General features: G+C 48.6%; 3 protein-coding genes and 1 long non-coding RNA gene across 9 annotated transcripts; 3 read left to right on the top strand and 1 right to left on the bottom strand.

The window, feature by feature from the left end:
• Positions 1-1706: 1706 nt before the first annotated feature.
• Positions 1707-5174, top strand: LOC134738968 (uncharacterized). The gene is made up of 2 exons (XR_010125264.1): positions 1707-2857; positions 3618-5174. It is a non-coding gene; the product is annotated as an uncharacterized LOC134738968 (long non-coding RNA).
• Positions 5175-33835: 28661 nt separating this feature from the next.
• On the top strand, positions 33836-34318 carry ERVH48-1 (endogenous retrovirus group 48 member 1, envelope). Its single transcript, XM_054468804.2, has one exon. The coding sequence runs from the start codon at positions 33836-33838 to the stop codon at positions 34316-34318; it is 483 nt and encodes a 160-aa protein (XP_054324779.1).
• Positions 34319-44573: 10255 nt separating this feature from the next.
• NDUFV3 (NADH:ubiquinone oxidoreductase subunit V3) lies at positions 44574-61090 on the bottom strand. Of its 2 annotated transcripts, XM_054468412.2 has the most exons (4): positions 60965-61088; positions 57531-57651; positions 49682-50776; positions 44574-45374 (listed from the first exon to the last, which is right to left on the bottom strand). In XM_054468412.2, exons 1-4 carry the CDS (start codon positions 61010-61012, stop codon positions 45217-45219), a joined length of 1422 nt encoding a protein of 473 aa, XP_054324387.1. In that variant the 5' UTR covers positions 61013-61088; the 3' UTR covers positions 44574-45216. The 2 variants fall into 2 exon arrangements, with proteins under 2 accessions (XP_054324387.1, XP_054324388.1); XM_054468413.2 differs by lacking the exon at positions 49682-50776 and having other exon boundaries at positions 60965-61090.
• Positions 61091-75481: 14391 nt separating this feature from the next.
• WDR4 (WD repeat domain 4) lies at positions 75482-141297 on the top strand. Of its 5 annotated transcripts, XR_010125259.1 has the most exons (13): positions 75502-75658; positions 78265-78330; positions 80935-81075; positions 90634-90790; positions 91827-91939; positions 94493-94553; positions 98416-98514; positions 99564-99628; positions 100433-100616; positions 101862-101931; positions 103958-104159; positions 134873-138532; positions 139714-141297. XR_010125259.1 is itself a non-coding variant. In XM_054468407.2 (12 exons), exons 1-11 carry the CDS (start codon positions 75570-75572, stop codon positions 104149-104151), a joined length of 1239 nt encoding a protein of 412 aa, XP_054324382.1. In that variant the 5' UTR covers positions 75482-75569; the 3' UTR covers positions 104152-104159; positions 104524-105924. The 5 variants fall into 5 exon arrangements, 4 of the variants coding, with proteins under 4 accessions (XP_054324382.1, XP_054324383.1, XP_054324384.1 ...); XM_054468407.2 differs by lacking the exons at positions 134873-138532; positions 139714-141297 and adding an exon at positions 104524-105924 and having other exon boundaries at positions 75482-75658; XM_054468409.2 differs by having other exon boundaries at positions 134873-141291.
• The last annotated feature ends 1005 nt before the right edge of the window (positions 141298-142302 follow it).

Raw genomic sequence — 142302 nt, 5'->3', positions numbered from 1 at the left:
TGTACACCCCTGTAACGTTAGGGGTAACATCCCCCAAGGATATTACTAATAATATCACAAGGTGTATACACATTGTGACATTAGTAATAATATCCTGCTAGCATATTTTCAATAATATCAAAGAAGGAACACACCTGTGACAATAAGAGTAACATCCCCCTAGAATAGTAAGAATAATATCACAGGGTGTACACCACCTGTGACATTAGGAGTGTCATCTCGCTAGAATATTACGAATAATGTCACAGGGTGTTATCTTCTGTGACATTAGGAGTACAGACCCCTGGGAAATTAGGAATACTATCACAGGGTGTACACCCCTGTGACATTAGGAGTAACATCTTTCTAGAATATCATGAATAATGTCACAATGTGTACACCCGGTGTCATTAAAATTGCCCTAGGATACTACAAAATATAACACAGGGAGAACACCTCATGTGACATTAGAAGTAACATCCCCTGAGGATATAACGAATATGAGGCGTTTGTCCCGGTGGGATGCCTCACCAGAGCAGTGTGTGGCAGGCCCCCATGGAGGATCAATGCAGTGGCTGAACACCTGGAAGGAACAGGCACTTGGAGTCTGGACATCTAAAACTTGGTAAGACTAGTCTTTGAAACTTGCCCACTCCGTTTGGGTGGAAGCGTGGCCTGATCACCCACGGTGTGCCTGTACCAGCACTTTGGTTTTTGTTTTTGACTTGACTTGGATTGCTTGATACTTTGGTTTTGGTTTTGACCTGGCTTAGATTTCTGGTTGCTCTGATTTTGGTTTTGATTTTTGTTTGGTGCAAACTGCAAAAGTGTGTGTGTGCCCTTTTTACCCATTCTTCGTTTTGTGGTGTGCGTATGGAGTGAGCGTGGTATTTTGTCTTGAAGAAGCATAGGTCAGGCACAAATAAGCCCACCCTACTTGGAACTATGTTGGAAAATTTCAAAAAAGAATTTAAGGGAGACTATGGAGTACTATGACACTAGGAAAACTTAAAACTTTGTGTAAGATAGACTGGCCAGCATTAGAGGTAGGTTGGCCATTAGAAGGAAGTCTGGACAGGTCCCTTGTTTCAAAGGTATGGCACAAAGTAACCTGTAAGCCAGGGAACTCAGACCAGTTCCTGTACATAGACACTTGGTTACAGCTTGTTTTAGACCCCCCACCCCCGGTACACAGTGGTTGAGAGAACAGCAGCATAAGCGGCTGGCAGAGGCAAGGAAAGACCAGCAGAGAGAGAGAAAGGAAAGAGACAGAGAGGAAGAGAGGAAAAGAGAGAGAGGAAGAGACAGACAAAGAGGGAGTCAAGGAGAGAGAGAGAAAGAGAGAGGCAGAGAGACAGAGAAAGAGACAGAGGCAAAAGGAAAGTCAAAAAGACAGAGATAAAGTCAAAGAGAAAGAAAGAGAGAGATATAAAAGTGGTTAAAAAAAAGTGTACCCTATTCTTTAAAAGCCAAGGTAAATTTAAAACCTATAATTGATCATTGAAGGTATTCTCCATAACCCTATAACACTCCAATACTGCTTTGTTGTCAGTGTAAACAAGGGCTTATCCGAAAAGCACTGAGGCCTTCCTATCAAAAATCCTTAACCCAGTAACCCGCGGATGGCCCAAACGCATTCAATCTGTAGCGGCAACTGCTTCGCTAACAAAAAAAAAAGTATCCTAAGGGGGGGGAAAAAAAAAGGAAAAAAACGGGGGCAGGCGGAATTTATATAAAAAGAGTATTATATGGTAAATTCTCATCCTGAGATAAATTAACTGGTTGTTTAAAGAAAGAAATATTTGTAATAAGTCAGAAAGTTGAGGCATGTCAAAGAATTGTCTGTGAAAGTCAAGAAAGAGAAAAATGTTATAAAAAAGAATTTATGCAAAAAATGTTGTATAATTTAGAAGTAACTAGGCCTCCTGAATGTAAAACTATTGGAAAAAAAAAACAAAAACAGTTTATGTGCAAGGTGTATAAGGAAAGTAAAATATACCTTTGGTAAAAGGATTATAAGGAAGCATAAGAATGTACATTTTTACCTACATTAAAAAGTTAAAAAATTTATTGTTTTGAAGGTTTAAGCAAGTTTTAAAATGTTAATTGTAAAGAAAATTGTGTGTATAAACATATTAGCTAAAGTCAAAGAAGTGTCATCCAGTTTTTCTGTGAACTAGACATTAAAGTAAAAGCATAACAGGTTTTTCTTAAAGCACCAACCTGCTCTTTAGCAAAAATTATAAAAGGTTAAAAAGAGTCTATAAAATCATAACTTATGGTCAAACATTTAAAATTAGATAAATGTCTACAAGCTTTTATTAAAATTAGGTTTAACATTAATAACACACTAATACAAACATAATATTTAGCTTATCTGGTATAAAAATCATAGAAGAAGCATTGTTAAATGTAAAATGGTATTTGGCTTTCTTTGGTTTAAAAACTAATAAAAATAGGTGCTAAAGGAAATTTCTCAGTAAAAAGGCACTAAGGACTATAAAGTCCACTGCCAAGGTCCCCACATTTGAAACAAAAGGTCAATTTCTTAAAAATTATATACTTGGTTTATCTTCCACTTTCCTTTCTCTCAAAAACTAAAAGTCTTTTAGCATATGTACCACCGCTAGAATTTCCAGTAAATCAGCACCAGCCTGAAGATCACATTCTCATCAAAGGGTGGAAAGAAGAAAAACTCGAGCCCGCCTGGGAAAGACCCTACCTTGTGCTGCTAACCACCAAGACTGCTGTTTGTACAGAAAAAAAAAAAAAAAAAAAGATGGACTCATCACACCTGAGTCAAGAAAGCGCCACCCCCTCCAGAGTTGTGGGCCATAGTCCCAGGGGAAAACCCTATGAAACTAAAGCTAAGAAAAATGTAACTCTTTTCATCTACTCTATTACTCTTTCTTCTTCCCTAATTCTATTGCTGACCATCTAGTTATTAACATAATCAAATCAATTTCACCTCAAACTATTGCATTTAATTCTTGCCTTGTTATACCCTGTGGGGACTTGCCAAGACAAAGACAGCTTTCTACTTCAGAAAAGTATCTCTGCCCCTCCTGACTCTCCTCAGACTGGGCATTAGTAAACTAGGACCATTTAATCCAGGGAGATTTTGATAAACACCCCAGTGCCAACCAGGAGTCTAGCCCCCCAATGTAGAGCTTTCATGCCATAGTTGGTCCAACATCCTGTGGACCACTAAAGAGCAAGGATGGACTGCCCCAACTGGTTTTTGTAATTTCCTAAAACCATACATTCATTTTACCACAGGATCATAGAAGTTAAAGACTTAAAACAAACTTTACCAATTAAGACAGGATACCAAGATGCAAATGCCTGGTTAAAATGGATCAAATGTTCCATCTGCACGTTAAACAAAAGCAATTGTTATGCTTGTGCACATGGCAGGTCAGAGGCCCAGAATGCCTCCTTTCCACTAAGGTGGCCCTCCAGTCGACCAGGTGTGGGCTGCATGGTAACTCTTTTCCAAGATTCTACGGCCTGGAGTAATAAGTCATGCCAAGCTCTCTCTGCTATATCCCAAAGTCCAGCACCCTGTGGGTCAGCCCCCGAGGGCCATCCAACCTCCGTCTCCCAACACTAAGTTCACTTTGTGTCTCTCATGACAGGGAGGAAACTTCGAGTTCCTTGGAGACCTGAAAGGATGCAGTGAAGCTTAAGAATTTTCAAGAGCTTATCAATCAGTCAGCCCTTGTTCATCCCTGAGTGGATGTGTGGTGGTACTGTGGTGGACCTTTACTGGGCACTCTGCCGAATAACTGGAGTGGCACTTGTACTTTAGTCCAATTGGCTATCCCTTTCACCCTGGCATTTCATCAATAAGACATCATAAAGCGAGAGAAGCTCCTTAGGGGTCTTTCAACTCTCATGTCTATTTAGATGCAATTGGAGTCCCACGAGGAATACCAGATCAATTTAAAGCTTGAAATCAAATAACTGCAGGATTTGAGTCAATATTTTGGTAGGTGACAGTTAATAAAAATGTAGATTGGATAAACTACATCTATTGCAACCAACAGCAACAAGCTTTTCATGAGTTAAAAGAAAACTCATGTCAGCTCCAGGCCTGAGGCTACCTGAACTGAAAAAAACTCAACATTCAATGTGTCAGAAAGAGAAAAAATGGCAGTTGGAGTTTTAACCCAGACTGTGGGGCCCTGGTCAAAGCCAGTGGCCTATCTCAAAACAACTAGACAGGGTTTCCAAAGGCTGGCCCCTAGGTCTAAGGGCCCTAGCAGCAACAGCTCTGTTAGCACAAGAAGCAGATAAACTAACCCTTAGGCAAAATCTGAATATAAAGACCCCCCATGCTGTGGTAAACTTAATAAATACCAAAGGATATCATTGGTTAACAAATGCAAGATTAACCAAGTACCAAATCATGCTATTTGAAAATCCCCATGTAACCACTGAAGTTTGCAACACCCTAAACCCCACCACCTTTCTCCCGGTATCAGAGAGCCCAGTTGAACATAACTGTGTAAAGGTGTTGGACTCAGTTTATTCTAGCAGGCCCAACCTCTGAGACCATCCTTGAACATCAGTAGACTGTGAGCAGTACGTGGAGGGGAGCAGCTTCACCAACCCCTGCAAAGTGACTCTGAAGAAGATGACAAGCCCTACTCCAGTCACACCTGGAAGCTGACTGGTCCACACACAGCCGAAGCATGAGAAAACTCATTGCGGGACTCAGTTTCCTTAAAATTTGGACTTTTACAGTAAGGACTTCAAATGACCTTCCTCAGACTAAGGACTGTTCCCATTGTATACATCAAGTCACTGAGGTAGGACAAAAGGTTGCTATGGTCATATTATTTTATAGTCATTATAAGTGGACTGGAACTCTAAAAAGAACTTGTTCGTGTAATGTTATTCTATACAAAGTATGTAGCCCAGGAAATGAGCAACCTGATGTGTATTATGACCTGCGTGAGCCTCCCAGACCACAGTTTCTAAAATAAGATGAAGGACTGAGGACTGGTGGGGGCTCATAAATGATATGAGGGAAGTGTTAGCCAGAACAGAAGAAAAAGGGGTGCCCAAACAAGTCACCTTAAAATTTGATGCCTGTGCTGTCGTTAATAGTAATAAGTTAGGAATAAGGTGTGGTTCTCTTCATTAGAAAAGAGGCTGTATGGCAGAAAATAAATACATCTGTCATAAATTAGCACTGTGTGGAAATAAATATAAATACTGGTCTTGTGTCATTTAGGCCACTTGGATAAAAAAAAATGAAAAAGATCCAGTCCACCTTCAGAAAGGAAAAAATGGCCCTTCTTGTACTGAGGGACAATGTAACCCCTTAGAGCTAGTAATAACCAATCCCCTTGATCCTCGCTGGAAAAAAAGAGGAGCGTGTGACCTTAGGAATTGACGGGGCTGGACTGGATCCTCGAGTAAATATCTTGGTTCGAGGAGAAGTTTACAAACGCTCTCCTGAGCCAGTGTTTCAAACTTTCTATGATGAACTAAATGTGCCAGTACTGGAAATTTCAGGAAAAACAAGAAATTTGTTTTTGAAATTAGCTGAGCATATAGCCCAGTCTCTCAATGTCACTTCATGTTATGTATGTGGAGAAGCTGTAATAAGAGATCAATGGCCATGGGAAGCCCGAGAATTGGTACCTACAGACCCAGTCCCTGATGAATTCCCGGCTCAAAAGAATCACCCTGATAATTTCTGGTCCTAAAAGCCTCAATTATTAGACAATATTGCATAGCTAGAGAAGGAAGAGAATTCACTCACCCCGTAGGACAGCTTAGTTGTTGGAGACAGAAACTGTGTAATGGTACCACAAAAACTGTCACTTGGTGGAGTTCAAATCACACAGAGAGAAATCCATTTAGTAAATTCCCAAAGTTGCAAACTGTGTGGACCCACCTGGAGTCCCACCAGGACTGGATGGCCCCCACTGGATTATACTGGATATGTAGGCATAGAGCTTATGCCAAATTACCTGACCAGTAGGCAGGTAGTTGTGTTATTGGCACTATCAAACGGTTCTTCCTACTGCCCAAAAAAACAGGTGAACTCCTGGGCTTCCCTGTCTATGCTTCCCGTGAAAAAAGAATCATAGCTATAAGAAATTGAAAAAATGATAAATGGCCCCCTGAGAGAATCATACAATATTATAGGCCTGCTACTTAGGCACAAGATGGTTCGTGGGGATACCCGACCCCCGTTTACATGATCAACCAAATCATACGGTTACAAGTTGTCTTAAAAATCATCACTAATAAAACGAGCAGAGCCTTGACTATTGTGGCCCAGCAAGAAGCTCAGATGAGAAATGCTATATATCAAAATAGATTAGCTCTCGACTACTTGCTAGCAGCTGAAGGAAAGGTCTGTAGGAAATTTAACCTTACTAATTGCTGCCTACACATAGATAATCAAGGGCAAATAGTTGAAGACATAGTTAGAGATATGACAAAACTGACACATGTACCCATGCAAGTGTGGAATGGATTTGATCCTGGGGCCACGTTTCGAAAATGGTTCCCAGCGCTTGGCCGGGTGCGGTGGCTCACACCTGTAATCCCAGCACTTTGGGAGGCTGAGGCAGGTGGATCACGAGGTCAGGAGATCGAGACCATCCTGGCTAACACGGTGAAACCCCGTCTTTACTCAAAATACAAAAAATTAGCCGGGTGTGGTGGCCGGCGCCTGTGGTCCCAGCTACTCAGGAGACTGAGGTAGAAGAATGGCGTGAACCCGGGAGGTGGAGCTTGCCGTGAGCCGAGATAGCAGAAAGTGGCACACAGAAGACAGAAGTGGGGCATAGAACCAGTCGGTAGGCCGGGTGCGGTGGCTCATGCCTGTAATCCCAACACTATGGGAGGCTGAGCCTGGACAACATAGTGAGACCCCCACCTCTTAAAAAAAAAAAAAAAGAGCCAAATTGGTTACAACTGGCATCTGCCTTATTGGAACACGGTTTGAATGTCTGAGGGCTGAGGGCTGAGGCTTGGTGATCGAGGCAAGAGTAGGCTGCAGTCTGCATACTCATCCAGGTAGGTGACAGTTTACTGTGTGTGGAGAAACCTTTAGTTAGAACTTAAAATATGTAGCTGGGCACGGTGGCTCATGCCTGTAATCCCAGCACTTTGGGAGGCTGAGGCAGGCAGATCACAAGGTCAAGAGTTCGAGACCAGCTTGACCAACATAGTGAAACCCCATCTCTACTAAAAACACAAAAATTAGCTGGGTGTAGAGGTACGCACCTGTAATCCCAGCTACTTGGGAGGCTGGGGCAGGAGAATCGCTTGAACCCGGGAGGTGGAGGTTGCAGTGAGCTGAGATCGAACCACCGCACTCCAGCCTGGGCAACAGGGCGAGACTCTGTCTCAAAAAAAAAAAAAAAAGAACTTAAAATATGTAAGAATGCAGCTGGCTGGACATGGTGGCTCACGCCTGTAATCTCAGCACTTTCGGAGGCTGAGGCAGGTGGATCACCTGAGATCGGGAGTTTGAGACCAGTCTGACCAACATGGAGAAACCCCATCTCTACTAAAAATACAAAATTAGACCGGGTGCCATGGCTCAAAAAAATTAGCCGGGCGTGGTGGTGCATGCCTGTAATCCCAGCTGCTCAGGAGGCTGAGGCAAGAGAATCGCTTGAACCTGGGAGGTGGAGGTTGCGGTGAGCCAAGATCACACCATTGCACTCCAGCCTGTGCAACAAGAGTGAAACTCCGTCTTAAAAAAAAAAAAAAAAAAATACAGCTTTAGATTAAACCTAATTTAACAAAGCAAATAAAAACAGAGAAGAAGCCAGGAGTGGTTGCTCACGCCTGTAATCCCAGCAATTTGGGAAGCCAAGGTGGGTTGATCACAAGCTCAGGAGTTTGAGACCAGCTTGGCCAATATGGTGAAACCCCATCTCTACTAAAAACACAAAAATATTAGCCGGGTGCGGTGATCCATGCTTGTAATCCCAGCTACTCGGGAGGCTGAGGCAGGAGAATTGCTTGAACCCAGGAGGCAGATGTTGTGGTGAGCTGAGAATGCCCCACTGCATTCCAGCCTGGGCAACAGAGCAAGACTCTGTCTCAAAAAACAAAAAAACAAAAAAACAAAAAAACAACAGACAAGCTAATAAATGAAAATACCCTTAGTGTCCTCAGAGGCAACTGCTGCCCCTGGAAAGGGGGTGCTGTCCACTCTTTCTTTTTTTGAGATGGAGTCTTGCTCAGTTGCCCAGGCTGGAGTGCAGTAGCATGATCTTGGCTCACTACAACCTCTGCCTCCTGGTTCAAGTGATTATCCTGCTTCAGTATCCCAAGCAGCTGGAACTATAGACGTGTGTCACCACACCCAGCTAATTTTTTTTGTATTTTTAATAGAGACGGGGTTTCGCCATGTCGGTCAGGCAGGTCTTGAACTCCTGACCTCAAATGATCCGCCGCCTCAGCCTCCCAAAGTGCTGGGATTACAGGTGTGAGCCACCGCGCCTGGCCTCTGCCCACTTCTTGGAGGAGAGCCCACTGTTTGGTGGAGGAGTTCACAGAGCTGTCCTGGTTCCCAGAGAAGCTGAAGCAATGCCGATGCTTTCTATGTCTACCTCCCCCACCTGCCAGGAAAGTGAGGCCGGCGATTTATGCTGGGCTTACCTGGGTGAAGCTCCCTCCATTCACCTACCACCCTGGGTTGGGGTAACTCCTCCCCTGGTCCTGCATTTGTTGGGCTCCCAGCTGCTGCTAACCCCAGGGACCCTGCAACATCCCTTGGCCCTGGCTTGGAGACAGTGCCTTGCTAAAGTGCCCTCCAAAGGACTGGTCTGCAGGTACATTCAGTATCCCATTGGCCCCCCGACCAACAGTAATGGGGAGGGAGCAGGAGGCAGCCCCACCCCTGCCCAGCATTGACACTTGTCACAGAGATGACCAACGCCAGCCAGGTGGATGGGGACAGGGCGAGTGGAGGTCTCCTAGGAGAGAAGGCAGAGGCCAGGTTCCCTTGGCATGACGTGCAACCTGGGGAACACAGAGGCCGAGGTCTCCAGAGTTTAAAAATCAACCTTGCCGGGCGCGGTGGCTCACACCTGTAATCCCAGCAGTTTTGGAGGCTGAGGCAGGCAGATCACCTAAGGTCGTGAGTTCGAGACCAGCCTGACCAACATGGAGAAACCCTCGTCTCTACTAAAAATAGAAAACAATTAGCCAGGCGTGGTGGTGCTTGCCTATAATCCCAGCTACTCGGGAGGCTGAGGCAGGAGAATCGCGTGAACCTGGGAGGCAGAGGTTGCAATAAGCCATGATCACACCATTGCACTCCAGCCTGGGCAACAAGAGCAAAACTCCATCTCAAAAAAAAAAAAAAAAACAACCTTATACCCAAAGGATTATAAATAAATCATTTTACTATAAAGACACATGCACACATATGTTTATTGCAGCACTAGTCACAATAGCAAAGACTTGGAACCAACCCAAATGCCCACCAATGATAGACTGGATAAAGAAAATGTGGCACATATACACCATGGAATACTATGCAGCCATAAAAGACGAGTTCATGTCCTTTGCAGGGACATGGATGAAGCTGGAAACCATCATTCACAGCAAACTAACACAGGAACAGAAAATCAAACACTGCATGTTCTCACTCATAAGTGGGAGCTGAAGAACCTGAACATATGGGCACAGGGAGGGGAACAACACACACTGGGTCCTGTTGGGGGTGGGGGCAAGAGGAGGGATAGCATTAGGAGAAATACCTAATGTATTGATGGGTGCAGCAGACCACCATGGCACACCTATGTAACAAACCTGCACATTCTGCACATGTATCCCAGAACTTAAAAGTATAATAATAATAATAGTAATAATAATAATAAATCAACCTCATGAACCACGTGTGTTGGCTCATGCCTGTAATGCCAGCACTTTGGGAGGCTGAGGTGGGCAGATTGCGTGAGTCCAGGAGTTCAAGACCAGCCTGGGCAACATAGTGAAACCCTGTCTCTACAAAAAAAAAATTAGCTGGGCATGATGGTGCATGCCTGTGGTCCCAGCTACTCAGGAGGCTGATGTGGGCAGATCATTTGAGCCCAGGAGGCAGAGGTTGCAGTGAGCCATGATCTTGACACTGTACTGCAGCCTGGGCAACAGAATGAGACTTTGTCTCAAAAAAAAAAAAAAAATCACCTTCATATGGGACATCATGGCAAGCATTGGAGAGAAGCCAGGTGGTTCCCCATGTCCTGACCTGGCCTGAACATCACCTGCACACTTAGTTTATCACGTGACTGGCAAACATTGACCAAGGAATGACCAGCCTGCTGCTCGGGTACCAGGGGCAGTGCCTGCATCCCTCTTCTGCCCTAAGCAGGGTTCTGAGTGTGGTCCATCCCTCTTGTCCCTGAGTCACTGGGCGACTGCCAAATGCCAGGCCTTCTCTGAGCCCTGCGCACCAGAGAGCAGAGCCCTGGAGAGATCCCCACACTGTGTCCCACCCCTTCCCTGTGACTTCAGTGACACTTGCAGTGTTTGCTTGCTCATGACTCCCCAGAGCTCTAGGATGGCACCAGTTTTGGTTTTTCCTTTCTTTTTGTTAGAAATAAATTTTTGGTGCCACAAAGAAATAGCACTCGAACATAAATTTAATTTTCTCAGCAAGGCAATGTTACTTCTACAGGAGGGTGCACCTCGAGGATGGAGCAATGGCAAGAGCACACCTGAAAAGGGAGGGGAAGGGGTTCTTATCCCTGATGCAGGCAGCCCCTACTGCTGTGTCGTTCCCCTATTGGCTAGGGTTGGACCACACCGTCTAAGCTAATTCCAGTTGGCTGTTTTAAAGAGAGCAGGGGTAGGAGGTGGAGTGGCGGGGTGAGTAGTTTGGCTGGAAGGATGGTTACAGAACAGGTGACTCAGAATGACTCAGGTCAGAGCAGGTGATAGAGGCTAGGAGGGGACTGTTTACTGAAACTAGGGGCAAGGAGACGAAGGGAAAGAGGAAGTTAAATTTTAAAATGAAGAACAAAGAACAGGGGAGCTGAACATACTGAAGCACTGGTTCTTTGGAGAGGGTCTCAGAACTCATTGTACTTAACAATTTATAGGCTAAAACCTTTGAAGAAGAATTTATTATATCCTATGTTTTGTTTTTGTTTTTGAGACAGGGTCTCACCCTGTTGCCCAGGCTGGAGTGCAGTGGTGCAATCATAGCTCACTGCAACCTCCGCCTCCTGGGCTCGGTTAATCTTCCAACTTCAGCCTCCAGAGTAGCTGGAATTACAGGCATGCACCACCATGCCTGGTTAACTTTTAAATTTTTGTAGAGATGAGATCTCACCATGTTGTGCAGGCTGGTCTCAAATTCCTGGGCTCAACGGATCCTCTTGCCTCGACCTTCCAAAGTGCTAAGACTATAGGCATGAGCCACCATGCCTGTCTGGCACCAGTGTTTGTTTACCTCTGACAAAGCCACACCCAGACCCTCTACTTTCCCGTTGTTTGTCTCATGAATGAGTAATGAAACCATCCAGGCACAGAGACAAACCTCCTCTTTGGTGGATCCACTGAGATGCCTTGATTGCAAAACAACCATACCTGGAAATTGTCCTACCTATAACTTTTTTTTTTTTTTTTTGTGAGACAGAGTTTCACTCTTGTTGCCCAGGCTGAAGTGCAATGGTGCGATCTCGGCCCACCACAACCTCTGCCTCCCGGGATCAAGCAATTCTCCTTCTTCAGTCTCTCGAGTAGCTGGGACTACTGGCATGTGCCACCATACCCAGCTAATTTTGTACTTTTTAGTAGAGACAGGGTTTCTCCATGTTGGTCAGGCTGGTCTCAAACTCCTGACCTCAGGTGATCCACCTGCCTTGGCCTCCCAAAGTGCTGAGATTACAGGCATGAGCCACCGTGCCCAGTCCTAGCCGGCTTCTTTACTACAGCCTGTTTTATCAGCAAGGTCTTTATGACCAGTGTCTTGTGCGAACCTCCTATCTCATCTTGTGACTTAGAATGCCTTAACCATCTGGGAATGCAGCCCCGGGAGGTCTCAGCCTCACTTTACCCAGCCCCTATTCAAGATTGAGTTGCTCTGGTTCACACACCTCTGACACTCAAACACATGCATTCAGACCCTCACACGAGCAGGTGAGTGGCTTTGTGACACCCTGGCTGGAGAATTCCCTCTCCAAATCACGGTTCTGTTCTCAATCTTTTGTGCATATGCCACTCTGATTTGCTCTCTGACTGCCAACCCCCTCCAAGAAAAACAGACTTTGGGCTGGGTGCAGTGGATCACACATGTAATCTCAGCACTTCGGGAGGCCAAGGCAAGTGGATCACCTCAGGTCAGGAGTTTGAGACCAGCCTGGCCAACATGGTGAAGCCTCACCTCTACTAAAAATACAAATATTAGCTGGTTGTGGTGGCAGGCACCTGTAATCCCAGCTACTGGGGAGGCTGAGGCAGGAGAACCCCTTGAACCTGGGAGGTGGAAGCTGCAGTGAGCCAGGATCGTGCCGTTGCACTCCAGCTTGGGTGACAGAGCGAGACTCCATGTCAAAAAACAAAAACAGGGTCGGGTGCTGTGGCTCACACCTGTAATTCCAGCACTTTGGGAGGCCGAGGCTGGCAGATCACCTGAGGTCGGGAGTTTGAGACCAGCCTGACCAACATGGAGAAACTCCATCTCTGCTAAAAATACAAAATTGGCCAGGTGTGGTGGCACGCGCCTGTCATCCCAGCTACTCTGGAGGCTGAGGCAGGAGAAGCGCTTGAACCCGGGAGGCGGAGGTTGTGGTTGTGCCACTGCACTCCAGCCTGGGCGACAGAGTGAAACTCCATCTCAAACAAAAACAAAAACAAGACTTTGTAAATAGAAAGATGTAAAGAAAGGTAAGAATTTTGAGGCTGATACATTTCACGTGCCCGGGGCTCAGTCTTCTTTCTTCTTGGGATCCTTCCCAATCCGCCTGGATCGTCTTGTCCTCGTCGCCCCTGCTCACAATGAAAGATTTCCTCACTGGGAATTTCACAAGAACTGTAGACGCTGCCAGAATTCTTTGGCACAAAACTCCTCTCTGAGTCAGAGCCTAACGCTGTTAGTGAGGGAAGAACAGCTGCAAAGGCCACACATCTGTGAGTCTTTTGAAAATTTTATGGTGAATAAAAACTATCCATTACACAGACTCATCCATTGTATATTAACCTAACATGTCTTCAGTGGCACTGCTAACCATCTCTTTTCGTATTTTTTTGTAATGACACCCTAACTCCAACAATAAATTCAAAAATCTGCAACTTTGACTATCTAGTAGCACTGCACACCATTTCCTAGTTCTATTCCTATTCCCTCTTTGGAGTAGCCATTCCCTTATTCCTTTATTTTCTTAATAAACTTGGTTTCACTTTACGGACTGGCCATGAATTCTTTTTTGCACGAGATCTAAGAACCCTCTTTTGGGGTCTGGATCTGGACCCCTTTCCTGTAACATAAGGGTCCCTTCACCGTGCTTGTAACATCCCAGGATCACCCTGGCCTCTAGGCAGTGTGGCTCAAGCTGGACTGAGTGGAAGAGCCACCCAAGGTGTTCAGTTTTACAAGAAGAATCATAAATAGAGCTTTCACCAAGGGGCAGAAGAGAAGCGGAAACCCTCAGGGTGCTGAGATTGTGGAAAGAGAATGATGCACTTAAATAACTGAAAGATTGAAAAAAGTATGAAGAGCATCAAAAGATGCTGCAAAATACACCTTAAAAATACTTTGACCGGGCACGGTGGCTCATGCCTGCAATCCCAGCACTTTGGGAGGCCAAGGTGGGTGGATCACCTGAGGTCGGGAGTTCAAGACCAGCCTGGCCAACACGGAGAAATCCCATCTTTACTAAAAATACAAAAAAATCAGCCAGGCTTGGTGGCACATGCTTGTAATCCCAGCTACTTGGAAGGCTGAAGCAGGAGAATCGCTTGAACCCGGGAGGCAGAGGTTGCAGTGAGCTGAGATTGCACCATTGCACTCCAGCCTCGGCAATAAGAGCAAAATTCCATCTCAAAAACAAACAAGGAACAAAAACAAAACTTCAAGCCCCATGAGCTGGCTTAGGCTGACTCCCGCAAGCAGATGCCTTAGTTTGCAACCCCGTCTGGTGACACAATTAGAATTTTTAAAGTGCTCAGTGGCACAAGGAAAAGGGAGGAAGGGTGGAGACTGAAAGCCATGAGAAAGGCAAGGGCCTGGGCCAGGCATGGTGGCTCATGCCTGAAATCTCAGCACTTTGGGAAGCTGAGGCAGGAAGATCACTTGAGGTCAAGAGTTTGTCACCAGTCTGGCCAAGATGGTGAAACCCTGTCTCTACCAAAAAATACAAAAATGAGCTGGGCATGGTGGTGCACGCCTGTGGTCCCATCTTGGGAGGCTGAGGTGGGAGAATCGCTTGAACCCGGGAGGTGGAGGTTGCAGTGAGCCAAGGTCACGCCACTGCACTCCAGCCTGGGGGAGAGAGTGAGAGCCTGTCTCAAAAAAAAAGAAAGACAAGGGCCTGCTTTTAAGTACAACTCAGACCAAGGAAGGGCTCCTCCATGCAGAGGAGCCTCACTGACAGCAGCAGGTAAACATTGCACCTGTGTCCTGCAGAGGCCCTCAGAGTCCCCCTTCCCTTTCCTCAGATAGGAAGGTTCAGATTCCCAGGGCTTAGGTCAGTTTGCAGAAATGTCTTTTTCCCCCCTTTCTTTGTTTCCATAAACTCCATAGTTTAAAGATTCTTTCCTGGAAAATAGCTGTTGGTGCCATAAAACTTTGCCTGTTGCACTAGAACGTCCTTTCTAGAATTTCTCCCTTACTCCGGCAGCAGCGACTTTCCATATGTCCTGGAGAAGATAGTGTTTTACTTTGGCTTCCTCTCACTGGCTCAGGGCCAAGGATGATATATTTTAAGCCGTACATTTAAAAATAAAATCTTGGCAAGGGTTCTGATGAACTAAAACCATCAAGACATACTCGTTAGCCTAGGCTCCCATCCGTTTGGATTTCATAAAATTTCAAAGCCAATGCTGGAAAGAGAAAAAGAAGGCTGGGTGTGGTGGCTTGTGGCTGTAATCCCAGCGCTTTGGGAGGCAGAGGCGGGAAGATCACTTGAGCCCAGCAGTTGGAGACCAGCCTGGTCAATATAGCTAGACTCTGTCTCAACAACAACAAAATTAGTCGGGCGTGGTGGCACGTGCCTATAGTCCCAGTTACTCGGGAGGCTAAGGCATGTGAACCTTGAAAATTTGAGGCAGTCCTCAGTTAATTTAGAAAGTTTATTTTGCCAAGGTTGACAACGCACCCATGACACAGCTTCAGGAGGTCCTGACAACATGTGCCCAGGATGGTTGGGGCACAGTTTGGTTTTATACATTTTAGGGAGACATGAGATATCAATATACGTAAGAAGTACATTGGTTCGGTCTGGAAGGCAGGACAACTTGAAGCAAAGGCAAAGAAGACTGGAAGTGGGGAGGGGGATTGCAGGTCACGGGTAGGAGAGAGATGAATGGTTGCATTCTTTTGAGTTTCTGATTAGTCTTTCCAAAGGAGGCCATCAGACATGCATCTATCTCGGTGAGCAGAGGGGTGACTTTGAATAGAATGGGAGGCAGTTTGGCCCTAAGCAGTTTCCAGCTTGACTTTTCCCTTTACCTTAGTGATTTGGGGTGGGGAGAGGGGCAAGATTTATTTTCCTTTCACAGGCAGGAGAATCACTGGAGCTCAGGAGTTTGAGATAATAGTGAACTGTTGTAGCAGGACGAGCCTTGGACAAAACCCCTCAGACACCGAGATAGTGAAGGGAGTGGCTTTAATCATCTGGGAGCATCGGCAGGCTAGCGTCTTAAAATCCGAGCTCCTCAGGTGCTCAACTTCTGTCCCTTTTAAGGGCTCACAACTCTAAGGGGCTCCGCGTGAGAGGGTCGTGATCGATGGAGCAAGCCAGAGGGTACGTGACAGGGGCTGCGAGCACCAGTGGTCAGAGTGAAACAGAACGGGAGGTTTCACAGTGTCCTTCTGTACAATGCCTGGAATCTGTAGATAACATCAGTTGCTAGGTCAGGGGTCGAATTTTAACTACCAGGCTTAGGTCAGGCAGGCCCAGGCCTGGTTTCGGGTCGGGTTCCTAGGCGCCGGGCTACCTGCCTTTAGTTTCGCTTCTCTTTTTCTGAGTATAAAACAATATAAAACAATATGAGAGGGTCTCTCTCTTATCTCATTCCCCCACTTTGAGACTTTCACTTTTTATTAGTGGGAGTTCTCACTCTTATTTTTGCCATTTATGTCTTCTTGTTGTTGTACCTGAGCAAGTTAGAGAAAACGCCACACTTTGAGATGAATTAAGAGTCCGTTTATTTAGCCGGCGGTGATGGCTAATGCTGAAAGTTCTCTTGGCCCCAAAGAAGGGGCTAGATTTTCTTTTATACTTTGGCTTAGAAAGGGGAGGGGGGGTCTAGTTAAAACAATTTTACAGAAGTAATGTAGGCAAAAAAGTTAAAAGGATAAATGATTACAGGAAAGCAAACAGTTCCAGGTGCAGGGGCTTTAAGACTATTACAAGGTGATAGACATGAGGCTTTGGGTGTTATCAATGGGACAAATTCCTGGGAATTGCGCATAGAGCTCACCACAGTATCTTATCAGTTAATTGCATTCTTGGATGTGCTGGGAGTCAGCTTGCACAAGTTAAGTCCTTGAGGAAGGGGCTGCCAGTGAAAGAGCCAAGATGGAGTCTGTCTGGCTCTCTCAGCTAAGGGAGAGTCAATTCAGGTGGAAACAAGGCTAGGTGATTAAAGGAAAGGGAGAGTCTAAAAACAGCTTTAGTAAAAACAAGGTCAGGCATTACATTGTACAATAGATTGATAGTGATTCATATAGTACACTTGTGCTGATGCGTTTTGGTGAGCTAAGGTAACGATGAAGCTTTTTATCATTTGAAGAAGTACAGGTAGCAAATAAGGGAGCAGTAAGCAGGTTTCTGTTACTACTATAACTCCTATTGTAAGAGTTTTAAATCCTCCTAGTGCTGGGAACCACCTGGCTCCAGGGCCGAATCCATGCTACACTTGCACGGGCACATGTGCCAGTTTTGTCATATTTCTAACTATGTCTTTAACTACCTGTCTTTAATTATCTATGTGTACACAGTAATTAGTCAGGTTAAATTTCTTCTAGACCTCTCTTTCACCTGCTAGCAAGGGGCCGATCTATTGATCGATAGCAAGTAGCTGCTAGCCAATCTATTTTGATAGATAGCATTTCTTATCTGAGTTTCTTGCGGGGCCAGAACAGTCAAGGCTTGACCGGTTTTATTAGTGATGATTTCTAAAACAGCTTGCAGCCATAAGATTCAGTTGAGCATGTAAATGGGGGTCCAGTATCCCCATGAACTGTCTTGTGTCTAAGTGGCAGGCCTATAGTATTGTATAATTTTTTTTTTTTTTTGAGATGGAGTCTCGCTCTGTCACCCAGGCTGGAGTGCAGTGGGGTGATCTCAGCTCACTGCAAGCTCCACCTCCTGGGTTCATGCCATTCTCCTGCCTCAGCCTCCTGAGTGGCTGGGACTACAGGCGCCCGCAACCACGAGTATTGTATACTTTTTTTAGGAGGCCATTCATCATCTTTTTAATCATCTATGGCTATGTTTCACTTTTCGCAGGAAGCATAGACAGGGAAGCCCAGGAATTTGCCTGTTTTTATGGGCAGTAGGAAGAAAGATGGTTTAATAGTGCCAATAACACAACTACCTGTCCACTGGTCAGGCAGCTTAGCATAGGCTGTATGTCTACATATCTAGTATAGCCCAGTGGGGGCCTCCAGTCCCAGTGGGATTCTGGGTGGGCCCAAATGGTCTGCAACTTTGGAAATTTACTGAATGGATTTTTATCTGTATGGTTTGAACTCCACCATGTAACTGTTTTTGTGGTACCATTATACAGTTTTTGTCCGAGGCAACTAAGTCATCCTACCGAATGAGTGAATTCTTTCCTTTTTTTAGCTATGCAATATTTTCTAATAATTGAGACTTTTAGAACCTAGAAATGATCAAGGTGATTTCTTTTGGGCAGGGAATTCATCAGGAACTGGGTCTGTAGGCACTAATTCTCAGGCTTCTTATGGCCATTGATCTCCTATTACAGTTTCTCCACAAACATAACATGAAGTGACATTTAGAGACTGGGCTACATGCTTGGCTAATTGCAAAAATGATTTCTCATTTTTCCTGGAGTCTCTGGTACTGGCACATTTAGTTCATCATAGAAAGTCTGAAATACTGGTTCTGGAGAGAGTTTATGAACCTCCTCTTTTACTACGATATTTACTCTAGGATCTAGTCCTTTTCTATCCATGCCCAGAGATATGTGTTCTCTTTTTTTCTACCTTGGGTTTAAGGGATTTGTAATTACTAATTTTAAGGGGTTTGCAGCTTCCACTCGTACAGGCGGGGCTGCTTTCTCCTTTTTGGAGCTAAACAGGATCTTTTTCATCCTTTTTCCAAGTAGTCCAGATGACACAAGACCAGTAATTACACACAGTTGTACATGAGCTTAATTCATGGCAGATATACTTATTTCCTGCCGTGTAACTTTTTTTTTTTCAATTTAAAGAACCGCATCTTATTCTATGCTGATTGCTATCGATAGTGGCACAAGCATTAAATTTTAGGGTTATATGCTTGGGGACCCGTCTTTCTTCTGTCCTAGCTATTAGTTTACTTGTATCACCTAGAAAATGACCAGTCCTTAATTTTATTTTAAAAACTGTGATCATGGGAGGCTTAAAATGGGTCATAACAGGCATCAGGTTGGTTATTTCCTGGGCTGTATACCTTGGATAGAATAGCATTATACAAACGGTACACTTGTAATAACCATAATAGAACAGGACCATAGCAACCTTTTGTCCTACCTCAGTGACTTGATGTATATACTGGTAACAGTCCTCAGTCTGAGGAAGGTCAGTTGAAGTCCTTACTGTACAAGTCCAAATTTTAAGGTAAATGAGTCCCGCGATGAGTTGTCTCATGCTTTGGCCATGCGTGGACCAGTCAGCTTCCGGGTGTGACTGGAGCAGGGCTTGTCATCTTTTTCAGAGTCACTTTGCAGGGGTTGGCGAAGCTGCTCCCATCCACGTACAGCTCCCAGTCTACTGATGTTTAAGGATGGTCTCAGAGGTTGGGCCCACTAGAATAAACTCAGTCCAACACTTCTACACAGTTATGTTTAACTGGGCTCTCTGATACCAGGAGCAACATGGCAGGGTTTAGGGTGTTGCAAACTTCGATGGTTATGCGGGGATTTTCACAGAGCAAGGTTCGGTATCTAGTTAGTCTAGCATTCATTAGCTAATGATGTCCTTTGGCATTTATTAAAGTCACCACAGCATGGGGGGACTTTAGATTTTGGCTAAGAGTTAGCTTATCTGCTTCTTGTGCTAACAGCCCTTAGACATGGGGGCCAGCCTTTGGAAACCCTGTCTAGTTGTTTTGAGAGATAGTCCACTGGCCTTGGCCAGGGCCCTACAGTCTGGGTTAAAACTCCAACTGCCTTTTTTTTTTTTTAAACTTTTTTTTCTGTTAGCAAAGCAGCTGCTGCTACAGATTGAATGCATCTGGGCCATCCATGGGTTACTGGGTTAAGGATTTTTGATAGGAAGGCTTCAATGCTTTCGGGATACGCCCTTGTTTACACTGACAACAAAGTGGTATTAGAGTGTTACAGGGTTATGGAGAATACCTTCAATTATCAATTGTATGTTTTAAATTTACCTTGGCTATTAAAGGAATAGGGTATACTGTTTTTTTCTTAACTACTTGTATATTTCTCTCTTTCTCTTCCTCTCTTTGACTTTCTGTCTCTTTTAACTACTGTTGGGGGGGAAGGGGTCTAAAACCAGCTGTAACCAAGTGTCTATGTATGGAAACTGGTCTGAGTGCCCTGGCTTACAAGTTACTTTGTGCCATACCTTTGAATCAAGGGACCTGTCCAAGCTTCTTTCTGATGGCCAACCTACCTCTAATGCTGGCCAGTCTATTTCACACAAAGTTCTAAGATTTCCTGGTGTCATAGTAACACTGTAATCTCCTTTAAATCCTTTCTTGAAATTTTTCAACATAGTTCCAGTAGGGTGGGCTTATTTGTGTCTGACTCATGCTTCTTCAAGACAAAACACCACGCTCACACCACACGCACACCACAAAACAAAGAACAGGTAAAAAGGGCACACACACACTTTTGCAGTTTACACCAAACCAAAATCAAAACCAAAATCAGAGTATCCAGAAATCCAAGCCAGGTCAAAACCAAAACCAAAGTATCAAACAATCTAAGTCAAGTCAAAAACAAAAACCAAAGTGCCGGTACAGGCACACCGTGGGTGATCAGGCCACGCTTCCACTCGAATGGAGTGGGCAAGTTCCCAACACCAATCCTGTCAAGCAATTCAAACCAAGTCAAAACCAAAACCAAAGTGCCGGTACAGGCACGCCGTGGGTGATCAGGCCACGCTTCCACTCAAATGGAGTGGGCAAGTTCCAAAGACTAGTCTTACCAAGTTTCAGATGTCCAGACTCCAAGTGCCAGTTCCTTCCCAGTGTTCAGCCACTGCATTGATCCCCCATGGGGGCCTGCCACACACTGCTCTGGGGGGCGTCCCACCGGGGCAAATGCCTACCCGGGAGCATTCTCAGGATCCGTGTCGCTCGGGCTGGTTGGAGTCCCCTGCAGGGATGTTCCACAGGGCAGGCTAAAGCCGCCTAAGGAGCTGCCTCAACTGTCCATTAATCACCTTGCTTCCCGGTTAGGGAAGCAAGAAATGTAGCAGGACGAGCCGCAGACCAAACCCCTCAGACACCGAGATAGTGAAGGGAGTGGCTTTAATCAGCTGGGAGCATTGGCAGGCTAGCGTCTTAAAATCTGAGCTCCTCAGGTGCTCAACTTCTGTTCCTTTTAAGGGCTCACAACTCTAAGGGGGTCCGCGTGGAGGGTTGTGATCTATTGAGCAAGCCAGGGGGTACGTGACAGGGCTGGAGCTTCGGTGGTCAGAGTGAAACAGAACAGAAAGGGAGGTTTCACAATGTCCTTCCACACAATGTCTGGAATCTATAGATAGATAACATCAATTGCTAGGTCGGGGGTCGAATTTTAACTACCAGGCTTAGGTCAGGCAGGCCCAGGCCTGGTTTCGGGTCGGGTTCCTAGGCGCTGGGCTACCTGCCTTTAGTTTTGCTTCTCTTTCTTTTTCTGAGTATAAAACAATATGAGAGCATCTCTGTCTTCTCTCACTGTGATCATGCCACTGCACTCCAGCCAGGCCGACATGGTGAGACCTCGTTTCTAAAAAAATAGAAAAAAAGAGGAGTGGGTGCCTGTGTGGAGCAGTAGGACCGCATCCCTCAGTGCAGTGGTTCTACTCCCTCCACTGGCTGGGATCATGGGAACAGATGAGCCAGGGGTGCAGGAAGCTGCTCTGTGGCCCTGGGGAGCCTCCAGAAGGATCCTGCCATGCGGATCTGTGGGTCAGGCCTTGACTGACTCAGAAGTACAAAGAAGCTTCCCTCTGATCAGCCACTTTCTCCCCATGTTTACAGCAAGACTGATTCCCTGATGGGTTCTTCCTGCCTGCCTCATAGATAACAGCAGGTCACTGAGACTGACTGCGGTATTGCAGTAAAGAAAGAGTTTAATTAACGTGAGGCCAGCCCCGTGGGAGATGGAGTTCCTACTCAAATCAGTCTCCCCAAAGACTTGCAGGTTAGGGTTTTTATGGACAATCTGGTAGGCATGGAGCTAGGGAATGGGTGCAGCTAAATGGTTAGAGATGAAATGATAGGGGTATCACCTGGGCACTGTGGCTCATGCCTGTAATCCCAGCACTTTGGGAGGCTGAAGCGGGTGTATCAACTGAGGTCAAGAGTTCGAGACCAGTCTGGCCAACATGGTGAAACCCCATCTCTACTAAAAATATAAAAATTAGTGAGGCATGTTGGGGCATGCCTGTAATCCCAGCTAATGGGGATGCTGAGGCACAAGAATCGCTTGAACCTAGGAGGCAGAGGTTGCAGTGAGTGAGATTGTGCCAGTGCACTCCAGCCTGGGCAACAGAGCGAGACTCAACCTCAACAACAACAACAACAACAAAAACACAACAACAGCCAAGCGCAGTGGCTCACACCTGTAATTCCAGCACTTTGGGAGGCCAGGGTGGATAACCTGAGTTCTACAGCAGCCTGACCAACATGGAGAAACCCTGTCTCTAGTAAAAATACAAAAGTATCCGGGTGTGGTGATGCATGCCTGTAATCCCAGCTATTCGGGAGGCTGAGGCAGGAGAATTGCTTGAAGCCGGGAGGTGGAGGTTGCAGTGAGCCGAGATCGTGCCACTGCACTCCAGCCTGGGCAACAAGAGTGAAACTCCATCTCAAAAACCACCACCACCACCACCACCACCACAAAACAATTAGCCGGGCGTGGTGGCACATGACTGTAGTTCTAGCTACTTGGGAGGCTGAGGTGGGAGGATCACTTCAGTCGCAGAGTTGGATGCTGCAGTGAACTGTGATAGTACCACTGCACTCCAGCACTCCAGCCTGGAGAATAGAGGCAGGCCCTGTTTAAAAAAAAAAAAAATGAGAGGAGTGGGTAGGGATAGCATTAGGAGATATACCTAATGTAAATGACGAGTTAATGGGTACAGCACACCAACATGGCACATGTATACATATGTAACAAACCTGTACACTGTGCACATGTACCCTAGAGCTTAAAGTATAATAAAAATATTATATATATGTGTGTATATATATATGTGTGTGTGTGTGTGTGTATATATATATATATATAAAGAAAAAGAAATCTTACAGGTATGGAGAACATTCCTCATGTGCTGAGTCTGCCTCTGGGTGGGGCCACAGGATTGGCTGGGTCACGAGTCATGGGTCCCAGTAGGGCCACTCAGTTGCAAGTGTGAAAGGAAAATAAATCTAGGGACCCCCAAATCACAAAGGGAAAAGTCAAGCTGGGAACTGCTCCTGGCAAACCTGCCTTCCACACTAGTCAAAGTCATCCCTCTGCTCACTGAGATAAATGCATATCTGGTTGCCTCCTTTGTAAAGGCTAGTCAGAAATGCAAAAGAACACAACCATTTGTCTCTTATCTACCTATGACTTGGGAGCCCTCTCCCTGCTTCAAGTTGTCCCGCCCTTCCAGGCCGAACCAATGGACACCTTACATATATTGATTGATGTCGCACGTCTCCCTGAAATATGTCAAACCAAATTGTGCCCTGACCATTTTGGGCACATGTTATCAGGATCACCTGAGGCTGTGTCACAGCATGTGTCCTTAACTTTGACAAAATAAACTTCCTAAATTGACCGAGACCAGTCTCATATATTTGGGGTTCACACCAGAAAGTTTGAAAAAAAAAATCTCAAAAGACCAACCTCGTCTGGTCACGGTGGCTCATGCCTGTAATCCCAGCACTCTGGGAGGCTGAGGCGGGTGGATCATCTGAGGTCAAGAGTTTGAGACCAGCTTGGCCAATATGATGAAACCCCGTCTCTACTAAAAACACAAAAATTACCCGGGCATGGTGGCGGGTGCCTATAATCCCAGCTACTTGGGAGGCTGAGGCAGGACAATGGCTTGAACCCAGGAGGCGGAGGTTGCAGTGATCTGAGATGTGCCATTGCACTCCAGCCTGGGAGACAAAAGTGAAACTGTCTCAAAAAGAAAAAAAGGCCAATCTTTGGTTCTACAATAGTGATGTTATCTATTGGAGCAATTGAGGAAGTCACAAATCCAGCTGCCTCTGGCTATATGGTTCCTGGGCAGTAAAGGGTTATAGGCCCAGAGCAGTGGCTCACGCCCTTAATCCCAACACTTTGGGAGGCCAAGGTGGGAGGATCCTTTGAGCCCAGGAGTTCCAGACCAGCCTGAGCAACACGGTGAAACCCCCATCTCTATAAAAAATACCAAAAATTAGCTGGGCATGGTGGCACACGCCTGTGGTCCCAGCTACTTAGGAGGCTGAGGCAGGAGGATCACCTGAGCTCAGGCGATGGAGGCTGCAACTGAGCCAAGTTCATACCACTGTACTCCAGCCTAAGCAACAGAGTGAGACCCTGTCTGAAAAAAAGAAAGAAAGAAACAAAGAAACAAACTACACTGCCAGGCACGGTGGCTCACATCTGTAATCCCAGCACTTTGGGAGGCAGAGATGGGCAGATCACAACATCAGGAGTTCAAGACCAGCTTGGCCAACATAGTGAAACTCTGTTACTACTAAAAATACAAAAATTAGCTGGGCATGGTGGCACACGCCTGTAGTCCCGGCTACTTGAGAGGCTGAGGCAGGAGAATCGCTTGAACCTGGGAGGTGGAGGTTGTGGTGAACCAAGATAACACCACTGTGCTCCAGCCTGGGTGACAGAGTGAGACTTTGTCTCAAAAAGAAAAAAAAAAAAAGAAAGAAAGAAATTACACCTACATTTATTCAGGCCTGTCCCATAATATTATTCTTGTGGCCTTTCATTAGTCTTTGAAAGGCAGTTTTTGGTCCCTCAGCGAGGAGGGTTAGTGTCAGGAAAGGACTATTAGCATCCTTGCTTTCAAGTTGAATTACAAACGAAATTCCTCCATGGTTAGCTTGGCTTATGCCCAGGAATGAGCAAGAACAGCTAGAGATCAGAAGCAAGGTGGAATCTACTCTCTGTCAGATTTCTCCTACTGTCACTATTTTTCTTTTTCTTTTTTTTTTTTTGAGACGGAGTCTCGCTGTGTTGCCCAGGCTGGAGTGCAGTGGCACAATCTCGGCTCACTGCAAGCTCTGCCCCCCGGGGTTCATGCCATTCTCCTGCCTCAGCCTCCCAAGTAGCTGGGACTGCAGGCACCCACCACCACGCCCGGCTAATTTTTTGTATTTTTAGTAGACATGGAGTTTCACCGTGTTAGCCAGGATGGTCTCGATCTCCTGACCTCATGATCCGCCCGCCTCGGCCTCCCAAAGTGCTGGGATTACAGGTGTGAGCCACCGCGCCCGGCCAACTCTCACCATTTTTCAAAGGCAGTTTCAAGACACCTGTGAAAGGAAAATAAATCTCGGGACCCCCAAATCACTAAGCCAAGGGAAGTCAAGCTGGGAATCATGTCAGGAAAACCTGCCTCCCATTCTACTCCTAAATAAAACAGGTGCAAAGATAAGAACATAAATATCTCCCTCACAATTTGCTCACAGGAAAATTCCTTGTGGACAAAGGACAGACAGCTTGGTCATCCCTCAGGCTCCCCTGAGACAAACGCACATCTGATTGCTTCCTCTGTCCTATTGTTTATGTAAAAATGCAGATTCACTGAGCCAGACTCAATTGTGTATTCAGTGGAAGGCTGACCAAGGACTCAAAAGAATGCAACCTTTTGTCTCTTTTTTTTTTTTTTTTTTTTGAGATGGAGTCTCACTCTTTCGCCCAGGCTGGAGTGCAGGGGTGCAGTCTCGGCTCACTGCAACCTTCACCTCCCGGGTTCAAGCCATTCTCCTGCCTCGGCCTGGGGCTGCAGGCACCCACCACCATGCCCAGCTAATTTTTTATTTTTAGTAGAGATGAGGTTTCACCATGTTGGCCAGGCTGGTCTCAAACTCCGGACCTCAGGTGATCGGCCCGCCTCAGCCTCCCAAAGTGCTGGGGTTACAGGCGTGAGCCACCACGGCTGGCCTCACACATATTGATTGATGTCTCATGTCTCCCTGAAGTGTATGAAAGCAAGCTGTGCCCGACCACCTTGGGCACACGTCCTCAGGTCCTCCTGAGGCTGTCACAGGTGCGTCTGTAAACTCGGCAAAATAAACTTTCCACATTGGCTGAGAGGTGTCTTGGAAGCTTTGTGCTCACACACTGGCTGCCTGTGTCAGTCCCTCAGCGAGGCACAGCCATCCCCAGCTTGTCTATACCCCCAGATTTGTCCCGCCCACAGTATTCCCTAGGTGAAAAGATAGCCCAGAGCGTTCTGGGCTCTGCTAGGCTTGCACAGAGAGACCTGAGCTCGGGACTTCACTCGTGCCCTCCACCCATGCCCAGCGCAATTGTTTAGCCATGTAGTCCCTGAATACCTGCTTCACTCATTACAATCATGTTTCTAAATTTATGGAATTTGTGATACAAAGAACAAGCCGATAAATCGCTTATGTATCTTAATGTAAATTGTTGGCAAGCAATTTAGCAACTGCCTCTTTTTTCCTTTAAAAATCCACCTGTGAAGGCGGGGCGCGGCGGCTCACGCGTGTAATCCCAGCACTTTGGCAGGATAGGCGGGCGGATCACGAGGTCAGGAAATCGAGACCATCCTGGCTAACACAGTGAAACCCCGTCTCTACTAAAAATATAAAAAAATTAGCCGGGCGTGGTCAACGGGCGCCTGTAGTCCCAGCTACTCAGGAGGCTGAGGCAGGAGGATGGAGTGAACCCGGGAGGCGGAGCTTGCAGTGAGCCGAGATCGCGCCACTGCACTCCAGCCTGGGCGACAGAGTGAGACTCCGTCTCAAAACAAAAAACAAAAAAGAAGAAACAAAAAACAAAAAACCCATTTGTGGGCAGGCGCGGATGGCTCATACCTATAATTCCAGCTCTTTGGGAGGCCAAGGCAGGCCAGATCATTTGAGGTCAGGAGTTTGAGACCAGCCTGTCCAACATGGCGAAACCCCATCTCTACCAAAAAAAAAAAAAAAAAAAAAAAAAAAAAAAATTAGCTGGGCGTGATGGCGCGCACGTCTAATCCCAGGTATTCAGGAGGCTGAGGCAGGACAATCGCTTGAACCCGGGAGATGGAGGTTGTACTGAACCAAGATTGCACCACTGCAGTCCAGCCTGGGCAATAGAGTTAGACTCTGTCAGAATTTTAAAAAAATCCCATGTGAGGCCAGGCACAATGGCCCACACCTGTAATCCCAGCACTTTGGGAGGCCAAGGCAGATGGATTACTTGAGGCCAGGAGTTTGAGACCATTTTGGGTGTGAACCTGGAAAATCTGAGACAGGTCTATTTTTTTTTTTTTTGAGATGGAGGCTCACTCTGTCGCCCAGGCTGGAGTGCAGTGGCGCAATCTCCGCTCACCGCAAGCTCCGTCTCCCGGGTTCAGGCCATTCTCCTGGCTCAGCCTCCGGAGTAGCTGGGACTACAGGTGCCTGCAACAATGCCCGGCTAATTTTTTGTATTTTTAGTAGAGACGGGGTTTCACTGTGTTAGCCAGGACGATCTCGATCTCCTGACCTCGTGATCCACCCGCCTGGGCCTCCCAAAGTGTTAGGATTACAGGCGTGAGCCACCGCGCCCAGCTGAGACAGGTCTCTTGTTAATTTAGAAAGTTTATTTTGCCAAGGTTGGGCAGGCACCTGTGACACCACCTCAGGAAGTCCTGATTGAAAGATTCTCCCAGGGGCCTGAAAGCTTGAGGGAATGAATAACTCCTCCTCCTCAGGCCCAGTCCCAACGTGCAAACTTGCACCAGCAGCAAGATAGCAGAGGCAGGAAGAGAGCTGGCTGGAAGACACATACTCTCTGAAGATCAAGAGGGAGGCCGTCTGGGTACTACATAGCAGTCACGTCAGGCTGGGACAATTCCTGTTTACAGAGGACTATAAAAGCCCTGCCCCCTCCTCACTTGGGGCTGATGCCATTTTAGGCCTCAGCCTGTCTGCACGCAGGCGCTCATTAAAACAGCGTGTTGCTCCACACCGCCTCGTGTTGTCTGTTGGCGCGTTCTCGGGGTTCCAACCAATGCAAGAGCCTTGCGTCTGGCCCTGAAACCCGCGAGGGGCTTCGGTCCATGTCCCCGGTGGACCTACCACCCCTCCATCTGGGAGAGCAGGCCACAGCAGCCGGACAAAGGAAGCTCCTCAGCCTCTAGTCGCCTCTCTCTGCATGCACATCGGTCACTGATCTCGCCTACTGGTAAGTTTCCTGGAGCCCGGTTAACAGGGAAAAATCCACCTGGCCTCTCTTGGTTTCTCCAGCCCCAAAATCCAACATGGGTCCAAGAAGGCTATGGCATGGCCGGGCATGGTGGTTCATGCCTGTAATCCCAGCACTTTGGGAAGCTGAGGCCGTTGGATTCACGAGGTCAGGAGTTCGAGACCAGCCTGGTCAACATGGTGAAACCCCGTCTCTACTAAAAATACAAAAATTACAAAAATTACCTGGGCACAGTGGCAGGCCTCTGTAATCCCAGCTACTCGGGAGGCTGAGGCAGGAGAATCGCTTGAACCCGGGAGGTGGAGGTTGCAGTGAGCAGAGATCGCGCCACTGCACTCTAGCCTGGGTAACAGAGCAAGACTCTGTCTCAAAAAAAAAAAAAAGCTAAGGTGTGTGCCAGGCACTCGCTGATCATCGGGTCTTAGGGGGACTCTAAGCCATTTGATCCTGTTCTGGGAATGCAAAAGGCAGCGGTGGCAAATGCTCCTTTTATCATCTCCCTCCGGCTGTCAAGGATGGTCTACTTTTCCCGTTCTCCTGAGCCTACCTTCCGTTATGGGAAATTCCCAGTCTTCCATTCCAAAGGACAGCCCTCTAGGCTGCCTCATGAAAAACCTGCAAACCTTAGGCCTCAGGCAAGATATCCCTCTAAGCACCGTGTTCTTTCTTTGCAATTCAGTCTGGCCACAGTACAAATTGGACAGTGGGTCCAAATGGGCCGCAAATGGAACATACGACTTTACGATTTTAACTGACTTAAGCAATTATTGCTGACGGCTGGACAAATGGGGAGAAATTCCTTATATCCAGGCCTTGTTCGCACTCAGATTACAACCCGGCCTCTGCTCTTGCTCACCTGTTCAAATCCTCCCCCTCCATTCTCGCCGCCCTGATCGCTTTTCTCCTCCCGACCCTAACTCTTTTTCCTTGTTGGATCCGGCCAACTGCTGTCCACGCCTTCCAGCTCCTACCTCTTTCTCTCAACTGTCTTCTTTAACCCCCCAAGCCTCCTCTTTGTCTTCCCAGCCAGCACCGCCTCCAAGAGTAAGAGTATCCACTTCTTTTCCTACACCATCCTCTCCTCAGGACAATTCTTTCACTGCCTGTACCCATTCTCTTTCCCCACCACTCTCTCCTGAGGCCTGTAAACCCACCCGCCACCTTCCCCTCCTATCTATCCTCTGCTGCCTATTAACTCCACCTCCCTTCCCCCTTCAAACCCTCAGCAGGAACCACTTCTGGCTTTTCTTTCTTTCCTGCCTATACTCATTCAGGCATTACTTTTGGCCCACGCCCCACCCTTACTTCAGCGTCTGTGCTAGAATGCCCCCTTCGGGAAGTAGCAGGAACTGAAGGTATTTGTTAGGGTTCATGTTACCTTCTCCCTCACTGATCACTCTCGAATTCACAAAAGACTCGGTTTATTTCCAGAAGACCCTGCCTTTTATATTAGAGAGTTTCAGTACCTCACCCCGTCTTATGAACTAACTTGGCATGACCTCTACCTTATCCTCCCTTCCACCCTCACCCCAGAAGACTGGGACCGTATCTGGACCCTAGCTCAGGCACATGCTGATACAATTCAACACCAAGCTGCTGCCCAGCCTACTGGCACAGAGGCAGTCCCCAGCTAGGACCCCCACTGGGATTATCAAGACTGGGCCTTTGGATGCCGCCATTGAGACCACGTGATTGTGTGTCTCCTTGCAGGACTCAAAAAGGGTCCCCGTAAAGCGGTAAACGATGAAAAACTTTCAGAAATCACCCAAGGGCCTGACGAAAACCCAGCGCTTTTTCCTCTCTTGTTTAACGGAAGCCATGAGAAAATATACCAACCTAGACCCAGCCAGCCCAGAAGGAACCACTATCTTAAACCTTTGGTTCATCTCCCAACCCATCCTCCATAGCCGGCCCAGGCTTTGGAAGCTTGACAATGGCCCTCAAACCCCACAACGAGACCTTCTTGATTTAGCCCTCAAAGCCTTTAACAATCGTGATGAGGAAAGTGAAAGGCAAAAACAGGCAAAGTTTCAAATGCTTGCCTCCGCCATCGGGGCCCTGCAGGCCTACGGGGCCACAGCTCCACACCGGAGCCTCCTAGCAATCCACCTCCACCTGGCACCTGTTTCAAGTGCGGCAATGAAGGCCACTGGTCCAGACAATGCCCAAACCCAGGTAAGCCCACCAGGCCGTGCCCCCTCTGCAGAGGACCCCACTGGAAGTCAGACTGTGAGCGGCCCCTGCAAAGACCGCCCCCATCCCTTCCTGAGCCGGCCAAAACCTACTCGATCTCATCGGCCTTGCCGCTGAAGACTGACAGTGCCCTGGAACAGACACCCCGGCAACTACCATTGCCTCCTCTGAGCCAAGGGTAACCCTGATGATGGCAGGTAGGCCAGTATGTTTTTCAAATTAATATCAAGTCAACCTACTCTGCTTTATCTAATTTTTCAGGACGCACCAAGTCCTACCAGGTCTCTGTTGTGGGAATTGATGGACAATTGATGGTCTCCAAACCCTGAGCCCCTCTCCACTCTTCTGCTCCCTTCATGCCTTTTCCTTCACTCACTCTTAGTCCTGCCCTCATGTTCAACTCCACTCCTAGGCAGAGCCATCCATCCTTTCAAAACTCCACACCACCCTTCACTCCCACGTTCCCCATAGTACCCAACATATCCACCCAGACCCCACCAGGGCTTCTAACTTTCTTCTACTCCTGCAACCTCCCACCCTAAAACATGCAACCTTTCCTTATCCCCCATCCGTAGTTAACCCCGCTGTTTGAGATACCTCCACACCCTCAGTTGCAAAACACCACACCCCCTTCCGCATTACCCTTAAAATCCCCACCCAGTTCCTATCACAGAAGCAGCATCCAATCCCCCAAGCAGCTCTTGTAGGCCTAAAGCCTATCATTTCTTGCCTCCTGGCCAGTCACCTCCTCCACCCAACAAACTTCCTTTTAAACACACCAATTCTACCTGTTAAAAAGCCAGATGAAACTTACCACTTAGTCCAGGACTTCAGGCTCATTAACCAAACCGTAGTCCCAGTATGTCCAGTAGTTCCTAACACATGCACTTTACTTTCCACAATTCCCTCCAATACCACCCATTTTTCTGTCCTAGACCTAAAGGTGCTTTTTTCCACAATTCATTTACACCCTGATTCTCAAGACCTCTTTGCTGTTATGTGGGAAGACCCCAACACCCACCTTTCACATCAGCTTACCTGGTGCATACTACCTCAAGGTTTTAGAGACAGCACCCACCTTTTTGGGCAGGCCCTTGCTCGTGACCGCTGTACCTTATCCCTAAAACCGTCCACTCTCCTTGATGATCTACTCCTGTGTAGCCCCCTCAAAAAGACTACAACGCCCATACTATCTCTTTTAAACTTCTGGCAGAGTGGGGGTATCCAGTCTCCCCTAAAAAAGTGCAAACATGCACCCCCTTAGTCATCTGTCTAGGCCTAGCTCTTACCCCACGAACCCAAGGGCTCACAACAGACCACATATCCCTCTTCCAGTCCCTCCCGCCTCCGCAAACTAAGCAAGAAATTCTCTCTTTTCTAGGACTAGTGGGATATTTTAGGCTCTGGGTTCCCTCCTTCGCTTTACTAGCCAAACTGTTATACCAAGCTGCTAAAGGCCCTCTCCATGAGCCTTTAAACCCTGCACAGCCTATTACCCAACCTTTCTGCCTACTCCAGAAGGCTGTCACCTCAGCCCCCAACCTCACCCTCCCAAACCTCACCAAACCTTTCTCCCTCTATCCCGACAAACGGCATGGAGTTGCACTATGTGTTCTAACTCAGTCTAAGGGACCCGCCCTCCAGGTTGTTGCCTACCTCTCTAAACAGCTCGAAACCACAGTTCTCGGATGGCCTGCTTGCTTCCAAGCACTGGTGGCAGCTGCTGTCCTCACCCTTGAAAGCCTAAAACTATCTCTTGATGCCAACCTAACAGTTTAGTGAGCCCATAACATCAAAGACATGCTAGCTCATCTCTGCCCCATGGCTCCTCCAACTGTATGCTTTATTCATAGAAACCCCCCAAATCACCGTGCTAACCAGCTCCTGTTACCCGGCCACACTCTTACCTGAAGCCACTACCTCCTAAGACCCTGCACACTTCTGTGTGGACACTGTTCAAACTTTTCTTATACCTTTTCCAAACCTAACAGACCAACCCCTTCCAGATGCCTCCTTTACTTGGTTTATAGATGGCAGCTCCTTCCTACATCAAGGACGCCAACATGCTGGCTATGCTATAGTGTCACCCGCCCACACTATTGAAGCTAATCTGCTCCCCCTAGGAACCACCTCCCAAAAGGCTGAACTCATCGTCCTCACTTGAGCTGTCACTCAAGCAGCTGGATGTGTATTCAGATTCTCATTATGTGTTCCATGTAGTGCACTCAAACTTGTCCATCTGGAAAGAAGGGGGTTTCCTAACTGCAAACAACACCCCTGTCATAAATGCTCTCATCAGCAAGCTCCTTCAGGCTGCCAGGCTCCCGCAGAAACTTGCCATCATTCATTGCAGGGGCCACCAAACCCCAGACAATCCTATATTGGCCAGAAATGCTTTAGCAGATAGAGTAGCCAAAGAAATAGCCCTACAACCCGTGCAAGGCCAGTTTCTTTCCCTGTCCTCGTTCTCTCCTCTTTACTCCCCAGAAGAAAAAGAGGACTGCCAAGCCCAAAACCTTCAAAAACAAGGACCACGGTATGTCAAGGAAGGGCGCTTTGCTCTCCTCACTCTCAAACAATCCCTGTCCTCCAAAGCCTCCACAGCTCTTTCCATGTTGGGTACAAGCCGCTCCTGCAACGTCTCCGCCCTATCCTCATTTGTCCTCATCTTTCCAGCCCTGTTCGAGAGATCACCCAGTCCTGCTCTATCTGCCACTCAGTGTCACCCCAGGGTTCCCTCTGGCCACCGCCTTTTCCTACCCACCAAGCCCAGGGCTAGGGACCTGGGCAGGATTGGCAGGTAGACTTATTCACATGCCGCCCCATAAATGGCTCCGCTATCTTCTAGTCTTTGTCTGTACTTTCTCCAGGTGGGTAGAAGCATTCCCAACAACTTCAGAAGGTGCAAATATCATCACACAAACTCTCAACATGCATATAATTCCCTGTTTCAGACTCCCCAACATCCATCTGGTCCGATAATGGGCCTGCCTTTATCAGCCAAATCACCCAAGGCGCCTCTACATCCTTGGGAATAAAATGGGTTCTCCACACACCCTACTGGCCTCAATCTTCAGGCAAAGTTGAAAAGGTCAACTCTGTCCTTAAAGCCCAACTCACCAAGCTCACTCTAGAAATCTGCCAGTCGTGGATGAGAAGTCTCCCTTTCGCCCTCATGAGACTCTGGCAACACCAAAGGCAGCCTTTTTTTATTGTCCCTTTGAGATCACGTATGGCCGAACTTTTGTCTTAGGACCTCCACCCTTAACAGACTCTGAGCCACTCGGGAATTACCTCCCCTCCTGAATCCAGACACGGTCTCTCATTCGTGAAGCAGTGAATGAGGCCATGCCTCTCCCTGCCGACACCTTCTTATCCTCTCAACATCATAACTGTCTTGCAGGCACAGATGTGTTTATCGGCCAACCTGACCCTCACAAAAAGCTACCACTGAAGTGGACAGGCCCCTACACTGTGATACTCAGCACACCAACTGCAGTGAGAGTCCAAGGACTCCCCAACTGGATCCATCACACCACGGTCAAGCTCACCCCCAAGGCGGCTTCTTCCTCCAAAACATTAACAGCTAAGTGTTCGTCTGGGCCAATTTCTCCTACCCAGTTTAAATTAACCAACATTTTTTTCTTAAAACCAAAACACAAGGAAGACTAACCACCTGCTTCCAGGAATGGCCTGTATCTACCCAACCACTTGCTATACCTTTCTTCCAACCAAAAGTCTTAATACAGGAATATCTCTCACCACAATCCTAATACTGTCAGTAGCTGTCCTGCTGTCCACAGCAGCCCCTCCGAGCTGCCATGAGTGTTATCAGTCTTTGCACTACAGAGGGAAGATGCAACAATACTTTACTTACTATACTCATATAGAAAGATCCTGTTATGGAACCTTAATCGAGGAATGTGTTGAATCAGGAAAGAGTTATTATAAAGTAAAGAATCTAGGAGTATGTGGCAGTCGTAATGGGGCTATTTGCCCCAGAGGGAAGCAGTGGCTTTGCTTCACCAAAATTGGACAATGGGGAGTAAACACTCAGGTGCTCGAGGACATAAAGAGAGAACAGATGATAGCCAAAGCCAAAGCCTCAAAACCAACAACTCCCCCTGAAAATCACCCACGGCATTTCCATTCCTTTATACAAAAACTATAAGCAGATGCATCCCTTCCCAAGCCAGGAAAAAACCTGTTTGTAGATCTAGGAGAAGCATTGTGCTTACCATGAATGTGTCCAATTGCTGGGTATGTGGGGGAGCTTTATGAGTGAACAGTGGCCATGGGATGGGATAGACATTCCCCCTTACTTACTGGCATCCCAAAACCCCAGCCTCACTTTCACTCCTCAGGAACACCCACAGTCCTGGACACTTACCAACCCAGTACGAGGGATGGCGTGCATATCCCGCAAGTGGACTGATAAAACCCATCGCGCTGTAGGTGAAAACCCCTGTCACCAAACCCTAACAGTCAATGCCTGCATAGCTGAGTGGTGGCCAAGGTTACCCCCCGGAGCCTGGTCTCCTTCTAACTTAAGCTACCTCAATTGTGCCTTGTCAAAAAAGGCCTGGTACGGTACAAACACCACTAACCCTTCTGCCGCATACCCCCGCCTAAGTGCACTATGTGACAATCCTAGGAACACCAGCCGACGACGGACTGCCCCGATGGATTCCTCTGGATATGGGGAACCCAGGCTTACTCACGGCTACCTTATCACTGGCAAGGTACTTGCTTCCTAGGCACAATTAAACCTGGATTCTTTTTACTTCCAAAGCAGGCAGGCAACACCCTCAGGGTCCCTGTGTATGATAACCAGAGAAAAATGATCCTTGGAGGTAGGAGGGAGCCAAAGATTGTGAGAGGACGAGTGGCCTCCGCAACGGATCATTGAGTATTACGGTCCCACCACTTGGGCAGAGGATGGTTCACGGGGTTATCGCACTCCCATATATATGCCAAATAGAGCGATTAGACTACAAGCTGTTCTAGAGATAATCACTAACCAAACTGCCTCAGCCCTAGAAATGCTCACGCAACAACAAAACCAAATGCGCGCGGCAATTTCTCAAAACAGGCTGGCACTGGACTACTTATTAGCAGAAGAAGGTGCGGTCTGTGGTAAGTTTAATATCTCCAATTGCTGTCTGTTTAACACACGCAATAATGGAAAAGTGGTTCTAGAAATCGCTTCAAACATCAGAAAAGTAGCCCGTGTACCAGTCCAAACCTGGAAGGGATGGGACCCAACAAACCTTCTAGGAGGGTGTTTCTCTAATTTGGGAGGATTTAAAATGCTCGTGGGGACAGTCATCTTCATTACTGGGGTCCTCCTGTCTCTCCCCTGTGTTGTCCCATTAAAACTCTTGTTGAAACTACAGTTAACCGCCAGACAATCCAGACGATGCTCCTGCTACAGCGGCACGATGGATACCAACCCGTCTCTCAAGAATACCCCAAAAATTAAGTTTTTCTTTTTCCAAGGTGCCCACGCCACCCCTATGTCACGCCTGAAGTAGTTATTGAGAAAGTCATCCCTTTCCCCTTTTCTATAACCAAATAGACAGGAATGGAAGATTCTCCTCGGGGCCTGAAAGCTTGAGGGATGAATAACTCCTCCTCCTCAGGCCCAGTCTCAAGGTACAAACTTGCGCCAGCAGCAAGATAGCAGAGGCAGGAAGAGAGCTGGCTGGAAGACACGTACCCCCTGAAGATCAAGAGGGAGGTCGCCCCGGTACTACATAGCAGTCACGTCAGGCTGGGACAATTCCTGTTTACAGAGGACTATAAAACCCCTGCCCCGTCCTCACTTGGGGCTGATGCCATTTTAGGCCTCAGCCTGTCTGCACCCAGGCTCTCATTAAAACAGCGTGTTGCTCCACACCGCCTCGTGTTGTCTGTTGGCGCGTTCTCGGGGTTCCAACCAATGCAAGAGCCTTGCACTGATGACATGTCCCCAGGGTGGTTGGGGCACAGCTTGGTTTTATACATTTTAGGGAGACATGAGACACCAATCAATATATGTAAGAAGTACGTTGGTGGTTCTGGAAAGGTGGGACAACTTGAAGCAAAGGCAGGAACACTCCAAGCGGGGAGGGAGCTTGCTGGGCACAGATAGGTGAGACACTGGAGGCTGCATTCTTTTGAGTTTCTGATCAGCCTTTCCAAAGGAGGCGATGAGATATGCATCTATCTCAGTGAGCAGAGGAGTGACTTTGAATAGAATGGGAGGCAGGTTTCCCTTGCGCAGTTTCCAGCTTGACTTTTCCTTAGTGATTTTGGGGCCCAAAATATTTTTCTTTCACATGGGCAACATGGGAGGATCACTGAAGCTCGGGAGCCAGAGGTTGCAGTGAGCAGAGATCACACCGCTGCACTCCAGCCTGGGTGACAGAGCGAGACGCTGTCTCAAGAAAACAAAACTAGGCTGGGCACGGTGGCTCACGCCTGTAATCCCAGTACTTTGGGAGGCTGAGGCGGGTGGATCACAAGGTCAGGAGTTCGAGACCAGCCTGACCAACATAGTGAAACCCTGTCTCTACTAAGAATACAAAACAGCCAGGGAGGCGGAGGTTGCAGTGAGCCGAGATCGAGCCACTGCACTCCATCCTGTGTGACAGAGCGAGACTCTGTCTCAAAAAACAAACTAAACCCACTTTTAGGCCTGGAGTAGTGGATCACGCTCGTAATCCCAGCACTTTGGGAGTCTGAGGCAGGCAGATTGCTTGAGTCCAGGAGTTCGAGAGCAGCCTGGGTAACATGGTGAACCCCATCTCTACAAAAAATTTTTTAAAAAGCTGGGCATAGTGGTGCACGCCTGAAGTCCTAGCTACTCTGGAGGCTGAGGTGGGAGAATCACCTGAACCCAGGAGGCAGAGCTTGCAATGAGACGAGATTGAGCCACTGCACTCCAGCCTTGGTGACAGACTGAGACCCCATCTCAAAAAAAGAAAAACAACAAAATATCACTGAACTCCACCCAGGACAGAGTGAGACCCCTTCTCAAAAAAACAAAAACAAAACAACAAAATACCACTTGTAACTGCAGCTAATCAGAGCACGGATATTCAGGGCCACTTGAGTCAGTGCTCCTGGCTTGCAGTCCATAAACTTGGCCCAGAGAATCTCTACTTACATGAGTTTTGCCCCTGCTTCTTTTTTCTTTTCTTTTTTTTTTGGAGACAGAGTCTCGCTCTGTTGCCCAGGCTGGAATGCAGTGATGTGATCTCAGCTCACTGCAAGCTCCACCTCCCGGGTTCATGCCATTCTCCTGCCTCAGCCTCCCAAGTAGCTGGGACTACAGGCGTCTGCCACCACGCCCAGCTAATGTTTTGTATTTTTAGTAGAGACAGGGTTTCACCGTGTTAGCCAGGATGGTCTCAATCTCCTGACCTTGTGATCCGCTCGCCTCGGCCTCCCGAAGTGCTGGAATTCCAGGCGTGAGCCACTGCGCCTGGCCTCCTAAAAGTGCTGGAATGACAGGCGTGAGCCCCCGCGCCTGGCTGCCCCTGCTTCTTCCTTTAGGTCAACACCTGCTAGGCTTAAGACATTGTGGGCGGGGACAACAGAAGGGATATTTTCAACCTTTTTTGGTAAGAAGAGTTGTTTCTTTTTTCTTTTCCTCTGCCCTATCTTATAATGCTAAAAGAGTTGCTTCTTTATTTTTATTTATTATTTATTTATTTTGAGACAGGGTCTCACTATGTTGCCCAGGTGGGTCTTGAACATCTGAGCTCATGACCCTCCCATATCAGCCTCCCAAAGTGCTGTGATTCCAGGCATGAGCCAATGTGCCTGGCCAAGAGTTGCTTTTTATTTTATTTATTTATTTAGAGACGGAGTCTCACTCTGTTGCCCAGGCTGGAGTACAGTGGCGTGATCTTGGCTCCCCGCAACCTCCGCCTCCCAGGTTCAAGCAATTCTCCTGCCGCAATCTCCCAAGTAACTGAAATTATAGGCCAGCGCTAAGATGCTCAGCTAATTTTTGGGTTTTTAGTAGAGACGGGGTTTCACCATGTTGGCCAGGCTGGTCTCGAACTTCTGACCGCAGGTGATCTGCCCACTTCGGCCTCTCACAGTGCTGGGATTACCGGTGTAAGCCACCACGTCCGGCCTTCAAGTTTCTATTTTACATTTCTCATCTCCATCCTGCCAAGTGTCTATTCAGCACAGTACTGACTCATTTGCTCTGAAGGATGAGCTGAGGAGTTCCCCTGGGCTACCTCCCAAGCTCCTATTTGTGTCCTCCAGGTTCTTGGTTTATCTTCTGTTTACTTGTTAGGGTTTATAACACTCTCATCCTGTCCTGCAATCTCCATAGTTGTTTAGCCTTAATTCACAGGCAAATAGGTTCTAAGGTCTCCCCCAGTACTACTGTAGCCTTCAATTCTTGATTTTTTTTCTTTTTTTTTTGAGATGACTTTCGCTCTTGTTGCCCAGGCTGGAGTGCAATGGCATGGTCTTGGCTCACTGCAACTTCTGCCTCCCAGGTTCAAGCGATTTTACTGCCATAGCCTCCCAAGTAGCTGGGATTACAGGCGCCCGACATCACGCCCAGCTAATTTTTGTATTTTTAGTAGATACAGGGTTTCGCCATGTTGGCCAGGCTGGTCTGAAACTCCTGACCTCAGGTGATCCACCCGTCTCGGCTTCCCAAAGTGCTGGGATTACAAACGTGAGCCACTGTGCCTGGCCCAATTTTTGAATTTTTAATGTTAGTTCATCTCTTGTTTGGCTGGATTTCACTGTCTAGTTTTCCTCCCAGAAAGGGCTTGAGGAGGTGACAGAGTCTTTGAATACAGGCAGTTGAAAGATGGCATATATGGGCCAGCACGGTGGATCCTGCTGTAATCCCTGCACTTTGGGAGGCTGAGCGGGAGAGATAGCTTGAAGCCAGGAGTTTGAGACCAGCCTGGCCAAAACGGTGAAATCCTGACTCTAGTATAAACACAAAAATTAGCCAGGCGTGGTGCCCTTTCCTAAAGGATTGGCCTCAGCCACTTACTCAGCCTGAGGCTGCTCTGAGACTGCAGTGGAGAGCCAAGGGGCTGTGGCTTCCTCACACCCAGATGCTGCTTCAGCCCCGGTGCCTCTCACACCCATCCGGAGGCCTTGAGGACTGCCCTCCAGGGCTCCCTCCACCAATGCCCTGTGCTCCTGGCGAAATCCCTTTCGACATCCAGGTTAGGCATCATGTCCTTCAAAGCCTTCTCTGATGAATCCCCGTCTTTGCCTCTCCCCAGACAACCCCCCGCCTCTGCCTTCTACATCTGTTATCCGGCACATCTCCATGCATCTGTCTCTCAGCTGCCCCCTTCCCAGGCCGTACACTCAGAGAAGGCAGGCTGTCTTGGTCATGTCTGAACCCGTGGCCGAGGCATAGCGCCTAGCATATAGTAGGCATTTCAAATGATGTTTATTACAGACAGGTCTCTAAGAGTGAAAATTACACTAGAAGGAACACTGTTTTAGCAGTTGTGAATTTTTTTATATCCTATTGCTTCCGATCTGTTCTAGAATAAGGGCCAAGGTCAGCGCGAAAGGAAAGGAGGGTCAGGGAGAGAAGGTGGTAGAACCAAGGAAGCTGAGCACTTAAAACACCCACTTATTATTTTATTTTATTTATTTATTTATTTATTTTTTGAGACGGAGTCTTGCTCTGTCGCCCAGGCTGGAGTGCAGTGGCGCGATCTTGGCTCATTGCAAGCTCCGCCTCCCGGGTTCATGCCATTCTCCTGCCTCAGCCTCCCGAGTAGCTGGGACTACAGGCGCCCGCCACTGCGCCCAGCTAATTTTTTGTATTTTTAGTAGAGACGGGGTTTCACCATGTTAGCCAGGATGGTCTTGATCTCCTGACCTTGTGATCCGCCTGCCTCGGCCTCCCAAAGTGCTGGGATTACAGGCTTGAGCCACCGCGCCCGGCTAAAACATCCACTTATATTAATCCTATCTCTGGCCAGCCCTTCTATTAAATTAAAATTACCCCTTTAATACTGTGTCGACAAACTATAGCCCGAGAGACAAACCCTGCTTCCCGCCCCTTTGTGTAAGCTAATTTTTTTTTCTTTTTAAGAGACGGGGTCTCACTTTGTTGCCCAGGCTTGAGTGCAGTGGTGTGATCATAACTCACTGCAGTCTTGAATTCCTGGGCTCAGGTGATCCTCGTGCCTCAGTCTCCCAAGTAGTACAGGAGTGTGCTACCACGCCTGGCTAAAGAGTAATGAAAAAAAGACTGCAACAGAGACTGGATGTGCTTCACAAAGCCTAAAATATTCGTTATCTGGCACTTTACAGAAAAAGTTTGCCACTGAGAAATTAATCTGGTACAATTTAGATGTCACACAGCTTCCCTATGGGGTATAGTAAATTATGTGCCGCTGCCCTCATTTTTACAAACTTTTGACTGTTTCCTGTGGGCAAGTACTGGGGCCATAGTGAGACCCCAGTGGATGGAGAGCTGCAGGACAGTGAGCACTTCCCCAGGCTTTTAATACAAGTCAAGAGACTGGCAGGGGAATCTAACCTGTTAAAACACAATGCGTGTGCTGGAAGCAGAGTGAGAAAAGCTGCCCCATCACCCGCCACTCTTCAGTTACCTGCCAGCTGCCAGCAAACATCAGGGCAAGAATCTGTAATTAGCAAGGGCTGGATCGGATTTACACACTATCTCCTCCAGTCCAAAGGCATTTGTCCCAGGTGGAAGAGAGCAAACATTTAGAAAGATGTCAAGGTCTAGGTGACAGGAAAAATGTCAAAGGAGGTAAAATAATTCTTTAACTTGCATGTACTAAACCGGTTTAAAAATCTAACAGGAGGCCGAGCACAGTGGCTCATGCCTGCAATCCCAGCACTTTGGGAGGCCAAGGCAGGTGGATCACCTGAGGTCAGGAGTTCGAGACCAGCCTGGCCAACATGGTGAAAACCTGTTTCTACTAAAAACACAAAAAATTAGCTGGGTATGGTGGCACACGACTGTAGTCCCAGCTATTCGGGAGGCTGAGGCAGGAGAATCGCTTGAACCCGGGAGGGGGAGGCTGCAGTGAGCCAAGTTCGTACCATTGCACTCCAGCCTGGGCAACAAGAGCAAACCTCTGTCTCAAAAAACAAACAAACAAACAAAAAATCTAACAGGAAAGGGCCGGGCGCAGTGGCTCACGCCTGTAATCCCAGCACTTTGGGAGGCTGAGGCGGGTGGATCACCTGAGGTCAGGAGTTGGAGACCAGCCTGACCAACATGGCAAAACCCCGTCTATACTAAAAATACAAAAATTAGCCAGGCGTGGTGGCGGGGACCTGTAATCCCAGATACTCAGTAGACTGAGGCAGGAGAATTGCTTGAACCCAGGAGGCGGAGGTTGCAGTGAGCCGAGATTGCGGCATTGCACTCCAGCCTGGGCAACAAGAGCAAAACTCTGTCTCAAAAAACCAAAAAACAAACAAAAAATGTAACAGGAATGAAAGCAGCAGTAATGCTCATTTTCTGTGATTTATCACATCCGTTTTTGGAAATCCACCTTAAGGAAAAAATTCCACACACAGAATAAGTCCCATCCACACTGCTATTTCCGACAGCACTTTTCTTTTTTTTTTTTGAGACGGAGTCTTGCCCTGTCACCCAGGCTGGAGTGCCGTGGCGCAATCTTGGCTCACTGCAAGCTCCGCTTCCCGGGTTCACACCATTCTCCTGCCTCAGCCTCCTGAGCAGCTGGGACTACAGGCGCCCGCCACCACGCCCGGCTAATTTTTTGTATTTTTAGTGGAGATGGGGTTTCACCGTGTTAGCCAGGATGGTCTCGATCTCCTGACCTCGTGATCCGCCCACCTCAGCCTCCCAAAGTGTTGGGATTACAGGCGTGAGCCACCGCGCCCAGCCTCCAACAGAACATGGAAAATCACATAGACTCAAACAATGGCCCCGTGGGTGGCCACTGTATTGCCACCAGATGGACTATCAAGAAGTCATCTGCAATGATAGCTACAAAATGCAGAACTGTGCTTGGTGCTGGCTATTGGGTTTTAAGCCCTTCGAATGAGTGGAGGAGAGTAAACCAAAATCCCAGAAAGACTAGCCCAACAGGACTAGTTCTAAGGGAAGAACTTTATTTATTTATTTTTTTGAGACGGAGTTTTGCTCGTTGCCCAGGCTGGAGTGCAATGGTGCAATCTCTGCTCACACAACCTCCGCCTCCTGGGTTCAAGTGATTTTCCTGCCTCAGCCTCTTGAGTAGCTGGGATTACAGGCGTGCGCCAACACGCCTGGCTAATTTTCCATTTTTAGTAGAGAGGGAGTTTCATCAGGTTAGTCAGGCTGGTCTCAAACTCCCGACCTCAGGTGATCCATCCGCCTCAGCCTTCCAAAGTGCAGGGATTACAGGCATGAGCCACCATGCCCAGCCAGGGAAGAACTTTATGTAAGTCTCATGCTTTATCTTAAAAATATATGCAAATCAAAGTATATTCATGTTCATTTTAATATTAAGGGAATTTCCATTTCCAAAGCATCACCGCCCATCACAGTAGTTCCACAGATCCCAGCTTGAGAACTATTAAATGAAAAACCAAAAAATGCAAATAGCAGGATAGAAAAGTTGTATGTACATTAAAATGGTTACACCTACCACCACCACTGGGGAATCCTGTAAGATGTTAATATGGCTGGGCATGGGGGCTCACGCCAGCAATCCCAGCACTTACGGGGGCCGAGGCAGGCAGATCTCTTGAACCCCGTCTCTACAAAAAATACAAAAATTAGGCGGGCATGGTGGCCAGTGCCTGCAGTCCCAGCTACAAAATGGGCTGAGATGGGAGGATTGCTTGGGCCGGGGAGGACAAGGCTGCAGTGAGCTGATATTGCACCACTGCTCCGGGCAAGAGTGAGGCTGTCTCAGAAAAAAAAAAAAAAAAAAAGGCTGGCTTAGCATAGTGGATTTTAGGTAAGTTCACTATTTTCTTTTTGGTAATGTAGTTTTACCACTTTTATTATAAATGTGTTTAGAAGAATCTGGCTGAGTTGCTAAGTCTCCTGTGTAGTAACACAATCTGAGGCAGATGACCACAATACTAGTTTCCAATTTTGATATTTTAAAAAAATTTTTTTTTTGAGATGCAGTCTCACGCTGTCACCCAGACTGGAGTGCAATGGCATGATCTCGGCTTACTGCAAACCCTGCCTCCCGGGTTCAAGCGATTCTCCTGCCTCAGCCTCTTGAATAGCTGGGATTACAGGCGCGCACCACCACAGTCGGCTAATTTTTGTATTTTTAGTAAAGACGGGGTTTTTCATGATGTTGGCCAGGCTGGTCTCAAACTCCTGACCTCAAGTGATCCATCCGCCTTGGCTTCCCAAAGTGCTGGGATTACAGGCATAAGCCACCGTGCCCTGGCCCTCACCTACATTGGTTACTTTCTCTAAGTCAGACTGGGGGTCTGTCTCTGCAGAGTGCTGGGGGAGTGTGCTTCATGTGATGCACAGGAGCCCCCCACGCTGCCCCCAAAGGTGTGACTTAAAGTTATCACAAGGGATGGAAGGTTACTTGGCCAACCCAGAAACCCTAAATAGGTAAAATAGCTCACTGAGTGCCTGTGGCCAGCTGGGAGCAACTTTGTCCCTGTACTGCACGAAACTTCACCTCTTCCTAATCTCACCAATGAAAATGTCCGCAATATCTAACAGAGGCAAACAAAACAATTCTCTTCCTTTTCTGATGGTAAAATACTGCAATACACTTCATTTGCAATGCAGTAGTTAAAATTAGTAAAATTCCTGTTCCTTTTTTTTGATTGAGTTTCACTCCTGTTGCCCAGGCTGGAGTACAATGGCACGATCTCGCTCACTGCAAACTCCACCTCCCAGGTTCAAATGATTCTCCTGCCTCAGCTTCCTGAGTAGCTGGGATTACAGGTACCCACTAGCATGCCTGGCTAATTTTTGTATCTTTAGTAGACATGGGGTTTCACTATGTTGGCCAGGCTGGTCTCAACTCCTGACCTCAGGTGCTCCACCCACCTCGCCCTCCCAAAGCGCTGGGATTACAGGAATTATCCACTGCACCTGGCCAAAGCTCCTGTTTCTAATGTTAAAAAACCAGGGCTGTAGGATTAGAAGTCACTATTACTGGCTGGGTGCAGTGGCTCACGCCTATAATCCCAGCATTTTGGGAGGCCGAGGCAGGTAGATCATGAGGTCAGGAGTTTAAGACCAGCCTGGCCAAAATGGTGAAACCCCATCTCTACTAAAAATACAAAAAAAATTAGCCAGGCATGGTGGCGCGAGCCTGTAGTACCAGCTACTCAGGAGGCTGAGGCAGGAGAATCCCTTGAACCCAGGAGGCTGAGGTTGCAGTGAGTTGAGATTGTGCCACTGGACTCCAGCCTGGACTGACTCTCATAAAAAATAAGTCACTATTACATTATTGATACTCAGCTGATAATCAGTTTAATGCTAAATTGACTAGGCTGAGCACAGTAGAATCACACCGCTCTAAAGCACTTAAAATTCTCTAATTATATGGATTTGCCCAGTGATCCATAACCTTAGAGTTTAAGAAAAATTCCTTGCACATAGTAGATATTCCAAAATATATGCCGGATAATCAGCATTACCGTTGCTAATTCACCACTCACTGTAAAAAGTGTGAAAGTGGCCGGGCGCAGTGGCTCACGCCTGTAATCCCAGCACTTTGGGAGGCCGAGGTGGGCAGATCATCTGAGGTCAGGAGTTCGAGACCAGCCTGGCCAACATGGTGAAACCCTGTCTCTACTAAAAATACAAAAATCAGCTGGACCTGGTGGTGAGTACCTGTAGTCCCACTTACTCGGGAGGCTGAGGTGGGAGAATCACTTGAACCCGGGAGGCGGAAGTTGCAGTGAGCCGAGAATGTGCCACTGCACTCCAGCCTGGGTGACAGAGTGAGACCCTGTCTCAAAAAAAAAAAAAAAAAAGCAAAAGTGAAACCGATTATGCACACTGGGCTTTGTGACTCTTGAGTGGATTTTATTTTTGCACTCCAGGATGCAGCGAAGATGGTGGAAGGTTCATCTTCACACCAAGGGCCCTCAGTGTCGAGGTGACTCCCGGCCTGAGGAGGGCTGAGGCATCCTGAATTTTGAGAGTTCGAGGTTGAGGTCTAAGAAGGTGTACGTGGTGTAGTCATGATGCTGCAGGTTCTTGTAGGTAGTGTTGTCAAACGGCTCAGCAGGCACTGGGGCCGGCTCTGTGGAGGAAACACAATGGCCATGAGACCAGCACAAGGACAGCTCTTTATGAATGACTCGGCTCACACACAGGCGCTCACCTACCAAGCATTCTTCATCAACCCTATCTGTGAGGAACGAATTGTCTGATTAAAAAAGAAAAGCCTACGAAAGCCACAGTAAAGAAAAAGAAAGATATTACTTGGAAGTTTATTCTAAAACATACAGCCTTACCAATTTAAGAAATGGAATGGTTATTACAATGTGTTTTTTTTTTGAGATGGAGTCTCGCTCTGTTGCCTAGGCTGGAGTGCAATGGTGCGATCTCAGCCCACTGCAACCTCCACCTCCCGGGTTCAAGTGATTCTCCTGCCTCAGTCTCCCGAGTAGCTGGGATTACAGGCGTCTGCCACCACGCCTGGCTAATTTTTGTATTTTTAGTAGAGACGGGGTTTCACCATGTTGGCCAGGGTGGTTTCGATCTCCTGACCTCAAGTGATCTGCCCGCCTCGACCTCCCAAAGTGCTGGGATTACAGGTGTGAGCCACCGTGCCAGGCCATACAACGTGTCCTAACATCTTAGTTTGTATACTTCTAGGTTTCTCAAAAGTTTGAAAATGCCTAGAACAATTATGGCAGGACTTTCAGGTAACTTAGAGATGCATGATAAAATCTACCTCTATTAGAAATCTGGGCTGGGCATGGTGGCTCATGCCCATAATCCCAGCACTTTGGGAGGCCGAGGTGGGAGGAATGCTTGAGCTCAGGAGTTCTAGATCATTCTGGGCAAAACAGTGAGTCTCTGTCTCTACAAATAATAAAAAATTAGGGGCCAGGAGCAGTGGCTCACGCCTGTAATCCCAGCACTTTGAGAGGCTGAGGTGGGCAGATTGCTTGAGGCCAGGAGTTTGAGAGCAGCCTGGCCAAGAAGGTGAAACCCCGTCTCCACTAAAGTTACAAAAGTTAGCAGGTGTGGTGGCATACTCCTGTAATCCCAGCTATGTCGGGAGGCTGAGGCACAAGAATTGCTTGAACCCAGGAGGCAGAGATTGCAATGACCTGAGATTGCATCACTGCACTCCAGCCTGATGACAAAGTGAGACTCTGTCTCAAAAAAAAAAAAAAAAAAAAAATTAGCAGGGCATAGTGGCACACCTGTAAGTCTCCAGCTACTCAGGAGGCTGAAGTGGGAGGATTGCTTGAGACTGGGAGGTGGAGGTTGCAGTGAGCTGAGATCACATCACTGCACTCCAGCCTGTGGGACAGAGCAAGACTGTCAAAAAAAAATTTTTTTTTTTGAAAAGCTTAAACTAAAGGAGCCTTCTGAATCTCTGATACAAGAAAATTAGATAAATTCTAATAACAACAACACAGCATTTAAACATTTGGTAATTCTAAACTACAAGTAGGGGTTGAGGCAAAAGAAGTACTGGTCTCCTGCAGTAGGACACACAATATAACATAACGGCAAAATCAAAACCAGCACGGGAACACAGGCTGATGTTTGGGTTAAGATTTGTACTGACTCAATTTCTGGAAATCAGGTTATTAGGTCTGTCTTAACTTCCATTCATGCTCCACAAAAAAATAACCTAAATACATTTATTTTCTCACTATTTCAATTAATATCAAAGGCTCTGTTTTTCATTTTTAAGTTATGTTAAGCAAAAATGATGTCTTATTTAAAGAGCTGGCATCATTCCAATCTCCACAAGCTGAGTATCTTCGGTGTGGTGTAGGGACACCTTCAAAGCAGAACATATTTTAGTTACTATAGGGAGGGTGATAACTGACCAAGACGTGGGTTACAAAACTCTTTATCTAAAACCACTCTACCTGGAAGGCCAGTACTGGGGCACGGACTACCTAGTGAGACCGTGGCCCCACACAGACACGGCTCTGCAAGGTGGGCTGTGCGCATGCGCACAGCAGATATTTAAGAAACAACACATCCGTGAAATATTAGAACTTTCTCTTCAGAAAGGTTTGCAATCTGAAAACTCCCAACTCTGTTTTTATCCTGCGAGTTGTGTTATTCCTGCGAGTTGTGTAATCCTGCTCCATTTTAGAGCAGGAGGAGTGAAAGCAGCAGCATCAGGAAATGCAGTTCCTGAAGCCTGGGAAGTCTGGCAAGCACCGGCACTTGGCGTACTGATCAAAGAGCAGACGGAGAGGGGGGAAACACATAGATCCCGTCGCATAACGAACCAAGAACAAGAAGGCATCATGTAAGGCACATAAGGCAAGGGGCGGCGGCACAGAGGATGGAGAGCAGACACAGGACAGAGCCGCGCTTGTTAGGGATCATGCATTTTAGAGAAGTCTTCAAGAAGAGCCATGGATTCTAAAACGGAAGCTTGCCTTTTCGTGTTTGCCACGACCCACCTAAAGCACATTGCATCTTATCAAGTTTAGTGCTCAAGAAAATGGTAACATAGCTGGGCGCAGTGACTCACGCCTGAAATCCCAGCACTTTGGGAGGCAGAGGCAGGTGGATCACCTGAGGTCAGGAGTTCGAGACCAGCCTGACCAACATGGCAAAACCCTGTCTCTACTAAAAATACAATAATTAGCCAGGCGTGGTGGCAGGCACCTGTAGTGGCACCTACTCAGGAGGCTGAGGCAGGAGAATCATTTGTACCTGGGAGGTGGAGCTGGCAGTGAGCCGAGATCGTGCCACTGTACTGCAGCCTGGGTGACAGAGTGAGACTCCATCTCCAAAAAAAAAAAAAAAAAAAAAAAGGTAACATAATAGGAATAAATACTGTTGGCCTTTAAAAGCCTTCATACGCTAGGCACGGTGGCTCATGCCTGTAATCCCAGCACTTTGGGAGGCCGAGGCAGGTGGATCACCTAAGGTCAGGAGTTCGAGACCAGCCTGGCCAACATGGTAAAACCCTGTCTCTACTAAAAATACAAAAATTAGCCGGGGATGGTGCCACATGCCTGTAATCCCAGCTACTCTGGAGGCTGAGGCTGGAGAATCACTTGAACCCAGGAGGTGGAGGTTACAGTGAGCCAAGATTGCGCCATTGTACTCCAGCCTGGGCAACAAGAGCAAAACCCATGTCAAAAAAAAAAAAAGCCAAAAAAAAAAACCCTTCATAAAATTTCTTCTAGAAGAGTAAAGCAGCCCATATGTGTTTTCAGTTAACCGGAGAAGGAAATGCTGTCCAGGGGAAAGGATGCGTATGCAGCGGCTGCCCTGTACAACACTTACTGCTTTAATTCCTGAAGTGTGAATCTGCCCTGTGCACAGGATGCTAAAAGTAATCACCTAGTTTACCCAAAGACTCTCACGCCAAGTGACTAGCTACTGCTCTTCACCTATGCAAGTTAAACCGGAGGCTCCCCTTTTCACTTAGTGAGATGCCCCACAAGGTCATCAATGAACACTTGGACACCTTCAAAAGTCAGTGGTGACAATGTGAAGCTGCCAGTTTTCAAAAATTATACTGGTTAAGAAACAGTCAAGAGTGCCAAGGACATACTCTTTAAGATGAAGGTTGGGGGCCGGGCGCGGTGGCTCAGGCCTGTAATCCCAGCACTTTGGGAGGCCGAGGCAGGCTGATCATAAGGTCAGGAGATTGAGACCGTCCTGGCCAACATGGTGAAACCCCGTCTCTACTAAAAATACAAAAATTAGCTGGGCATGGTGGTGGACACCTGTAATCCCAGCTACTCAGGAGGCTGAGGCAGGAGAATGGCTTGAACCTGGGAGGCAGAGGTTGCAGTGAGCCAAGATCGTACTATTGCACTCCAGCCTGGTGACGGAGCAAGATTCTGTCTCAAAAAAAAAAAAAAAAAAAAAAGATGAAGGTTAAGCAGGGTGCGGTTGCTCACGCCTGTAATCCCAGCACTTTGGGAGGCCGAGGCAGGTGGATTGCCTGAGATCAGGAGTTCGAGACCAGCCTGGCCAACATGGTGAAACCCCGTCTCTACTAAAAATACAAAAAAATTAGCCAGGTGTGGTGGCCTGCGCCTGTAATCTCAGCTACTTGGGAGGCTGAGGCAGGGGAATTGCTTGAGATGGAAGTTGTAGTGAGCAGAGATCATGCCACTGCACTCTAGCCTGGGCAACAGAGCAAGACTCCATCTAAAAAAAAAAAAAAGAACATTAAATATTTTAGGGATTCTGAATATAAAGATGTGGATTGTCCATAATTAAGACATACTTTTCTGCCTGGCTGAGACAGCGTTACAGGCCATATTTCTAGTACAGAATTTGATTAATTGTAACACTGCTCTACAAGCATATGTAAATTAGTTCTTTTGCCTCACTACCCTAAGGGACAGGGTGCACTTGGGAGCGCGAGTCAAGGTATACCCTGTGTGCCGCCTCGGTCGTCCCCTGGCGCAGCTGCATCTTCCACAGCCTCGCCCTCGGCCTCAAGCTTCGGCGCTGCTGTCTTTTCATGGAAACCGTGGTTATTCTCAACAGGAACTGTCTCCAAATCGCTTGGTGGTATCTGATCTTCCACGATTGCCTCTCCAGCCTTCAGGTGCCCTTCTATTCCCTGCGTCCCTGAAGTTTCCTTTCTGGGCAGGGGAGGGGCCGCCTTGCGCTGGGGCTCTGGCACGGGTTTTTCCAGATGCCCCTCTGCCGCCCCAGGAGGACTGGCTTGCAGCTGCCCCTCTGCTCTGGCCTCTTCTGCCAGAGCAGCAGGCACTCGGCTGCCCTTCGGTGGCACAGACAACCCTGATTTTGTGTGGACAGGTAAGGGTCCTTTAACTTCAAATGGCTTTTGGCTTTCTTTATCTATTTCATTTAATCTAAATGTTTTCTGCAATTGTTTTTCCTTTAAACTTTGCTTCAAAAACTCTTCATCTACTTGAGATCTGGGCATTGTGGTTTTTGGTCTCGCATCTTCCCTGCCTTCTGATGGCTTAGCAGGGGGCCCTTTCTTCTTTGGCTGGTGGGGCTTCTCTGGATCAGTGATGTCTGCATGCGGTTTCTGCAGCAAGGTTTTCTCTTTTGCTGATACTGTAACTCGGGGGGCTCTGTTTTCAAAGGAATGAGAGGCCTCTGTTTTTCGAAGCCCCCCTCTGCCTTTGCTCACCACTCGAGGAGTGACCTCTGAAACATCAGCCTCATCATCAGATTCAGAATCAGAGGAGCTGGACGAGGATGAAGACGAAGGCGACGTCACTTTCCGACCCATCTGACGAGCTTCTGAATCAGAGCCCTGTTTTCTGAATGGAGACAGAACTTTCTGTGGAAACTCTACCAAAGTCTTTCTTGACAAAAATTTTGGAACCCCTTCATCTGTGAACAGCACGCTGCCACTGGGACTGGGACTAGCTACCTTCCCGCCCTTATTCACAGCCGGCGGGTAAGAACTGGGTGAAGATAAGTTTTTAGACAATTCAGCTGCTGTCTGGGTGGCTAGGAGCTTGCCCCTCTCCTTTGGTTCCACTACATCTAGGAAATGGCATAAAGAGGAATATTATTTAACAAAACAACTTAAAACTCAGTCAAAATTACAGACATTTCATGACACATTACTTATTACTGATGGTATCTTCAATGCAATCATCCTAAGACAGGTCCCATAGAAACCCACCAAGCAACCAAATGAGGATGGAAAATGTTCAGAAAATCATCTGCCTTGGTACTGAACATGTACAAACTTTTTTCCTTGACATTACTCCCTAAACAATACAACAACTATTTACATGGCATTTATATTGTATGAGGTATTATAAGTAATCTACAGACGATTTAAAGTATACAAGAGGATGTACTTAGGTGATATGCAAATACTGCATCACTGTATATCAGCGACTTGAGCATCTGCACATTTTGGAATCCTGGTGGGAGGGGTGGCCTAGAACCAATTCCCCTCAGATACTGAGGGATGACTGTATAATAAAACCCAAAACTACCGACCTAAGACTAGCTGTGTAGGCCTATCTCACAGCCTAAGATGGGGACTTTCAGAGACTGTTTCTCTTCTCTCAGAGACCATAACAAACTATGTAAAATAAAGGTTTACAAATACTGTACTAGTAATTAGTGAAAGCAGGAGTTCGCCTTGTTGCTTCCCTATCGCCTCTCAAAATAGAACTCAAATTTCCTGAATCTCTTTTCTGCTTAGTTGAAAAGCGAGGGCATGGCCTTCAAGTTTTTAGTGATCCCCCTATCAAAAGTAAAAAGGGTTAGGGTGTGAAACATAGATTAGCAACGTTAAAATACTTCCACATCTTGTCAAAATATCACAAAACTAACTTTGGAAACAAGGCACATTCAGAAACAGAGGTGCATTTAAACATTACATTAGAGAATAAAGTTACTCAAATTTTATATGGTAATGGAAACTTCTACAGGTGTTTCACTATAAAAAGTTTTTTTTAATTTTTACTTATTTTATTTATTTATTTATCTAATTTTTCTTTTGAAATGGAGTTTCACTCTTGTTGCCCAGGCTGGAGTGCAATGGCGCAATCTCGAGTCACCGCAACCTCTGCCTCCCAGGTTCAAGCAATTCTCCTGCCTCAGCCTCCCGAGTAGCTGGGATTACAGGCATGTGCCACCACACCCAGCTAATTTTGTATTTTTAGTAGAGACAGGGTTTCTCCATGTTGGTCAGGCTGGTCTCAAACTCCCGACCTTAAGTGATCTGCCCACCTTGGCCTCCCAAAATGCTGGAATTACAGGCGTGAGCCACCGCGCCCGGCGTTTTATTTTTAAATAAACACATGAGAATCAAGAATTTTCAGAAGGAAGACAGCACAGTGATTAAAATATAAACTGCACTGCCAGAATGCCTGGGTTCAAATCCAGGCTTCTCCGCTGACACCTGTGTAGACACTGCATGACTCAGGCAGCTCAGTCCCTCCACACCTCAACTTCCTTGTCTATGACATGGGGATAACAGTAGCATCTACTCCCTGCGTTGTTGAGGACTGGGGAAGATGAGATATGGGAAAAGCGCTTAGAACAGTGCCTGGCACTGCTTGTTATAATTTGATACATAAAATTTCGTTTTCTTTTTTTTTTTTTTTTTTTTTTTGAGATGGAGTCTAGCTCAGTCACCCAGGCTGGAGTGCAGTGGTGCAAATCTCGGCTCAGTGAAACCTCCGCCTCCTGGACTCAGGTGATCTTCCTGCCTCAGCCTCCCGAGTAGCTGGTACTACAGTTGTGTGCCACCACGCCTGGGTAATTTTTTTTTTGAGATGGAGTTTCACTCTTTTGGCTCAGGCTAGAGTGCAATGGCGTGATCTTGGCTCACTGCAACCTCCACCTCCTGGGTTCAAGCAATTCTCCTGCCTCAGCCTCCCGAGTAGCTGGGGTTACAGTCATGCACCACCATGCCCGGCTAAATTTTTTTTGTATTTTTAGTAGATACAGGCTTTCACAATGTTGGTCAGGCTGGTCTCGAACTCCTGACCTCAGATGATCCACCCGCCTCAGCCTCCCAAAGTGCTGGGATTACAGGCGTGAACCACTGTGCCTGGCTGGATACGTGAAATTTCTATTTCCAGATATTCCTCACTTTTAAAACTGAAATAAGGACTTCAAATGGATAATTAACTTTGGCTTCTGGACATATGCTTCAAAAAGCTACACAGAAATTACTCAGTCAACAATTTATTACTGACTGTTGCGAAATTAGGCCTGGGTACTGGATTCAAGGAAAGCAGCAAGCTAGAGAGCCCGGCAGTTCCCCAAGGTGCACCTCCAAGAACATCCAGCCCCTGACATCTGTGCTGGCAGCCTTCCTCAGGGAGAACGCATGTGCTGGGGAAAGCTGAACACCTCTGATGAAATAAGGCACACCATGTCCCATCACCCCAGGGTCTCGTCCTGTGGCAGACACTCTGACTAGAGATGTGACTCCAAGGATGAGAGCTTTGGGTACCCTCACTTGCATACAGGAAACTTCTGTTAGAGCTTCCAAAGCCACTTCTGGCTGAGAAAGGTTTGATCTGGCAATGTGCCATGGAGGGTGAAAAGTTCCTCTGTATCTTACACTAACCAACTACCAACACTTCAGGGGAAAATATGGGCCTGCACGTGTCCATTTACAAGCATTATTTATTTTTTTTTGCACAGGGATTTTTTGTTTGTTTTGAGATAGAGTCTTGCTGCGACGCCCAAGAAGCAGTGCAATGGCACAATCTCAGCTCGTTGCAACCTCTGCCTCCTGGGTTCAAGCGATTCTCCTGCCTCAGCCTCCTGAGCGGCTGGGATTACAGGCGCCCACCACCATGCCCAGCTAATTTTTGTATTTTTAGTAGAGACGCGGGTTTCACCATATTGGCCAGGCTGTTCTCGAACTCCTGACCTCAAGTGATCGGCCCGCCTTGGCCTGCAAAAGTGCTAGGATTACAGGCGTGAGCCACCACACCCGGACTCAGTATTTTTGTCGAGACAGGGTCTCACTCTATCACCCAGGATGGAGTGCAGTGGTGCGATCATAATTCACTGCAACCTCGACCTCCTGGGCTCAAATGATCCTCTCGCCTCAGCCTCCTGAGTAACTAGGACCACAGGTGCATGCTACCATACCCAGCTACTTTTTAAAGTTTTTTCTAGAGATGGGTTTTCACTATGTTGCTCTGGCTTGTCTCAAACTGCTGAACTCAACTGATCCTCCCGCCTCAGCTTCTCAAAGTTCTGGGATGGTAGGCGTGAACCCCCATGCCCAGCCTGTACAGGAATTCTTTTAAAAATTATGAGATACATGGCCGGGTGCGGTGGCTCACGCCTGTAATCCCAGCACTTTGGGAGGCCAAGGCGGGCAGATCACGAGGTCAAGAGATGGAGACCAACCTGGCCAACATGGTGAAACCCCGTCTCTACTAAAAATAGAAAAATCTGCCGGGTATGGTGGCGGGCACCTGTAGTCCCAGCTATTTGGGAGGATGGGGCAGGAGAATGGCTTGAACCCAGGAGGCAGAGGTTGCAGTGAGCTGAGATCCTGCCACTGCACTCTAGCCTGGCGACAGAGCGAGACTTCATCGCAAAAAAAAAAAAAAAAAACAAAAAATTAGCCAGGCACGGTGGCGCATGCCTGTAATCCCAGGTACTTGGGAGGCTGAGGCAGGAGAATTGCTTGAATCAGGGAGGCAGAGGTTGTGGTGAGCCGAGATCGCGCCATTGCACTCCAGCCTGGGCGAAAAGAGCGAAACCCCGAATCAAAAAAAAAAAAAAAAAAAAATTACGAGATACAACTGTTCTGTGTATTGATGAGCTTAGTTCTGAAAACTGTCCTCCCACCTGAAAGCTCTCTGCAGTGTGCACAGTAGCTATGTGTATCCCACTGCAGCCAGTCTCAGAACCACCCAGTGAGGCTGGCATGATCATCCTGCTTAAGCACAAAGGAACTGAGGCTCAGAGGCCTGCAGGGCCCATCAAGGCCAGTGGCAGAAGCTCCATGAGAGCCCAAGGCCCACTCCCAGGTCAGTGTTCCCCTCCCCAAACCACACCCCAGATGGCCACAGAATGAAGCACTTCATTTCCACTCACATACAGATGCAGGTATCTAAAAAGGGGGCTCTTTGGCTCTGCCATGGTATTTTAAAATCCATTTAATCCAAATTCATAAGTCTATGATGTAGGATTGCAGACACAGACTAAAATTCACCAAAGGAGAGGATAATGTTAGTAATGAAATTCAACTAATTGTTCGGTAGTAAACATTTAGAGAATGTCAAAAACATGCCAGGTAGGCTGGACACAGTGGCTCACGCCTGTAATCCCAATACTATGGGAGTTTGAGGCAGGGAGATTGCTTGAGCCCAGGAATTCAAGACCAGTCTAGGTAATACAGTGGGACTTCATCTCTATGGAAAATTAAAACATTAGCCAGGGTGTGATGGTGTGCACCTGTAGTCCTGGCTACTCTAGAGGCTGAGGTGGGATCACTTGAGCTTGGAAGGTCGAGGCTGCAGTGAGTTATGACTGTGCCACTGTACTCCAGCCTGGGTGACACAGCAAGACTCTGTTTCAAAAAATAAACAACAACAACAAAACATGCCAGGGATATGCCAGGCGTGGTGGTATGTGCCTGTAGTCTCAGCTACTCAGGAGGCTGAGGTGGGAGGATTGCTTGAGCTCAGGAGTTTGAGGCTGTAGTGAGCTATGATTGTGCCACTGCACTCCAGCCTGGAAGAGAGAGCCAGAGCCCCTCTCTTACAACAAATAACATAAAAGGAAAAAGAGAAAAAAACAATGATTGAAAAACGAGGCAGGAATCATAGCACAAAACTAAATAACATTCCCGTGGAATCCAAGCCTCAAGTCCACACACTGTGAGAGGCAGTCAGGGGCTGGCACTCTCTTTGTATAAATACAAATATTTAAAAACTTACCAGTGTTCTGTGCACAGACCAAGGAGGAAGAAAACAAAAGAATCTAAATACTTTCAAACATTCAAACTGAGGAAATAGTATATTGATGAAAATAAGACCAAACTCAATTACCATTCTACAACCCCATATAATGATTAAAGATTTAGGGCCGGGCGCGGTGGCTCACGCCTGTAATCTCAGCACTCTGGGAGGCCAAGGTGGGCGGATCACAAGGTCAGGAGATCAAGACCATCCTGGCTAACATGGTGAAACCCCGGCTCTACTAAAAATGTAAAAAATTAGCCGGGCATGGTGGTGGGCGCCTGTAGTCCCAGCTACTCAGGAGGCTGAGGCAGGAGAATGGCGTGAACCCAGGAGGCGGAGGTTGTAGTGAGCCGAGATTGCGCCACTGCACTCCAGCCTGGGCAACAGACCGGGACTCCATCTCAAAAAAAAAAAAAGAATTTAGACCGGGCGCAGTGGCTCATGCCTGTAATCCCAACACTTTGGGAGGCCGAGGCGGGTGGATAATGAGGTCAGGAGATTGAGACCATCCTGGCTAACATGGTGAAACCCTGTCTCTACTAAAATACAAAAAATTAGCCAGACGTGGTGGCATGTGCCTGTAGTCCCAGCTGCTCAGGAGGCTGAGGCAGGAGAATCGCTTGAACCCAGGAGGCGGAGGTTGCAGTGAGCCGAGACCGTGCCACTGCACTCCAGCCTGGGCGACAGAGCGAGACTCCGTCTCAAAAAAAAAAAAATTAAAGATTTAGAAACAGTTTGTGCTGCATGGTTTTTGTTTGTTTGTTTTCTTTTTTTGAGACAGAGTCTCACTCTGTCGCCCAGGCTGGAGGGCAGTGGTATGATCTCAGCTCACTCCTCCTCTGGGGTACAAGCAATTCTCCTGCCTCAGCCTCCTGAATAGATGGGATTACAGGCCCGCACCCCCATGCCCAGCTAATTTTTCTATTTTAAGTAGAGACGGGCTTTGCCATGTTGGCCAGGCTGGTCTCGAACTCCTGACCTCAGGTGATCCGCCTGCCTCAGGCCTCCCAAAGTGCTGGGATTACAGACATGAGCCACCGTGCCCGGCCTGCACACATGTTCTTTCAAGAGTAAACTAGGGTCGTAACAATTAAGGCTACCTGCAATGGACCTGGACCATAATCAATCATCAATAATGAGCAGTGAGTAGAAAATAAAATTATTCCCAGAAGAGAAGCATTTAAAATACACTGTTGCATTCCTTATTCTCCTTCAGTGAGTATAAGCTGCACTGGTATTCAGGGAGGGGAAAAAAAAAAGGTACAAAAACTGGTGATGAAAGTCAAAATGACTGTGTACGGAGCTGGCAACATCACGCATCAGCAATGTGAGTCACAGTGGAAAAAACTGTGCCTGCTGTTAGCTCCGTCTCTACAGTCATAAAACAATGATGTAGTCCTGGACTGGGATTAAGCAAAGCCTGGAAAACCACAGATGGGTCTCAAAGATACTGAAACAAAACAAAACAAAACAAAACAACTCAGCATCAGAGGATGGAAAGTAAGGTGGCTTTCTGGCAACCTCACTGTGCCAGGGCCATCTAAATGCCACAGAACCTTTACCCAAGGCATCACTCACTTCAGGTTGGGGTTTGGCATTTAGAAAATCAGGAAAAACCATTTCAGGGCTAAACGCTGAGTCAAAGACTATGACATTACTGAAATGATTGGTCTAAAATCTGTTACAGATCTTGTGTCTCGTATAATTCGGACACTGCTGAAAAGGAAGAAGCATAAATTATGTAGCTAGTAAAACTCATAGTCATGCTTCAAAGGCTGACTAATCTGTTTTCTTTTTGCATTCTCTTTCCCTTATGACTACCATCAAAATCTTACTTTTTGGTGGACTTTGCTTCTTGGGATTGTGTGGCTGACCCTTTTCACTCTTCCCTGATTCCGCAGACAAAGAAACCGTAGAAGCAAGTCCTCGAAACACCTGGGCTTCCTGGAGCATAGTCTGACAAAAGAATTAATGAATATGGATATTTAGAGTAATGCCATTATAATAGCTAGTACTATATATGAATATATATATATATTTTTTTTTGAGTCAGGGGTCTCCCTCAGTCACCCAGGCTGGAGTGCAGTGGCACAATCATGGCTCACTGCAGCCTCCAACTCCTGAGTCCAAGCGATTCTCTGACATACCTAGGACTGCAGGCACGTACCACCATGCCTGGCTAATATTTTTTATTTTTTATAGAGACGAGATCTGGCTATGTTGCCCAGGTTGGTCTCAAACTCCTGGCTTCCTCAAACTCCTGGCCTCAAGTGATCCTGAAGCCCCAGCCTCCCGAAGTGCTGGGATTGGCCAGGTGCGGTGGCTCACGCCTATAATCATCCCAGCACTTTGGGAGGCTGAGGTGGGCGGATCACTTGAGGTCAGGAGTTCTGAGACCAGCCTGGCCAACCCCGTCTCTACTAGAAATACAAAAAAAAGGCCGGGCACGGTGGCTCACGCCTGTAATCCCAGTACTTTGGGAGGCCGAGGCGTGTGGATCATGAGGTCAGGAGATCGAGACTATCCTGGCTAATACGGTGAAACCCCGTCTCTACTAAAAATACAAAAAATTAGCCGGACATGGTGGCGGGTGCCTGTAGTCCCAGCTACTTGGGAGGCTGAGGCAGGAGAATGGCATGAACCCAGGAGGTGAAGCTTGCAATGAGCCAAGATCGCGCCACTGCACTCCAGCCTGGGTGACAGAGTGAGACTCTGTCTCAAAAAAAAAAAAAAATTTAGCCAGGCATGGTGGTGCACGCCTGTAGTTTCAGGTACTCCAGAGGCTGAGGCAGGAGAATTGCTTAGACTCAGGAGGTGGAGGTTGCAGTGAGCTGAGATCGTGCCACTGCACTCCAGCCTGGGCAACAGAGCGAGACTCTGTCTCAGAAAAAAAAAAAAAAAAAAAAAACCAAAGTGCTGGGATTGTATGCATGTAGGTACCGTGCGTATGAATATTACATATTACCACTACATATAAGTGCAAAACATTCACATGGTATACTTCTAATGGTTATTAGTTTTCATAATGTATGTATATTATGGACATTTTGTAAACTACAAAAAGGCTGCAAGAAAACACCCGAGTTCAAGGACAATCACTATTAATATTTGGTTTAATAAAACTCCAACCAGACGTTCTCCAGTGCATTTTTTTTTGTAGTCTCCAATTATTTATTAACCTACAAAATACTATGTTTCTTTTTTTTCCTTTTTTGGAGACAGGGTCTCACTCTGACTCCCAGGCTGGAGTGCAGTGGCTCAATCTCAGCTCACTGCAACCTCCGTCTCCTGAGTTCCAGCGATTCTCTTGCCTCAGCCTCCCGAGTAGCTGGGATTACAGGTGTGCACCACCGTGCCTGGCTAATGTTTTTGTATTTTGTTTTTTGAGACGGAGTCTCGCTCTGTCACCCAGGCTGGAGCGCAGTGGCACAATCTCGGCTCACTACAACCTCCGCCTCCCGGGTTCAAGCAATTCTCCTACCTCAGCCACCCAAGTAGCTGGGATTACAGGCATGCACCACCATGCCCGGCCGAGTTTTTGTATTTAGTAGAGACAGGGTTTCACCATGTTAATCAAGTTGGTCTCGAACTCCTAGCCTCAGGTGATCCACCCACCTCGGCTTCTCAAAGTACTGGGATTACAGGTGTGAGCTACCACACCCGGCTCTTTTTGTATTTTTAGTAGAGACGGGGTTTCACCACGTTGGCCAGGCTGGTCTCGAACACCTGACCTCAAATGATCCACCTGTCTCGGCCTCCCAAAGTGCTGGGATTACAGGCGTGAGCCACCCACCAGGCCCTATGTTTCTTTCTGTAAAATGTTTTCTTATCGTTAGAAAATAGAGTAGAAGAAATACTATCTGGCCATTAAAATGATATAGGTATATAAAAACTGCTTCAAAAGTGTCTACAATATAAATGTTATATTTTATATTATGCCAACTCACTCAGCATATACTCACTAAGGCCTATTAAGTGCTAGACAGTACAATGTTCTAGATGCTGGATACAGAACAGAGGTGCCTGTATGTGCACATATAAACATGAAAACGTTTATGTTCACGATTGTAAGCATGAGTACATGTGCTTATGTGAACATATAAAAGCTGATAAAAATCGTTAGGAACTAGATGCTTGAAGGAGTAATGGTGGACTGTCAATGAATTTCCCTATCTGTACTTTTAAATTATTCTGCAGGCTGAGGCACGAGAGTCGCTTAATCCCAGGGGGTGGAAGTTGCAGGGAGTTGAGATGGTGCCATTGCACTCCAGCCTGGGCCTGGCGACAGAGTGAGGCTCTGTCTCAAAAAAAAAAAAAAAATATATATATATATATACACACACACACGTATATATTCTGCAGGGAATAGTTACTGCTTTTGTAATAACAGCCATTTTTAAATTTATAAGACAGTGAAGTGGTCTTAGCCTTATTTTATTTATTTACTTATTCTGCCCCCCAGGCTGGAGTGCAGTGGTATGATCTCGGCTCACTGCAACCTCTGCGTCCCGGGTTCATGGGATCCTCCCACCTCAGCCTCCCGAGTACCTGGGATTACAGGAATGCCCACCACGCCAGACTAATTTTTTGTATTTTTTTAGAGACGGGGTTTCGACATGTTGGCCAGGGTGGTCTCGGACTCCTGAACTCAAACGATCCGCCTGGCTCGGCCTTCCAAAGTACTGGGATTACAGGCAAAATCCCAAAGTGCCCGCACCCGGCCTTGGCCTTAGCTTTTTATTTGCAGAAAAGAAAGCCCTTCTCCTCCTTTTCACAGGTCAGGTCACGTCAGCTGGCTTCTCAACGGCGGTCAGTTAAGTTACCAGGTTAACCAGGTCCCTGAAAGTTCCCTCATTTCCTCTCTTGGCTAAATGGAGAAGTCACTGTCCTTCAGAGAAGCCGTGCGGGAGGCCGCACAGCGGCTGACCCCAGCGGCGCGGCAGCATCACCTGGGAACGTCCACCCCTGTCTGCCGCCCAGGCATGCAGCCCTCGGGAGCGCCCGTCGGCACGGGGCACGCCAGCCTCGGCCTGGGCCTCGGGCAGCGGCGGCGGCGGACCGGCTTGGGGGAACCGCGGGACGCTCGCCGGCCACACCCGGCCTGGCCCCGTGGCCGTCAGTCCTGGGCCCAGGGAGCGGGGTCAGCGGCCCAACCAGGACAGCTAGAGGTCGCGGACAGGCCCGGGCCTGACCAGCACCGCGCCCCCTCACCCCATCCCCTACGTAGGCTCCGGGCCGCGCAGCCAGCCGAGGCTGGCTCCTCCTTTACCTTCAGCGCCCCGGCTCGTCCTTGCCGCAGCAAACACGGGGCAGCCATGGCGGTGACAGCGGACGCACCAGGCAGGGCCGCGGCAGCTGCGCGCGCACCCGCGCCTGAACACCCGCCCCTTGGACCGAGTGCGCCAATTACAGGCCAGCTGGGGGCGGAGCAGAGGCCGTGGGCCTGCGCGCGCATCCCCAGTAGGGCTAAGTGCCTCCCTTGGGGCCACGCCCCGGATCAGGACCACCAATCACAGGCAGCAGCGTGAAGGGCCCGTCTCCGGCTGGTGTGGATCCCTGTGCCCTGCGGGCGCCTGGGCGCTGTGGCGGGGGCGCGGCGGAGACCTGCGGGGGCTGCTGGGCACTGGGCACCGCTCTCAGGCGTCTGCGCTGGGCCGGCCGGAATGTCCACCCGAACGCTTCGCACTTCTTTGCCCTTGTCCTCGCAGCCTTAAATCTGCGACCTTCCCTAGGGGCACCGTCTGGTCCTACTTGATTGATAGTTCCGTGTTTTGAGAGGTTTTAAAGCTCTTCAGCTCGCGACCTCGGCGTCGGCACCACGCGCCCAGCTCCCTCACCCTCTGTTGGCAACGCGGCCACCACTGCTCACTGCCCCTCCTGCACGGCCCCTGCCAACGCTAATACCAGAGTTAGTCCGATTGGAAATGGAAGCTTTGTTTCACCTGAATGTTTATGACTTTCAGAGCAAAGAGTTCGCCCCCAACGTTAGTCGTAATTGTGGAGTCGGTGTAATTAGTTATTAGCTTCTTTCTCTGCCTCTTGAGTTCTCTGCCTTCCCCCGCGTGCCCAGAGCCCCATTCGCATTTCACCGGAGACGGACGTGCCCAGACCTTCAGCTTCCACAGGGGAAGAGGCCCTGCCACAGTCATTTAAATGGATTGTGTAGGGATTCCTGACTCACAGCTAGCGATTCATTGAGGTGGCAAGATAAACTGGCGGAATGAGGTGCCCTCAGGCCTTCATCAAAGAGGAATCAAGTAAATGCAAGGGCACCTGCCACCATCCACCCTGGGAGGCAAAGAGAATAACCTTAAATCTTAGGATAATCATGAGAAGGGAATCCTTTGTCCCTAAAGGGAGAAGGAAAAAAATGCCAAATTTTTTTTTGTTTAAAATTTTGTTTTGTTTTGTTTTGTTTTTTGAGACGGAGTCTTGCTCTGTCTCCCAGGCTGGAGTGCAGTGGCGCCATCTTGGCTCACTGCAAGCTCTGCCTCCCGGGTTCACGCCATTCTCTTGCCTCAGCCTCCCAAGTAGCTGGGACTACAGGCACCCACCACCACGCCCGGCTAATGTTTTGTAATTTTTAGTAGAGACGGGGTTTCACCGTGTTAGCCAGGATGGTCTCCATCTCCTGACCTCGTGATCCACCCGTCTCGGCCTCCCAAAGTCCTGGGATTACAGGCGTGAGCCACCCTGCCCGGCCTAAATTTTTTTTTGAGACAGAGTCTTGTTCTGTTGCCCAGGCTGGAGTACAGTGTCACAATCTAGGCTCACTGCAAGCTCCACCTCCTAGGTTCAAGCGATTCTCCTGCCTCAGCCTCCTGAGTAGCTGGGACAACAGGCATGAGCCACCACACCCAGCTAATTTTTGTATTTTTAGTAGCGACGGGGTTTCACCATGTTGGCCAGACTGGTCTGGAACTCCTGACCTCAAATGATCGCCTGCCTCTGTCTCCCAAAGTGCTGGGGTTACAGGCGTGAGCCACTACACCCGGCCAGATTTTTTTTTCTTCACCGCTAGGCTAACTCTGTTGTGTCCAGGGAAAAGGTCATGTTTGCCTTTGTGAGGTGTGCTTAATAATTCACAGGTTAATAACAAATTTGGGGATCCTGATCTGGAATTGGAAGATCCACATCACCCTCCTTCATGGACCTGGAGCTCCCCACTTCCACACCACCACCAGCGGGCACATGCAGCAGATGTTGACATCTTGCTTGAGTTGCAACACTCAAGAAGAGACAAAAAGAAAAGACCTCCTCCAGCGTGGTCACCGGCCAGGTTGGTAAAGGTGGGGTACCTATGGTTGAAGGGGCATGAACCATCTTGATTTTTTTTTTTTTTTTTTGAGACGGAATCTCACTCTGTTGCCCAGGCAAGAGTGCAGTGGCGCAGGGGCAATCTCGGCTCACTGCAACCTCCGCCTCCTGGGTTTAAGTGATTCTCTTGCCTCAGCCTCCCCAGTAGCTGGGATTACAGGCGCCGCCACCATGCCCGTCTAATTTTTGTATTTTTAGTAAAGACAGGGTTTCACCATGTTGGTCAGGCTGGTTTGTAACTCTTGACCTCAAGTGATCTGCCTGCATCGGCCTCCCAAAGTGCTGGGATTACAGCCGTGAGCCACTACGCTTAGCCGTCTTGATGGTTTTTGAAGGAAGTGATTAGGGCCTCAAGAGGTAACTAGGGCAACAATGTGTGAGGCCAGTGCCTAAGACTAGAGGGAGCAGGAAGGCTGGGAAGCCTATGCAGCCTGGTTGGGAGGTAACTGTGGCCTAAACTGTGTTTGGCCAAAGAGAAAGGACAGGGCCAAGTGCAAGAAGCAAATATAAGGTGCTGCATTAAAATCAAAAAAGCAGAGGCCAGACAAATACATTATTATATTTTCCAATCAGCTAGAAAATAGTAGACTAGATTTTTCCGACAGCAGAGGCTGTTCCTCCAGTTAACTCTCTGCCCAGAGTCTTCCTGTGGGCACCATCAACTCTGCCCGTAGCTCTAGCAAGTAGTACCCAGCATTTTAACACAAAACCTTAAAAGTGTATGTTTGTTTATATTCCTTTCTTTGTAGATCACACAAAGTTCTATCTGAACTACTAGAGGCTCCCCCTTATGTCTCCCAAAGGTCAGTTGAACTTCTTTTTTTTTTTTTTTTTGAGACGGAGTCTCGCTCTGCTGCCCAGGCTGGAGTGCAGTGGCACGATCTCGGCTCACTGCAACCTCCGCCTCCTGGGTTCAAGAGATTCTTCTGATTCAACCTCCCGAGTAGCTGGGATTACAGGCGTGTGCCACCATGCCCAGCTAATTTTTTTGTATTTTTACTAGAGACGGGGTTTCATCATGTTGGTCAAGCTGGTCTCAAACTCTTGACCTTGTGATCCCCCACCTCGGCCTCCTAAAGTGCTGGGATTTACAGTCATGAGCCACTGTGCCTGGCCAAACTTCTTTTTAGGATAACTGGATTACAAGAGGATCACTTGGATCCATACTCTGAACATTTAACTCCAAGGTGTTTGGGCCAAAGAGGAAAATAAAAATACTCAATTATCACACCATTTGCATGCATGCCTCAGCTCTGTATTCTGGTATATATAATATATGTATTTTTTTCTTTTAGGTTCTTGCTCTGTCACCCAGGCTGGAGTGCAGTGGCTTGGTTATAGCTCACTACAGTTTCAAACTCCAGGGCTCAAGCAATCTTCCCACCTCGGCCTCCTAAAGCACTAGGTTACAGGCACAAACCATTGCACATGGCCCTAACATTGTGATTTAAAACACAAGTAATAAGTTCTATTTCTGGCAATATTTGGTCACTAGATATTATGGAAAACTGGCTGGGAGCTGTGAACCCAGGAGGCAGAGGTTGCAGTGAGCTGAGATGGTGCCAATGCACTCCAGACTGGGCAGCAGAACGAAACTCCTTCTCAAATTAAACAAAAAAAAAAAGTTATGGAAAACCCTTGGGCTCCAAATCATGTAGTAATTCTGAGTAAAAGGTTACAGGCATAATTTCAAATGACCTTATAATCAAGTAAAGGATATCTCTAGGGATCCAAAAAACAGAGAAGCAGCAAGAAATCGCAGGCAGCAGTGCCACCCTGGAAGCATGCACTGGTCTCAGCAGCCAGATCTCTGGTGTAACAGACTTCAGAGAACATGAGACCTTGGGGCTCGAACACTTGGGAGTGGGCTGGAAACCGCCAGAGGAAGTTGCCACCCTTGCAGGGCTACATGTCAGTGATGGGTGACCCTGGGCAAAGCAATCTGCTAGCAAGGAAATGTGTAGAGCCAGCCTGGGTTTTGAGTGGGGAAAAATGTCTCAAGGCCTATTCTTACTTAAGTTTGAAGTTAAAAAACACATATACTTCCTGTGTTTCAGGACATCCCAACTTTTAAAAAACCAAAAATTGGCCAGGCGCAGTGGCTCAAGTCTGTAATCCCAGCACTTTGGGAGGCCGAGGTGGGCAGATCTTCTGAGGTCAGGAGTTTGAGACCAGCCTGGCCAACATGGTAAAACCCCGTCTCTACTAAAAATACAAAAATTAGCTGGGCATGGTGGCATATACCTGTAATCTCAGCTACTCGGGAGGCTGAGGCAGGAAAATTGCTTGAACAATTTCAATCTATATACATATAGATTGAAATTTAAGAACCCTAGATTAAATAAAGATCAGATGCAATCAAAGATAAATTTAGAGGCTGGGCATAGTGGCTCATGCCTGTAGTCCCAGCACTTTGGGAGGCCAAGGCGGGCAGATCACCTGAGGTACGGAGTTCGAGACCAGCCTGGCCAACATGGTGAAACCCTGTCTCTACTAAAAATACAAAAAAAAGTAGCTGGGTGTGGTGGTGGGCACCTGTAATCCCAGCTACTCGGGAGGCAGAGGCAGGAGAATTGCTTGAATCCAGGAGGCAGAGGTTGCAGTGAGCTGAGATCACGCTACTGCACTCCATCCTGGGTGACAGAGCAAGACTCTGTCTCTAAAAAAAAAAAAAATTATAAACCTTTATACTCTATATTTATTGTGAGCTCAACAACTTCAAAATTTGGCCAGGGTAATAGATGGGTTTTCCAGAAAAACAAAACCAACAGGAAACATGTATGTATGATATTTATTTATTTATTGGAGATAGGGTCTCACTCTGTCACCCAGGCTGGAGTACAGTGGCTGTATCTCAGCTCACTGCATCCTTGACTTTCTCAGGCTCAGGTGATTCTCCTACTTCAGCCTCTCAAGTAGCTGGGACTACAGGCGCACACTACCACACCTGGCTAATTTTTGTATTTTTTGTAGAGACAGGGTTTCACCATGTTGCCTAGGCTGGTCTGGAACTGTTGAGCTCAAGTAGTACACCAGCCTTGGCCTCCCAAAGTGCTGAGATTACAGGGGTAAGCCACTGTGCCTGGCTGATATTTATATCTATATCTAGCTCTCTATGTATCTATCTATATTTACTCAGTTGACACTTGTAGGGCATAGGTGGGTTTGAGCTATGTGGGTCCACTTATATGTAGCTTTTTTCAACAAATATATTGAAAAATTTTTTGTAGGAATGAAATAATTTGTCAAAACTAGGATGAACCACATAGCCTAGAAATACTGAAAAATTAAGAAAACGGTATGTCATTAATGCATAAAATATATGTAGATACTAATTTTATCATTTACTACCTAAAATGTACTCAAATGGATGATAAAATATTAAAATTTATAAAAACTGTTTTTTTGTTTTGTTTTTGTTTTTGTTTTGACACGGAGTCTTGCTTTGTTACTCAGGCTGGAGTGCAGTAGCACGATCTTGGCTCACTCACTGCAACCTCTGCTTCCCGGGCTCAAGCAATTCTCCTGCCTCAGCCTCGGATTACAGGCACATGCCACCACGCCTGGCTAAGTTTTGTATTTTTAGTAGAGACAGGATTTCACCATGTTGGCCAGGCTGGTAAATTTATTAAAACTTTTATACAGAAACAGAGACCACACATGACAGCATTCACAGTTGAGAGACGTAAATGTAAAGATGCAGTATTCAATCACAACTGCATAAAACTAATGTTAGCACATACCTTACTACTGTAATCATTTCACAACCACCTCCTGTTGCTACTGTGGTAAGCTCAAGTGCTGTAAGTATCTACTTAAAATGCTGTGTGACACTAGACATTTCCTCGTGAGCAGTTAAGTCTCTCCAAATTGCGTATTGCAGTAACAAGTAGAGGCTGGGTCCAGATGTGGTGGCTCATGCCTGTAATTTCTGCACTTTAGGAGGCCGAGGCAGGAGGATTGCTTGAGCCCTGGAGTTTGAGACCAGCTTGGGCAATAGTGAGACTCTGCCTCTTTATAAAATTAAAAAAAAAAAAATTAGGCCAGGCACCGTGGCCCACACCTGTAATCCCAGCACTTTGGGAGGCCAAGGTGGGCGGATCACCTGAGGCTGGGAGTTCTAGACTAGCCTGACCAACACGGAGAAACCCCGTCTCTACTAAAAATACAAAATTAGCCGGGCGTGGTGGTGCTTGCGTGTAACCCAAGCTACTCGGGAGGCTGAGGCAGGAGAATCACTTGAACTCAGAAGGCAGAGGTTGCAGTGACTCGAGATTGCGCCATTGCACTCCAGCCTGGGCAACAGGAGTGAAACTCCGTCTAAAAATAAAATAAAAAGTAGTGGTGGGACATGGAGGCTCACCTGTTGGAAGCTGGGCCCTCCGTGGGCTTGTCCAGCAGCAGCAGGAGCCTTTCAGGAGACACATCCTACCAGTGAATTAACACCCTTGTTTCTCTTCCCTTTCTGCCCACCAGGCTTTCAGTGGGCTGGGGCTATTGGCTAACCCCAGCCAGGAGGGTGCTGGTTTATAGAAAGTTAAGACTTATTAAAACTTACACATATAGACACTTACAGACCACACATGATACCATTAGCATTAAAAAGAAATGTAAACAAATGTAAAGCTCGGCGGGCAATGACCCAAAGGCTGAGAAGCACAGCCTGCAGGGGCTCCCCGCTCCTCCCCAAAAGGCTGGGAATATACCTGGGGGCACAGGCCTTACACTGGCAAAGTGTTGGGCAAACTGGCAGTGTTTGTTAGCAAAGCCCATGGAACATCTAGAAACATCATTGAAAGGAATTCAAGAATTCAGCAAAACTGCTGGACGTGTGAACAATTTACAAAAGTCAATTGTATTTCTAGACACCAGCAACAAACAAAATTTTAAAAGGGTCCCATCTACACTAGCAAAATCCCTTATTTTTTGCTAAAAATAAAATTTAAAATTTTGTGCATACGCTTTCTGAATAAGATGATAACATTTTATTGTAAGACATTAATAAATGAAGAGGAAAAGGTGCTCCTAAATATTGTAAACGTGAATGTTCTTAAAAAAAAATCTAGGCTGGGCACGGTGGCTCATGCCTGTAATCCCAGCACTTTGGGAGGCCAAGGTGGTGGGATTGCCTAAGGTCAGGAGTTCGAGACCAGCCTGGCCAACATGGCAAAACCCTGTCTCTACTAAAAATACAAAAATTAGCTGGGCATGGTGGCATGTGACTGTAGTCCCAGCTACTCGGGAGGCTGAGACAGGAGAATCGCCTGAACCCCCAGCAGGTGGAGGTTGCAGTGAGCCGAGATCATGCCACTGTACTCCAGCCTGGGTGACAGAGCAAGACTGTCTCAAAAAAAAAAAAATCTATGCCGAGGCAGGAGGATTGCTTGAAGCTGGGGATTTGGCACTAGCCTGGGCAACAGAACAAGACCCCCGTCTCTATAAAAAATTTAAAAGTTAATAGGTCATGGTCATGCACACCTGTAGTCCCGGCCACTCAGGAGACCAAGATGGGACAATCCACTTGAGCCAAGGAGGTCAAGGCTGCAGTGAGCTGTGATTGTACTATTATAACTACTATACTCCAGCTTGGGGAACAGCCTGGGGACAGATTTAATATATATAAAATACATTCAATTACATTCTAATCAATATCCTAGCAGGGATTTTGGGGGAAATTGATAACCTAATTTATATCTATATCTATATATATATATTTTTTCTTTTTTTTTTTTGATGGAGTTTTGCTCTTTTTGCCCAGGCTGGAGTGCAATGGTGCGATCTCAGCTCACTGCAACCTCTGCCTCCTGGGTTCAGTGGTTCTCCTGCCTCAGCCTCCAGAGTAGCTGGGATTATAGGCACGTGCCACCATGCCCAGCTAATTTTGTATTTTTAGTAGAGATGGGGTTTCACCATGTTGGCCAGGCTGGTCTCGAACTCCTGACTTTAGGTGATCTGCCTGCCTCGGCTTCCCAAAGTGCTAGGATTACAGGCGTGAGCCACCGTGCCAGGCCCTAATTATAACATTTACATGGGAGTAATAAAGGGCTATGAATACCCAAGGCTTTCTTGGAGGAGGAAGAAGAGAGGAGAAGGGGGAAAATGTGAGGAAAAAAGGGTGAAGACTTGCCCTAGAAGATATTACATCTTCATATGCTGCTAGGGTGATTAGGTCTGTGTGGTATTTATTCACGGAGAGACAATTTGACAGTAGAATATAACAGTTCAATGAGAGACCCACACCTATTTAGAAACATAATATGTGGCCAGATGCACTGGTTCATGCCTGTAATCCCAGCAATTTGGGAAGCCAAGGTGGGTGGATCACTTGAAGTCAGGCATTCGAGACCAGCCTGGCCAACATGGTGAAACCCCATCTCTATCAAAAATACAAAAATTAGCTGGGTGTGGTGGCATGTGCCTATAATCCCAGCTGCTTGGGAGGCTAAGGCAGGAGAATCACTTGAAGCTGGGAGAGGGAGGTTGCAGTGAGCTGGATTGTGCCATTGCACTTCAGCCTGGGGGACACAGTGAGACTCTGAAACAAACAAACAAAAAAGACATAATAACAAGTGATGGTGAGGATATGGAGAAACTGGAACCACAATGTAGTGCTGGTGGGACTATAAAGTGCCATAGCCACTTTGTAAATCAGCTTGGCAGTCCCTGAAAAGGATTTTTTTTTTTTTTTTGAGGTGGAGTCTGGCTCCGTTGCCCAGGCTGGAGTGCAGTGGCATGATCTCGGCTCACTGCAACCTCTGCCTCCCGGGTTCAAGCGATTCTCCTGCCTCAGTCTCCTGAGTAGCTGGGATTACAGGTACGCAACACCACGACCAGCTAATTTTTGTATTTTTAGTAGAAATGGGGTTTCACAATGTTGGTCAGGCTGATTTCGAACTCCTGACCTTGTGATCCACCCACCTCGGCCTCCCAAAGTGCTGGGATTACAGGTGTGATCCATCACCCAGGCTGGAGTGCAGTGGTGCAATCTCAGCTCATTGCAACCTCCACCTCCCAGGTTCAATCCACCACACCTGGCCAGTTCCTGAAAAGTTTAAATGTTACCATATGACTCAACAATTCCATTCCCAGTGGAATGTTCACAACACCATTATTCATTATAGCCAAAAGGTGGGAAATCCCAAACTGCCTATCAACCAATGAGCGGATAAACAAAATGTGATATATGTGATATATGCATTCAGTGGAATATTATTCGGCCATAAAAAGCAGTGAAGTACTGACACATGCTACAATATCCATGAACCTTGGAAACATAATATTCAGTGATAGAAGCCAGATTATATGAAATGTCCAGACTAGCAAAATCCATAAAACAGAAAGTAGATTAATGGTTACCAGGGGTTTGTGGGGAGGGTGAAAGGGGGAGTGACTGCTACTGGGTTTAAGATTTATTTTGTGGGTGATGAAAATGTTCTAAAATTGCGGTGATGGATGCACAATTCTGTGTATATACTAAAACCCACTGAAATATACACATTACCACATATCAGGTGGATTACAACAGTAAGAATTTATTCTCACAGTTCTGGAGGCCAGAAGTCTGAAGTCAGGGTGTTGGCTGGGCCACGCTCCTTCTGAAAGGTCTAGGGGAGAATTCTTCCTCATCTTTCTCTTGGCTGTTGGTGTTGCCAGCAATCCTTGAATTATGGCCACATAACTTCAATCTCTGTTTCTGTCTTCATCTGCCATTCTCCTCTGTCTTCTCCCTTCTCTTCTCAGTACACATGACATTCGATTTAGGGTCCACCCAAATCCAGGATGCTCTCATTTTGCGATCCTTAATTACATTAGAAAAGACCCTTTCCCCAAAAAAGGTCACATCCCCAGTTTCCAGGCGTGGGCATACATTTTAGAGGGTCACCTTTCAGCCCACTACGACCACCATGAAATTAATAGGTCTTTGTCTATTTTTGTTTTTATACAATTTTTTTTTTAAACTCAAGGACCATAAGATGATGCTTACGTCGTCTTGCCAGTTTGTAAAAAAAAAAAAAAAAAAAGGGTAACTTTTTGCCCATTTTTCTTTCTTTCTTCTTTTTTTTTTGAGACAGAGTCTCACTCTGTCACCCAGGTTGGAGTGCAGTGGCGCAATCTCGGCTCACTGCAATCTCCACCTCCTGGGTTCAAGTGATTCTCATGCCTCAGCCTCCTGAGTATCTGGGACTACAGGCGCGCACCACCACTCCCAGCTGATTTTTCTTTTTTTTTTTTTTTTTTTGAGACGGAGTGTCGCTGTCACCCAGGCTGGAGTGCAGTGGTGCGATTTTGGCTCACTGCAGGCTCCGTCCCCCGGGGTTCACACCATTCTCCTGCCTCAGCCTCCCGAGTAGCTGGGACTACAGGCGCCCGCCACCTCGCCCGGCTAATTTTTTGTATTTTTGGTAGAGACGGGGTTTCACCATGTTAGCCAGGATGGTCTCGATCTCCTGACCTCGTGATCCACCCGCCTCGGCCTCCCAAAGTGCTGGGATTACAGGTGTGAGCCACTGCGCCCGGCCCCCAGCTGATTTTTCTTTTTTTTTTGAGACGGAGTCTTGCTCTGTCACCCAGGCTGGAGTGCAGTGGCGTGATCTCGGCTCATTGCAACCTCCACCTCCCAGGTTCAAGCAGTTGTCCTGCCTCAGCCTCCCAAGTAGCTGGGACTACAGGTGCCTGCCACCACGCCCGGCTAATTTTTGTATTTTTAGTACAGACGGGGTTTCACTGTGTTGGCCAGGCTGGTCTCGAACTCTTGACCTCAGGTGATCCACTCGTCTTGGCCTCTCAAAGTGCTGGGATTACAGGCGTTAGCCACTGCGCCTGGCCTGATTTTTGTATTTTTAGTAGAGATGGGGTTTCACCATGTTGGCCAGGCTGGTCTCAAACTCCTGACCTCAATTGATTCTCCTACGTTGGCCTCCCAAAGTGCTGGGATTACAGGCGTGAGTCACCGTGCCTGGCCTTTTTGCCCATTTTTCTATTGTGCTAATGGAAGGATTCTCAGGTTCCTAATACCTTTTACTCAGGACAGGACTAGAAATACAACACAACAATCCATAAGTTTTTTTTTCTTTTTTCTGAGATGGAGTTTCACTTTTGTTGCCCAGGCTGGAGTGCAGTGGGTGATCTCGGCTCACTGTAACCTCCACCTCCTGGGTTCTAGTGATTCTCCTGCCTCAGCCTTCTGAGTAGCTGGGATTACAGGTGCACGCCACCAAGCCCAGCTAATTTTTGTATTTTTAGTAGAGATGGGGTTTCACTGTGTTGGCCAGGCTGGTCTTGAACTCCAGACCTCAGATGATCTGCTTGCCTTGGCCTCCCAAAGTGTTGGGATTACAGGTGTGAGCCACCGCACCCGGCCAATCCATGTTTCTTAATTGAAAAAGAAAGCCCACACTCACTCTAGGCTAATGTAATCGATGAATTATAAAAATGGCCATAGTTGGGCCGGGCGCAGTGGCTCACGCCTGTAATCCCAACACTTTGGGAGGCCGAGGCGGGTGGATCACCTGAGGCCAGGAGTTCGAGACCAGCCTGACTAACATGGCTCATGGATCACACCTGTAATCCCAGCACTTTGGGAGGCCAAGGTAGGAGAATCAATTGAGGTCAGGAGTTTGAGACCAGCCTGGCCAACATGGTGAAACCCCATCTCTACTAAAAATACAAAATTAGCTGGGCACGGTGGCGCATGCCTGTAATTCCAGCTACTTGGGAGGCTGATGCAGAATTGCTTGAACCTGGAAGGCAGAGGTTTTCGTGAGCGGAGATCACGCCATTGCACTCCAGCCTGGGCAACAAGAGTGAAACTCCGCCTCAAAAAAAAAAAAAAAAAAAAGCCATAGTTTTCATGAGCTTGTTGATCTATATTATCTAGGACTGCAAGGAAGATATGCATGCTACAGACATTTGTATCTAGCAGTGGGTGCTACTGTAACATGTGGCATTAGCTTTGGACTAGAAGCCTGGAAAAGCAGTGGAGAAATTGGCAGTGAACACTGGAACAATGGTGAGAAAAAGTACGGGAGGTGGACAAATGGAGAATGACTCTATGTCATGGTGAAGGATTTGTAAAATTGTTGCCCTTCAATAAGATGGGCAGAGAAAAAGGCAACTACTGAACTCTGGGACTTGAAAACGATCACTCAGTATAATGTTGAGATTAACCTGTGTTTCTTTTGCTTGAATATGTTGAGACATTTATAAAAAAGAGTGTGGTTAAAAAACAAACAAAGAAACTGGTCAGCAGAATTTAGAGCACACTTTGGGTTGGAGCTGGGGAAAGTATTATTAGACTCAATAGGTGGTAACAAGTTCTCAAAGTAAGTCATAACCTGGGCCAAAGATCAAATTCAGAGTGGCGCTAGTAAAATATGGCCTTAAGAATAATGCTGAAGTCAAGGTGATCTCAATGATTTAAATGTTAACTAGTGGCCGGGAGCTGTGGCTCATGCCTGTAATATCAGCACTTTGGGAGGCTGAGGCAGGTGGATCACGAGGTCAGGAGATCGAGATCATCTTGGCTAACATGGTGAAACCCCATCTCTACTAAAAATACAAAAAATTAGCTGGGCATGGTGGCGGGTGCCTGTACCAGCTACTCGGGGAAGCTGAGGCAAGAGAATGGCGTGAACCCAGGAGGCCAAGCTTGCAGTGAGCTGAGATCACGTCACTGCACTCCAGCCTGGGTGACAGCGCGAGACTCTTGTCTAAAAAAATAAATAAATGTTAACTAGTATACCCTTTCAGCAATATACAAATATTTATTAAAAATCTTAGTGAGGCTTGTTTCAACAAGACTAGTGGGAGTGTTGGCCAGGCGCGGTGGCTCACGCCTGTAATCCCAGCACTTTGGGAGGCCAAGGCAGGTGGATCACAAGGTCAGGAGATCCAGACCATCCTGGCTAACACGGTGAAACCCCGTCTCCACTAAAAAATACAAAAAATTAGCCGGGCGTGGTGGCGGGCGCCTGTAGTCCCAGCTACTCAGGAGGCTGAGGCAGGAGAATGGCGTGAACCTGGGAGGTGGAGGTTGCAGTTAGCCGAGATCGCGCCACTGCACTCCAGCCTGGGCGACAGAGCGAGACTCCGTCTTAAAAAAAAAAAAAAAAAAAAAAAAAAAAAGACTAGTGGGAGTGGCTTCTGGGGCATGGAGAGCACCTGAATCAGATTCTTGAGAAGCCCACAAAGTTTTTAAGGGACTTGTAGTGAACAAAGCACCACCAGCTGCCAAAATGTGGACAGAACAGTTTAGAGTGAAAAAAGGTCTGTGGGCTCACAATTTACTAATGACAGGAAGTAGGTTGAGAAAGTTTCTCAAAGGGCACATTCTTCAAAACGGCCAAGAAGGTGCTGGAAAAGGAGAGTCACCCAAGAGGGCACAGGCAAGAGCTGTGCTGAGATACAGCCCGGGGAGATACTCCCAGGAAGCAGAACTCGGGCCTGGTTAAGGAAGACTTCTTATTCTTGTAGGGCCTGAAAACATCTTCCAGTAGGATTTCAGAATTGCTTTGGACCAGTGATTGCTCTGTCTCCTCCTCTTCTCATTTTCACATGCAAGTATTTATTGTGGTTATCTGGTCCCGGCTCACCATCATATGTTGCATGCATGGGAGAGAAAATTCATCTTTTTAGTTTGTAAGTCTCTGGATCAAGAGGAGCTGCACCGGACAAGCCAATCTAAAACAGACCGTGAGATCCTAGATTTTGTGTCTGATGCTGGGATTGTAAGAGGCTTTTGGGGATCTTGGGATGAACACTGGAAACTAACCATAGTTTGGGTTGAAAATATCACTCCAGTTCGGAGATTTTAAGGCATCTTTGGCTTGTCTAAGTGCAAAGATTCAGTAGGCTTACTTCAAGCGACCTCAGACTTGACGCCACCCGAGACACCCACACCCATGACCACATCTTGGACTTTTTTTTTTTGAGAGAGAGTCTCGCTCTGTCGCCCTGGCTGGAGTGCAGTGGGGCGATCTCGACTCACTGCAACCTCCGCCTCCCGGGTTCAGGCAATTCTTCTGTCTCAGCCTCCCAAGTAGTTGGGGTTACAGTCGCACGCCACCACGCCCAGCAAATTTTTGTATTTTTAGTAGAAACGGGGTTTCACCATATTGGTCAGGCTGGTCTCGAACTGCTGACTTCATGTGAGCCACGGCCCCCGGCTCATTCACTTCTTGAAGGATCATTTACCAGGCATCTAGTAGCTATCAGGTCCTACGTCTCTCCAGCTACCGCGGAAAAAGATCCAGAACCAGCCCTACCCCGTCTAGAGGAAAGATGAACATTAGGCAAGCACTTGGAATCATGCGAAGTGACCTCCATCAGATCACCTTGGTGAGTGAAGTGCCAAGCCCGAAACACCAAAGGCCACAGCCACAACCAGGAGGACGGTTACAGCACCTTCCACGCATGCTCAAGGCAGGCTCGTCCTTGAGCATGCGCGGTAGGTGGGGGATACGTCATCTCTCGGCGTCTGCGCCTGGCGTCACCGACCGGTGCGGACAGGAAGAGGCTCTGGGCTGGCACATGTGTATGGCGGCGAGGCGGGCTGGTACATGGCGGGCTCTGTGGGACTGGAGTTGTGCGAACAGACGCTGGTGGTGCGGGGCGGCAGCCGATTCCTGGCCACCTCCACAGCAAGCAGGTGAGGGGGCCTTGGTCTTGGAACAGGGAGACCAGGCTGCGGGCGCGCGTCGGGTCCTGGCGACCCCGCTTCTCCCGCACCGCCTGGTCGCACCCACTCTGGGGTGACTCTGGGGAACTCCGCTCCAGCCCGCGAGCCCTCCGCCGCTGTATCGGTCTGGCCGCGTCTCTGCGCCTGGAGGGTCCGCTTTCGGCGCCCGCTCCCCGGCCCCCGGCGCGCTCATTGCCCTAGATGGCTGGTCTGCGGTGTTCTTGCCCGGTTACCGCCGGGTCACTTCCGGTCTCCGCAGCGCCGGCGGGGACCGGGTGAGCAGAGCACGTGGGGTGACGCTGACCAGTCAGCAAGGCCCGGCTGAACACGCTCTGGGGAATTGGGAAGAAGCGGGTCTCGGGTCTCCCTGGTGAGAAGGGAGGGGCTTACTCACTGGGAGCTCACTGACCTCCGAGCGCGCTCCCCCTCCTTGCAGGGTTGCCTGTTCTCTCTTCCCGGCCTGCATCCACTCACCTGGCCTTAATTGCTCCTTAGGGCTCTAGGTTATCTCCGACACTTACCCAACCCAAGGGTGCATGTGGAGCTCGCAGCGCGCACCTCCCTAGTGGCCCTTCACACGGCTCGGGTTTTGCTTTCCGTAATTTTATTCTCCTTCCTTAGTGCATCGCCAGTGCTAGGACGACGCCGGGGATTTTTAACTTAGTAAATGTTTGTTGATGGAATAGTCCTAACTCAGGACTCTCGGAGCAATTAGTAGTGCTGTCAGTTTCAGCCCCTCGTTTCCCAGGTTATTTGTGATTTCATACTTGAAACGGACGACGTGTCTGGCAGATATACTGTATATTCTTTGTTCTTTTGGTTTCAGAAAGCCAATTCGATGTTAAATTAGGCCTTACAAAAATTGTACTCAGAAACCTGTCGCATATCCCAGATGATTTTGTTTTAGAGACTCACGGTCTAATACCTGCCAGAGTGAGCTGTGGATATATTAGACATGATTTGCTTACCTTCAGTCTATGCATTTTGAGGAAATTCTAGTGGCTGGTGGAGTTTCTGACTTGGAAGACAAGTCCACGGTTCCACATGGAAAGTATTTTGGTGCACTCACTTTAAAGGCTATAAATATGTACAAGATACGTGCCAGGGGGTGAGGATGGGATAAACCGAAGAGAGTTTAGGTTCAGTATGGAAGATGGGTGATTCTTAGTTGGTAAGTGCTTGGGGTCATGGGAACACTTTCAGGTAGGTGAAATATGTTTCTAAATAGTAATGGCTCTTTGAAATTTGTATACAGAATCCCAATGAAAACTCAACAGTATCAGAACGTAATTTCTTTTTTTTTTTTTTTTTTTTTTTTGAGAAGGAGTCTCGCTCTGTCGCCCAGGCTGGAGTGCAGTGGCGCGATCTTGGCTCACTGCAAGCTCCGCCTCCCGGATTCACGCCATTCTCCTGCCTCAGCCTCCCGAGTAGTTGGGACTGCAGGCGCCTGCCACCATGCCTGGCTAATTTTTTGTATTTTTAGTGGAGATGGGGTTTCACTGTGTTAGCCAGGCTGGTCTCGATCTCCTGACTTCGTGATCCGCCCGTCTCGGCCTCCCAAAGTGCTGGGATTACAGGCGTGAACCACCGCGCCCGGCCCATAATTTCTTATAACCATGTCGCATAGATTTTGTGGTGCCTAAAAGAATAGCATATTAATTTCTATTGAGTATTTATCCCTCATTTGTTTTACTGAACTTTTTTTTTCCACAGAACTATGCAGTATGACATACTTCAATAAGAGATTAAGCAAATAAAGTTTGTTAACTGTTCCCTGAAATATTGTATCTAGACAGTTTTCTTGTCAAGTATACAACTTTTAATTTAATGAGTGTGCAAATATTTTTTGTTCCACAGAGAAAAAAATCAACTTTTTTTTTTTTTTTTTAAACAAAGTGCTCCTTTAAAAATCATTGTTAGGCTGGGCGCAGTGGCTCGGCCTATAATCTCAGCACTTTGGGAGGCTGAGGCGGGCGGATCACCTGCGGTCAGGAGTTTGAGACCAGCCTGGCCAACATGGCGAAACCCCGTCTCTACCAAAACTACAAAAATTAGCCAGGCGTGGTGGCAGATACCTGTAATTCCAGCTACCGGGAAGGCTGAGGCAGGAGAATTGCTTGAACCCAGGAGGGAGAGGTTGCAGTGACCTGAGATCGTGCCCTTGCACTCCAGCCTGAGTGACAGAGTGAGACTCCAACTCAAAAAAAAAAAAAAAAAAAAATTAGGGCCAAGCTCAGTGGCTCACACCTGTGAGCACTTTCGGAGGCTAAGGTGGGTGGATCACCTGAGGTTGGGAGTTTGAGATCAGCCTGACCAACATGGAGAAACCCCGTTTCTACAAAAAATACAAAATTAGCCGGGAGTGGTGGTGCATGCCTGTAATCTCAGCTACTGGGGAGGCTGAGGCAGGAGAATTGTTTGAACCTGAGAGGTGGAGGTTGCGGTGAGCCGAGATCGCGCCATTGCACTCGAGCCTGGACAACGAGAGCGAAACTCCGTCTCAAAAAAAAAAAAAAAATTTGTTATTTGTCTCTAATGATAACTCCTTTTAAAATTATTCTGTTATTTCTCTTTAGTGATGATGACAGCCTTTTCATCTATGACTGCAGTGCTGCAGAAAAGAAGTCACAAGAAAATAAAGGGTGAGATGTGGGGAAGCTTTTTCGGGGCCTGCTTTAATGGTTCGATAATGGGACCAGAGGGTCTAAGAAGCAATTGTCTTACTTGCTGAATTCTTAGCTTGTGTCACACAGTGGTGCGGATAAGTAGCACCTCAGGAGAGACATGTAAAAGTAACTTTCAAGTTAGGCATTAAGAGTACATTGTTGGCTGGGCATGGTGGCTTATGCCTGTAATCCCAGCACTTTGGGAGGCCGAGGTGGGTGGATCACCTGAGGTCAGAAGTTCCAGACCATCGTGGCCAACATGGTGAAACCCTGTCTCTACTAAAAATACAAAAAATTAGCTGGGCATGGTGGCAGGCACCTGTAATCCCATCTACTTGGGAGGTTGAGGCACAAGAATCACTTGAACCTGGGAGGCGGAGGTTGCAGAGAGCTGAGATTGCGGCATTGCACTCCAGCCGGGGGATAGAGCAAGACTCTGTCTCCAAAAAAAAAATAAAAAAAAGAGTGCAGTGTTAGTGCCGGGTGCGGTGGCTCATGCCTATAATCTCAGCACTTTGGGAGGGCAGGGTGCTGACTGAGGTCAGAAGTTCAAAGCCAGCCTTGCCAATGTGATGAAACTCCATCTCTACTAACAATAAAATAGCCAGGTATGATGGTGGGCGCCTGTAGTCCCAGCTGCTCGGGAGGCTGAGGCGGGAGAATCGCTTGAACCTAGGAGGCGGAGGTTGCGGTCGGCCAAGGTTGAAATGGAGTCTTGCCCTGTCGCCAGGCTGGAGTGCAGTGGCGCTATCTCGGCTCACTGCAACCTTCACCTCCTGGGTTTAAGTGATTCTCCTGCCTCAGCCTCTTGAGTAGCTGGGACTACAGGCACATGCCACCATGCCCGGCTAATTTTTTTTTGTATTTTTAGTAGAGACGGGGTTTTACCATGTTGGCCAGGATGGTCTTGATCTCCTGACCTCGTGATCCACCTGCCTCGGCCTCCCAAAGTGCTGGGATTACAGGTGTGAGGCACCGCGCCAGGGCTGCCTGACTAATTTTTGTAGTTTTTTGTAGAGACGTGGTTTCGCCATGTTACCCAGGCTGGTCTTGAACTCCTGAGCTCAAGCGATCCTCTCGCCTTGTCCTCCCAAAGTATCGGGGGACATTCAGCTAGATATTGGGCAAAATTCACCCCTGATATTTCACGTAGGTTCTTTTCTATTTTCCCTAAGTGTTGGCCGGTTTGAGAAATAAAGGGACAGAGTACAAAAGAAATTTTAAAGCTGGGCGACCGGGGGAGACATCACATGTCAGTAGGTTCCGTGAGGCCCCCAGAGCCGTAAAACCAGCAGGTTTTTTAATTAGGGATTTTCAAAAGGGGAGGGAGTGTACGAATAGGGTGTGGATCACAGACATCAAGTACTTCACAAGGTAATAGAATATCACAAGGCAAATGGAGGCAGGGCGAGATCACAGGACCCGGGCGAAATTAAAATTGCTAATAAGTTTCGGGCACCATTGTCATTGATGACATCTTATCAGGAGACAGGGTTTGAGAGTAACCGGTCTGACCAAAATTTATTAGGCGGGAATTTCCTCGTCCTTATAAGCCTGGGAGTGCTATGGGAGACTGGGGCTTATTTCATCCCTACAGTCTCAACCAGAGACAGTCTCGACCAGAAGACGGCCACACCCAAGGGGGCCATTTTAGAGGCCCACCCTTGGGTGCATTTTCTTTCTCAGGGATGTTCCTTGCTGAGAAAAAGAATTCAGCTATATTTCTCCCATTTGCTTTTGAAAGAAGAGAAATATGGCTCTGTTCCACCCGGCTCACCAGCGGTCAGAGTTAAGGTTATCTCTCTTGTTCCCTGAACATTGCTGTTATCCTGTTCTTTTTTCAAGGTCCCCAGATTTCATATTGTTCAAACACACATGCTCTACAATTTGTGCAGTTAACGCAATCATCACGGGGTCCTGAGGCGACATACACCCTCCTTGTCTTAGGAGATGACAGGATTAAGGGATTAAAGTAAAGACAGGCATAGGAAATCACAAGGGTATTGATTGGGGAAGTGATAAATGTCCATGAAATCTTCACAATTTATGTTGAGATTGCAGTAAAGACAGGCATAAGGAATTATAAAAGTATTAATTTGGGGGACTAATAAATGTCCATGAAATCTTCACAATCCACGTTCTTCTGCCACGGTTTCAGCCGGTCCCTCCGTTTGGGGTCCCTGACTTCCCGCAACACCAAAGTGCTGAGATGATAGGTCTGAGCTACCACACCTGGCCTGTTACTAGTATTGTTAATGTGAGTTTATCCCTGCCTCTAGCCTTGGGTTAGTCCTTGCCCGTGAGGAAGAGGGCCATGTGTCTTTGAGGGTTCTTCCAGCTTAGCTCTCTGGGTTCTGGCATGTATGCTGGGAGATTTTCTGTTTAGTTAGGCTTCATGCTGATAAAATTAGAGCTGTTTTGAACTTCCCCATGTCCCTTTAATATGTCTGTATTTTGGCTACATGATCCCCTTAACAGTTTCTACCTCCTCCCATGTTAGAAATTACCACGCTAGCCAACAAGGAATGCAGCCTTATTTCCTTAGGTGAAGCTTAACCGTCTTCCTCCTCTCTTCCTCAGGGAGGACGCGCCCTTGGACCAGGGGAGCGGTGCGATTCTGGCGTCCACCTTCTCCAAGTCTGGCAGCTATTTTGCTTTAACCGATGACAGTAAGCGTCTGATTCTTTTCCGTACAAAACCATGGCAATGTCTGAGTGTCAGGTATGAGATGCTAACGCTGGATTCTTAAGATGTTGAATGCACACCTTGTCCTTGCATGCCTGTAGCAATAGTGACCATAACATGGTGATAAGTGGTTGACGCGGAGCTGCAGTTCGGTGCCAGACACCGCTTTCAGTGCCGTGTGTGTGTTGGCTGATCTGATCCTCACGGCAGCTCTGGGAGGGTGCAGGGGTGCTGTTCTGTCCCACGTTGGGTGGTGAACAGTTAGGTAGCAGACTCCGGTCAGTGGGCTCGGAAGACAGAGCCGGGTCCTGCTGCTGGTCCCTCCGCCTGCGTGTTGGTGCCCCTGTTTTCCAGGGCGGTCCTGCGTCCTTGCGATTAGCAGGAACAAGGCTGTGAGCCTGCCCTGGAGAGTGGTAGGGATTTGGGATCTGTTGAGGGGTCTGTACCATAGTATTAAGCTAGGTGAGTTTAGTGCACATATGTCTGAGTATCTGAAGAGTGGATGGGGGGTGGATCCATGGGGATGGGGATGGGGAGGCCAGTAAATCTGGCAAGAACGGAGATATCGCCATACCTTGCCCTCTTACCTAGCAAAGTCCAGAAAGGTTCTTCTGCCTTCCCTATTCCTCTTTTTTTATTTTTTTGAGACGGAGTTTTGCTTTTGTTGCCCAGGCTGGAGTGCAATGGCGTGGTCTTCGCTCATCGCAACCTCGACCTCCCGGGTTCAAGCGATTCTCCTGCCTCAGCTTCTCGAGTAGCTGGGATTACAGGCACTCGCCACCATGCCCGGCTAATTTTTTGTAATTTTAGTAGAGATGGGTTTTCACAATGTTAGCCAGGCCAGTCTTGAACTCCTGACCTCAGGTGATCTGCTGGCCTCAGCCACCCAAACTGCTGGGATTACAAGTGTGAGCCACTACGCGGCCTGTCTTTAAGATTTTTATTTCATCTTTTTTTTTTTTTTTTTTGGAGAAGGGTCTCATTCTGTCACCCAGGCTGGAATGCGGTGGTGTGATCTTGGCTTACTACAGCCTCCGCCTTCCAGGTTCAAGCAATTCTCCCACCTCAGCCTCTCCAGTAGCTGGGACTATAGGTGCACACCACCATGCCCAACTAATTTTTGTATTTTTTGCTGGAGACAGAGTTTCACCACATTGGCCAGGCTGGTCTTGAACTCCTGATCTCAGGTGATCCACCTGCCTCAGCCTCCCAAAGTGCTGGGATTATAGGCATGACCCACCGCTACCAGCCTCATCTTATTTTCAAAGAGAAGAGTAAAAACCCAAATTCAGCTGGGTGCAGTGGCTCCCACCTATAATCCTAGCACTTTGGGAGGCCGAGGCAGGCGGATCGGATCACCTGAGATCAGGAGTTCGAGACTAGCCTGGCCCACATGGCAAAACCCCGTCTCTACTAAAAATACAAAATTAGCCGGGCATGGTGGTGCGTGCCTGTAGTTCCAGCTACTCGGGTGGCCGAGGCAGGAGAATCTCCCGAACCTGGGAGGCGGAGGTTGCAGTGAGCCGAGATCGTGCCATTGCACTCCAGCCTGGGTGACGAGCAAAACTCTGTCCCAAAAAAAAAAAAGCCAAATTCTAGGTAGCATCAAAAGCAATGAATGCCTGCTCTGTCCTCACTTCCAGTCAGGTTAAAAAGAAAGCCCTGAAATGCTGCATCATTTCTACTGTATGTGTTTTTGTGTATACGGGTTCTACTACATATGTTTTTATGTATATGTGATTTACAATATGTTTTTGTGTCTTTCTGTATCAGGTAGGTAATAGATGCACATGGTTTAAAAACTTAACAAAATTAAACCAAAGAGTATGTGTCAGTCTCCCTTCTTACCCGCCTTCTGGCTCCTTTCCCATAGGCAGTGATGGTCTCCCAGTAGGAAAATGACTTTTAAATGCATGTCCCCACATGTCCGAGTTATAACTGATAATAAATGGCTGCTTCCACCTGACTGCTGTGGATCGCGTCATCTTTATCTTGAAAGGCCTGTGAACGGCATCCTCTTGCTAAGATAGCCACAACATGAGTAAGTCATTTAGGACCTAGAATAGAGAAGATGGGAAGTGTTTTCAGGATTCAGGGTGAATGCCTCAAGGTGGCCTTGAGGTGTCCTGCTCTGGGCCCCTCCACAGGGATCTCTGCAGGTGGCAGGGGCTTTCTAGTAGGTTGGCCTTGACTTTGGGTTTCTCAGACAACCTGTGGGAAGGAGGGATGGACAGGTTTTCACCTCTCAGTGTTGAAAGAAGATAGTAGTTGTCCTAGTCTGCTTGGACTGCCTAACAAGATACCACAGACTAGGGGCCTTAAATAACAATTTTCTCACAGTTGTAGAGGCTGGAAAACCAAGATCAAGGGGCTGGCAGGACAGGGCTGTTTCCTCTGAGGCCTCTCTCCTTGGCTTGCTGATGGCGTCTTCTCCCTGTGTCCTCACAGAGTTGTCCTTTTGTGTCTATGTCCTCATTTCCTATTCCTGAAAGGACACTGGTCAGATGGGGTCAGGGCTACCCCAGTGACCTCTGTTTCACCTCTGTAAAGGTCCTATCCAAATAGTTATATTCTGAGGTCCTAGGTAGGTCAGGGCTTCAACATAGGAGTTGTGGTTTGGAGGATTCAGTTAAGCACATAACAGTTCATCTTGCCTTTCGGACACTGGCTGCTGTAGAGACCTTTCATAATTCACATGAGATTCTCAAAGGGAGCTTTGACTCCCAAAAGTTAAAAATGAAATGATCTAAGAGAATCTGATGGTAATTTTTTTTTTTTATTTGAGACGGAGTTTCACTCTTGTTTCCCAGGCTGGAGTACAATGGTGCGATCTCAGCTCACTGCAACCTCTGCCTCCCAGGTTCAAGCAATTCTCCTGCCTCAATCTCCCAAGTAGCTCGGATTGCAAGCATGTGCCACCACGTCTGGCTAATTTTTTGTATTTTTAGTAGAGAAGGGGTTTCACCATGTTGGCCAGGCTGGTTTCGAACTCCTGACCTCAAGGTGATCCACCTGTCTCAGCCCCCCAAAGTGCTAGGATTACAGGAGTGAGCCACTGCGCCTGGCCTGGTAATTCTTTTCCTAAAGTAAAGGCCCTAGCTGAGCTCTGGCATAGGCATAGTGCACAAGAGCCACTTGGGTGTCTTGTGAAAGCACAGACTTTGTGATTCATTTCATCTGGGCTAGGCCATATGCTCTGCGATTTCTTTCTTTCTTTGTTTTGAGACAGAGTCTCGCTCTGTCACCCAGGCTGGAGTGTAGTGGCCCAATCCCGGCTCACTGCAACCTCCACCTCCCGGGTTCAAGCGATTCTTCTGCCTCAGCCTCCCGAGCAGCTGAGATTACTTAACCACCAGAGATGGGGTTTCACAATGTTGGCCAGGCTGGTCTTGAACTCCTGACCTCAGGTGATCCACCCACCTCGGCCTCCCAGGGTGCCGGGTTTACAGGTGTGAGCCACTGGCGCCTGGCCAGAAGAACAACTTTTTATATACTGAAGAATCATTTGTGTTTTGTAAACTTTTTTTTTCCATATCCTATGTTTTTCCATTGGGGTATTGTTTATTTGTAAGAGCTGTTTATATTTGGACACTTTATTTTTACAAAATAAGCCCATCTCCCAAAGTGTGGCTCTCAACATGGCCTTTCTGACACGGCCTTTCTGTGGCACAGGTGTTTAAGGTGAGCTGCACCGGTGTGTAAAGTGAGCTGCACAGGTGTGTAAGGTGAGCTGCACCGGTGTGTAAGGTGAGCTGCACCAGTAACCACTGAGACTGGATTAGCATTTTCCGGGACCCTTGCCTTAGCTGACAAAACTTCAAAGCCCTGGGGTCAAGAACAGGTGCACAGCTGAGATCCATGTGCCGACGTGTACATGGGTCTCAGACGTGATCCAGTTACTTAGACAACAGTGGAATGTGTGGGTTCCCGTTCAGCTATGGTGAGTGGGGTTGTAGAAATTGGGAGCGAATTCTCACTTGTCTGCTTCCCCTGGAGTACAGTTTGGTGTCCTCTCATGCTACCTTTTGCCTTTTTTATCCTTTGGTTTTGGTCCGTACAGAAAATTGGAAACCACTGAGAAGTACAAAATGAGAGCAATAACAAAAACCACCCTGAATTTCACCACCCAGAGCCAGAGTATGGGATGAGCACTGGGGCCAGGCCCTCCTCCTCTCTGCAGATGGATTACAGGATTTGCATGTGTTACATTGTAGCGGTGGTATGTGCTAGCCTGTAGCCTGTCGTCCCTGCCCAGGGCAGCGTGGACAACACTGTGTCATTCCCTGTAGCTGGGTTGTTACATTGTTTGCACTGTTCCACTGCTCAAATGCTACTGTTTCCTTGTACCTCTTCCTGCCTTTAAACTCTGGGAAGTTTGAGCCAGAGCAAGGGGGACAGCAGAGGTGTGGACAGTGTGGGTTTACTGGCACCAATGTGTGACAACACACACAGCGAAGCTTCCCAAGCCTTGTTGTCCAGCGGTTTTCTTGGGGTTGATCAAATGCTGTCGGGGTGGGTGACCTTTAGTTCCCAGCCCCTCCAGAGGTGGAGTGGGCACCTTGTGGCCCCAGGCCCCTGCCCTAAATGACGTACTTAGGCTGCCTGTGGGGTTCAAGGCCCCTACTCTTGGAGATGAGGCCAAAGGCAAGGTTAATTCTTCACTTTGCAGAGGGTGTACCCTGTGCCAAGGCTTTTGATGTCTGGTACCAGACACCATTTGAGGAGTAGCCACTTCCCGCAGGGGGTAGGGGAGGCTGGGTCTGGCCGTGTGTGCCACAGGCCTGGCTGGTGGTCGGGGTGAGCGGGCAGGGAGCTCACTCGTGTCTTGAAGACGCTAACTCTTTCAAGTCTGGACAGTGCTGTGGCTGTGAAGTTCTTAGGTTGCTAGAAAGATGGAAACGTGGGTGGAATGTCACTTCAGTGTGGGCTCGCTGTCCAGAGGTAGTGTCTCACTTTGAACCTGGGAGAAAGAGGATGTCCAGTCAGCCTGCCCACTGTGTCCTAGTTCCTAACAGTGGAGCTTCTTCACCCTGATGGAAGCATGGAGGCCCAGGGCTCCTCCAGGGGTTCTGACTCCTCCAAAGGGGCGGGGCCTCTGCTCCTGGCATCGTGCATGGCCCAGAGGAGGGAGGAATCTAGAATTCTCTCCACTCAGTGTGGTTGCCTGTGGCAGTTGGCTTCTTGGAGGAGGTCATTTGAGGTTGAGAGCTCCATAAGTTGGGACTCGTGGTGGATGCAGATCCCGCTGCAGCCTGGGCGGGTGGCGGGGCTTCTTCATCCTTGGTTGCAGGTGCTTTGCCAAGAGGGAGATGTCTTGCTATGTTGGCTCATCTTTTGAAGGTTGTGTGCTGGTGTGATTCTCTTTATGGAAGTACCTGGTCAAACTCTGGGAGGCTGGCATGGTGGCTCACGCCTATAATCCCAGCATTTTGAGGGGCCAAGGGGAGAGGATCCCTTGAGGCCAGCAGTTCGAGGCCAGTCTGGCCTCAACATAGCGAGATCTTGTCTCTACAAAGAAAAAAAAAAAGCACAAGTCCAAGAGTGGGCAGTGCAACTAGTTTAAGTACCCCAATCTGAAATTCAGAATCCTCCAAAATCTGAAATTTTGTGAGCATAGGGAAGATGCTCAAAGGAAATGCTCACTGGAATATTTTGGATTTTGGATTTTTAGGTTAGGGATGCTGAGCCAGTAAGTATTTGCAAATATTCCAAAACCTGAACAAATCTGAAGTGCAAAGCACTTTTGGTCCCGAGCATTTGGGATGAGAGATGGGCAGCCTGTGGCATGTGAGCAAGGAGCAGTGGCTGGCTCCTGGCAGTGCCCCTTTACCTGTGCGTTCACTTTTTTTTTTTTTCTGTGGAGCGGAGTGTCTCTTTGTCACCCAGGTTGGAGTGCAGTGGCACGGTCTTGGCTCACTGCAACCTCCACCTCCTGGGTTCAAGCGATTCTCCTGCCTCAGCCTCCTGAGTAGCTGGGATTATAGGAATGAGCCACCATGCCTGACTAATTTTTGTATTTTTAGTAGAGATGGGGTTTTGCCATGTTGGCCAGGCTGGTCTTGAACTCCTGACCTCAGATGATCTGCCCACCTTGGCTTCCCAAAGCTCTAGGATTACAGGCGTGAGCCACTGCGCCTGGCCTGCTCTTGGTTTTGAAAGTGATGTCAGCGGTATAACTTCGTGTAGGAAATGTTTGCCTTAGGTGGTATGGAAGAAGGACCATGTGATTTGATGCAGTCCAGGCAGCAGATTACAAAATCCCGTCTCGATGGTGTGGCTTGGGATTTCTCCTGACCTTGGTGTAGGGCACGCGCTGCTGCCTCCCCTTTCTCTAGTTGAACTGCAGGACAGTGGGTACAGGTGTGAAGTTACTGCCACTTTCAGCATTCCTTGGCAAATTCCTCAATAATCATCTTTTTAAAATTCCTTTAGAATTGTGGGTTTGTGAACTTTTCAGCATCGGGTGGAGTGAAATCTTTACCCTTTCTGTCAGTGAGAAATTGGAGGGGATTATTATGGCAGGAGGAGTAGATTTGGGGGATGAGAATGGGGCAGGGAGAGGGGCATAGGGTGAGTTTTATCAGGAGCTGCTTTCAAGGAGAGGACTAGGGTGAGTGGAACCATGCTGAGCTGGCAGGCAGCACCCTGTGGCTGGTCCACAAACATGGGGGCTGCTCCCCACACCTGGAGGCTTTTTATGCCTCTTAGATCTCAGACTCTTAGATCTGATGCACCATCTCCCCAGAACACCTCCCACGCTTAGCACATCCGCCTCCATCCAGTTTTAGAGGTTCCATGTACTTGTGGCCTATCTGCATTTCACTGAGGCCCTGCTCCGCTGTGGGATGCACCTGAGGTGGGCGAGACCCCAGGCCGCTTTGTTACTGTGCTGCTGCTGGTGAGCTTCCTGTTGAAGGGTTTTGGAGGCACAGCCAAGATGGAAGTTGTGGGCAGCAACGATTCTTTCCCAGGTAGCAGTTTAGAACCGCAAGGGCCAGAGGGCCTGCCACCTGGGCAGTCAGGAGACTCTTGGCCCGAGGGACTGAGGCCAGGTTTTCCAAACCGAAGATGAGGACACAGGGTGACAAGTGATACATTGATTTTGACATGTGTGTTTATGAGGGAGAAATCCTCCCAGTGGAGTCAGCGTTTCCGAAAACGACTGTGAGAGCCATGGCAGCACGTGGGAAAGGCAGAGCCCAATCGCTCTGCCCAGGGGATGGAGAGAGAGCGCCTGGCTGCTGGAGTGTGGGTGTGGATGGCGTCTGGTGTCCTCAGTGCCCTGTTGGGGCTGCCCAGGTGGCTTTCTGGAGGGGGGCTCGGGGCAGTGCCAACTCAGTCTGGGGGTTCAGGGCTCAGCCACTCGACTCCTGGCAGAGGACAGAAGGCATGGAGATGGGTGGCTACTTGCTGGGTTCTGCTGGTCTCTGGGCCGTGAACCCAGTGACTGTGGAGGGAGTGCTGAGACCCGAGACCCTGCACAGGCTGGGGGTCGGAGGGCGGGCGGGGTTGTGCCTCAGCTAGGGTGACAGGCCGGCTTGCCACTGGTCCAGTGAGCTGCCTCATTGTGTGACCTCCCTCGGATCCTAGCGCCCAAGCCTGTGAGGAAGGCTCAGCTGCGCCTAGAATCTGTGCCAGGATAAGCCCAGCTGGAGAGGCTGGGAGCCTCTGGCTGGGGCAGGACAAAGGGACGAGGAGCAGCTCCCTCTGCTGAGCCGGGCAGGAGGCACGGTGTCGGGGGCCATCTGTGCCACACGCCTTCCAGCCTGGCTGGGGGGATGAGCGCCCCGTGAGTCCAAGTCCCCCCTCCCTGTGGCATCCTCCTGGGCTGCTCCTCTCTGCCACCACGGTCGTGTTTGTGGCAGCTGCTTAATGAGCCCATCGGACATTGGGGGCTGTGTCGCTGGTGCAGTGCAGGGCTGTTTGTTTAAATGACGGCACACCCTGAGAATTCGGATTAATCTTGCTCCAGAGCGTAATTATCTTTCTTTGTCCTTGTTTCCTCTGTGTTTACCCCGTTATGCTTCCCTTCTGCCTCCCTTCTGCAGCTGTGCTGCATAGCCTCGAGGGAGGAGGAGGGATGCTGCTTCCAGCCTGGGGTGTGGCCCAAAGGTCCTGCCTGCCCTTTTCTGTCCTTCAGTCCCTCTGCCCCTGAGAGACACATAGGGGCCTCATTGAGGACAGCGTTCCTGAAGCTTCCATCTCCATTTCCAGCTGCAGTAGGCCAGGCACCCTGTACTTGTCTGCCTGGTGTCGTCTGCGTATTGGGCAGTGTGCGCTGCCACAGCCCTGGGGATGGGGAAGCAGGGCTGGCTGCCGTTCTGCAGTGATGCCCTGTGGCTAACTGCGTGTGTGGGAATCTGTGCTACAACTCATATCTATGTAAAATAGAACATATGGGTCCCTGCCTTGTGGAGAGGACATAAATACGGGACGATTCCAGTAGAAATGATGTGGAAATGAGAGCCCCAGGAAGTAGTGTAGCTCTGGGCCCTGGTGAATGAGAGGGAGCGAACTGTGACTTTGATTCTTACTGAACCAGTGTGCAAACGTGCTGCATCTGGAACTCTGGCGCATCCATGACTCTGGGTCAGGGTTGGACTCATGGATGTGCTGATCTGGATGTGGACTGGGGGAGCGCAGGCCTCTCACACTGGATAACCATGCTTCCTCCTGAGGAGTGTAGGGTGCTGCCTCACTGCTGCCCTGGGCTGGTTCCTGCCCCGAGGGTGGCCGGGCCCCTCCATCCCTCTGCAGGGCACGGGGCACGGCTCTCTGAGGCTCCTGGTTCGAGGCAGCAGAATGAGTAGCAGGGGTCAGTGTGGGTCAGGTCAGCGGCAAGGCTGGGGGCCCTGGAGGCTGGTGCCTGCCTTTGTCCTTGACCGTGGCCCCCAGCACACTCGGCGTTTATGGAGAGGGCCATTGTCTCCCTCAATGCACAATGAAGACTCTGGGGTTAAGGAACCATTCCCCCATTTCTTGACAGTTTTCAAACACACAGGAAAGTTGAGGATTTTGTCACCCATTTATCCACCACCTAGATCCCACCATCAGGAGCAATTTTCTTTTCTTTTTCTTCTTCTTTGAGATGGAGTCTCGCTCAGTCGCCCAGGCTGGAGTGCGGTGGCGCGATCTCGCCTTACTGCAAGCTCCACCTCCTGGGTTCATGCCATTCTCCTGCCTCAGCCTCCCGAGTGGCTGGGACTACAGGTGCCTGCCACCACGCCCGGCTAATTTTTTTTTTGTATTTTTAGTAGAGACACGGTTTCACCGTGTTAGCCAGGAGGGTGTCGATCTTCTGACCTTGTGATCCACCCGCCTTGGCCTCCCAAAGTGCTGGGATTACAGATGTGAGCCACTGCGCCCAGCCAGGAGCAATTTTCTTAAAAACGTTGTGAAAGTAAATTTGTCGAAGGCATTGGCCTTGTTCCAGTTGTTAGCATTGCTTAATTTTTTCGGCACCACCTTCAGCAGCTGGAAAACAGAGCATATAGCCAGGTACCGGTGCCTGCCACCACCCACGTGGCCTGCCAGGCTGTTGAGGCCCCTGTGCTGCTCCTGGAAGCTAACGGGGGTGTGTCTCTGGCCTTCTAGGACCGTGGCAAGGAGGTGTACAGCCCTGACCTTCACAGCCTCGGAGGAGAAGGTCTTGGTGGCCGACAAGTCTGGAGACGTCTACTCCTTTTCAGTGCTGGAGCCACACAGGTGTGGCCGTCTAGAGCTGGGGCACCTGTCTATGCTGTTAGATGTGGTAGGTGGGGGACGTGGTAGGTGGGAGACATGGCAGGTGTGGGACACGGTACATGGGGGATGTGGTACGTGGGGCATACGCTGAGTCAATGTCTACCTTGTCAAGGCTCAGGCACCTGTCCATGCTGTTAGACGCAGTACGTGGGGGACATGGTATGTGGGGTACAGGCTGAATCAACATCTGCCTGGTCTGCGCCCCAGCGTTTGGTGGGGAGAGTGGGGGCTCCCCCTTAGCAGGGACAGCCCTCTGCAGATTTGGGAGCAGGGGAGTGGTGGGAACAGGATTTAGGAAGGTGGAGCAGACAGCAGGGAGAATGAAGAAGGCAAGTGAGGCAGGAGGTGGCCAGTAGGGTGGCCCCAGGCTGGAAGTGAAGGTGTGGGAGGAGCAGGTGCAGCCATGAGCCTCTGGCTCCGCCTCCTTGGCCCGGAGCTGTGCCAGGTGCTATAGGAGCATCACCTCAGCACTGCTCCCAGCAGCCCCCACTCTATGTGCCCCGTGTGTCACAGACAGACACCTGGAGCCCCAGAGGGCCCAGGCCCACAGCCCAGGTGGTGGAGCTGGGATTGGACTCACGCAGGGACAGTCAGGAACAATGGCGAGTGTGGGGTATCAAGGGAACCTCACTGGGACTTGGTGACAGATGGGTGTGGGGACGTGTGACAGGAAGGCAAGGAAGGCAACCCAGTGTTGGGCAGGAGGGTGCAGCAGCCCTGGGGCGGGTGGAAATGGGAGTGGGGCTTGGATTTGCCGAGGTGCGGGAGACAGGCAGGCAGGGGTGGCACTGCCCCACCCCAGAAGCCTGCTGTAGCGCTGAGGAGTGAGGGCTTGAGGTGGCCGGAGACCCTCTAGGGAGGGAGAATGAGGGCCAGCGATTAGACGTAGGGACGGGAGGAGGGGAGGAGCCATGCTGGTCTGTCCTCGAAGGCCGCATCCTCTTGGCAGCCAGGCTGCAGCCTCCCTGCCTGCTTCCATGAGGGACTTGATTCGGGAAGACTCAGGTGAGCAGCTTTTTCTTTTCTGGCCCCTGGTGATGTAGGCTGTGAGTCCTGACGACTGCTTCATCCTCACTGCCGACCGGGACGAGAAGATCCGAGTCAGCTGGGCGGCGGCGCCCCACAGCATCGAGTCCTTCTGCTTGGGGCACACAGAGTGAGTGCCCCTTCCTGCCCCTCCAGCAGAAAGAAGCTCTGTTTGAAAACAGCGTCAGCTTGCGGCTCAGCAGATGCCGTTGTAGCTGGCGAGGCCCCACGCGGGTGACAGCAGCCCCCATGCTTGGTCACTGCAGGCGCCGTGGTGCTGCCTGCAGAAGCCCCGAAAGGGTGGGGTTCACTCTGCACTATTACCCGTAGTCTGTGCCGGTGACTTCGCATTGGTCCTGACCGAACGGGAGGGCTTGTTTCCGGGAAACCCCTGTCTCAGTGTGGAGACCCTGCACCATGCCTGGGAGTTGTTCGCTGCTGGGCGGTGGGTGTGTTGGGGGCGAGGACGAACTTTAGTGATTTCAGCTGTCCAAGAATTAAGCGGCCTCTGCAGCCAGGTGGCGGCGTCTCTCGTGGCAGCAAGCTCTGCCAGGACCCATGTGGAGGTGTTTCTGAATGCCCGCTTCTCTCTCACACAAAAAGATCATTAGAATTTACACAAAGGAAAAGTGCTTAGTGTAATTGGCTGAAATGTTTTAAAATATATTATTTGAGGCAGTGGAAGAAATTGGAGAGAGGGAATTCAATGCCGAGGTTGCCCGTGTTTTCCTGGTTTTGAATGGATGCAAACATTTCCTGTTTAAGAAGGCCAGTCACTGGTGTGTGCCTCAGGATAGCTTATTCTGACTTGCATTTAGTTCGCTAGTGATCCAGCTCTGGAGTTCTCTGGCCTGCAGCCCCCCGGCCCCTCCCCTTCACCATCTCTCGCTGGGGTCTCTGCAGCTCCCTTGCCTCGCCAGGCACGTGAGGGAGGTTTCTGCTGATGGGAACACGCTTCTCACCCTTCTAGGGAAATGCCTCATCACTTAGATATATTGAATAAAAACATAGTATTAAAATTAACTTCAACTGCCCTCTCCCTTCCTCCCTTCCTTCCCCCCTCCCCACCCCACCCTTCCCCTCCCTTGCTTTCTTTTCTCTTTGTTACCTGTGTCGCCCAGGCTGAAGTGCAGTGGCATGATCTTGGCTCACTGCAACCTCCGCCTTCCAGGTTCAAGCGATTCTCCTGCCTCAGCCTCCCAAGTAGCTGGGACTACAGGCTCTTGCCACCACACCTGGCTAATTTTTTTTGTAGTTTTAGTAGAGATGAGGTTTCACTATGTTGGCCAGGCTGGTCTTGATCTCCTGACCTCATGATTCGCCCACCTCGACCTCCCACAGTGCTGGGATTACAGGCGTGAGCCACCATGCCCGGCCTGCCCGTTTACTTTTCAACATAGTGGCTGGCAAATTGAAAACAAAGCCCCCTGGCCCCCGTGTGTGGCCGGAGCTGTGTTTCTGCTGGATGTGCTGTTCTGTGCCCTTTGCTGACATTGCAGTATCGGTTGGTTCACTGGCCGTCTCCCGCTGCGTCTGAGTGGTTCTGTGGGTCGGCTGGGCCTGTTGCTGTGTGCAGCCCTCAGCGTGGTGCCTGGCATAAGTAGGTGCTCAGTAGATACTGCAGTGATTGGACGAATTATGTTTTGAGATTTTGTTTCAGACCCCTGGAAACTGTGGTTTCCCGTCCTTTCAAACTGTTGAGAACTGTGAGGCCACTCGTCCCCTCTGCACGGGGCGTCCTGTGCCCTATCTGTCCTGGGCTGTGGGCTGCTGTCGGTGCTGTGGTGCCGTGCAGGGCGGTGGCTGCAGGACTGGGCCCGGCTCACTCAATGGCTAGCCCAAGGTAGCAGAGGCCATGACTGGCGGAGATGGAGTGAGGCTCACGGGCCACCCCATTCCAGGGTCCCTGGGAACCCCGTGCGTGAGGGGTTGCTTGAGGCCACTGTGTTAGAGCGGGAAGAAAAGGGGCCTTGTCACCCTTGTAGGTGCCCGAGCCAAGATGGGTTTCCAGGTGAGCTGGCTGCTTGGGTCACTCTTCATGGCTGTTCTGATGGGAGGGTCCCTGTGACTTTGAGTCCTTTGCTTGCAGGCCAACCCCTCACAGGAGGACTGGGCCGGGCTCAGCAGAGACAGCTCTCTGGCCAGGTCACTCAGAGTTGTTGCTGAGGGGCCATCAGGACCCTGATAGGAATCTGTCCGTGGGCTTGGCTGCCCTCCTCCCTCCACCTTCCTTCCTCTACCCTCCTCCCTGTGTGCTGTGTCTTTGAGTCTCCCCCAAGGCTCCTTTCATCACAGGGCAGGTGCCTTGGGCCAGGGTGGGTGCTGGTGGGCCTGTGGAGGTGCCGCTGAGCAGAGCTGCTGCAGAGGGGGCTGCAGAGGGGCACAGAGGTGCTTGGCTCTCTGGCAGGCATGGCTGAGGAGCAGCCTGGGTTAGAGGTTGCTGTGCTATTGGGGACCCAGGAATGACCTCACTCACCTCCCCGACCGCGTCCAGGGGCCTTCACCTGGTTAACCCTAACCAGGTTAGGGTTAACAGATACTTCCCATGTTGGCTGTTTTTATTGGATCAGGGGGTTTAGGGCAGAGGCTTCTCTTCCTTAGATGAACAGGCGGCCTCCCCAGGCCTCCTGGTCCCTGCGGGCACTGGGCTAGCTGACTCTGCTACTGTCTCTCGCCCTCACAGGTTTGTGAGCCGCATCTCCCTGGTGCCAACTCAGCCTGGGCTGCTTCTGTCCTCCTCTGGGGTAAGTGTTCTGCCCAGCGTCACTCACCTCTGGATTCTTGAGCCTGTGGGGAGGGTGGGGTGGGCGCCTCCTGGAACTGGCCCCTCTGGATCGCTGGTCCCTGGCTGTCTGTGGCTGTCCACTAGATGGTGCTTGTTTTCAAATCTTGGAGCTGCCTGCGGCTCGCTCCCTGCTTGTGGCTGCTCACTTAGGACTATGTGTGGGGCGTGTGTAGGTGCGTGTGTGTTTGCCCATGGGATGAACTAGAACGGGTGTGTGGAAGGCTCCCTTCTGAGAGGGAGGCTGCTCCATCTACGATAGTATCGGGGATCAGGATCTCAGGTAGAAACAGTAGACGGGGGGCCTCTCTGACTCCTGGAGGGGTCTCAGTCCATCCCATTACGGGCTGCATTTTTTTTTCCTTTTCTTTTTTCTTTTCTTTTTTTTTTTTGAGATGGGGTCTTGCTACATTTTTCAGGCTGGTTTCAAACTCCTGGGCTCAAGTGATCTGCCTCCTCGGCCTCCCAAGTGGCTGGGACCACAGGCTCGAGCCCCTGCCCCTGGGTTACCACAGTGCATTTTTGCTTGCTGGATACAACTTCTGTGTCCCAGCAATTGGGTCCTGGAAGCCTTACAGTTTAGTGATGAGAGACGTGTTTCCTCTTAGGAATATGTTAGAAGGATTGTTAGTGATTTTGCCAAAGTGAGGGCCTTGGTTTCCTCACAGGGTCTGATTCTGTCCTCTTGCGGAATTGTTGCCCACACACCACCACCTTCCTCTTCGCTGCCCTTCCCTGTGTTGTCTGTGTTGGTCCTTTGTGTGGTGTGGCAGGATGGCTGATGGACCTTCTGGCCGCTTCTATGTTTCTTCTCTGATTGGGCTTCATTCAAAGCCTCCTGTTCCTGCTCTTCAAATTAACACACAGCCACGCGACCTGAGAGAAGAAGAAAAGTGTGGCCGTAATCTCCAGAGGGTCAGGGTCAGGCTTTGTCAGCGGTTTGTTGTGCACCTTACAGTATTTTTCCTAATAATGAGGAAAATCTTCCACGGGCAGAGAAGCCTCCCCAGGCCCCATCTGTCCCTCATGGCTTACTGCTTTGTTTGAGTGGAACGCGTCATCTGGTAGCTGCCAGAAGGCGCGAGGAGGGTCAGTGTTTTCTGACTTTGCTTTTCTGGAAATACCTTTCATCTGCTTTGAGTCCTGGTTGTTAGTTTGGCGTAGAAGTCCTGGTTGAAACGGTTTCCCTCGGAGCTTGGGAGGCCTTGCACACTGTGCTCTCCAGCTGCTTGCTCCTGTGGGTTTCCCCGCGCGCTTCCTGTAGAAACCTGCAGCCGTCTGCCGTGTGTCCGTGGGGTGACAGCTGGGCTCTCGTTCTGCCTGGAGGACCTTCTCTGCCCCAGTGTGCGATGTCAAAGCTGCTGAGGTAACTTGGTGGGCCCCGGAGGGGAGTTGGCCACACAGCCAGTGATTTTCGGTGTCCTCCGACCTGGGGCATTTTCTTACATAATTACCTTCTGTTCTCTACCCCTGCCTCCTGCTCACTTTTTCTAAAGCTTGTGTTAGTTGAACCAATTTAATTCTGTGATTCTTATTTTTTTTGAGACAGAGTCTTGCTCTGTCGCCCAGTGTGGAGTGCAGTGGCGTGATCTCGGTTCACTGCAACCTCTGCCTCCCGGGCTCAAGCAATCCTCCCACCTCAGCCCTCCCGAGTAGCTGGGATTCCAGGCACACACCACCATGCCCTGCTAATTTTTTATACTTTTGTAGTGATGGGGTTTTGCCAGCTTGGCCAGGCTGGTCTCAAACTCTTGACCTCAAGCGAGCCTCCCACTTCTGCCCCCTGGGATTATAGGTGAGAGCCACCATGCCAGGCCATAATTCTCTGTTTTTTTCTTTCCTGTTCAATCTCGTATTTCTACTCCTTTAGGAATAGTCTTACTTCTTGGGAGATTGCCTCAACTTTACTTTCCAGCCTTCTGTGGAGACTTGAGTTTTATTAGGATTATTTTGAATCTTGAGTTCTTTCTTGCCCTTGGCACGTTCTTTTTTGCAGCCACCCATTCTCGGATAGTGCACGTGTCTCTTAGCTCGCTGAGATGAGCATGGACTTTGCTTTCTTCGATTTCTGGCTGGCCTTGTGTTTGATTCCCTTCTCTGGAGTGTGTTGTCTGCCTTTCTCATTGGAGGTTTTCCTCGCATGTCTGGCGATGCCATCTGCCTGTGTGTGATGGGGGTCAGCACCAGCCGGCCTCGGAGGCTGGGTGCGTGCGCCCAGGGTGGGGCCCGAGGGGCTTCAGAGCAGGTGTCTGAGTGTGGGCCGCAGCCCCTTGCCTGTGGACTCTGTAGAACGTGTGGGTCAGTCGGTCTCTTCTGGGTGGTCAGTGTCCCGGCCTTTGCTCTTGCCCAGGTCTGTCCCCTGGGGCTCTGGGAGGTGAGTGCAAAGGGGCTAGGCGGCTCTCTTCTCAGTGAGTATTTAGCATCCCTGGAACAGGGGCCTCTCGGTTCTGTTTCCCCAGAGCCTTCTGCTGGCCTGGAGTTTGGGGCTGAGGATGCATCAGGGAGGTCCCATTTCTCTTTGGAAAGACATTTGACAGCTTCCCTCACCACCTTGGCCTTCAGGCTGCCTGGCCCAGTTTGGTCTTTGGCAGGTCCTGGCACCTCTCGGGCTTCTCTGTGGCTGGTGCGTTTGTTCCCCGGCCTCCAGCCCCCAGCTTTCCTTGCTGTCTCTTCTTGCCTGTTGTCTTTGTCTTGGTGGGTTCATGGTTATTAAACATCTTTTTCTTGTCATCGTAGAGAGGTTTGGGTGTGAGTGAAATGCCTGTAGATGTGTGTGTTGCTCTCCATGTTTATCTGCCACATTTGTAGAAAGGTGTGTGTGTGCGTGTGTATGTGCGTGTGTGTGTGTGCATTCATGCATCCACTCTTACCTCGGCACCCAGAGGATATGCATCCACTGTTAGCTCTTTGGGGTATTTACTTTTCATCTTTTTCATTTAGTCATTTAAAAATACTCACAAATAGTGCACAGACACTCTCATTAGATTTAATGAGTATTGATTTATTTCTCTCCACTGAATTAGTGCTGTAATGAATTTTTTTTTAAGTCAAGTATGGTGGCTCATGCCTGTAGTCCCAGCTACTCGGAGGCTGAGGTGGGAGGATTGCCTGGGCCTGGGAGTCAGAGGCTGCAGTGAGCCAGGAGCAAGCCTGTGAATAGCCACTGCAGTGCAGTGGGCAGCGTGGAATAGACTCTTTATTTCAATTAAACAAAAATAACAACAGATAAAACCAAGAAAAAAAGAGAAACCCTTTTTTCCATTTATGATGGTTTTAGAGCGTGGAGGCTCTTGGTTCCTGTGTCGGCTTCCTGAAAGGTTGTACCAGTCGTCATAGGACGGTTGCTGATGACCATGTCCTTCCTGTCATTCTTAGTGAAGTGGAGCAGTGGCCACGTGCTCATGAGCCCACACGTGTCTCCCTGTGGAATGCGTGATTGCTGAAGTGTCTGCACCTGTGTCCATGCCCGTGTCTACGCCTGGCCCGGGCACAGCAGATGTGGTCTGGCCTCCTGGCGGATGACAACCTGGCCATCTAGCGGCCTTGGCTTATTTTGCTGGGATCTGCCTCATTGGCTTTGTCATCTGCCTGGGCATATTGGCACTCGAGAAACAGGGAATCGGTCACCTTCCGTTCCCCACCGTTGTCCTTGATGATTTGCATGAGCGATTTATGCAGTCAGAGCAGAGAGCCTTTAATTCCTGAGGGTGGGTGGCATGGCTGTCACTGAGTGGAGCCCCGACCACACGCAGCTGTCCTCTCTGTCACCCTACCTGACGGAAGCCCCGCAACCGTGTGCTAACCTGTGTGTTTGGTTTGTGCAGGATGGCACCCTGAGGCTCTGGGAGTACAGGAGCGGCCGCCAGCTGCACTGCTGTCACCTGGCCAGTCTGCAGGAGCTGGTGGACCCCCAGGCCCCCCAGGTAGCTGCTTCTCTTCACTCCTAGGCGACTGAGTGCTTGTAGACACCTGCAGTCGCCTGGCTTGAGTAGAAAAGTCACTTCGCTGTTGGAAACGTTTGCTCTCAATGCCAGACTTCCTCCTGTGTGAGGGAAATCTCGTATTTCAAATTCTGAAGGTGGCTCCTCATGTCAGTGGGAAATAGTTTGTCTCCCCGTTGCGTGCAAACACTTAACGTACAGGAAGGCCTCTAATCCTGCTCTGAAGTGGAAGGAATGGAGGTGCTTGAGCATGCACCTTTGTGGGTCTGCCAGCCAGGTGGGGCAGGGGCGGGGCCAGGCCCACTCCAGCATTCTCTGGCCAGCTTGGAGCAATCTCACGACACCCTGAAAGCCCAGGCCTTGGCGAAGTTTCCCGCCAAACGGTCTGTTCTGTTTCCTAGAGAACTGTGTGGTGTGGCCTCTGCCCCCTGCCAGGCAGCTGTGTAAGAGAGGACCAGGCCTTTTCCTTCATGCTTCACGTGGACTCAGGTTCCTGGACGTTTCCTTCATTTAAAAAAAAATTTTTTTTTTTGAGATGGAGTCCCACTCTTGCCCAGGCTGGAGTGCAGTGGTGCTATCTTGACTCACAGCAACCTCCGCCTCAGGCTCCTGAGTAGCTGGGATTAAAGGTGTGAGCCACTGTGCCCGGCCTCGTCTTCATTTTTAATATTTCTTCTGCCAGGAAGTGTGGGAGCTCACAGGGCAGTTGTGTGTGTAGCTCTCATCTCTTCCTTTCCCCTGTGTCCTCTGCTACCTCCTCTCCTCACTGTCTGACCCATTTGGTTGGCTTTGGAGGCTGTTGCAGGCCCTGCAGGGAGTGCTAGAGCCACTGGGGGGCTTTTGTCATCTGCTTGGGAAACGGAGTCGGCTATCCTCCTTTCCTCACTGATTCCAGAATGTTCCAGTGCTGTTTCCTCTTCCTTGATATGTGGAGGCGTGAGCGTCCTCTGGTCTTGCTCTTGTTGGATCAGAGCGCCCAGCGTCGGGCCCCTGCAGGTGGTGTGAAGTTAGTGTGCTTCTTCTCCTTTTAGAGGTTTGCCGCGTCCAGGATTGCGTTCTGGTGCCAGGAGAACTGCGTGGCGCTCCTGTGCGACGGGTAAGCTGCGGCGGCACCTCTATGGCCTCCGGTTCTGCAGACCTGCAGGGGGAAGAGAGAGCGGGTTGGCCACTGGCCCACGTCCTCAATGAAGAGGTCCTGGACGGTGGTGGTATTGGTCTAGCACCTCCCTCTGAGAATGTCACTTGATGACTGCTGCTGTGTGAGGGTGGGCTCCTCTCAGCCAGCGCTCTTCAACCTGACGTTGAACTCCCCTGGCGTAAAGAGCACCAGCAACCTCTGCCTGGCCTTCTGAGATGACAGACTTTCCCCTGGGCCAGTCGTGGTGGCATCACCTCACTCCCGGCTTGGGGCTGGTCGGATGGGAACCCCCTGGGGTTGGCGGTGCTGACAAGGTGGGTTTGGGGTGGAGTGCAGTTCCCCTGCTTCTTCCCGAGTGACTTCTGTGTGTCAGGAAAGGTATTCTATTTGGTGTTTTCGGCACTTTTCATCTTGTCCTTATGACAGCCTGGGGAGATCTCTTAGCTCGTTCTAGAAGTACGCAGGTGTGAGAGGAGAGCTGCGCCTGAGCCCAGGGCCTGCGTCCTCCTGCCCTGCCTGCCTGTACCATGCTGGTTAGCTGTTGCTGCACCACGAGCCACCCCAGAGCTTAGGACTTCAAAAAGCGTACGTCACCCCATGGTTTCCCCGGCGCCAGCACTTGGGAGTGGCGCAGCTGGGGCTTTCAGCGTAGGCTCTCCTGAGGTGGCACTGGCGAGGGCTGTGCCGTCTGGAGTGCTGGCTGCAGAGCGGAGCCCATGGACCTGCAGTCCTAGTAATCGTGCTCTCTTTCTTCGTGGCAAGCACTCCTGTGGTCTACATCTTCCAGCTGGATGCCCACAGACAGCAGTTGGTGTACAGGCAGCAGCTGGCATTCCAGCACCAAGTGTGGGACGTGGCTTTCGAGGAGACCCAGGGGCTGTGGGTGCTCCAGCACTGCCAGGAAGCCCCCCTGGTGCTCTATAGGCCTGTGGGCGACCAGTGGCAGGTGAGACTCGGCACCTTCCTGATGTCCTATGCCCTGCCCTTCCATAAGCCTGGGGGTGTGGGGCGGCAGCTGTGGTTTTTGGGTCCATAGGTAAGCCTCTTTCAACTCAGCCACTTCTGGGGCCCAGGGTCTGTGTCCTGAGTGGCAGTGGCTGGGGCTTCCACCGTGGGTGAAGGGAGCCGGGTGCCTGGCCGGCCTGGCTGGCTTGTCCCATGTGGTGATGTCTGCAGCAGTTCTTTTTTTGGGGGAGTGTGTGGCCCCCCACAGCACACTTAGTGATGAAGTTGGCACTCAGTGTGGCTAGGGTGTGTGGGACTAACACTTGGAGGCTGGATTAGCACAGCCTCGGGCCTGGGGCACTGGCTGAGCCCTCAGGAGCACGTGGATCCCCGGGTAGAGGAGGGGGCAAGGGCAGCAGGCTGAGCTGCTTTCCTCCAGGCAGACGGTGGGGTCTCTGGGCGAGGGCGGTGGGCTGAGCTGCTTGCTTGCTGGGGGACGCGGCGAACCCTGTACCTTGTCCTCATCACTCCTGGTAACGTGGGAGTGATGCCCCTGCCTGCCCCGCGTCTCACAGGGTTGCTGTGGAGTTGAGTGGAGTAGGTACCCATTTACCAAAGCTCAGTTGAGCACTTTGGAAGCACTTTTTTTTTTTTGAGATGGAGTTTCGCTCTTGCTGCCCAGGCTGGAGTGCAGTGGTACGATCTTGGCTCACCACAACCTCTGTCTCCTGGGTTCAAGCAATTCTCCTGCCTCAGCCTCCCTAGTAGCTGGGATTACAGGCATGTGCCACCACACCCAGCTAATTTTGTATTTTTAGTAGAGACGCGCTTTCTCCATGTTGGTCAGGCTGGTCTCAAACTCCCAACCTCAGGTGATCCGCCCGCCTTGGCCCCCCAAAGTGCTGGGATTACAGGTGTGAGCCACCGCACCTGGCCTGGAAGCACTTTTAAGCCATCCAGTTCTTTTTACCTGAGAAGTGGCAGGCCTCATGATGTCCCCAGTGGGTGCCTGTCGCACCTGCTGGGCCCCTGAGGTTGATGAACTGCATGTGAAGAGCTTGCCCTGGCATCATGGGCCAGCTGTGGGGGCTGCCTCCCCAGGTCTCCATGGAAGGCGAGTGGGGGTCCGCAGGCACCAGGAGGGGACCGCCCCTGCAAGCCTCTCTGGCCAGCGTGTGTTGCGTCCTGGTGCTGGGTTTCCAGGCGTGCCTCTTTCTGATGAAGATTTCCTGTTTGTCGCCTGCAGTCTGTTCCTGAGAGCGCCGTGTTAAAGAAAGTCTCTGGTGTTCTTCGTGGGAACTGGGCCATGCTGGAAGGTGAGAGCACAGGTGCAGGCTGCCCTTGGGGGTCACACCCAGCGCGGTCCTCAGAGAAAGCAGAAGCACACACTGTGACTCACCCGGGGACCTGGTGTGCGGATAAAGAGGGAGGATAAGCGTGTGTCCCCATCCAGAAGGCGGGGCAGGGCAGGAGGTGGGTGATGCACAGCAGAAGAAGGAGGCCTCCATGGGAGTCAGGCTAACGAGAGCCACTCAGGAACTGGGGGCTCAGGGTCTGAGCAGCATCCCCCGCTCCCCACCTGCCTTCAGAGTTGGGCGTTGAAGGTCCCCAGCACAGGGCTGGCACCTGGTGGCTCCCAGAGGGAGCGGGTGCTGTGCTGCCTCAGGCCTGGTCCACGGTGTTGAGGGAATTGATCCCACTGCAGTGTGCGTCAGCAAGTGCAGGGCCTCACTGGGAGGTTTAGTGGGGGTCCAGCCAGAGGCCCCGGGGGTCTTCAGGAGGCTGAGCAGGGGCAGGATGGTCACTGTCCTGACGGGAACACTCAGCTGAGGGGAGGGAATCTAGTCAGCAACTCACGTGGCTGCGGCTGCAGGAAGGAGAGCAGCCAGGCTGAGGGAGGAACTGGATGAACATTTTCTACCCTGCCTTCTGGGGACATGACACACCGTAGTTCTGGGTGCGTCATTGTGCTAGCACTGGGCAATCTTGGAGGCGATGGTGTCTGCAGGATGGATTAGCCCAGCATGGAATCCAGGTGCCTCATTCACGACAAGAAGTTGCTGCTCTGAAGTCTTGCAAAGCCAAACCCCACTCCAGTGAGCACTGAGGTTCCTTGGAGCTCTGGAGGGATTCACACTGAGGTCGGAGGAGTTTCCGCTGATGGGGGCCCAGCCGCCTTCTGCCAGGCTTCCCGAGTGGCGGTGCACTGGCTCTGCCTCTGAGGCTTCTCTCCCTCCTGCTTTGCTTAGGATGTTGAGGGTTGAGACGGGCAGGGTTGGGCCCTGCAGCGGGGTTGGGATCTGCTTTAGGAACACTTCAGAGTGGGCCTGTCACTGGCTGTGTCAGGGACTGCAAACGGCAGTGCTCATGGCCCCCGTGCTCTAGGCACGGACAGCATGGACCTGTTGAGTGTCACCTTGCACAACAGTCTCAGGCCGAAGCCTGGGCTCGCTCTCCTGAGATGTTCCATAGATAGAGCGGCCTGTTCCCGGTGCAGACTTGGGGGCCTGTGTTGGGAGAGGGACGGGGGAGGGCTGCTGCTCTGTGTTGGGAGAGGGACGGGGGAGTGTCCCACAAGCAGCAGAGTCGCTGGAGGGGCGGGGAGGCTGCGCCACCTGCCGGATGGGCAGGCTTCAGGCAATAGCTGCTGCGCCGGTTACCGGCTGGGCCTGTGGTTTCCTGGCCAGGCTGAGGCTGTCTCCGTGTGCCTGTGGTCAGTCATTGCCCCCAATCCTTGACACTTAGATAAAGTAGATGAAATCCGTGTCCATTCCCTGTGGCTGCAGAACATGCTTTCCCACACTCGATGCCTTAAGGCACCCCATCCTGACTGTCTCACAGTTGCTGTGGGTCAGGGGTCCGGACTCAGCTGAGCTGTGTCTCTGCAGGTGGCCACCTCAGCTTCACCAGGCAGGGCCCGACCTCGCTCAGTCTGGGTTGTCGGCAGGACAGGGGGCCTCTCTGGCTGTTGGCCAGAAGCCACTGCTCCTGGTCCCTTGCCACCTGGGCCCCTCCACAGGGCGGCTCATGGTGCAGTAGTGGCTTTCTCTGGGCGTGCAAGCAAGAGAGTGCTGGCGGGGTGGAGGCCCAGCCTTGGTGCCCTGGTTTCCATTACATTCTTTCATCTTTGCCCCGTTCTGTTAGGAGCCAGTCCTCAGGTCCAGCCAGGGTGTGGGTCCCAGGAGGTGGGCACCGTGGGGAGCCATCCCAGAAGGTGCCCTCCACGGTCCACCGAGGACTCCGGGAGTCACGAGGTAACTCCCTGCTACAGGGGGCCCGCTGTGGTGGCCGAGTCCCATGTTCCTGCCCCACCTGGCACCTGTCCTTGTTCCCCCATCACAGGCTCTGCTGGCGCAGACGCCAGCTTCAGCAGTCTCTACAAGGCCACGTTCGACAACATGACGTCCTACCTGAAGAAGAAAGAGGAGAGACTGCAGCAGCAGCTAGAGAAGAAGAAGCGGCGCCGGAGTCCCCCGCCTGGGCCCAACGGGCATGCCAAGAAGATGAGGCCGGGGGAGGCGACGTTGAGTTGCTGATTGTGGCGGTCAGTGGTGCCTCTCACCTCAAATTAGGAAAAGCTTTTTAACTTGTTCCTCTGCATCCTGGCATGTCCCTTCAAGAAGGAAAAGGTGATGTCAGTTGTGACCAGCTCAGAGGACGGGACTGTCCCCTGGGCTCTAGAAAGAACATCGTGTGTTAGCAGCACAGGCTCTTCCTGGGTGCCTGTGCGCCCTTTCTGGGTGCCTGTGCGCCCTTTCTGGTTGAGGGGAAGCCAGACCAGTGGAGTGGAAGCTCTTGAAGCACTTTCTTTTCATGTTGGAGGCTGCGTGTGAGCCTGTGGTGGCGGCAGCTGTCTGTGTTTCTGCTGTTCTCATACTGCCCTTCATGTCCGCTGCGTCTTCCTCTAGGAGCATCTGTGGGCTGACGTTTCTGGCATGGTGGACGTTTTCATGTTGTTCCCGCCGTCTCAGCGTCCAGGTGATGTGCTGCCCAGCAGTAGCTGCTCGCCACACAGGCTGTTGAAACTCAGCATGAATGCTTCAGCCCGCCCCAGCCCCAACCCCAGCCATACCCCTTGTGCTCACGAGCTGCTCCTGGAGAGTGGCTCCCTTGTGGGAAGTGAGAAACACGTTTCGGAGTCACAGGGAGCTCTGTCCGGCATCGGTGGCACAGATGGTGAACTTGTTTCAGGAAGTGTGAGCACACAGGCCTGGCTGGCACCCGGTTTATAGGGAGGTGATTGAGGACGTTGTTATGATTTGATTTGACCTTGGCACACACTGCAGAGCCACAGGGATGTTACTGAATTTCAATCACCGATCAGCAAGGATGAACCCTGGCAACTTCTTAGGAATGTTTAGCAGCAATGTAATATACCAGGCAAAATGCCTTGGTGCGTGCACTGTGTGTGAGTGAGGTGCACACCGCGTGATCATGCGCTGTGTGTGAGGTGCGCCCGGCGTGATCGTGCGCTGTGTGTGAGTGAGGTGCGCGCCGCGTGATCATGCGCTGTGTGTGTGTGTGTGAGGTGCGTGCCGCGTGATCGTGCGCTGTGTGTGAGTGAGGTGCGCGCCGCGTGATTGTGCGCTGTGTGTGAGGTGCGCGCCGCGTGATCGTGCGCTGTGTGTGAGTGAGGTGCGTGCCGTGTGGTCGTGCGCTGTGTGTGAGGTGCGCGCCGCGTGATTTGGGAAGAGGCTTCTGTGATGGACAAGCTTCTGGGTACATCACTTAATTCATTCAGGCCGACTCCTGCCTGCTCTCCAGTGATGAAGTCTCCCCACAGGAGCAGGTTCATGCTGGCGATGACTTTGATGTGGGGTATCGCTGGGGACTCAGAATCCTTTTGTGTATCAAAAGCTGGAATGCTTCAAATTTTTCATAAGTGCCTTGTTTTCCTCTTAACATTGATCTGGAAACAGTGCTGTCTGCAAAGCTGAGGCCCACTACTCTCTGCTGGGGATCAGGGGTTTCAGAAGGCAGGGGTCATGCTGGGCCACTGTCCTGTACAATCAGCTTGGCCTCCTTCACGCTGCCAGGGCATCTGGCGCAGGGCATGCTCTCTTGTTCATAGTCTGCTTTGAAAGTCTTGGTTTTAAGAGAGGTTCAGGTTGGTCTTGCTGGCATCTTCATGTAAAATAGGGTCTGGCAGACAGGCCCATGCGCTGCATCCTGCCCACGGCCTGATAGATGGCCTATGAATGGCTTTTTTACATTTTAAAAATGGTTGAAAACAAAAATATATTTCATGACATGAAAATCATGAAATTCACATTTCGTTGTCTGAGAATAAACTTTTATGGATGCAGCCATGCCTGTCTGTCCACTTCTCATCTGTGTCTGCTTTGTGCTACGGCTGCAGAGTGGAGTGGCTGGGACTGAGACCTGAACGGCCTCCTCACAGGGCTGCGTCTCTCCACGAGGACTGCGGGGCTCCTCTGAGGCTCTGCTTCCTCCCCAGCGGGGCTGGCTTCCTGCTATTACTCAGCATCCTGCCTTGGTCCTGAGTTGGTCCCTCTGCCAATAGCCGTTTCTGTGTCTCAGTGGATGGCGCAGCTGCCTTCTTGCTGGTACCTTGACTGATAGACTGGTTCCTGTTCACCTGCCCGAAGTCATCCCAGAAATACCTCTTACAGTTGCATAGGTTGAACCCAGCTCCGCATATATTTAGTTTCGTCTCTTGCCCCTTCACCCAGAACAGCAGCACCCACCGCCTTCCTGTCCCCTGTGACTGCCTCGCAGCTGGGTCTGTTCTGTGAGATGTCGCCACCCTGTTTGCCATCTGGGAGGATCTCACTCCTTCAATTTCATCTGCTCTCTGCCGTTATTTTTTTAGTTTCTATGTGTTTTGCTTTTGGGGCATTCTTTGGACTTTGTTCTACCTCTTTAATTGATGAAGAAAATTTGGTCATTGTATTTGGTTTTTTTTTGAGACAGAGTCTCACTCTGTTGCCCAGGCTGGAGTGCGGTGGCACAATCTCGGCTCACTGCAACCTCCACCTCACTGCAACCTCTGCCTCCCGGGTTCAAGTAATTCTCCTACCTCAGCCTCCCGAGTAGCTGGGATTACAGGCACCCGCCACCACGCCTAGTTAATTTTTGTATTTTTAGTAGAGATGGGGTTTTGCCATGTTTGCCAGGCTGGTCTCCAACTCCTGACCTCAGGTGATCCTCCCACCTCGCCCTCCCAAAGTGCTGGGATTGTAGGTGTCAGCCACTGCACCCAATCTATTAATTCTAAGCACTTTCTTCCAGATGGTCTCACTCTGTCACCCAGGCTGAAGTGCAGTGGTGTGATCTCAGCTCACTGCAGCCTCCACTTCCCAGGCTCAAGCAGTCCTCCCACCTTGGCCTCCCAGAGTGCTGGGATTACGGGCGTGAGCCATTATGCCTGGCCCCTTTCTTCATTCTGATTATGGTGTGCGTACTGTGCATCTGAGAAGTGCATGTGAAATGCTGGAACTGGGATTTCAGCAACTGAATGCACGTGTGTGACTACCCACGAGAAGCAGGACACTTAGTACCTGCCGAGAAGGCCCCACGCCCATGTTCCCTTCTAGGCACTGCACACACATGCTGGCCGGCCTGACCTCAGTTTCCCTCTGTTGCTCTGGCTGCTTCTGCTCCACTCTCTGAGGCTCATCCACCTTGTTGCCTGTGGTTGTGGATTGTTCATTCTCAGTGCTATGCCAAGTACTCCATTGTGTGAAAATTCCACAGCGTGTTCGTTCTATTATTGATGGGCATTTGGGTAATTTCCACAGTTTGGCTGTTAGGAATAGTGCACTGATGAACATGCTGAACATGCTGACACCTGTCTTCTGTTTTTTTTATTTTTAGAGACAGGGTCTTGCTCTGTTACCCAGGCTGGAGTGCAGTGGTGTGACCTTGGCTCACCGGGCCTCCTGGGCTCAAGCAGTCCTCCCACCTCAGTCTCCTGAGTAGCTGGGGCTGCAGGTGTGTGCCTGCATGCTGGCTAATTTCTGTGGTTTTTGTAGAGATGGTGTCTTGCTCTGCTGCCCAGGCTGGTCTCGAACTTCTGGCCTCAAGCAGTCCTCCTGCCTTGGTTTCCCAAAGCACTGGGATTACAGGCGTGAGCCACTGCCCCCGGCCAGCACCCGTCTTCTGGAACATTTGTAAGCATTTCTGTTGGGCGTGTACTTGGGCATGGAATTGCTGGCTCTCAGTTATGCACGTTTCTTAGAAGATCCTGCCAGTCCTTCATCCCAGACCCCGACCCCAGCTTGGAAAACGCAGTGCATCCTCACGCCTAGTGTTTGCGGCTATGGTGGCTCATGATCGACTTGGAAGGCCCATAGTGTGTGGTGTGGAGTTTTGCAGGGAGCCAGTGACACTGCCCACTTTCAATCCAGACCTAACCTTGATCCTGTTCTCTGAGGCCACCTTACCAAAACCTTGACTTACCTGTCTTAGATCACTCACCCTGGGGGAAACGTGCCACAAGGTCACGAGGGCACTCAGCCAACCTACAAAGGTTACCATAGCAGAGAACTGAGGCCTCCTGCCAGCAGCCAGCAGCAGCTGACCAGCTGTGAGGGCCTCTCTGGGAAGGAGAACTTTCTGTGTTTCTTCCTGTACCCCATATATGTTGACGTGATACGTTTTTGTTTCTGATTTCCCTTGTGAGATCTTTGGTCTGTGGGTTATTTGGAAGTATGGTTTAATTTCCAAACATTTAGGGTTTTCCTCCAGATTTTGTTGTTGTTTCTGGTTTCTATTCCATTGTGGTCTCAGAATATACTTTGCTGACTTCCCTCTGTCTAGATTTGTTGAGCCCTGTTTTGTGCTTCACAGTGGGAGGGTGATTGTATGTGCACGTGCAGATATGTGTGGTCCCCACACGGTGTCTCCAGCTATCCCTGTCTTGCCTCTCCGGGCCCAGTGCACCCTTCTCAGCCCTGCCGTGTGACCCTGGAGCTGGGCCCTCCCCGTACCCTCCTTTGCAGGTTGGCACAGTGTTTGGCTCTGTCACTGGAAGGAGCTGGAGGGACTCCACAGGAAGGAGGGGCCTGCCCTCCTGGTTCCTGTGGTGTGTGCCTGCCAGCCTCATGGTGGGGGCGGGGGCTCTCAGTGACAGTCTCCAGGAGTTTAGCGACACCCAGGTTCATTCACCATGGTGGGAAGGATTCCTGCTAAGCTTCCTTGCCTCTGTCCAGCTCCTAGGGGGTCTGCCTCCCTCCTGCCCCAGGGAGAGCTTTGGGTGAGTCTCGCTGGCACTCACGCCCTGGGTTTCCTGCTCTCAGGCCTTAGCCTGCTGCACCTCGGCCAGCTGCACCACCCGGCACATCATAGCCCCACTCAGGTCAGAGCTGCGTCTCAGCCGATGTGGGGTTCCAAGGTTCTCACCGAGAACCAGACTCAACGCTTGTAGGTTTGTTGTCTCAGTCCTGGCGGTGGAGGTTCTCCCGAGGCCTCAGCGCCCCTGTTCTCCGAAGTCTCGTTACATGTTAGTGGAACCCTCTGTTCCTGTGGAATCATTCTTCGTGTTAAATGTTTCTATTTCTTGACTGATACATGATAGTCATCATGTATGTATTCTGCGGCTGCTTCTGATTTTTTCTCTTTATCCCTGGTTTTCTGTAATTTGTTAAGCTTTAGGGTATGTGTGTTTTGGGGGTTTGTCAAGATTTGTAGGATTTGTCATTTTTATGCAATTTGGAAATACTCCAGCTATTCACAGACTCCTTCCCTGCCTCCTGCAGTCCCAGGTGCTCAAATGGGCTGCTTGCTGTGGACTCATGGGTCCGTGAGTCTGCTCATCTTCTTCAGTTTGCATTTCATTTTCGGTAGATTCTTTTTCCACGTCTTCAAGCTCACTGATCTTTCTTTTAAGCTGCTGTTAAGCCATGGCCATTTTCTGTATGAGCCATTGTGTTTTTTCATCTCTATAAATTTGGTTTTGGTATTTTAAAAAATGTCTTCCAGCTAGGCTGGTGGCTCACACCTGTGATCCCAACACTTTGGGAGGTTGAGGCAGGGGGATTGCTTGAGCGCAGGAGTTTGAGACTAGCCTGGGCAACACAGTGAGACCTCATCTTTAAAAATAATTAAAAAGGTCGGGCGCATTGGCTCACGACTGTAATCCCAGCACTTTGGGAGGCCGAGGCCAGTGGATCACAAGGTTAGGAGTTTGAGACCAGCTTGGCTAATATGGTGAAACCCTGTCTCTACTAAAAATAAAAAATTAGCCGGGTGTACGCCTGTTGTCCCAGTTATTCAGGAGCCTGAAGCAGGAGAATCGCTTGAACCTGGGAGGCGGAGGTTGCAGTGAGCCGAGATTCGCGCCACTGTACTCCAGCCTGGGCGACAGAGCAAGACTCCGTCTAAAAAAAAAAAAAAAATTAGCCAGGTGTGGTGGCACATGCCTGTAGTCCCAGCTGCTCGGGAGGATCACTTGAGCCTGGGAGTTTGAGGCTGCAGCAAGCCGTGATTGCACTACTGCATTCCAGCCTGGGTGACAGTGACTGTCTCAAAAAAAAAAAGCACACCGGTGTCTTCCATTTCTCTTCTAATCATAATCATGCTTTAAAAAATACCCTTGAGCATATGGAGCAAATTTAAGATAATTGTTCCTTTTCTGCTAATTCATTATCACTGTCATATCTAGGTCTGTTTCTGTTGACTGTGCACCACTTGTGTGCGATATGTCGGCTGACGATGAGCTTATTGGGATGTAGCTCCATCGTAAGTCAAGGAGCATCTGTGATTTGTCCTCTGCTTATGGGATATGTTTTTCTGCTACTGAGTCTGTCTAGTAAATTTTTGACTAGGAACATGGTGATATTTACATTATTGAGTGTGAAGTTTTGTTACATTCCTTTAAAGAATATTACGCTTTCTGGCAGGCTGTTAAGCCACATGTAGATTAATTTGGTCTTTTTCAGGTTTGTTTTAAGCTCACTAGAGTGAGGCTGGAGTAGCCTTTCCTTGGATGATTTAGTCCTTCCCAGGTGTGACCCTCCTGCTGTCCCTGCAGAATCCTGGGTATTCAGAAGTGTCTGCACACTGGCTTGAGGGACGAGGGTGATTCTGTGCAAGGCGGGAATTGTTTGTCTTACCCTCCGGAGGATTGTTCTTTCCTCAAAAGCTACTCTTTGGCGTCCTGGGGTTTTACAGAATGTGTAGGTTGGTGTTCATCCGAAGACCCCGACGGGACCCTGGTGCGTATTTCCTTCCGTCTTTGCAGCTCCCCTCCCCTTTGTGGGTATTCTGTCCCAAATTCTAGCTGCCTTGGCCTCACCTATACCAGGGAGGCCAAGTGGCCCGCTCGCCCCACTCCCCTTCCAGACAGGGCCCCTCCCATCTGCTGGATGGCGGCGGCCCCTGTGCAGAACTTCCTTCATGGGCACCTCGCTGTCTGGGGGCCTCTTCCCCAGGGAGTCTCCTGGTGGTGACCGTGTTGCCTCAGGCTCACTGTGCACTAGGCAGGTCACGTTGATGCCGCCTGAGGGGCAGGGGTTACCACCCTGTGGTTCAGGTGAGAAGCCCGAGGCCCAGGTGAGGAGTGTCTGGCTGCCTGTGCAGTGTTTGGACAGCATGCCAGCCCCTGCCAGGAGGCCCAGCTTCTCCAGCCCAGCCAACACCCACCAGGAAATGCCCCGATTTACTCCCCTGGGGCAAAGGCCCTTGGCTGGCTGAGCGTCCCCTCCCCAGCACTCGGAGGCACCTACAGTTGCTCATCTGTTCATTTAGTGCTGGGAGTGGAAACTCATACGCTGAGCAACAGTGACACTGCAGAGCTGACACCAAACCCCACAGCCCGCCCGGTCACCTGCTTCACCGAGGGCCACAGCCTGCCGGGGTCAGGTGGCTACAGGGGTCCTGGCCATGTGGGACATCCGTTCTGTGGCCCTGCTCAGGATGGCGCACACAGCGGGGAATGGCCCTGGGGTTGAGGCATGGGCTCAGCCACCGCCCTGCAGGGACGCAGCCAGGGACCTCTTCCCGGCAAAGGAACTCCCCCACTCATCTCCAGAATACTGGGGCATGCTGGGTGCCAGGCTGGCAGGGACCCTGGGGATTCTGCAGTGAGCTGGATGGGGCGGGAGTTCCTTCTTAAAATGTGGAGTCTGGAGGCCACTCTTGGTGAAGCGCTGGCGCCCGGGGATTCTGCAGTGAGCTGGGCATGGATTCGTGAAGTTGCTCATGGTGAAGCCCTGGGGTGACAGTGGATGGGCCACAGCTTCTAGCAGCTCTTGTTTCTCTGAGGCCTCCAGAATCTGGCCTCAGCCCCAAGCTTGCAGGTGTTGTGCCACTGTCACGAGGAAGGTGGGTGACAGCGAGTGTCACCTGTTCCCTTACCAGTGAGTGCCTCCCTGGGAACTTGCCCCCAGGATGTGCTCTTGGGCCATCTCCTTCGTCCTTCTCTTCACAGCCACCCCTCCTTCTCCCAACTCAGGCACCTGCAGAGGAGAGGGGCCCCGGATGGGGACAGCAGGGCAGAATCCCAGCTCCCAGATCTGGGGGAGGGGGTATTGGGTATGGGGGCAGTGGTGCCAGGGGTGGAGATAGTGTGGGGAAGGCTGGCCCCAAGAGTGCAGTTTCGGGGGTAGGGGGCCAGGTGGGCACGGGACCCAGGGGCGTGGCTTCAATCCTCCCCCCAGGACCTTGGGAATGGCCTCCAGGAGCCTGGCATGGGGAGGCCAGGGTCACCAGCTGAACCATCTGGACCAGAATCGCACAGCAGCGCCCTCTCCTCTACAGCAAGACCTCACCCAGGGTTCCCCACAGAGGAGGCAGGGAAGCTTGAGGGTCCCAGAGGAGTGTGGAGCATGCACTATGCTATGCTATACCACACTACACACACGTGCACCATACACACGCATGTGCCACACCACACCACACACCCACACCATACTATACTACACACACGTGCACCATACACATACATACGCATGTGCCACACCACACACCACACCATACTACACACACGTGCACCATACACATACGCATGTGCCACACCACATCACACACACACTATACTACACACTAGTGCACCATACATGCACACACTCACAGCATACTACACTATCACACATGCACCATACATGTACTTACACATGTACCACACATCACACGTGTGCAGTCCACACCATACATGCACATACCACACAACACACACACCATACATGTACATATACAGGTACATCATGCACTCACAAACCACACATCCACATACACACGTGTGCCACACCACACTAAACTCAAACCATACATGCACATTCATGTGCCGCACCACTCTACACACATGCACCATACATGCACATACCCTCATACATACCACCCACATCCACACGTACACCATACGCACAACCACACACACATCACATACGCACACATTCGCACCATATATATGCACATACATATATTCATACAGCACACATCACAGTACACCACACCACAGATGCACTTATGCACCATATGTGCACATACACTCATATGTATACACTCACACCACACATACCCTCATTACACACACGCACACCAAACATCACATATGCACACTCGCACCACATGTGCATTGCGCACACTCATACACACCACAGATTACACTATACACACATCCACTCATGCACAGACACCATACAGATACAGGTGCACACATATACCACACACATACCACGTACTACACCACACACACATAAACCATACATGCACATGCATGCACACAAATACACCATCCCACTCACACCATACATGTACACATGCACACAGACATACCATACCACAAACACACCCACCACACCACAGATAACACACATACCATCCCACTTACACCATACAAACACACCCCACACATGCACACATTCACACAGCATCAAACACACACACCACATATACCACACCACATGCAGCTATGCACAAACACACCGTACCGCTCACATCATACATGCGCACACACACACACTACACTATATAGACACCATACAGACACACACCACACCCACCACAGATATGCACATACACAAATACCACATCATAAGTGCATAGACACCATACACAGACACACCACACACACTCATACACATACACACACACAGTTGGTCTGGAGATGGAGTCACTGCAGCCAGCAGGGGTGGCGTGCAGACAGGAGGGCCTAACTCAGGCACAGCAGGTACACAGTGGTGGCCCCAGGAACCCTCTGCCCAGCCCCTCCCATCCGCCCCCCTGGGGGCTTGTGGCCCCAGCCTCTTTTCCGTGGCCTCGAAGCCCCTCGTCCTCCCAGGCCAGCCCCATCCTCAGCCACAGGTGCTCCCAGCACTCTGTGAGGCTCTACTCGCGGATGGCCGGCACTTCCCCTTACTGGTCTGAAAGGAGACCCTGGAGCAGATGGTCCCGAGACCCCTTCCTGCCAGATACCCTTGGGCTGGGGCCATGAGCAGGGCCACTCCAGGCCGGGGCAGGCAAGTGCTGCCCACCAAAAAACCACCGTGGATGCGGCAGGTCCTCTGCACATCACTCCTCGGTGCACTGGAAGCCTCGGTGGGTGCTCCTGGCTGAACATGGGGACTTCACTACCAGTCTGCCCTGGGTCATGTATGGAAGCCTCAGCTGGAGGCGTGGGACCTGAAGGCCCGACGCTTCCTGTTCTGCTCAGCTCCTCCTTGGAGGAAGTGGGGTTTGCACCACGATGGCCCTTCACCCATGCCCCCTCCTCTCTACACCTGTGCTGATGTCAGACAGCAACCCCTCGAGACAGGTGGGACACGCCATTCCTCCTGTGAGGTCACAGCAAGAAGTGCATCAGCTTGAAATGAGAGGCAGCTCTTGGGGGCAGGAGTCAGTGGCAGCACCAAGTGACCCACCCACCACATTTGGGGGTTGGGGACCTCCAGAGCAGGCAGGGGCTTGCTTCCATCAGATTTGGGAGAGGGCACCATTAGGGAGAAGAACACAGAGGCCTTAGGAGTGGAAAGCAACAGGAACACTTTCTGCTAAGAAGCGGAATGAAAAACCCTGGAGAGCAAACTGAGCAGAACAGAGAGGAGGAAGCAGCCGAGGAGGATAGAGATGGGAACAGGAAAGAAAACCTGTAGGATGAGATGTTGCTGTGTTACTCAGGCTGGCCTCCAACTCTTGGGCTCGAGTTATCCTCCCATCTCGGCCTCCCAAAGTACTGGGATGATAGGCATGAACCGTCACACCCAGCCAGAAAGCAGTTTGTTGTTGTTTTTTGAGACAGAGTTTCACTCTTGTTGCCCAGGCTGGAGTGCAGTGGTGCAATCTTGGCCCACTGCAACCTCAGCCTCTCAGGTTCAAGAGATTCTCCTGCCTCAGCCTCCTGAATAGCTAGAATTACAGGTGTCCACCACGCCCGGCTATTTTTTTGGGTTTTTAGTAGAGACGGGGTTTAACCGTGTTGGCCAAGCTGGTCTTGAACTCCTGACCTCAAGTGATCCGCTTGCTTCGGCCTCCCAAAGTGTTGGAATTACAGGCGTGTGCCACCGTGCCCGGCCTTCATTTTGCCTTTAAAAACCTCTGCTTGGCTGGGTGCGGTGGCTCACACCTGTAATCCCAGCAGTCTGGGAGGCTGAGGCAGGTGGATCACCTGAGGTCAGGAGTTCGAGACCAGCCTGGCTAACATGGTGAAACCCCATCTCTATTAAAAATACAAATTGGCTAGCCATATGTAGAAATACAGCGCCATGGGTGGAGGCTGTCCCTCCTAAGGCGCAGCTGGTGCGTTTGGGACCAGGGAGGAGATCCCGCGCCTCCCTGGACCCCGGGGTCTCGGGATCACCCGGCCTCGGCCGCGGAGGCGGAGGCCTCAGCTGCACAGAAACCCAGGGCGGCCGCGGGGAAGCAGCGCCCTCAGGTGACTGGAGAATGGGTCAGAGAAGCCCCAAGAAGGACCTCACCCATCCCTGTAGGCGTGGGACGGCCCAGGCTGCCAGGACCCCCAGGCGCAGCCCAGTCCGCGGGGCGCAACCCCAAGGCCAGCAGCAGAGGATGAGGACGGGGCCAGGGCAGGGGCCGGGGCTGGCAGAGGGCAGAGGGTGGGGAGGGCGCTCCGGGGAGGTCAAGGCCAGGGCTAGGCTTTCAGGGCCATGCCCTGGCTCCCCGCCCCTCGGGGAGATGGGGGCGGGGGGCGCTGTGAGCAGAGGGGCCCGGGTGGAGAAGGTGCTGCTGGCCAGGGGCAGGGAGGGCGGGGGGGCGGGGGCACGGCAGAAGCCCAGGTGGGGACTTGGGTTGGCCGAGGGGACCCTTGGGCTGCAAGGACAAGGGAGGGGAGCAAGGGGTATGGCTTGGGGAGGTGCCAGGGGATGGTTGGTGCCCTTTATTTTAAAGGGGGATGTGCTGCCCAGGGCAGCGGAACCTAGAATTACATTTTGAGATTTCCAGGAAAGTTTCAGATGGAGGCAGAGGCTGGGCGCAGAGGAAGATGTGGCAGTGGCAGAGGGTGGGGTGAGAGCTGCGAAGAGAGGTCACTGAGGTGGACAGTGGGACAGGGAGAGGGACAGGAGTTGCAGAAACATCCTGGACACATTTGGCAGCCATCAGCGTTGCTTTCCATTCATGGACAAAGCGTGGGTGCCCAGAAGAGGCCAGAAGCCAGTGCAGAAGCCCAGGCCTCCCTGCCGCCACCCGGCGCTGGCTGAGGTGCAAATGGCTGTGTAGAGCCTCCTCCACGCCTCACCCTGGTCTGGACCGGACCCCAGGGCCCTTTGGATCCTCTCCCAGGTCCCGAGTCTGACCCGCACCCAGAAGCAGCGCTTGGTAGAGTCTGCCCTGAAGATACACGTCCAACAATATGCAAACACCCAAAAGGTTATAGGCTGTGCATTGTGTCACAAGGGAGCACTGTGCAGCCGTGACAGATGAGTGACGATGTGGGGTGGTTCCCGCGACCCGCTGCTGAGCAAGAAGCAGGTGCAGATGTGTGTCTGCAGCGTGTGCCCTTCAGGTAAGAGAGATGGGGAGAGAAACAGTTACTCAGGTGCTCTGGAGGAAGGAAGGATAAACCAGGACCTAAAGAGAGATGGGGAGGGCAGCAGTTACTCGGATGCTCTGGAGGAAGGAAGGATAAGCCAGGACCTAAAGAGAGATGGGGAGGGCAGCAGTTACTCGGGTGCTCTGGAGGAAGGAAGGATAAACCAGGACCTAAAGAGAGTGGTTGCCTGCAGGGCTGGATGGGAGTGGGGCACAAACGGAGCAAGAATGGAGTAGCAGGGATGGGGCGTGGCAACATTTTTCTAAGGAGACTTTCTGTGAAGCGCCCCATTAGAATCACAGTGATGTTTCACAGCCCCCCAAAATAAACAATGAAGATCAACCAGGTTGTGGGAGAAATTCCAAATGGATATAAACAGTAACAAGCGAACTTCACGTTCAAAAGGAATAACTTCACCACCCTGAATCCAGGGTGAAGGAAAGAAACGAGTAACTGGGTCAGGAACGGTGGCTTACGTCTGTAATTCCAGCACTTTGGGAGGCTGAGGCAGGATCACCTGAGGTAAGGAGTTCAAGACCAGCCTGGCCATCATGGCGAAACCCTGTCTCTACTAAAAATACAAAAATTAGCTGGGCATGGTTGTGCACACGCCTGTAGTCCCAGCTACTGGGGAGGCTGAGGCAGGGGGCCTGAACCCAGGATGTGGAGGTTGCAGTGAGCTGAGATCACACTCAAGCCTGGGCCACAGAGCGAGACTCTATCTAAATAAAGAAAAAAAAAGTAACTTTGGAAAATAGGATTTTGATGGATACTGTAAGTTTAAAGACAAAAAGAACTGGACAGAATACTGGAGATCAAGCTTGTCCAACTCATGGCTTGTGGGCTGCATGCAGCCCAGGACAGCTTTGAATGCGGCCCAACACAAATTTGTAAACTTTTGTAAGACATTATGAGATTTTTTTGTGATTTTTTTTTTTTTAGCTCATCATTAATCTTAGTGTATTTTATGTGTGGTGCAATACAGTTGTTTCAATGTGGCCTAGAGAAGCCAAAAGATTGGACACCCCTGCTGTAGATCGTGAGTTTTTCACACAGGGGTCTGGGCTAGCAGTTCTGAAATGTATGTACACACGAGGATTGACCACACAGGTAAATCTAATCTACAGTGGACAGTGAGCGCCAGAGGGAGGCCGAGGAAAGCCCTTGGTGTTGGGTTGGCTCCAAGGTATCTGTGTAAACCCATGGTTTTTACCACGTGTATATGCAGGTAGACACAGGAATAAACGCAGAAGTCTGCCTATGCTTGAGCTATTATGTGTGCCATCTTTTCTAGGTCTTTAAGCTCAAAGGGCCTAGAAACAATGATATCCCAGCCACAGTGAGCTTACCTTGCACGTTGCACTCAGATCTTCGTTTTCTAGCACTATTCTCCAACGTATGAAACTGGCAATTCTTGGAGAACTGGTTTATTCTAGGACTGGGGCAGACAAAATCCTGGAGTACTTTGTGGACCCAGAAAATGAGGATGTGCTTGAAACAGATGGGGAACTGTTGAAGGAACCCAGGGGCCAGCCTGAGGGAGATCCCAGTGGCCAAATCTGGAATGAGTCAATGACCATAGCATTGGTTTATAATAGCATAAAATAAATGTCCCCAAATCCATACTGATATCAACAGATAACTGGATACGGCCAGGCGCGGTGGCTCACGTCTGTAATCCCAGCACTTTGGGAGGCCGAGGTGGGCCGTTGCACTCCAGCCTGGATGACAAGAGCAAAACTCCGTCTTGAAAAAAATAAAAATTCTTAGTAGAAGCAGGAGACTTCCGGTCATGGGCCCACTTGGACTCCTCAGCCATGATGGCTGCATTCCCAGTGTCGCCCACACCCCTGCCTCCCTCGCCACCTCCAGCAGGGCTCTGGGTCAAGTGAGAAAAGAGGTCCACTTGTGTGAGGAAGGTCCGTCTTTCTGTCTACAGGCCTGGAGATGGACCTGGGAGAGCATGACCTCGCCACAACATCACCATCCTGATCAGAGGCGAGAGGGGACAAGGTCATAGGTGTGGAGATGGGCAGGTGGTGTGGAGTGGAGCCTACAGAGGGGATGAGGGTGTGTCCTGGAGTGCACAGGGTGAAGGATCCCCGCCACTACCCCACCACCTTTGGGTGCTTAACCGGAAAGGTGGAACAGCAGAACACCAAAGGGTATGTGTGCACACATGCACGCACGCACACACATACACACACATGCACTGCTGAAGCCCAAGACAGGCATGGACGGGTTGACCCTGGGAGGTAGGGTATAGAGGATCAGAGAGTGCCCTACATGGGAAAGATGGAGACCAGCTATTCCCAAGCACCAAAGACAGACTTGGAAAATCCCAAAGAAATACTAGAGCATGGCCCCTGAGTAGGGCTGCTGAAGTATTTGCTTCCTCCTCGGTCAGCCCAAGCCCTGAGGCACGGCGTCCTGCCTACCCGGTCTAAGCGCATCACTGGGAAGTATGATTGTGGGGCACAGGGCAAAGCCTGAGGGGTGATGGAAACACTCCACGTCTTGACTGGGGTGATGGTTACATGGTGTACACATTTGACGGTACTCACCCAACAGCATCTTTTGAGGTCTGTCCGTTTTGCTGTATGTAAATTACATCCCCCCTCCCTGCCCCCACAAACACAAATTCAGGAAGGCAGGAAAATCAGGCAAGAGTCCTTCCCAGTCTCACTTGCTCCTGGATGTCCCCTGCGGCCCTCCCACTATGACCTGACTACTTTCTCCCCCCTGCTGGTTCATGCACAAACACAGGCCAAGTGACCATACTTTAAAGTGTCCCCACACCATCATCTTCCTGTCCCAGGACCCAAGCCAGGCTCCGAGGCTGCCCTTTGCTGTCGCCTTAGTCCCCCTCCACACTGTGACTGTCCCTCAGTTCGTCCTGGCCTCAGTGGCCATGACACCTCTGAGGGGTGAGCGCTGCGGACCGTGTGTCCATGTTTGGCCTGACGTCATTTCATCAGGCTACACATTTTGGCAGGAAGTGCGTGCAGTGGCGCTGTGTCCTTCCCAGGGTACCACACCAGGGGTCCACGTGTCCAAGTGTCTCATGACTGGCAATGTTGACCTTGAGCACAAGAGTAAGGAGGTATCTGCCAGGTTTTCTTTCTTTTTCTTCTTTTTTTTTTTTTTTTTTGAGATGGAGTTTTGCTCTGTCTCCAAGCTGGAGTGCAGTGGCGCCATCTCGGCTCACTGAAACCTCTGCCTCCCAGGTTTAAGTGATTCTTCTGTCCCAGCCTCCTGAGTAGCTGGGATTACAGGCACGTGCCACCACGCCTGGCTAACTTTTGTGTCAGGTGTGACACATGCAAGCAACTCCCAGTAGCACCACAGCCTGACACGGGGAGGCAGCACCCTCGATAAGGCAATGTGTACTCACAGCAACACCGATGACTCTCTGCCCTTAGAACATGCTGAGTAATTCTGCAACCAAATTCAGAAATAGGCAAAGCCAACGTCAGGTGTCAGAAGTCAGGGTCATCCTTACAGGGAAGTTGCAGGGGGCGGGGGTTGAAGACAAGAACACTTGAGGGGGGGGTCTGCAAAGCCACTGCAGGTGCTGTTTCCTGATGTGGCCAGGACAATGAAAAGCAAGCTGTGGTCTATTCACATGGAGGAATATGTGTGCACTTAGGATTCGTGCTCCCTGTTTGGCTATCCATTCTCCCCAGTAACAGGTAAATGCACATTTTCAGGTCAAAAAATAAAGACAGAGCTGGAAGCAGGGTTGATTGGCACGAGCTGCTTGTTCTAGAACTAGAAGCCAAGAGCACTTTGTCCTGATGCTGTGCTGGATACTGTCGCCGCAGGTCCTGAGGGACCCGCTGAGGCATCCAGAGCAAATCTCGTGGCCACAGCCCCAGCAAGGGTGGCAGAGACATCCCACAGATACTGAGTAGTCCTGCAGTTGGAGGGGGCTGGCAGATGATGGAGGGGGCTGGCAGTCGGCACGTGTGTGTGGGGAAAAGGCATGGCAAATTTCAAAGCAGACACAGAATGACACGCGGTCCTGGAAGAAACAGTCTCTGTTTCAGACTGCTGTGCAATCGAACTAAAATAAAATGATGCACCCAACCCTGGCCTGCTCTCCACCCTGCACATTCACTAGACGGTCAGAGGAAGGCAGGGCAAGGACAGGTCCCTCTGATGCAGTCTGGTGGCTGCGTTTCCATGGTGCCTCTCCACTATTTACTCGACTCTAGCTGTCCTTGCCCTCAATACACGTTGATGGCTTAAAAGCAGCCTAGGGCCGGACACGGTGGCTCACGCCTGTAATCCCAGCACTTTGGGAGGTCAAAGTGAGTGGATCACTTGAGGTCGGGTTCAAGACCAGCCTGGCCAATATGGTGAAACCCCCATCTCTACTAAAAATACAAAATTTGGCCAGGCGTGGTGGCGCATGCCTGTAATCCCAACTACTCAGGAGGCTGAGGCAGGAGAATCACTTGAAGCCGGGGGTGGGAGGGAAAGCAGCTTAGAAGAATTGCAGGCCGGGCCCGGTGGCTCACACCTGTAATCCCAAAACTTTGGGAGGCTAAGGCAGGCAGATTGCTTGAGGTCAGGAGTTCAAGACTAGCCTGACCAACATGGTAAAATACAATAATAGGCCGGGCGTGGTGGCGGGCACCTGTAATCCCATCTACTTGGGAGGCTGAGACAGGAGAACCGCTCGAAACCGGGGGGCAGAGGTTGCAGTGAGCCATGCCACTTAACTCCAGCCTAGGCAATAAAGCAAGGCACAGTCTCAAAAAAAAAAAAAAAAAAAATGCACAAAGGAAACAGAACAAGTTAGCAAGGATGTGGCACAACCACTTCAGAAAACCAGCAGTTTTGGGCCAGGCACAGTGGCTCACACCTGTAACCCCATCACTTTGGGAGGCTGAGGTGGTAGGATCACTTGAGTTGGAGGCTATAGTGAGCCATGATTGTGCCACTGCACTGCAGCCTGGGCAACAGAACAAGACTCTGTCTCAAAAAAAAAAAAAAAAAAAAAAAAAGACAAAATTAGCAGTTTTTAATAAAGTCATAAATGCACTGATGGCCAGGCAATCCTGCTCCTAGGCATTTACCCAAGACAGATGAAAGCAGTGTCCCTGAAAAGATTCGCACAAAAATGTTCACAGCAGTTCCATTCTCAACAGCTCCAGACTGGAAACAAACCAAATGTCCATGAAAAATCAAATTGCAGCACATTCATCCAAAGAAATATACACAGCATTAAAAAGAAGCAGGAGGGCCGGGTGCAGTGGCTCACACCTGTAATCCCAGCACTTTGGGAGGCCGAGGTGGGTGGATCACCTGAGGTCAGGAGTTCGAGACCAGCCTGGCCAACGTGGTGAAACCCCCTGTCTACTAAAAGTACAAAAATTAGCCAGGCGTGGTGGCGCATGCCTGTAATCCCAGCAGCTACTCGGGTGGCTGAGGCGGGAGAATCGCCTGAACCTGGGAGGCAGAGGTTGCGGTGAGTGGAGATCATGCCATTGCACTCCAGCCTGGGCAACAAGAGCGAAACTCCATCTCCAAAAAAAAAACAAAACCAACTTCAAGTTTAAAATTTTTGGAGCTCCTGTTTAGTTTCTAAGTATTACTTCACGTCGGAAACGCTGGGCTTGTCTCTCTGGCAGGCACAGCCCACACCTTACCCACCAGTGCCCTGGTTCTCATCAGGGGACCACGGCAGGGGGCAGTGTCAGTCATGAGAGGTGGCTCTTTTTATTCTGAAAATGGTTTCCCCTTTAAGATTTTCAGGTTTTGGGGTGAGCAATTCTGAGAACTCTGAAGGCTATTTCCATGGAAATGAGAAGAAAAATAATATTTCCCGAGGACCAAGTACCCGCCGGCCACCGTGGGAAGTGTTTTCACGGCCGCTTCGCTGAAGTTTCGTGAGTGAGGCGCCTGGCACTCCATGACTGCCTGTGGTCACACAGAGGAAGGTGCTGGAGCCAGGGGAGGAACTGGCATGCCTCCAAAGTCAACCCCCCCCACTCCGGGCGCGGTGGCTGACGCCTATAATACCAGCACTTTAGGAGGCCGAGATGGGTGGATCACCTGAGGTGAGGAGTTCAAGACCAACCTGGCCAATGTGGTAAAACCTCGTCTCTACTAAAAATACAGAAATTAGCCAGTTGTGGTAGCGGGTGCTTGTAATCCCAGGTACTCAGGAGGCGGAGGTGGGAGAATCGCTTGAACCTGGGAGGGGGAGGTTGCAGTGAACTGAGATTGCACCACTGCACTCTTGCCTGGATGACAGAGTGAGACTCTGTCTCAAAAAACAAAAAACAAAACAAAACAAACTGGCCGGGCACAGTGGCTCATGCCTGTAATCCCAGCCCTTTGGGAGACCAAGGCGGGTAGATCACCTGAGGTCAGGAGTTCAAGACCAGCCTAACCAACAAGGAGAAACGCTGCCTCTACTAAAAAATACAAAAATTAGCCAGACGTGGTGGCAGGTGCCTGTAGTCCCAGCTACTTGGGAGGCTGAGACAGGAGAATTGCTGGAACCCAGGAGGCGGAGGTTGCCTTGAGCTAAGATCGCATCACCGCCCTCCAGCCTGGGCAACAGAGTGAGACACTGTCTCAAAAAAAAAAAACAAAAACAAAAAACACAAAGTCAAACCTTACAATGGATTAGACTATTGTCTCCTTGAGAGAAGACACGGCTTTCTTTGTCCTTGGATCCCTGAACCTTGTGCAGTCCTTCCCCACACAAGAGGTGCTTAATATTATATGTGGAAGGAATGAATGAATGTACACCGAATGAATGAATGAGCACACTTTGGATGACTTGTAGGCCCGTCACATGGGTTTGGCTGCAGAGGGTGGCTGAAGCCAGCCTTTATGACTGCATTTGTTGTAACCTTCCTATACTGTGGTGAGGGGTTAGCATTCACTCACTCATTCACTCATTGTGAGAATATCACAAAGGGTTTGTTTTTTTTCCTCAACCAGTTGAGTTGCCACCATGATAACCCACCACCAAATATGTTAGTGTGAACTACCTACAAACAGGGATGTTTTCCTACGTAACCACATCTAGACATAGAAATCGGGAAATCAGCACTGATGTATCATGATTATCTGATCCACAGGCCCTGTTCGAGTTTCCTCAATGGCCCCAGCGACGTCCTTTACAGCACAAGAGTCCCTTCCAGGATCCCTTGTTGCATTTAGTGGTCATGTCTCTTCCTTCTCAGAGCTGTTCCTTGGAACGGCTTTTCCATCTTTCCTTGACTTTCAGGACTTTGCCCTTGGATGATCACAGGCCAGGTGTCTTGTGGAGCCCCCACCCCTCACTGCGGGTTGGGCTGACGATTCCCCACGATGAGGCTCAGGTGATGCCTCTTGGGCAGGAAGATAGTGAAAGCGACGCAGAGCTCTCACTGCATCCTGCCAGGGCACACAGCTTTAATGTGGCCCATTGGTGGTGATGTTAACCTTGACCATCAGATTAACATGGCATCTGCACTAAAGGAATCAGTTTATCTGACTTCAAATTATACTACAGAGCTATAGTAACCAAAACAGTAAGGTACTGGCATAAAAACAGACACACAGACCAATGGAACAGAACAGAGAACCCAGAAACAAATCTATACATCTATAGTGAACTCCCTTTTGACAAAGGTGCCAAGAACATACGTTGGAGAAAGGATAATCTCTTCAATAAATGGGGCTGGGAAAATTGGATATTCATATTCAGAAGAATGAAAGTAGACCCTTATCTCTCGCCATATACAAACATCAAATCAAAATGGATTGAAGACTTAAATCTGGCCAGGCAACATGGTGAAACCCCTTCTCTACAAAAAATACAAAAATTAGCCAGGCATGGTGTCATGTGCCTGTAGTCCCAGCTACTTGGAAGGCTGAGGTGGGAGAATGGCCTGAGCCTGGGAGGTGGAGGTTGCAGTGAGCCATGATTGTGCCACGGCACTCCAGCCTGGGTAACAGAGCCAGACCCTGTCTCAAAAAAATGAAAATTTTTTTTTTTAAAAAAGACTTAAATCTAAAACCTCACACTATGAAACTACTACAAGAAAACATTGGGGGCTAGGGGTGGTAGCTCACTCCTGTAATCCCAGCACTTCGGGAGGCTGAGGCAGGTGGATCACTTGAGGTCAGGAATTCGAGACCAGCCTGGCCAACATGGTGAAACCCCATCTCTACTAAACACACACACACACACACACACACACACACAAAATTGCCAGGCATGGTGGCACATGCCTGTAATCCCAGCTACTTGGGAGGCTGAGGCGCGAGAATCCCTTGAGCCCAGGAGGTGGAGGATGCAGTGAGCCAAGGTCACACCACTGCACTCCATCCTGGGTGACAGAGCGAGACTCCATCTCAAAGAAAAAGAAAAGAAACCATTGGGGAAACTCCAGAACATTAGTCAGGGCAAAAATTTCCTGAGTAATACCCTACAAGAATAGACAACCAAAGCAAAAATGGACAAATGGGATCACATCAAGTTAAAAAGCTACTCCACTGCAAAGGAAACAATCAAAAATGAAATCCCACGGAATGAGAGAAAAGATTTGCAAACTAACCATCTGACAGGGATTAATAACCAGAATATATAAGGAGCTTAAATAACTCTATAGGAAACAATCTAATAATCTGATTTAAAAATGGGCAAAAGATTTGAATAGACATTTCTCAAAGGAAGGCTTGCAAATGGCAAACAGGCATACAAAAAGGTGCTCGGCATCCTTGATCATCAGAGAAATGCAAATCAAAACTACAATGAAATATCATCTCACTCCAGTTAAAATAGCTTTTATCCAAAAGTCAGGCAATAACAAATGCTGGCGAGGAGGTAGAGAAAAAGGAACCCTCATAGACTGGTGGTGGGAATGTAAATTAGTATAACCACTGTGGAGAACAGTTGGCAGGTTCCTCAAAAAACCAAAAATAGAACTACCAGCAATCCGACTGCTGGGTATATGACCCAAAGAAAGGAAATCAGTCTATCCAGGTGTTAGCTGCTTTCCCATATCTGTTGAGCACTATTCACACTAGCCAAGATTTGGAAGCAACCAAAGTATCCATCAACAGAGGAATGGATAAAGAAAATGTGGTACATATACACAATGGAGTACTATTCAGCCATTAAAAAGAATGAGATCCTGTCATTTGTAACAATACAGATGGAACTAGAGGTCATTATGTTAAAGAAAATAAATCAGGCAAAGAAACACAAACATCACATGTGCTCACTTATTTGTGGGATCTAAAAATAAAAATAATTGAATTCACAGACATAGAGGGTAGAAGGATGGTTACCAGAGGCTGGGAAGGGTAGTGGGAGGGTAGGGGAGGTGGGGATGGTTAATGGGGGGAAAAAAATGGACAAAATGAGCAAGACCTAGTATTTGATAGCACAACAGGGTGACTATAGTCAGGCACGCACCACCACGCCCAGCTAATTTTGTATTTTAGTAGAGACGGGGTTTCTCCATGTTGGTCAGGCTGGTCTCGAACTCCCAACCTCAGGTGATCCACCCGCCTCAGCCTCCCAAAGTTCTGGGATTACAGGCATGAGCCGTGGTGCTCAGCCTAATTGTACATTTCAAAATAACTAAAAGAGTATAATTGGATTGTTTGTAACACAACAGATGAATGCTTGAGGAGATAGAAATCCAATATTCCATGATGAGATTATTATGCATTGGATGCCTGTACCAAAATATGTCATGTACCCCATAAATATATATACCTACTATGTACCCACAAGAATTAAAAATTTAAAAAAAGAAACAACACTCACAGGAGCCAAGTCCAAGTGTGGTGGCTCACACCTGTAATCCCAGCACCTTGGTTACTATAGCTCTGTAGTATAATTTGAAGTCAGATAATCTGATTCCTCTAGTTTTGTTCTTTTTGCTCAGGATAGCTTTGGCTATTCTGAGCCTTTGCTGGTTTGATATAAATTTTAGGATTTTAAAAATATTTCCGTGAATAATGTCATTGGTATTTTGATAGGGATTGCATTGCATCTGTAGATTGCTTTGAGTAAGTATGGACATTTTAACAATATTGGTTCTTTTAATCCATGAACATGGAATTTCTTTTCTTTTTTGAGACAGAGCCTTGCTCTGTCACCCAGCCTGGAGTGCAGTGGTGCAATCTTGGCTTACTGCAACCTCTGTCTCCTGGGTTCAAGTGATTCTCCTGCCTCAGCTTCCCGAGTAGCTGGGATGACAGGTGCCCGCCACCATGCCCAGCTAATTTTTGCATTTTTAGTAGAGACAGGGTTTCACCATGTTGGCCAGGCTGGTCTCAAACTCCTGGCCTCAGGCAATCCACCCGCCTTGGCCTCCCAAACTGCTGAGATTACAGGTGTGAGACACCACGCTGGGTCAAACATGGACTTTCTTTCCATTTTTTGATGTCCTCTTCAATTTCTTGCATCAATGTTTTATAATGTTCATTGTAGAGATATTTTACTTTTTGATTAAGTTAATTTGTAGGTGTTTTATTTGTAGCTAATGTAAATGGATTACTTTCTTGATTTCTTTTTCAGATTGTTTACTGTTGGCATATAAAAATGCTACTGATTTTTGTATGTTGATTTTGTATCCTGCAACTTTACTGAATTTATCAGTTCTAATGTTTTTTTGGTGGTGTCTTTAGGTTCTTCCAAATATAAGATCATATCATCTGTAAACAAGAATAATTTGACTTCTTCCTTTCCAATTTGGATGCCCTTTATTCCTTTCTCTTGTCTGATTGCTTTAACTAGGACTTCCAGTACTATGTTGAATAACAGTGGTGAAATTAGGCATCCTTGTCATGTTCCAGATCTTAGAGCAAAGGTTTTCACTTTTTCCTCATTTAGTATAATACTAGCTGTAGGTCTGTTGTATATGGCTTTTATTATGTTGAGATGTGTTCTTTCTATACCCAGTTGTTTGAGAGTTTTTTATCATGAAGCGAAATTGAATTTTCTCAAATGATTTTTCAGCATCAGTTGAAATGATCTTATGATTTTTGTCTTTCATTCTGTTGATACGATGTAGCACAGTAATGATTGATTTGTGTATGTTGAACCATCCTTGCATCTTTGGGATAAATCCCATTTTGTCATAATGAATGATCTTTTTAATGTGTTGTTGAATTCAGTTTGCTAGTATTGTGTTGAGGATTTTTGCATCAATATTCATCAGAGATATTGACCTGTAGTTTTCTTATCTTGGTGTGTCTGTCTAGTTTCAGTGTCAGGATAATACTGGCCTTGTAGAGTGAGTTTGGAAGTATTCTCTCCTCCTTTATTTTTTGGAATAATTTAAGTAGGATTGGTATTAGTCTTTTAAATGTTTGGTAGAATTCAGCAGTGAGGCCATGGGGTCTTGGGCTTTTCTTTGCTAGGAGACTTTTTATTAGAGTTTCAATCTTGTTACCTATTATTGGTCTGTTCAGGTTTTGGATTTCTTCATGCTTCAATCTTGGCAAGTTATATACGTTTAGGAATTTATTCATCTAGATTTTCCAATTTATTGTCATATAGTGCTCACTGTAGCCACTAATGATCCTTTGAATTTCTGCAGTATTGGTTGGAATAACCCCCTTTTTCATCTATAATTTTATTTATCTGTATCTTCTTTTTTTTTTTTTTGTCTGGCTAAAGTTTGTCAATTTTGTTTATCTTTCCAAAAAACCAGCTTTTTATTTTATTGATCTTTTGTATTGTTTTCTTCATTTCACTTCATTTGTTTCTTCTCTGACTTTTCTTCTACTAATTTTGGGTTGGGTTTGCGCTTGCCTTTGTGTTTCTTTAAGATGCATTGTTACATTGTATAACTGAACTTCCTTCCTTCCTTCCTTCCTTCCTCCCTCCCTCCCTTCTTCTCTCTCTTTCCTTTTCTTTTCTATCTCTTTCTCTCTCTCTCTTTCTTCTTTCTTTCTCTCTCTTTTTTTTTTTTTTTTTTCAGAGTCTTGCACTGTCGCCTGGGCTGGAGTGCAATGGCGTAATCTTGGCCCGCTGCAACCTCTGCCTCCCGGGTTCACGCGATTCTCTTGCCTCAGCCTCCCGAGTAGCTGGGATTACAGGCTCCCACCATCATGCCTGGCTAATTTTTTTGTATTTTTAGTAGAGATGGGGTTTCACTGTTGGCCAGGCTGGTCTTGAACTCCTGACCTTAGGTGATCCACCCGCCTCGGCCTCCCAAAGTGCTGGTATTACAGGCTGCGCCTGGCCTCTGAGACTGGGATTAAACTGCACCTGGCATCTTTTTTTTTTTTTTTTTAATGTAGACCCTATGACTATAAACTTCCCTGTTAGTACTGCTTTGCTTTATCCCATATTGTGTTTCTGTTATCACTTGTTTCAAGAAAATTTTCAATTTTCTTCTTAATTTCATCATTGACCCACTGGTCACTCAGGAGCATTTTTTTTTTTTTTAATTTTTTTTTTTGAGATGGAGTCTTGCTCTATCATCCAGTCTGGAGTGCAGTGGCACAATCTTGGCTCACTGCAACCTCCATCTCCTGGGTTCAAGCGATTCTAGCATATTGTTTAATCTCCATGTATTTGTATAGTTTTCAAAATTCCCCTTGGTACTGATTTCTGGTTTTATTCCATTGTGGGCAGCAAAGATGCTTGATATTATTTGTTTTTTAAATGTTTTAAGACTTGTTTTGTGACCTAACATATTATTTCTCCTTGAGAACTATCCATGTGCTGAGGAGAAGAATGTATATGCTGCAGCAGTTTGATGAAATGTTCTATAAATATCTATTAGGTCCATTTGGTGTATAGCAGAGATTATGTCTGATTATTTTTGTTGATTTTCTGTCTGAAAGATCTGTTCAATACTGAAAGTGGGGTGTTGAAGTCTCCAGTTATTGTTGTACTGGGGTCTATCTCTCTCTTTAGCTCTAATTATATTTGCTTTATGTATCTGGGTGCTCCAGTGTTGGGTGCATATGTATTTACAATTGTTATATCCTCTTGCTGAATTGACCCCTTTATTATTTATATAATGGCATTCTTTGCCTCTTCTTTAGTTTTTCTCTTGAAATCTATTCTGTCTTACAGAACTGTAGCTATCCTGCTGTCTTTTGGTTTCCATATTCATAGAATATCTTTTTCCATCTGTTTATTTTCACTCTATGTGTGTCTTTATAGATGAAGTGTGTTTCTTGTAGCCAACAGATAATTGGGTCTTTTTTTGGTTTTTGTTTGTTTGTTTTTAAATCCTTTCAGCCACTCTATGTCTTTTCTGGAGAGTTTAGTATTACTGATAAGTAAGGACTTACTCCTGCAGTTTTGTAATTTGTTTTCTGGTTGTTTTGTGGTCTTCCTTCTTTCTTTCCTGTCTTCTTTTCAGTGAAGATGATTTTCTGTGGTGTTATGATTTCATTTCTTGCTTTTTATTATTTCTTATTCATTGCATTTTTTTTTATTTGAGGTTAACATTAGGCTTGCAAATACTATCTTATAATGCATTATCTTAAACTGATGACAACTTAACATTGATTGCATAAACAAACAAGCAAAAAGAAAACTAATGAAAACTCCACACTTTAACTTCATCCCTCTGCTTTTCAACCTTTTGTTATTTCTATCTATACCTTATTGTACTGTCTATGTCTTAAAAAGTTGTTGTTATTATTTTTGATTGGTTCATCTTTTAGTCTTTCTATTTAAAAGTAGTTTACACACCATAATTACAGTGTTATAATAGTCTGTGTTTTTCTAGGTACTTGCTATTACCAGTGACTTTCATACCTTCAGAAGATTTCTTACTTCTCATTAATGTCCTTTTCTTTCTGATTGAAGAAACTTTCTTTAGCGTTTCTTGTAGGACAAGTCTGGTGAGGAGTGTTCTATAACCTTCTTGTACTTGAATATTGATCTCTTTCTCCAGGTTTGGAAAGTTCTTTGTTGTTATCTTTTTGAATAAACTTCTACCCCTGTTTCTTTGTCTACCGCCTCTTAGATTCACCCCTTTGAGGCTATTTTCTAGTTTTTATAGGCATGCTTCATTATTTAATAATGCCCCTAGGCATTTAATAATGTGTTAAACATTATGTGTTAAATATGGTGCATTCATTTTATGGGTTACTATACAGCATTTAAAAGAATGTGAAATCCCTCAGCTTTTGTTTGTCTGGGAAAGTCTTTATTTAAGGATATTTTCTCACCAGACGTACTATTCTAGGGTAAAAGTTTTTTTTTTTCTTCAGCCCTTTAAATACATCATGCCACTGTCTCCTGGCCTGTAAGGTTTCCACTGAGAAGTCTGCTGCCGGTCATATTGTAGCTCTATTGTAAGTTATTTGTTTCTTTTTTTTTTTTTTTTTTGAGATGGAGTCTCGCTCTGTAGCCCAGGCTGGAGTGCAGTGGCACGATCTCGGCTCACTGCAAGCTCCACCTCCCGGGTTCACGCCATTCTCCTGCCTCAGCCTCCCGTGTAGCTGGGACTATAGACGCCCGCCACCACGCCTGGCTAATTTTTGTATTTTTAGTAGAGATGGGGTTTCACCGTGTTAGCCAGGATGGTCTCTATCTCCTGACCTCGTGATCTGCCCGTTTCGGCCTCCCAAAGTGCTGGGATTACAGGTGTGAGCCACCGTGCCCGGCCCATAAGTTATTTGTTTCTTTTTCTCTTGCTACTTCTAGGATCCTTTCTTTGCCCTATGGGAGCTTGATTATTAAATGCCTTGAGGCACTCTTCTTTGGGTTAAATCTGCTTGGTGTTCTGTAACCTTCTTGTACTTGAATATTAATGTCTTTCTCTAGGTTTAGAAAGTTCTCATTATTATCTCTTTGAATAAGCTTCTACCCCATCTATTTTTCTACCTCCTCTTTAAGGCAATAACTCTTAGATTTGCCCCTAAGAGGCTATTTTTTTAGGTCTTGTTGGCATGTTTCATTATTTTTATTCTTTTTTTATCTCCCCTGTGTGTTTTCAAATAGCCTATTTTCAAGCTCACTGATGTTTTCTTCTGTTTGATCAGTTCTGCTATTAAGAGACTCTGATATGTTCTTCATTATGTCAATTGCATGTATCAATTTCAGAATTTCTGCTTGACTCTCTTGAATTATTTCAATCTATTTGTTAAATTTATCCGTTAGAATTCTGAATTCCGTCTCTGTATTATCTTGAATTTCTGTGAGTTTCCTCAAAATAGCTCTTTTGAATTCTCTGTCTGAAAGATCTCATATCTCTGTTTCTCCAGGATTGGTCCCTGCTGCCTTATTTAGTTCATTTAATGAGGTCATGTTGTCCTGAATGGTTGTGATGCTTGTGGATGTTCATTGGTGTCTGGGCATTGAAGAGTTAGGTATTTATTTTAGTCTTTACAGTCTGGGCTTATTTGTACCCATCTTTCTTGGGGAGGCTTTCTAGGTATTTGAAGGGACTTAGGTGTTTTGATCTAAGCTGTATCTGCACTGGGCGGGGTGGGGGGCACCTGAAGCCCAGTAACAGTGTGGTTGTTGCAGACTCACAGAGGTATTGCCTTCGTGGTCTTGGATAAGATCCAGAAGAATTCTCTGGCTTACCAGGCAGAGATTTTGTTCTTTTCCCTTACTTTCTCCCAAACAAATGGAGTCTCTCTGTCTGTGCTGAGCTGCCTGGAGCTGAGGGTAGGGTGACACAAGCACCCTCGTGGCTACCACCACTGGGACTGTGCTGGGTCAGACCTGTAGCCAGCACAGCACTGAATCTCACCCAAGGCCTGCCGTAATTACTACCTTGCTACTGCCTATGTTTACTCAAGGCCATAGGGCTCTACAATCAGCAGGTGGTGAAGCCGGCCAGGCTTATATTCTTCCTTTTGGGGCAGTGAGTTCCCCCAGGCCCCAAGTGGGTCCAGGGATGCCATCTGGAAGCCAGAAACTGGACTCAAAAAACCTTAGAAATCTAGCTGGTGTTCTATTCTATTGCAGTTAAGCTGGCACTCAAACCACAAGACAAATTTCTTCCCACTCTTTCCTCCCTCTTCCATAAGCAGAGGAGCCTCTCCCGTGGCTACTACCATTACAAGCCCATGGAGAGTATTACCTGATTACCATCAGTGTTCACTTAGGGCCCAGGGGCTCTTCAGTCAGCTTGTGGTAAATGCTGCCAGGCCTGGGACCCTCCCTTCAGGGCAATGGGCACCCCCTTGCCCAAGGCAGGTCCAGAATCGCCTTGCATCAGGGATCTTGCGTCAGGGAACCCAAAAGACAAGGCCTTGCGTCAGGGACCCCAAGAGCCCACTTGGTGCTCTACCCCATTGTGGCCGAGATAGAACCTGAAACCAGCACATCTCAGTCTCACTCAAGGCCCATGGTGTACTACCTGGTATCGTTACTAGTTATTCAGGGTCCAAGGGCCCTTTTGTCAGTAGGTGATGAATCCTGCCAAGACTGAGTCCTTTCCTTCAAGGCAGTAGGTTTCTGTCTGGCCCAGGTGTGTCTGGAAGTATCATCCAGGATCTAGGGCTTGGAATGGGGGCCTCACAACTCTGCCCAATGCCCTGTCCTACTGTGGCTGAGCTGGTATGCAAGATGCAAGACAAAGTCCTCTTTATTTTTCCCTCATCTCCTCAAGCAGAAGGAAGGAGTCGCTTTCGTTGCCATGAGCTGTGCTGCCTGGGGTTGGAGGAGGGATGGTGCAAGCACTCCCTTAGCCACCCAAGCTGGTGTCTAACTAGGTCACATGCCCCCCAAGTCCACTAGGTCTGAGCCTAGTGCAGCACTAGGTCTTGCCAAGGAGTTTCAGTCCTTGTGGCCTAGACTGCCTTTAAAGTTTATTTAGGCCCCCAGAGAACTTTAGCCTGTGGTGGCAAAGCTTGCCCAAACTCAAGTGCCAGTCACTGAGATGGGCAATTTCTCTCTGGCTAGGGCTAGTCTAAGTGCTCCCTCCATGGGTGGGCGCTGGCTGAGTTCAGCCCAGTTTTGCTTTCTGTTGTGACAAAGCAGCAGCACTGAGTTCAATGCAAAGTCCCACAACACTGCACCTTCCCTCCCACAAGCACACAGATGATTGCTCTGTGCCATGAAACAGCTGCCAGCAGGCAGCAGAGGGATGGTGTCAGCAATTAAAAGAGTGCCTTTCCTACCCTCTTTGGTGCCTCTTTCAGTAATATGAAGTTAAAACTTTCAGTAATACGAAGTTAAAACTGATTTCTTTTTTTTTTTTTTTTTTGAGACGGAGTCTCACTCTATCACCCAGGCCAGAGTGCTGTGGTGTGATCTTGGCGCTCTGTAACCTCTACTTTCCAGGTTCAAATGATTCTCCTGCCTCAGCCTCCCAAATAGCTGGGATTACAGATGCCCGCCACCATGTCTGGCTAGTTTTTGTATTTTTAGTAGAGATGGGGTTTCACTATGTTGGCCAGGCTGGTGTTGAATTCCTGTCAGGTGATCCACCCGCCTCAGCCTTCCAAAGTGCTGGGATTATAGGCATGAGCCACCGTGCCCAGCCTGATTTTTAGTTCTTATGCAGGTGCTTTTTTGTGTAGATCATTGTTAAATTTGGGAGGACAATTGGTGGAGGATTCCATTTGGCCATCTTGCTCCACTTCTTTTCCCCTGTGTTGTTTTTTGACATGTCCCATCATTCTTTGAGCACTGTCTTCTTTCTATAAAAAAAGATTTCAGGCTTATTTTGTACCTTTCCTGCCCAGGCTCTACACTCAGCCATTTCTCCAGGGAGCCCTGATTTCATATATTGGAGAATGGTATTTAGAAACCAAGATCTGGGCTCTAGGTATGTTCATTAGTGTTGAGGTCTAAGGCCTTCTCAATGGACAGAGTAAGGAAACAAGCATATTAATATACACATTTCTATGCAGATCTATTTCTACATTTACTCATATATATTGAAGACCATGAGTGCACACCAGTTCCTGCAACCCAACCCCATGGAGCGCATTCTCATTTTCTCCCTTTCCAGATTTGTGACTCTTTTCCAACAGTGAGAAACCTGGTTCTCATTATCATCAATGTATTTACTATTGTATCAATCCCCAGTGTCTAACCGATCTCCAGTGGATGGCCCCACCTCCTAACATGGATGTCCTGACCACTCTTCTTGGGCCCTGGCACCCTGTGGGCCACTGCTATCCCCATAAGTAAACTCTCCTCATCCCTTTTGGGATCTGGAACTCTGCACCAGGACACTACTGGGGCCAGATCCCGTGGATGCCTCCTCATTGCACTGGAGCTTCTGGAGGCAAGAAGTCTGAGATCAAGGTGCTGGCCTGGTCAGGTTCCCAGTAAGGGCTCCTTTCCTGGCTTGTGGACAGCTACCTTCATGCTATGTTCTCACATAGACTTTCTTCTTCTCTCCTAGAGGGATACCAGTCCTATCAGATGAGGGTCCCACCCTTATGACCTCATGGAACCTTCCTTATTTACCTCCTAAAAGCCCTGTCTCCAAATGTAGTCAATATTTGAATGTTGGGGCATACAACTTGGTCCATCGTGCCCAGCTGGGCCCTGCCACCCTGCCATCCTATGCTGGTCTGCCATCCTGGCCCCTCCACCACCTGGACTCCGACACCTACTCCAGGCCTGTGATGCTGCCCCTCCTGCTGCTGCTGCCCTTCACACCACTGGGACTCCACCATCACCGTGCTCAGTCTAATAGATTTTAGACTAAATTATTAAGGAAGGGAAAGGAGGAGAGAGTGAGGAAGGAGAAGGAAGAGGAATGGAAAAAGTTGAAAATTTATTAACTTTTTGAATTTAGGTTTTACATATTTTAAAACGTTTACTTAGTGGCTCATAGGTTCAAAGTTTGTTTGCCTTTCCTAAAAAATTCTTCCTTTTACTACTAAGCCAGGACCCTCCTTATCCCTAATAAAGCTGTTTGTCTCAAAGTCACTTTTGTGTGATATCAAAATTGTGACAACAGCTTTGCTTTAGTATTTTCTTGGTATATTTTCCCCAACTCTTTTCTTAGTCCTTCTTTTTTTCATTATATTTTAGGTATGTCTCTTGTAAACAGCAGATGGCTGGATTTTTTTCTTTTACTTTAAGAAGTCTGTCTTTTAACTGACTAGATTATATATTTATGTGAAATAGAATTCTAGTGTATTTTGACTCAGTTTTCCCAACTTGTTTTGTGTTTTCTTTTTACTGCATCCACTTTTCAACTGGCATCAACCCCCTTCTTTTGGGTTGGTTGTGTTTTACCTGCCTCCTCCTCTTTTCCTCACCCCACTGGTTTGCAAGTTATACATTTGATTTCTTTTCTTTCAGTGCCATGCTCTGATAAAATAAAGGACATTTATTACAGAAAAAAACCCCATAGTGCAACAACTACCTCTTCCTGGTGATGAGTAAGCACTCAGTGACATGGAGCCCGGATTTGCTCTTAGATAAGGAGGGATAGAGACCCTCTGGAAGGGCTGTGGGGATGCAGCAGTGGGGTGGCTAGGCTCAGCATTGAGGAGCCCTCATAACTCATGCTCATTCCCTGCACACAGTGAGGACTGTGGAAGCATTTCTTCTGCTTCTCCTAAAGTGGGCCCTGGAAACCGAGCTGTGGCTGATAGATTGGCTTGTTGGGGGTATCCAGGGAGTGCGTGGGAGATGTGAACCAACAGACTTGATGATTGTTTCTCAAGCACAATCTTCCTGGGGAAAAGAGAATAAAGAGCTCAGACAGTGAGATCCCAATAAAATGAAGATGGGAATTTATTGTTGAGGAAAATAACCTGCTATATTTGAATGCTTGTCCTTTCCAAAACCCTTGTAGAAATTGATCCCCAATGTAGAGATTAAGTTTAAGAAGTGATTGGGGCCAGGGGCAGTGTCTCACACCTGCAATCCCAGCACTTTTGGAGGCCAAGGCCAGTGGATCACCTGAGGTCAGGAGTTTGAGACCAGCATGGCCAATGTGGTGAAACCCCGTCTCTACTAAAAATACAAAAATTAGCTGGGCGTGGTGGCAGGTGCCTGTAATCCCAGCTACTCGGGAGGTTGAGGCAGGAGAATTGCTTGTACTTGGGAGGAGGAGGTTGTAGTGAGCCCGAGATTGCGCCACTGCACTCCAGCTTGGGCGACAGAGCAAGACTCCGTCTCAAAAAAAAAAAAAAAAAAAAGTGGTTTTGTTCTGAGGGCTCTGCTCTCATGAATGCATTAGTCCATTAATGGGTTAATGGGTAAATGAGTAACGGGTTATCATGGTGGTGGCATTAGTGGCTTTATAAGAGGAGAAAGAGAGACCTAGGCTAGCATGCTTAGCCCCTCACATGATACTCTGTGCTGCAGAGAGTCCCCACCAGCCAGAAGGCCCTCATCAGATGTGGTGCCTTAACCTTAGATTTCTTAGCCTCCATAATGGAAGAAATAAATTCCCTTTTTTTACAAATGACCCAGCTTCAGGAATTCTGTTATAAGCAACAGAAAATGGACAAAGACAATAGCATTATTTAGTGAGATAAATTCACAGCAGTGTGTAGTAAAATGAATGTTTCTCCTTGGTGATGGAATCCTAATTTTAGAAAATTGTGTTTTGAAGTGTGAGGGGAAATATTGTGCCTTATCCTCCTTCCTGTCATGCAGTCATAATGGCTGGTGCTTCAGCAACCACTTTGGCCCATAAGGTACTTCACAAAGGATGGCAGAGCAGGAAAATGGTTACTTAGTAAGCAGGTATAGAAACTTCTTGTGTGCCAGGACTCGCCCTTAGTGTTTTAAAAATATTAACCCATTTTGTCCTCATAGCAACCACATGAGGTAATAAGGTCTACTGTTCTCAAGTCCATCCCTATATTAGTCCTTTCTTGCATTGCTATAAAGAAATAACTGAGGCAGGGCACCACAGTGGCTCACGTCCGTAGTGCTAGCACTTTGGGAGGCTGAGGTGGGTGGACTGCCTGAGTTCAGTTCAAGACAAGCCAGGGCAACAGGGTGAAACCCTGTCTCTACTAAAATACAAAAAATTAGCCGGGTGTGGTGGTGGGTGCCTGTAATCCCAGCTACTTGGGTGGCTGAGACAGTAGAATCGTTTGAACCCAGGAGGTGAAGCTTGCAGTGAACTCAGATCACGCCATTGCATTCCAGCCTGGGCGACAGAGCGAGACTCCATCTCAAAAAAGAAAAAAAAAAAAATCCCCAAAACCCCAAAAATTAGCTGGGTGTGATGGTGTGCACCTGTAGTCCCAGCTACTCAGGAGGCTGAGGCAGGAGAATCGCTTGAACCCAGGAGGCAGAGGTTGCAGTGAGCTGAGATAGCACCATTGAACTCCAGCCGGTGTCACAAGAGCAAAACTCTGTCTCAAAAAAAAAATTAAATAATAGATACTGCATTATTTGGGTATTTTCCAATAAATATATATTGTAGGAAAACATTTTTGCTAAAAAAAACTGTGTCCTTTTTAGAAAAAGTGAACAAGTTTTGTCTAATTCAAAATTTATTTAAAGGTTATGTATACAACAGGGTAAAAGGAATCAGGAAATAAAAACAGAGATAAAGTTATAAAAATAAAGAGTTTTTTTGGTCATAAGAAAGCTTAAAGAGAATTTTATATGAGAAATAATTTTTTATGGTAAATAAAAATAAAATGACTGGTTGTTTAAGAAAGAGGAATATTCAGGACAAAACAGAAAGGCCAAGCATGTCATGAACAGTTGGTGTAAGTCACAATAAGAGGATGTATATATATTTAAAAAACCTGAAACTTTAATATGATCAAGTTGTCATATTAAGTTTTGGTTTGCTTAGGAAAAAAAACTGGGATAAAAATTTTTTAAATTAAGTTTATTACATCCACGTATCTTCCTGTATGTGCTTTTAAAGTCCTTGTGACACTGAATTACAGGGCTTTGACTCCTGGGTCTAAAAAGGACACCTAGTCCTGCTAACTCTGAAACATTGACAGCAATTGAAGCCTCATCTACAGGCCCGTAGAAGATGCCAGTTAAAATAAACTCATTCCTGAGACACAGAGTAAAAAATTAAAGCTGTTCAACTCCTCAAGGCCCAGAGACTATTGTGGAAGAGGTGGGTGCATGAGATTGTAAGAGCCAATTTTGAAAGATAAAATAAGTCCAATTTATCTATAAATTAATCATTAATGTCAAAGGTACACTGATGCAAGATAAGCATTTGGGCCCCTGTGTCAGATTAACAAGGTTTTCTTGAAGCATTAACTGGCTCTTTAATAAAGGTTATAAAGGGTATAAAAGGCATACAGAAACTATATCTTATGATCAAGATTAAAATTTTATAGATTGTTTATAAAATTTTGAACAACAAATTTAATTAGATTCATGCTGTTTTTATTAGGGCTTGTTTGGAAAATTAAGTCTCCTCTCAAAGAATAAAGGTTTTCACCTTTTTTCTGAAATCCTTGTTATCACTTTGGTTAAGTGAATGACTTATTTTATTTTTATTGAAATGGAGTCTTGCTCTGTCGCCCAGGCTGGAGTGCAGTGGTGCAATCTCAGCTTACTGCAACCTCCACCTCCTGGGTTCGAGCGATTCTCCTGCCTCAACCTCCGAGTAGCTGGGACTACAGGTGTCCACCACCACACCAAGCTACTTTCTGTATTTTTGGTAGAGATGGGGTTTCACCTTGTTGGCCAGGCTGGTCTTGAACTCCTGACCTTGGGTGATCTGCCCACCTCAGCCTCCCAAAGTTCTGGGATTACAGGCATGAAATACCATGCCCAGCATGAATGACTTATAATGACCTGGGATCCTACTTTGTGATATCAGGTGTCTTAAACCTTTCATATTTGACAAACTTTCCAAAATCAAATGGTAAATTATGTCTTTTTCTGACCTAATTAATCTTTTAAGATATTAGGTTCCCTAAAGCCCAAACAATGACATAATTTGGCTTATTTAGTACAAAAATTATACAGGAAGCATTGTCAAATATGAAATGGTGTTGGGTTTTCTTTGGGCTGTATTTGTATGTTATTGGTATGTGTTCCAAAATTTTGGGAAACTCCTATAATTCTGATATAACTTAGTGTACATTATCAGAAATAATCATAATTGTTATGTTAAAATTATTGTGTGCCATAGAGGTAACAAGTTTCTTTGTCAATTGTGTCTTTGACTATGGCTGTCCTAAAATTTTTTGTCATTCATGAACAATTGTTGTCTTATTTTGGTCCTATTTAGATGATGGTTTTATAATCAGCTATAAAACTAACAGGTGCTCTTGAATGCAGGTTTCTGATAACTTTGGAGATTGTGACATCAGAATAGAAGAAAAGCTTTCAGGACTCATGGAGAGCTAAAATGTTCACGAGTATCAGTCAGAACAGGAATTACCTGTATGGACTGAACTAATCTTTTTGACTTTTTGCTTAAAATGTTTGCTGATCCTTTGTTTTGTTTTTCAGAGTCTTAAGACTTTTCTTTTAAACTATTGACAGCTTTTAACAATTTAGTATACTTTTAACAATTTGGTATACTCATTACAGAAAATAATGTTTTCAAATTGTTTTCCTTCTTTTTTTCAATTTTTTTCTAATTTGGAGTCACTGAAAACTAAGCTGTGCTTTCTTAAAGCCCTGTGAACTGAAACCGGACAACTTAAACTTCAGAAGAAAATAACAGCAACGTATTTACATACATAAGCCACTTTCATACCTGCCTACTGATGTGTAGACTAATGTGGCCTATATCAATTTTTCAGGATTGCTCTTTTGTTTGTTGTTGTTTTTCTCCCTTCCTCCCCCTATTTTCTCTTCACAGGATGTGAGACTTCACAACCTGCTGAAAAGGAGCTTTTGGGACCTACCCATCTAGGAATAAACTGTCCTAGCCAGAAGAAATAATATAAAACCTAAGATCAGAGATTCATTTTCTTCTAAACTGCTTTCTCCAAAAGATTTTAAAGAAGAAAAGGGGGGAAATGTGAAAGGAAAATATCTTGGGCCCCCAAAATCCCCAAAAACTAAAAGGAAAATTCAAGCTGGAAACTGCTCAGTGCAAACCTACCTTTCATTGTATTCAAAGTCACCCCTTTGCTCTCTGAAATAGATGCATATCTGATTGCCTCCTTTGGAAAGGCTTATCAGAAACTCAAAATAATGCAACCATTTGTCTCTCACCTACCTGTGACATGGAAGTGTTTGAAATGCTTGCTCCCGGTGCCATAAAGAAATAGCACTTGGACATAAATTTAATGTATTTAGTAAGGCCATTTTTACTTCCTGTGGAAAAGGTACACTCGCCAGTACACTGAACAAAGGAGACAGGGGTCATTTATAACCTGACGCATCCACCCTACTGTTGTGTCCGGTTTCCATTGGCTGGAACAGGACCTCACATTCTGTATTTGTCCCGATTGGCTAGCAACTTAGAACTTTTTAAAAGAGGCAAAGGTAGAGGGGAACAAAGGAAGGAGGAAGTAACTTGTGGAATGCTGAGAAAGGTAAAAAAACTTTTAAATAAGGAAGAGGAACAGGCTATGACCTAATGCTTGCTTGGACCAGTGTAAGCATGCCAGGGCAAATATTTAGGAGCATAAGTCTTTGAATAAATTTTGCTTCTAAGACAAGTTACTATTTATTCCTAATTAGATGGGGAGGAAAGTCTTTGAAGAGGAACCTCTACTTTTACTTTTTACAGGTAAAAGCCTTTCCGGGTAGAACCAGTGTACTTCTTACATATATTGATTAATGTCTTATGTTTCCCTACAATGTATAAAACCAAGCTGTGCCCTGACCACCGTGGGCACATGTCATCAGGACTTCCTGAGGCTGTGTCACGGGCGTGTGTCCTTAACTTTGGCAAATAAATCTCCTAAAATGATTAAGATTTGTCTCGTCATTTTTCTCAGTTGACAACTATACACCTGAATGTAAGGTTAGCTGAGAGAAAGGATGAGAGAGAGAGACCCAAGTTCAGGCAAGCCTTATTAACCTGCCGGCTGCTCCATTACAGACAGAGGAGGCAGCCCTGAGCTTGCAAAATGAGGGGTTTGTATGGGGGAGAGAGACCCTGGGGTCGTTTGTTGGTTAACTTTGCCATATATCACCTTGTGACATTTATGGTAGCAGCTAGATGAAGGAACTTACAGGAGGGTGTAGGTAAAGTTTGTTTATGCTTCCCAGGACCACCCACTGTGGGGTCCGGATGGTTTGTCATTGGGGTTTATCGTAGCAAGGCCTGATAGGTAAAGTCTGCTGGCTTCACCATGGCGCCTAGTTAAGGGCTTAAAAATGTAAAAAGCTTTCGGGGAAGGGTGGGCAGCACGGAGAGGTTTGCGGGGAGTGTTGGCAGTACCAAGAAGCTTTTTGGGGTGGTTTGTCCCTAAAACTAAAAATAGTTAAAACTAAAAATAGTTAAAATCCTAAAATTTATGTTATACAGTATATATTTTACCACACATAGACACATTTTTGTGCAAGACCAAACACCTGACCCATGGATGATCATACCAAGAGGGAGTGTGGTCAGTACAGAGGCAATCCTGCAGGTGGGCATCATCTGGTCTAGAATAAAACAGTGGCTGGGTGTGGTGGCTCACACCTGTAGTCCCAGCACTTTGGAAAGCTGAGGAGGGTGGATGGCTTGAGCCCAGGAGTTCAAGACCAGCCTGGGCAACACAGTGGGACCCCATCTCTACAAAAAATGCAAAAATTAGCTGGGCTTGGTGGCATGCACCTGTCATCCCAGCTACTCAGGAGGCTGAGGTGGGAGAATCACCTGAGCCCTGGAGGTGGAGGCTGCAGCAAGCCAAGATAGCACCAGCGCACTCCAGCCTAGGTGACAGAGACTGTCTCAAAAAAGAAAAAAAAATTAGAAGA

Source organism: Pongo pygmaeus, chromosome 22, assembly GCF_028885625.2.
Source record: "Pongo pygmaeus isolate AG05252 chromosome 22, NHGRI_mPonPyg2-v2.0_pri, whole genome shotgun sequence".
Lineage (NCBI taxonomy): Eukaryota > Metazoa > Chordata > Mammalia > Primates > Hominidae > Pongo > Pongo pygmaeus.
Note: the sequence above shows the minus strand (reverse complement) of the source record. Positions and strands in the feature narration are given on the sequence as shown.

Bases quoted from the DNA above. Each gene is read 5' to 3' on its own strand.
- ERVH48-1 (XM_054468804.2), top strand. From the start codon at position 33,836: ATGGCCTGTATCTACCCAACCACTTGCTATACCTTTCTTCCAACCAAA.
- NDUFV3 (XM_054468412.2), bottom strand. From the start codon at position 61,012: ATGGCTGCCCCGTGTTTGCTGCGGCAAGGACGAGCCGGGGCGCTGAAG. The intron at 57,652-60,964 runs GTAAAGGAGGAG...TTCTTTTGTCAG, and splicing joins GACGAGCCGGGGCGCTGAAG to ACTATGCTCCAGGAAGCCCA. The intron at 45,375-49,681 runs GTATACCTTGAC...TTTCCTCCACAG, and splicing joins CGACCGAGGCGGCACACAGG to AGCCGGCCCCAGTGCCTGCT.
- WDR4 (XM_054468409.2), top strand. From the start codon at position 75,570: ATGGCGGGCTCTGTGGGACTGGAGTTGTGCGAACAGACGCTGGTGGTG. The intron at 94,554-98,415 runs GTAAGTGTTCTG...TGGTTTGTGCAG, and splicing joins TGCTTCTGTCCTCCTCTGGG to GATGGCACCCTGAGGCTCTG. The intron at 101,932-103,957 runs GTGAGAGCACAG...CCCCCATCACAG, and splicing joins GAACTGGGCCATGCTGGAAG to GCTCTGCTGGCGCAGACGCC.